Source organism: Sciurus vulgaris (genome assembly GCF_902686455.1).
Source record: "Sciurus vulgaris genome assembly, chromosome: 2".
In the NCBI taxonomy this organism is placed as follows: domain Eukaryota; kingdom Metazoa; phylum Chordata; class Mammalia; order Rodentia; family Sciuridae; genus Sciurus; species Sciurus vulgaris.
The window spans coordinates 88484483-88628661 of NC_136462.1; positions in this window are offsets into that span (position 1 = coordinate 88484483).

Here is a 144179-nt window from a genome sequence, read left to right on the forward strand (position 1 = left end):
CCCCTGAAAACACAGAAAGGAGTGGGAGAAGCAAGTCCTGCCTTCATGAGGCTTGCATTCTAGCCAGGAGAGACAGACAATGATGAGCAAAGGTGGGATAATGACTTCAAAAGAAAATAAAATAGGGCAAGGGGTTATGGCATAATTGGGAGGGTGTTTTAATCAAGGTAGTTGAAGGTAGTTGGGAAACGACTGTACGCAGTGAAGATATTTCAGTGGAAACCTGGGTGGAATGAAAGAGTAAGCTTTGGGTGGACCTCCATAATTTTTTTTAAACCTGGTTGGGTGAAGTTCTGTTAGATTTGGAAAAGCACGGGAAGTGAGGTGTGCTTCCCAGTTGACTTGTGTTCAATCTATAAGACCCAATTTCAAACTCAAATCACACTCAGAACTCTGTTAATGTAATTGCCTCTCCCAGGGTCCAATGTCTCAATGTTAGAACTGGGACTGACCTGAACAGTATGTGTACAGCATACTTTGGACAGGTGGGAGGAACCTGCTTCTGTGGTTTCCAGGTGAGGGGGGAATCATTTTATAAGAGAGGCTGCTTATAAGTTGCTGGAGAATATCTCACAAATGCTGAATGACACATCCCAACAAGGAGAGGATTTCAAAAGGTCTTTGAGGACAGAATTACAAGAACTTTCTATGAACATACTTTGGGTGGAGTGACGGCAAATGTCAGTTTGCCTCAGCCTGATCTGCAGTAAGGATAAAAAAAGGCCTTTGATGGTTGTAGTGCAGGTATTTATAGATTTGTAAGAATGTTTCTCCTTGTTGCTGATGAAGTATGCTGTAATGGGAGCGCTATTAAACAGTCAGTGCTTCAACCAGCGTAGAAGCCTGTTGCATATTAAATGCTTTATAGCTAAACTTTATGACATTCAAACTTCACAGAGACATTTATAAACCTGATTGCATTCTGATATGAAGTACGCCCAGAAAGGCATTTCTAATTTTATGGGACTGGAACTTTTCATTGTATGGAACATTCAAAAAGTTGTTGAATGCCAGAGTTCAAAGTGATTTCTCAAATGTTGATTTCTCTAGGGGTTTGGGGACCTTTAAAATCTTGCTGATGATTTCTACGTCTTGCATCTAACTTCTTTTATTTTTCTTCATTTTTGGAAAACATGCAGAGTTGCCTCAGTAAGAGGAATGTGTGGAGCTTGTGGTTTGTGCTGTACTCATGCCACAGTAAGAAGAGAGACCCTGTTTATTGCTAGAGGAGACATATAAGGAAAATAAAAGGAGGAAAATATCACTCAATAGATAAACAGTCAAGCACAGCTTGACATTTTTCTAACCCTTTCAAGGACACACATTCCTGAAGGTCTGCGAGTCAGTCTTTAGAATACATTAGAAAGTTTAACTATGAACTTGCCTCAGTAAGGAAATTTTCTGCAAAGTTAACCTTGAAAACTTAAGCGTTTGTAAGTCTTGTTCACTCATAATTAATTCATTCCACATTTACTGAACTCTTGCTTCGTAGCAGACATTGTTCTAGGTACAGTTGATAACTGAAGGAAAGACTCAATTCTCAGAGTTCATGGATTAGCCCAGACAGTTAAGCAAAAACAAAAGCATAGTTTGATTATCTAATTACAGATAAGAGAGATCCAACTTAGTGAGGGTGTGGGAGTTGAGAAGATTTGGGGAAACATCTGGAAAGACTACTGTGAGAAAGCAGTCCTTGAATCTAGCATTCAAGGATGAGTAAGAGCTAGACAGAAGATGTTGAGATTGTAATTTGTATGCATTGGCCAGGTGGGCAGCAGGAAAAAATGATATGCATTCTGGGATCTGGAAGGAGTAAGTTTTACTAAAGGACTGCTTAGAAAAGTGGAACTCAGAATGAGGGTCTGTTTTTCAGCAGAGTCAGTTGTGATAAACTTAGCTCTTAAATACATAATAATCCCATTATCTCACTGGGCTTATTTTTACCATTGTAAGAGTCCTAATATTTGCAAGGTGTCTATGATTTATGCCTTGTTTTCAGGCACATTAAACTGTTTACTCTTCATGGTAATTTGAGGAGATTGATATTATTACTATTATTGCTTTATAGATGAAGAAATGAATCAAAGTGATATCAAAGAACCTGCCAAGGTCACAGAGTCAGAGTGTATTGAACCCGAAAGAAACCCTTATAGTTCATATTCTGAACTTGCCTATTATACCACAGGACCTTCTTAATAGTTTACTTTTATTGATTGACTCAATATATATTCATTCAGCATTGTAAATATGTATGTATGTTTGTATGTGTGTATCTTTGTGTATTCAATGCACATTTTTTGAGTATATACTGTATGCCAGGCAGGCATTGTTCTAGGTTCTGGGGAATACCACAGCAAACAAAGCAGATGATTTCAAATTGTGATAAATGCTATTTAAAAGCCACTGTGGTCTGAGAGGAACTAGAAGTGGTGACTACATGTTAGTTGTTTGTTTTTCTTCTTTTGGTCTTTCGATATTTATAGAAGATTTCTTTCTTTCTGGGTACTCACCTAATTTATGTTATTCAGTGAAAATCTACTAAGTGCTTCCATGGTTACGTTACCATGTGCAACTCTTCTGTTATTTTCATCAATGTATGAGAAATAAGTGGAAATGATTGGTTGAGAGAACAGCATGTGCCAGCCTTTTTGATGGATACTGGTTTTATTAGCCTCAGAGTGCCAGGGTTCTCTCCTAGTTGAGTCTTTTACTACTCATAATGTGCACTGATCACCTTCTTCCTCCTAGAGGGCAAGACACAAATCCCAGAATGACTCTTTCTGCTGATTAGATGTCCTGCCATTAGCCGTTCATGCTGATGGCAACCAGTGAAGGTGTCTGTCCTCTAAAAACTCCTTTTCAAAATTCTGTCTCTGTAGTATCTGGTTTCCTCCTCAAATTTAAAAATCGGTGAGAATGTCTTGCTGTTTATTATTATCACATGTCTGGAGATGATGATAAAATGATCAACAACCAGAGTTGGTCACAAGGAGATAATCAGACAAAGTATTCTTTAAGCATATTATAAGCACACTGGACCTCAGATATTATCAGCACAATCAGTCTGGAATCACACTGTCTTCTTCTCCACCACACTTGATACTCCAACATTTGAGCCAAAGTTCAACTGCAGAGCTTTGGGCAGGGCCTCTGGGGGAGCATGATGGCCCCGGGAGAGGGAGAATGACTCTCCTGCTCCATGGCGGCCATCTCATCAATTCGCTGATTATAACTTGGAAATCTTAAAGAACCAGACTTGGATGGATTAAAGATGGTTGGAGAAGCCCTTCCAGATGCATTTGACAGTTGGAGTCCTGTAGGAGGTGTCCTGGAGGGTCATAAATAAACTCCTCCTGTGTATTCTCTTTGTGAGCGTTAGCCTCCGATACTCATGTTGAAGAACAAGGATGCTGCCCCAGGATATACATGTAACGAAAGCCCATTTTATAATGAAGTGTTGAATATCTTCCTGTAATTTGTTGCATGCTATACCAAAAGTGAAAAGAACAGTTGTTTGATGTCACTAGATCAGGAAAACATCAAAATTTAAAATTCAAAGTATGATTTCTAATCAATGCGTAGAATTTTCACATCATCGTAAAGTCAAACAATTATTAAGTCGACCATTGTAAGTTAAGGACTGTCTGTACTTTCCTTACTGTTTTTTTGAGGTTAATAGATGTCTTCTTAGGCTCTTTAAGGGAATTGTGTAGCTTTGCTTCAACACTGGCAATTTGCTGCACCAGAATCACAGGAATGTGGGGTTTTATGGAAATGGTTTCAGAAGCAATTCAATCTCTCTAGCTCTCAAGAATTCAGAAACAAGAATCCACAGCGTAAGCATGCTTCCTTTGCAACTGACAACCTCACCTTAAGTGATCCACTGACTTTGTGCTCACCTAGTATTTATACCTCCAAATAAAGGATGTGATTTGGATTTTGCCCATTTGATATGGAGCACCCTGGTATGGCAGTCAGCTTTGAACCAAGAGCCTTTCTTATTCATTGTGTAGATAGGCAAATTTAGGGCTACCTATATTTATATCCTGATTCCTGTTTTTATCACTAATAGATTTTGTAAGGAATATGGCTTCCCCCACCACCTGTCAATCTGCATTCCCCCTGCCTCTTCCTGCCTCCCACAATACGTTCTAATATGTCATTGGTCCACCAGTCAGTCTGTAAGAATTCTCCTCCACGATTGGTTCCTCTCAGCCCGCGAAATTCTTATGTCTGAGAGAAACATTGCGCCATGTTCTCTCTTTCTTTCTTCGCTTTCCCCCAGCGGATGTGAATCGTCTGCATAAAATAAAAGTTCCTCGTGTGAGACCTGTGTCTGTGGAGCATTTTCTGGGAGCTAATGACGAACCATAACTGCTCCTAACATCTGGTGCTGTGACTCGGTTGGGTTTTTCTGCTGACTAAGCAAAAGGAATCCCATCCAATAGCCCCGGCGCCCCGTGGATACAGGCTCACCTTCCATTTACCTGGATGCCCAGTTTTCTGCATACAACACCGGACTCCAGAATTGTTGAGTTCCCCTTAGGCAGGCCCTGACCACTTAAACACATCTTGGCCGCCCGCAGCTCCCGCCCCGGCCCCCTCCCTCCTCTGTATCTGAGAAGCAGCCATTCCCGAGGTTCCCTCTGCTGTGGCTGGAGGCTTTCGCTGCCCGCCCACGACTTCCTCCCACCGCGCCGTGGCTTCCCGCTCGAGGCTTCTGCCGCCCAGCTGCCAAGGTATAGGGGTAACTCCTTTGTCCTCATAGCTGGTCCTAGTTGCTGGGTGGACTCCTGATTTTCATGGTGCTGAGATTCTTTCTCAGGGTTTGAAGTTCTTTTACTTCCTGCTGTGTCTTGCTCGAAATCCTGATCAGGTCTTCAAACTCTCTCGGCTAATGCCTGGTTAAACACTGGATTTTGGTGAGGACCAAACCTCTGTTCTAACCTCTCATTGCCTGGCACCGTGGTTCTTGGGACGCCAAAAATCACTAGTCAGGTGGGTCTCAGTTTACCATGGGATTCAGGACATCCAGCTCAGTAAACTCGCCCCTGAGAAATCATCTCAAACCCCATCACCTATTCCCTGAATCAGAGCTAAATTGTCCTTTAGAAAGTAAGTCAGAATGGTCTATTTATGACACCCTAAATTCTAGCTTTGTACTAGGTGAAATTATATGCCTGATTATACTAGTTATAATTAAGTACATATGTGGGCAGCCTGGTGAATGGAAAGGGACTTTTCCCTTTCGTTTTTTTCCTTTCTTTCAGGCTGAACCTAACACATTCTCTTGGCTTCTCCCCCACCTTTTAACCCTTCTTTCCCTTCCGAGTTCGATCCAGCTGATGAGTCATGTCCTTACAGGTCTCCTGCTGCAGAAGCCCCTGTTCATTCCTCTCCTTTGCCTCATTCTGTTTCTCCTTCCACTCCGCCATTCAGCCCACCAAGTCCCCCACCATGAGGGGTCTACACACATTCTAGCTCCTTTACCGGAGATGGCTGGTGCGGAGGGAGTAAAACCTGAACACATTCTCTTGGCTGATTCCTTATTTTCAAATCTTTTCTTTCTTGCTTCTTAGCTCTCCCTGCAGGCTCAAGAAATTAAAAGGTTTCTGCTAGAACATATTAGCCCCTTTCAGATTCAGATCTCAGTCAAGGGTTACATTGAAATGTAAATGAAGAAAGCCTCAGTGGGAGACCAGTTTCAAACCCAAGAAAAAAAAATTTTAAATTTCTCCTGGGCTACAACTCAGAATACTTTTCTCCCTTTCAACTTTTCTCTCCTTCTCATTTTCTCATGCTTTAATTAACAACCATTATCATTTTTCTTCTAGGACTTTGTTTTTCTTAAATGCTGTACTTTTGAGCTCACAATTTTGATCCTACAGACCTAGGTTAATGATTTTTGATCAGTTCTTTTTATCCAACTCTAGAGTTATTTTTGAACATCCATTACATTGCAAATGGAAATAAATATTACAAGGCCTTTGCTTTTGTGTTAAATATAAGCGCGCATAAAAATTAAAATTTTAAAAATGGATCCAAATATTTTTAATTCACATGATTTAATGAGATTCAATTTAAATTGGGTAAACTAATAGAAGTAAAATGTCCTTAAAATTAACTCACAAGTCTCTAGGTGGTCACACTAATAAAATATTAATGTTTATAAAATGTCTAACATCAATTTTTCTAGGACTTCAACAGGAAAGAGATGGCAGATACTGTTGGCACACTTGTCTGATGTCTTGGTTTTTCTACAATAAGCAACATGTATGGTATTACTCAAATGTGTTTGTTAGAGACATCTGATTAATTTATATTCCATGGAGTAACATACTTAAAAACATTATTCTTTGTATATTAAATGTGTTCATATTTTCCAGGTATACAAGCCTTTAAAGCAGAAAATTTATCAAGCTGCTGTTCTCCAAATTAAACTTGTCTGTAATGGTAAACCTATTATTTAATGTTCTATTATAGGACCTGTCATCAATAGGGTATATATAACCTAACATTACACACATATAAAGATTGCTGACATAACTCTTTAGATCCACATTTCCATCAGAGAACAGAGCTCCATCTGATCTCAGCTTAATCTTCAAAATCTGTGTTTATATACTCCTTTGCCCCTCACTGAAAAGCCCCACGTTACCTGAGATAAAGCTCTGCCTCACCACCCTGCTACACATTACAATGGCTCCAAAGTAAGCCTGACTTTAACTCATTTAAAGTTGTGTTCAAAAGTTTAATGTTTGTTGTAAAGATTACTGTAATCTCAAATGGGAACTCAGCCAAAATTCAAAATAGCTATTGTACAAACTGAATGTTTTACTGTTGATGATTCCATTTTGTATTTTCCTTGTAAACTCTAATTTTTGCCTGATCAATATTTTGCAGAAGTACTGCTTCAAGAGCGAACATCATAAATTAACTTGGAATAGTAAGCCATCACCTACAGAATAGATAATGTAAACCCCAATTAGATAAAAGAGGGGTAAATAACTGTAAAGTTATAGACATTAAAGCTAAAGCCCAGTACTCTTACTTTATGACTGGTGAGACTGTCTTGCTTGATGGTTAAGATCAAACTTAGAGATTGAGATTAAATACAGAGGTCAAGAAAACTCCATGTTTGGGTCTTGCCCTCAAAGTCAGCCTGAACCCAGGGAACAAGAGGACTTCTCCAAGGAGCTTTGCAACTCTAGGTCACACAACCTCCTGACCAAGGAGATTGATGAGGCCGCTAGAGGAAAAGCCACTCAGTGCACCTGCTGCAGAGGAGGGTCATGGAAAAAAGGGAGACATCCCTGATGCTTTCAAGGAAAGCCACATCATCGAGAAGACCCTGCCTAACAAATGGCACTAATGGAGCTAAGAAGCTGCTCTTAAGTTCTCTATGAGTGACCCCTGTGGAAACTCAGCTGACTCTTTAACAGACAGGAATAGGTCACTTTGACCAGCTTGATCTTAAACACCTAGCAAATCAGTTAAAATCAAAGTATAGCCATTCTTGGGCATTTAAAAATAATAGTAACTATCAAGAGAAACTGCCAGAGTCAGAAGTTTTTAGTCAGTTTAAGGCCTACAGACACAGGTAGGCTTAATCTATGTTTGCTAGTAACAGAAGTATAGAAATCTCTACTAAATGTTGTGTTTACATTCCTGATAACCTAGACAATGTTAAAGCTCCAAAATAAAGGCCTGTCCTCTCCAGCCTTTACTAGGCCTTGTTATTGTCGCTGGCTCTTTGCGGTTCCAAAATCCGTGGATATTTGTCACCACTTGCAGCAAGAACTTGCATGGGTCTTATGGGTGGTGGAGTGGAAACCGAGGCACTTCTATCTTTCTCTTTAGTGCACTGCTTTCTTGCTTGTTTACTTATAGAGGAGGAAATGAGGTTTACTTGCTTTGAGAGGAGAGAGAGAGAGAGAGAGAGAGAGAGAGAGAGAGACTTTGCTTATCAGAGAGAGAGACTTTGCTTAAGAGAGAAACTTGCTACGCCTTAAAGTACTGCATCCTGTGAACTAAGGGTACGTCCACCCAAGGTGCCCTAGTGATGTGTCTCAGTTCTCCGTTCCGCGATCTGCCTTCCGCTGCCCCTACTCGCTGCTGCTGCGCGTGTCCTACTAGCTGCTGCTCTGTCTTTTCTTCTCTGGCTACTGCCGCACCACGTGTATCTTGCTGCTTCTCTGCTAATGGCTGCTGTGTTGTGTTTTGCTCCGCCTACGCTTATATCACCTCCAGGAGGCGGAGAGCAGGGCCACGCCTCTTACGCAAAGATTAGGCGAGACGCTCCGAGCAGACAATTAGTGCTCGAGAACACATGCGCATACATTGTGTGCGTGGAAAATCACCTGAGTGTGCTTACGTCAATTAACCTCGCTGCCGATGTGATCAGGCACCATCCCGGCGCTGCCAACATGGCACAGCCCCCAACAGTTATGTGAACAACTTCTCAGTTCTTCCACCCCCTGGTGAGGAATTATTGACTTCTGTCATCTTTATAATATGCATTAGCATGTTCCAGATCCTGCAACATTTATATTGTATCAATCTCATTTCAGTACTCATGTCTTTTTGTTCTTCTCCCATAGAAGCACCCATCCCCAGATGCCTCTATAGCCTGCTCTCCCCGCAGGAGAGACTTCTACCATGACTGGACTTCTACCATGAACCCCTCAATTGACCCGATTTATAAAAAGGAATCTCCAAGCTGCTTGCCCCACGCTGCCCACTTCCAGCTTGAAGAAGTCAGATCAGTCATCACCCATTTTCCCTACAGCAGTGAAGGAATTCCTAGTATTAGAGGGGTAAATGAAGTCAGAATTGGGGACAGGCAGTTAATGCAGAAATAGGGGATCAATCAAATTGAGAAAATGAAGTCCTTGAAAATTATCTGCCTTTGGAAGCCTTGGAGGAGAATGAACTTTTTACATCTCACCTGCAAAACCAACCCCAGTCACCTAGGCAGGAAGGAGAGAGAAGGCTTCAAAAAGAACTAGAGAGCAAGATTTTTTTATTTTTTTATAAAAAGGAAATGGGAGAATGTAAGGAATCTGGCTTCCCCCACCACCTGTCAATCTGCGTTCCGCCCACCTCTCCCGTTACAGGAATTCCTGGCTTACACTGCCGTAATCTTCCTGCCTCTCACGTTACGTTCTAATATGTCATTGGTCCATCAGTCAGTCTGTAAGAATTCTCCTCCACGATTGGTTCCTCTCAGCCTGCGAAATTCTTATGTCTGAGAGAAACCTTGCGCTATGTTCTCTCTTTCTTTCTTCCCTTTCCTCTGAGCGGACGTGAATCGTCTGCATAAAATAAAAGTTCCTCGTGTGAGACCTGTGTCTGTGGAGCATTTTCTGGGAGCTAATGACGAACCATAACTGCTCCTAATAGATTTCACCCAAAATCTAAGTTTGAGACTTCTGTTTTTCTTGAAAAGAACTATGATCTTAGTAGGTATTGAGAGGTTTAAAGATGTATTAGAGAATAATGTAGGGACATAATAAAGGTTAACTATATGGGTACAGAGGCTCTATAAGACTGAAACTTAACTAATAGCTTAAAGAGTAAACTGTAGGGCACTAAAGACTATCAGACACTATAGAGCAATGTGACAAGTTGTGAGATCCCCAAGAAGATCCCAGTGTGGCCATACCAGTTCAGGATACTCAAAGGTCCTGAGGCAGAAGAGGACTGTTTGGATCATCCAGTCATATCTCCATGTAGACAACTAATTGGAAATGTCTTTTTGACTCTGAAAGCTCATTGTTATGGTTTGTATAGGAGATGTCCCCCAAAAGGGAACATAACATCTAATGTTATGAGAGTATTAACCCAATCAGTGAAATCATCACTGATTGAGTGGTAACTGAAGGCAGGGGTGTGACTGGAGGTGGGGCATTGGGGGCATAACTTTAGGGTATATATTTGTTTCTGGTGAATGGAAATCTCTCTCTGCTTTCTGATCATCCTGTGAGCTGCTTCCCTCCACCACACTCTTCCACCATGATGTTCTGCCTCACCTTGAGCCCCAAGGAATGAAACCTGTTGTGTATGGACTGAGACCTCTGAAACCCTTAGCCCTCAAACAAATTCTTCCTCTTCTACAATTGTGTTGGTCCAGTCTTTTAGTCACAACAGTGAAAAAACTGACTAGAACACTTATCATCACTCATATACAATGACTGAATATGACTGTATATACTATTAGGAGGATATGACTGTTTTCAGTGTCTGGGTGGTCCAAAGTATTTGTTATGGTTGAATTGCTTGTTCAGTGTCCATTAGTATAGCTGTGTTAAATACATAAATAACCAGGAGGAGGATTTAGGACCACCTTTAGGAACAGCTGTTTTGCTGTTCCCTCAAGTTGTCATGCTCAATGTAGTGAAATGGTTCCACTTGATTTTTTAGAGAATTTATAGCTGCATTTGTGTGAAACTGCAAGGGTCAGGGGTCAACCCCAAAACCTCCCCATTTATTTATCTTAAATCTTCTGGAAAAGGAAAGAACCTCACAAATTGCAAAACTGAGGGACATCAATATCCTCTTTTGGGTGGTGTGAGGTAGGATAAGATCTGGTTCCTGCATGTTGGTGATTAGGCAGACAAGATTTAGGACAACTTTAATTCTGTTGTAGATGGTGCAGTTGGATTCTTTTCTCATCGCTGTGGCTGGGTTCTTTGAAAAGAAAATCCAAGAGAATTAGTTAGTGATCCAGGGTCACTTGTGCCAACTTTGCTCACTTGCAGGCTCCCATCCCTCGTCATTTTCCAAGTGACTGAACACCGAGATTAATGACCTCTCTCTTTCCCCAAATCAGTTTAACTTGACAGGACTCTTCCACAGAAATTGGCAAATCAGAGGTTTGATCTAAAATCTGAAATTTTTGGCAATTGACTCCATCATAGAAAATCCTTATCACTTATATCTTATGCAATACAATTCAAGAAGCAATACAACCTCCCATTGCCTCTGATGTAAAGCAGAAAGGGGAAATTCACTATTTCTGGCTGTAAGGTCCACAGTTATTCCAAGAATTGCTTTGCTTCTCCTTGTCTTGAAATGATACAAGGACTGTTCTTGGATCACAATTCATCCTGTTATCATCCTGGCATGTGGTACAGCTTTTTGGGTGATGTACAAAAATAAGGGCCTTAAGTGTATTTTTGGAATAAATTTGTCTTGCTTTAGCATTTCACTGAAAAAGTCAACAATTGTCTATGCTAACATGCTAGTATAGCGTGGTGGTAAAAAACTTGGCATGTGCAATTAGACAGGCCTACATTTGAATTCAGTTATCCACATATTAACTGTGTGAACTTAGATAAGTTTCTTCAATACTCTAAGCCTTTTTTGTGAATTTTTAAAAATAGGCATACTAACAGTAACTCCTTTATTGGGTTGTTGTAAAATACATAAACATTCAATTAATGGTAGTTAGTTATACATGAGATTGTATTTGAAGGGGAGCATTCCAAATGCTCATGCATGCTGGGTTGTATTTAACTTGGGTCCCATGAAGCAACAGATGATTTGGAATTGGGAGTAAGGATAAAGGAGTGATTGAATTTTTTCATTTGGGAAAAATGCATATTTTGAAGTTGAAAAAATATTTCATGAACTAGATTGAAACTTCTCATAGTCAATGTGAGCCAACTCAGCTGAATGTCTGCTACTTGGGGCTGGACAGTGAGGGATGCCATACAAAGCTCTTCTGTGTCCTGGTTGAGTAATGGCCATATGATATTCCCAGACATACCTTCCTAGCCACATGACACATTTCCTTGCCAAGCACAGAGAGTCTGTATATTTCTCTTTCCTGTTATTACACATTCCATGCTGATTCAAATGTAGAATGAACATTTGAATAACCTATGTGTTGAAATTGAATCTGGTGAGACAAACTTTCAGGGACTTTCTTAATAAGAAAGAATGAGAGAGGAAAGAGACAGAAAGAGAAAGAGAGAGAGGAAACCAAAACTATATATTTTGCTTCCCCAACTAGCAGTCTAAGATACAGACTCTGAGTACCCAATGTCACTGACAATGCACCTCATGAAGAAGACATGGCCGTCCCACAACAGGTAACTGTGTACTAGGTATATACAAATGAATTGTGGAACAGATATTTAAGACTCACTCATTCAGACAAGTTTGGACATGCAGAAAGTCAGAGAACACTATTTGGTTGTATTGAGGTTAGGAGTGTGAAAAAATCTGATATTTTACAGAAACAGACTGAGATTTTAAAATAAAGGCTTTGCAGATGAAGTTGAATGCATTTGGAAATTCTGTATTGAAATCATGGTTTGGTGGACAAAGGCGGACACTGAAGTCCTTCAGAGGTGCTGGAAGAATAAGGTGAAGGTGACAGATGATTCCTTAGTCCACCCTGAGAGTGAGGGGTGAGGGGTGGCATAAAGAGGTGGGTTGGGGTAAAGAGTAGTGGCTTCATCAAAGGAATCAGAGTCACAGGGTGAAGGCAGGAAACAATGATTTGAGTGTGAAGTATTGAGAATATGAAATCTGAGGGAGAAAAAGGTGGAGTATAAAAGGAGGATTCCATGAAGTTGAGGGAGGACTTTTATAGTATTTTTCTGGCATAAAATCTTTTAAAATTGTATCTATTGAAGGTGCACACTTGGTATTTTGATATCTATGGTGAAGTGATTACTATAGTCAAGTAGTTTTTCCCATCCCTATCCTTCCATTGTTAAATGTTTTTTGAGGTACCACCACTCAGAATCTATTCCATCATATAATTTCTAGTACACAATACAGTGTGATTAACTATAGCCCTTATGCTGTGCATGAGCTCTCTAGACTGATTTATTCTACATATTGGCAAGTTTGTACCCAATGACCTACTTTTGTCCATTCTTCCCCCTACCTGCCCCTGGTAACCACTTTTCTGGTATTCTAGTTCTACAGTTTATAAGTATTCAACTTTCTGAATTTATTTTTTATTATTTAAAATATAAGTTACATCACATAATTTATTTCTTTCTGTGTCTGGCTTATTTCACTTAACATAATACCCTCCAGGTTCATCTGTATTGTCACAAATGGTAGGATTTCCTTTTTCATAAAGATTAAATATATTGCAGTGTGTAAATATTCCACAATTTCTTTATCCATCTATCTGCAGACTCTTACATTGTTCCACGTCTTAGCTATTGTGAAATAATGCTTCAGTGACCATGGGAGTGAAGCCATCTCTGTAGGGTGCTGATTTCATTGACTTTGGGTATGTAACTTTTTTATTTTAATGTCATAAGATTGACTTGATAAGAAATAGCACCCTAAAAATGAGTGACTTAAGAAAAGTTTAATCAAGAAGTGATATTCATAGATGTGAGCAGAGTTCAGGGAAGCCACAGGTAACCATGGAGGCTGGAGTGGAGAGTGTTTTCATTCCAGCCTAAAGGGACAAAGGGAGGAGGAGTTCCTGGAGCCCAGGGGGTAGCATGGGGCAGAGAGGACTGCTGGACAGTGCGGCTGCAGGTCAGTGGACCATCTCCAGGACAGGTCTGGGTAGACAGGCATGGAGATTCCTGTTTCCACTTATGATAAGAGGGACTCTCTCTCTGCATGTGATACTACATTGATTTCTTCTTTAAGGACTTCTTCCTTGATTCCAAGAAAGAGGGAGTAAAGACCACTTTTGTGTCAACCTCTCTCCGCAGCCATTGAAGGGGAAATTGAACAATCATAGGATGTTGGGGTCTTAAGCCCCCTTGCTCTGCTCGACCAGTGGCAAGGGAAGGGGACACTCCCCAACAAGGTCAGACCGGGATAGGTAAGGCCGCTGACCGCCCGCTCCCAGCCCTCTATGCAGAGGACAATCAGACGGGTCAGGGAGACCCGTCACAGCAGGAACTCATTTATTGAGGAAATCACACAGCTTTTATGTAGGGTGGGGGCTTGGCGGGAACCAATCAGCTTAAAGGTCAGCAAGGCATGGGGTGTTCACGCAGGTGAGAGTCCCATAAGACTATATGGCAAGCTCGGAACTACTGTTAACCAATCCCTGACGGTGGTCTGGTTCATCGTCATTAACTATTGAAACCGCCTTTGAGGCCTTGATCTTGCTCACTCGCCAGGGAGTTAGGAGTCAGCCTGAGTTAGTTAACGTGTCTTTAGTCCCAACAATAGGAGAATAGTGGTGTAATTGGTGGAGGTGAGGAGGGAGCCTGAGATGTGGGGCTTCATTGAGCTTCTTGCCACAGTACTGTCCGCAGGTCTGCTGTATTTACAACCCATCCCTTTGTTTGCTTTAAGAGTGTCTGCTGAAACCACACAGGCTAAAATACACCCCAAATATATTTTGATTTAATTGTCCACTATATGAAAATACAAGGACATAACCATAACTCAAAAGAAGCAGAAACTCTCAGACTGCCTCTTCTTTAAGGAGGGCTTGTCCTAGCAATTTTTACCAAATCCCCCTATTCTTGGTGAATTCTAAAAGAAAGAAGGATAAGAACTGCCTCTCTATCTCAGAAAACAAAAACAAAATCAAGATGAACAAACCCTTCCATTTTAGTTTAGTGTGTGGTGGGGAAGAGGCAGTGACTTTAAAAACTGGTCCTGAAGCCAGACTGATGTGGGTTTAATTGTTGGCTCAGGCTCCAGTTATGTGATGTGGGCAAGTTACTCTCTCTCTCTAATAATCGGAATTTTCTTCAATAAAATGGAGTTGTTTTGAGAATTAAAGATGAAATTTAAAGTGGTTAGCATGTTATCTGTTACATTCTAAGTACTTAATAAATATTGCCCATTATTATGAATGATTGAAAGTCATCTCCTGTATCATCGTCTGCTCCGTATGTGTCTTTCATTTAGATTCCAAAGTCATAAAGCTTCTCCATCCCCAATTTCAGTATGTGTTCTGGCATTCTTTCCTCGGTTCTTTATGGCCCCACCACACTCCCTTCCAGCCATCCTGTTCTTTTCCCTCCTCCCCGCCATTCCTCAAGGGGTTGGACTTCTCTGCAGAATGGTTTCACAGACCCAACTACCGGCAAGCCAGATAGTAAGCAACTGCTGTTTGGCTTGGCTATTTGCTTGACACCAACTTACTGCTTGTGGATGCCTGGGCTTTTAAAGAGAAAGATCTTTCCAAATGATAACAAACTTCCAATTACACATTTGGTACCCTACCTAAATTTATTAGGTCTGCGTCAATGAACAAACTGTCCTTGTTACTTGTTTCCAAGAGCAACTTTATTTTAAAAAATAAAATTTCTGTCCATTTTTAATATTTGTTTTTCATTTTGAATTTAAGAGAAAAATGCATGGGTCCCTACTTTCCTAAGGGAGCTGTTTTTCCAATCATTCTCACTGATGTTTTATACTTTGCCTTCAGTGTACCTAGGTGGTTCCCAAGAAACCACTCAGCTCCTTTTCTCAGTTCCTAGGAAAACTGATGATAATATATTCAATCAGACAAGGGTTTATTTTGTGTCACCTTGGGGCTGGCTCATATTTAATTATAAAACAATTTTTTTCATAAAACTTATCTAGAAAATGTTGAGATTTGGCTTTAGATCTGGATCTAAATTCTCCCTTCTTTGCTTTTCAGCTAGCATTTTTTTTTCCGTCTTTCCAAATCTTTTACTGCATTTCTTTCTCCTTTAGAGAGCTTGATCCATCCCTAGTCTCTAAATTAAAAAAAAAAAAAAAAAAAGAAAAGTCCTTGTCTGTTCCCTTCCTCTTTTATGAGTGAGGAGACAACCAAACCATAAACAAAATTAAAACATCCAAACATCTAAGTCAATGAGAGGAGCGTTCTGTGCTTGGCCTTATTTTCCAAGGACTTAATGATCATACAGGTCTAGCCCTTGGAGTAGCACTGGGCTTGACTTTGGCAAGCATGTGCAGAGCTGTCTAGCATTGCCTGCCTCCTGCTCAGAAGCAAGCTAGGTAAGAGCAAAGTTGTCTTCTTCTCTCCCACTGAAGATCTCTGGGGGCTTTCCCCTGACCTGTGTCTTCAACAGCTAATCTTCTTGTCTTCCACAACTTTCTAGTGAACCACTCAGAATTTTCCTGCCATTACTTAGATACTTTTCTCTTTCTCAGTCCTTTTCTCCACAGAGTCAGGCCCAGGTAGTTGAGAAACCTGGCTCCTTCTATTGGAGTTTCAGGAGACAAAAGCAAAGGTTATTTCTTCTCTTCTCCAAAAAGAGAATTGCATCGCTCCGGCATTTGCTAATTTCCTAAAGCTCCTGATCTTTATACTCAATACTCCAGTGTTTTTCTTAATTTGAATGATTCATACATATTGGTTGCAGTAACTGGAGTTGGGTAAAAAGGAGGAAGAGAGCATCTGTTGGGGACTTTTTGAAAGAAAGGTGGTAGGAGAACTCTGGATTATATATTTTCATGTAGAAGTATGAAGGTAGAAATAAATAAAATCATATGCTTAACCAAGGCAGCATGGTTGTGTGCTCGCTACCTGCTTTTGGAAACCTTCTCCCTGTCCTCTCATCGCTAACAAAATGGGAAGCTCAATCTGTGCCATGCAGGTCCTCTCTTCTCACCTCTGATCTCTCTGTGCTGTCTCCACGTTAGGCACTTGTTCCTTTCATGCTGCTGCAGCGAAATACCTAGGACTGGATACTTTAAAAACCAAAACGGATGTGTGCTTCTCACAATTCTGGAGGCTGAAAAGTCCCACATCAAGGGCCTGGCAAGTCTAGCATCTGGTGAGGGCCCAGACTCTGCTCCAACACAGTGCCTTGCCGCTGCTTCCTCTGGAGGACAGGAACACTGTGTTCCGTCAAGGCAGAGGGTGGGAGGGAGAAAAAGGGGCCAGCTAGTGCTTCCGAGCCCTTTTATAGAGCTCTGTTTTATTTAGGAGACTAGAAATCACTTCCCAAAAGCTCAGTTTCTTAATACTGTCACTTTGGTGATAGATTTCTACTATGGGGTTTTGAAAGACAGTAGCAGGTGCTCTCTCTCCCTCAAATGTACTGTCTCTTAAGATTGAGGCCTCCAATTTCTTCTCTTGATATATCTCCTTGTGAAATCATTTACTTTCAAAAATGTTGCATTTTTTTAATTCTTTTCACTTGCTTTCTACATTACATGGAGAGTGCACTGTCACCAGAAACTTGACAATTCCAAGTCTGAACTCTTCAATTTCCCCGTATTTGTCTCTCTCTTGCCCTTTATTTCTCAAGGGCACTCCCACACCTACAGGCTTCCTGATTCCAAATCTCAGAAACCTCCTACCTTACTCTCTTTTCCACTTATCCACTCAGTAACTTAATCTCATATAGCATTTCATCTTAATCATTTCACATATGTTCTTGTTTTAATTTTTAGAATAACTTCTTAGATATTTTTCTTCATGTGAAAGTCACTTTTATGTACATTTAAGGAAACAAAACTGAAAAATACAGAGAAGAAGAAGGAATAAAATGATTTCATCTATAATTACACCATACAGAGAAAATTGCCACTTAACACATTTTCAGTCTGTTTCCTGTGTACTTATCTGTGAATGTAATAAGATGAAATCATATTGTTTTTAGATACTCTATTACTTAGCTTTCCATCTAATAGGTACATCACAGTTTATGTGATGTGCTGTGAATTTATTATCATTTTTCTCTATTGAAGCAATATTTGATATATACCAATAAGACACAGGGAAGGCCTGATGGATTTTATTCCATGCACATTAAAACTTTTATGTGGCAATGAAATGAATAAAATTAACACAAATTGATAAAAGAGGAGATTTTAAAATTATAAGTGAGTGACAGCTGGGAAAAATCAAGTGACATTATATTAAAATTAATATCAGAGCAAGCGGAATTTAGGGCAAGGAGTAAAGGCATTAAAATTTACAATTCTTTTTAAAAAGGCATACTCTATAATATTTCATGTCTGATTTTTTTTGCACTTGAGATTTTTTAATTATTTTTATTTAGCTCTTAATTTTTTACAGACTGCATTTTGAAACATTGTACACAAATGGAGTACATAATTTCGTTTCTATGGTTGTACACAATGTAGATTCATACCATTCGTGTAATCATACACATACATAGGGCAATGATGTCTGTCTCATTCCACCATTTTTCATACCCCCCCTCTCATTATCTTCTACATATTCTAAAGTTCCCCCATTATTCTCTCATTCCCCACCCCTATCCCCATTATATATCATCCTCCACTTATCAGGGAAAACATTCGGCCTTCAGTTTTTTGGGCTTGGCTTATTTCACTTAGCATGATATTCTCCAATTCCATCCATTTATCTGCAAATGCCATAATATTATTCTTCATTATGGCTGAATAGTATTCCATTGTGTGTATATACCAGAGTTTCTTCATCCATTCATCTGTTGAAGGGCATTTAGGTTGGTTCCACAATCTAGCTATTGTGAACTGAGCTGCTATAAACATTGATGTGGCTGTGTTACTCTAGTTTGCTGATTTTAGGTCCTTTGGGTATAAACCGAGGAGTGGGATAACTGAGTCAAAAGGTGGGTCCATTCCAAGTTTTCTTAGGATTCTCCGTACTACTTTCCAGAGTGGCTGCACCAATTTGCAACTGCACCAGCAATGTAAGAGTGCGCCTTTTTCCCCACATCCACGCCAACATCTATTATTATTTGTGTTCTTATTAAAAGCCATTCTAATTGGAGTAAGATGAAATCTTAGAGTTCTTTTAATTTGTCTGATTTTGAAAATTACTTTTACTTATTTGTTTTCCAAATGTATTCTTCGTTTTTATTCCTATTTTTAAATTTCAACTCATCACAGGGTGATTTTTTGGAGTATATGTTTTTCAGACAAAGTATTTTTAATGACTCTGCTCTTAGCCATTAGGACAAAATAATGTCTTCTTTCTCCTTATTTTGCTAACACTTTCTTTTCTTCTTTTCTAGGTTTTTACTTCTTTAACCAACCTTTAAATGTTGAGATCTGGGCAGCTCAGAACCTAGGTTTTGTTCTCTTTCGATTCTACATTCTCTTACCTAGGTGATTTGAATCACAACTCAGTATTAAGTACCTATTTTACTTTATGTGTTATATATTTTACTTTTAAACAGGTCCTCCAAGTGGCATGTCTGATTCCTTCTCTAAAGTCTCAAAGGCATCTGGGGTGATTTTATCTAAAACCAAGTATGTGATCAAGCCTAGTTCTTTTCTAGAATTCCCTTTCTCAATGAATAGTGCCATCTTCCATTCATCCACACAAGCCAGGAAAAGTGATAATCCTTTGAATCTCTCTTTTTTTGGATGATATATAATCCTTCAACAAGTCTTATTGATTTCACTTCCTAAACACTTCTGGAATCAACCTATTTGGCATCTCTACAATCACTCCAGGCCAACAGACCATTCCACCTTCTAGAACATTCAAGTTCCTTAAAAGGTGCTCTGAGTACCCCATAGCCTGACACTGTTCAAATTTAACCAGAGTGATTATTTTAAACATAAGCTAGATAATGTAAAAAAAAAAATGTTTTCCCCTAGATGAGAACAATACAATTTATTGTATGTATTGATTTTGTGTTCTATAACTTGGTTAAATTCAAGGTTGAGTACCTTTTATAGATTTTGTAGATTTGGGAGGAATTTTTTTTAATGTGGGCAATCATATCTATGGATAAGGACATTTTTGTCCTTGTAATTTGTATACTTTTTATTTAATTTGTATTATTACATTGACTAGCACACAGAGTGATGTTAAATATATGCCATAAGAAAAGACATTTTCTCTTTTTCCTGACCTTAGGAGAAATAATTCATTATAACATTATGTGTGATATTAGCTATAGATTTTTGTAGATGTCCTTCATTGGATTAAGAAAACATCCCAGGATGAGACTTCCACGCTGGAAAAGCAAGGCCCTGAGACCCAGGCCCAGCGCTGCTGTGCAAGACTTCCACACCTGGGAGTCCCAGTCCAGAGAACTAGGCCCAGCCCAGCCCAGCTCCAGCCTGCTGTCTAGCGCCCGGTGCTGTGGTTGACCATCTGTCAACACATGGAGGCACCTCTGCCCACCAGGAGGGATTATATCCCACCTGGAGGTCACCATCCCTAGAGGGGCAGCACCCTTCTTGGGTCACTGCATCATCAAATTCCTCCCAGGCTTCAGGCTACTGAAGACTAGGAGGTTTTAACAGTATGGTACAGTTTTATTGTAGTTTTTTATTAGTAGTAATATTATGATTATTCCTATTATACCTACTACTATTCCTACTTTTCTTTTCTTTTTTAAATGTTTTTCTCATCCTCTCTATTTTCTTCTTATCTGTCTGTCTCCTTGGAGACTCTTACTCCCTTTTCACATGCTAACAATCAATTTAATTTAATTCTGCTTTCACTACTCCTATGACATAGTACCCCTATAAACACACTTCTTATCTCATTAACATTATATCCTACACCCCTCCCCATCTTCTTTGTCTACCATTAGAAATTGTGGTCCTTATTGAAAACGTATTGGCTAAGCTCTAGATAAAAATTGAACTCATGATCTCTGTTTACTAAGATAATATGGTTACTATCTTAAAAGGGACTATTTGAGTTAAGGATGCATATTGTTTGTATGGTGTGCTGCTAATATTGATGTCTCACTTCAAGGTGAGGAATTGGAAACCTGAAGGGACACTATAAGTCTATAGGGGGGAAACTGCAATACCTCAGATTTGCACTACTAACTGGGAAGATACATAAACAATATGAAAAAACAAGGGAATAAAGAGTCCCAAACAAACCTAGATGCTACATCAATAAAATCCAATGACAGCGTGACAGAAGAAATGTCAGAAAGGGAGTTCACACTGTACATAATTAAAATGGTCAGAGAAGCAAATGATGAGATAAAAGAGCAAATGCAGGAAGCAAAAGATCATTTCAATAAAAAGATAGAGATTCTGAAAAACAAAACAAAACAAAACAAAACAGAAATCCTTGAAATGAAGAAAACAATAAACCAAACTAAAAACTCAATAGAAAGCATAACAAGCCTGCAGGCTTCATCAAAGGAGCAGTCCAAGATGGTGGACTAGAGGGTGACTGCATCTCCAGAACCCAGGATTCAAGAAGGGGAGGCATTGAGAGACTCGGTCTAAAATAGAACAACGGGGTGAGTCTCCCCAACCCGGTGAAGCTCGGCCCGGGGGGCAGGCACGGATTCGGGTGGCTTAATAGAATAGGGCAGGGCAGCTAGAGTCTTCCCCAGGCAGCCCTGAGCACTCCGGCGGTGGGCTCTTCCCACAAGGCCAAATACTCCAGCTTCTCGGAGCAGGCCCCCCAGTGAGAGCCTTTCCACACAGAGCCAGCTCCAAGCCCTGGAACCAGTAGTGGGCTAGGGGCAGTTTTCTTCAGAAGCACTGCATTACCAAGTTACTCCAAGACTTCAGGCGACTGAAGGCAGGAAGGTGATACACTGGAAATCTACAGGGACACTATAAGCCAATAGAGGAAAGCTGCAATATCACAGAGTCCCACTGATATCTGACCAATATGAGAAAACAAGGGAAGAAAATGTCCTAAACAAACCTAGATACTATATCAATAAAACCCAATGGCAGCACAGCAGAAGAAATGTCAGAAAGGGAGTTCAGAATGTACATAATTAAAACAATCAGGGAAGCAAACGAGGAGATGAAAGAGCAAATGCAGGCATTAAATGATCCCACCAATCAACAGTTAAAGGAGCAAATATGGGAAGCAAGAGATCATTTCAATAAAGAGTTAGAGAAAATAAAAAAAAAAAAAAAAAAAGAAATCCTTGAAATGATTAAGGAAACAATAAACCAAGTTAAAAACTCCATAGAAAGCATAACCAATAGGATAGAACACCTGGAAGACAGAACCTCAAATATTGAAGACAAAATATTTAATCTTGAAAACAAAGTTGACCAAACAGAAAAGATGGTAAGAAATCATGAACAGAATCTACAAGAATTATGGGATATCATGAAAAGGCCAAATTTAAGAATTATTGGGATTGAGGAAGGTTTAGAGAAACAAACCAAAGGAATGAACAATCTATTCAATGAAATAATGCCAGAAAATTTCTCAAATCTGAAGAATGAAATGGAAAAGCAAGTACAAGAGGCTTATAGGACTCCAAAGATACAAAATTACAACAGACCCACAACCAGGCACATTATTATGAAAATACCTAACATACAAAATAAAGACAGAATTTTAAAGGGCGCGAGAGAAAAAAATCAAATTATATTCGGGGGAAACCAATAAGAATATCAGCAGATGTTTCAATCCAGACCCTAAAAGATAGAAGGGCCTGCAACAACATTTACCAAGCCCTGAAAGAAAACAGATGCCAACCAAGAATCTCATACCCAGCAAAACTTACTTTCAGATTTGACGATGAAATAAGATTCTTCCATGATAAACAAAAGCTAACGGAATTTCCGAAAAGAAAGGCGGCATTACAGAACATTCTCAGCAAAATATTCCATGAGGAAGAGATCAAAAACAACAATGCAAATCAGCAATGGGAGGAACTAGACTAAAGGAATAGCCAAATAAAGGAGAAACCAAATCATGTCAAAAAAACAAAAATGAGTCAAATAACTGGGAATACAAATCATATCACAATAATATCCCTGAATGTTAATGGCCTGAACTAATCAATCAAAAGACATGGACTGGCAGATTGAATTAAAAAGAAAAATCCAACAATATGCAAGAGACTCATCTCATAGAAAGAGATACCCATAGACTAAAGGTGAAAGGATGGGAAAAAACATACCATGCACACGGACACAGCAAAAAAGCTGGAGTATCCATTCTCATTTCAGATAATGTGGACTTCAAGCCAAAACTAGTCAGAAGGGATAAAGAAGGACATTACATACTGCTTAAGGGAAGCATAAATCAGCAAGACATAACAATCATAAATATCTATGCCCCGATCCTTGGCTCATCCATGTACGTCAAACAAATCCTTCTCAATTCCAGAAATCAAATAGACCACAACACAATAATACTAGGTGATTTTAATACGCCTCTCTCACCACTGGATAGATCGTCCAAACAAAAATTGAATAAAGAAACCATAGATCTCAATAACACAATCAAAAATTTAGACTTAACCAACATATATAGAATATACCATCCAACAAAGAACGAATACACTTTCTTCTCAGCAGCACATAGATCCTTCTCTAAAATAGACCATATTTTATGCCACAAAGCTACTGTTAGCAAATACAAGAAGATAGAGATACTACCTTGTACTCTATCAGATGATAATGGATTGAAATTAGAAATAAATGGCAGAATAAAAAACAGAAACTTCTCCAATTCCTGGAGATTAAATAATACACTCTTATATGATGAATGGATAACAGAAGACATAAGGAGGGAAATAAAAAAATTCTTAGAAGTAAACGAGAACAAAGACACATCATATCAAAACCTCTAGGACACTATGAAAGCAGTACTTAGAGGAAGATTTATTTCATGGGGCGCATTCAACAAAAGAAGTAGAAATCAACAAATAAATGACTTAACACTACAGGTCAAAGCCCTAGAAAAAGAAGAACAAACCAACACCAAAAGTAGTAGAAGACAGGAAATAGTTAAAATCAGAGCCGAAATCAACGAAATTCAAACAAAAGAAACAATCGGAAAAAATTAACAAAATAAATAGTTGGTTCTTTGAAAAAAATAAACCAAATTGATAAACCCTTAGCCACATTAACAAAGACAAAGAGGGAGAAAACTCAAATTACTAAAATTCGGAATGAACAAGGAAATATCACAACAGACACGAGTGAAATACAAAACATAATTAGAAGCTATTTTGAAAAATCTATACTGCTAAAAAACAGAAAACCTCGAAGACATCAACAAGTTTCTAGAGACATATGAATTACCTAAACTGAACGAGGAGGACATACACAACTTAAATAGACCAATTTCAAGTAATGAAATAGAAGAGGTCATCAAAAGCCTACCAACAAAGAAAAGTCAGGGACCAGATGGGTTCTCAGCTGAGTTCTACAAAACCTTTAAAGAAGAGCTCATTCCAATACTCCTCAATGTATTCCATGAAATAGAAGAGGAGGGAACCCTCCCAAGCTCATTCTATGAAGCCAATATCACCGTGATACATAAACCAGAAAGAGACACTTCCAGGAAAGAAAATTTCAGACCAATATACTTAATGAACATTGATGCAAAAATACTCAACAAAATTTTAGCAAATCGCATACAAAAATATATTAAAAAGATAGTGCACCACGATCAAGTGGGTTTTATCCCAGGGATGCAAGGTTGGTTCAATATCCAGAAATCAATAAATGTCATTCACCATATCAACAGAATAAAAGTTAAGAATCACATGATTATTTCAATAGATGCAGGAAAAGCATTTGATAAAGGACAGCATCCCTTCATGCTCAAAACACTAGAGAAAATTGGGGTAGTGGGAACATTCCTTAACATTGTAAAGGCCATCTATGCTAAGCCCATGGCCAATATCATTCTAAATGGTGAAAAACTGAAAGCATTCCCCCTAAAAACTGGAACAAGGCAGGGATGCCCTCTTTCACCACTTCTATTCAACATTGTTCTTGAAACTCTAGCCAGAGCAATTAGACAAACCAAAGAAATTAAAGGGATACGAATTGGAAAAGAAGAACTCAAACTATCCCAGTTTGCTGATAACATGATTATATACTTAGAGGAACCTGGAAATTACACCAGGAAACTTTTAGAACTCATAAGTGAATTCAGTAAAGTAGCAGGTTACAAGATCAATGCTCATAAATCAAACGCATTTTTATACATAAGTGATGAATCTTCAGAAAGAGAAATTAGGAAAACTACCCCATTCTCAATAGCATTGAAAAAAATAAAATACTTGGGAATCAATCTCACAAAAGAGGTGAAAGACCTCTACAATGAGAACTACAGAACACCAAAGAAAGAAATTAAAGAAAACCTTAGAAGATGGAACATCTTCCATGTTCTTGGATAGGAAGAATTAATATTGTCAAAATGGCCATACTACCGAAAGTGCTATACAGATTCAATGCAATTCCAATTAAAATCCCAATGATGTATCTTACAGAAATAGAGCAAGCAATCATGAAATTCATCTGGAAGAATAAGAAACGCAGAATAGCCAAAGCAATCCTCAGTAGAAAGAGCGAAGCAGGGGGTATCGCAATACCAGATCTTCAACTCTATTATAAAGCAATAGTAACAAAAATGGCATGGTATTGGCACCAAAATAGACAGGTAGACCAATGGTACAGAATAGAGGACATGGACACAAACCCAAATAAATACAATTTTCTCATACTAGACAAAGGTGCCAAAAATATGCAATGGAGAAAAGATAGCCTCTTCAACAAATGGTGCTGGGAAAACTGGAAAACCATATGCAACAGAATGAAATTAAACCCCTATCTCTCACCCGGCACAAAACTCAACTCAAAATGGATCAAGGACCTCAGAATCAGACCAGAGACCCTGCATCTTGTAGGAGAAAAAGTAGGTCCAAATCTTCAACTTGTTGGCTTAGGATCAGACTTCGTTAACAGGACTCCCATAGCCCAAGAAATAAAAGCAAGAATCAACAACTGGGATAGATTCAAACTAAAAAGCTTTCTCTCAGCAAAGGAAACTATCAGTAATATGAAGAGAGAGCCTACAGAGTGGGAGAAAATCTTTGCCACTCATACTTCAGATAGAGCGCTAATTGCCAGAATCTATAAAGAACTCAAAAAACTCTACACCAAGAATACAAATAATCCAATCAACAAATGGGCTAAGGAAATAAACAGACACTTCACAGAAGATGATGTACAAGCAATCAACAGACATATGAAAAAATGTTCAACATCTCTAGTAATAAGAGAAATGCAAATGAAAACTACCCTAAGATTTCATCTCACCCCAATTAGAATGGCGATTATCAAGAACACAGGCAACAATAGGTGTTGGTGAGGATGTGGGGAAAAAGGTACACTCATACATTGCTGGTGGGGTTGCAAATTAGTGCAGCCACTCTGGAAAGCAGTATGGAGATTCCTCAGAAAGCTTGGAATGGAACCACCATTTGACCCAGGTATCTCACTCCTTGGCCTATACCCAAAGGACTTAAAATCAGCATACTACAGAGATGCAGCCATATGAATGTTTATAGCTGCTCAATTCACCATAGCCAGATTGTGAAACCAACCTAGATGCCCTTCAGTTGATGAATGGATAAAGAAACTGTGGCATATATATACAATGGAATATTACTCTGCCATGAAGAATGATAAAATTATGGCATTTGCAGGCAAATGGATGAAATTGGAGGATATCATGCTAAGTGAGATAAGCCAATCTCAAAAAACTAAAGGATGAATGATTTCGCTGATAAGCGGATGAGGACATATAATGGGGGTAGGAGGGGTTAGCGTTAGGGTTAGGGTTAGGTTTAGGGTTAGGGATAAGGGGGGTGGTAAGAATGGAGGAAGGAAGGACTGTATAGAGGGAAAGGAGGAGTGGGAGGGGTGGGGCGGAAAGGGAAAAAGTAACAGAATGAAATAAACAACATTGCCCTATTTAAATTCATGATTTTTAATAAAAAAAAAAAGAAAGCATAACCAATAGGCTAGATCACTTGAAAGACAGAACCTCAGACAATGAAGACAAAATATTGAATCTTGAAAATAAATTTGATCAAACAGAGAAGATGGTACGAAATCATGAATGGAACCTCCAAGAGTCATGGGGTATCATGAAAAGAACAAATTTAAGAATTATTGGGATTGAGGAAGGCACAGAGATACAAACCAAAGGAATGAACAAACTATTCAATGAAATAATATCAGAAAATTTCCCAAATCTGAAGAATGAAATGGAAACCAAATATAAGTGGCTTACAGTACACCAAATATACAAAATTACAACAGATTCACACCAAGGCACGTTATAATGAAAATACCTAACATACAAAATAAAGATATAATTTTAAAATCTGTGAGAAAAAAATCAGATTATATTCAGGGGGTAATCAATAAGGATATCAACAGATTTCTCAACTCAAACCCTAAAAGTTAGAAGAACCTGGAACAACATATTTCAAGCTCTGACAGAAAATGGATGCCATCCAAGAGTCTTATATCCAGCAAAACTTACCTTCAGATCCAACAACGAAATAAAATCCTTCCACGATAAACAAAAACTAAAAGAATTTACAGAGAAAGTCAGCACTGCAGAACATTCTCAGCAAAGTATTACATGAGGAAGAAATGAAAAACAAGGATGTAAGTCAGCATAGGGAGGAACTACCCTAAAGGAATAGCCAAATAAAGGAGAAACCAAGTCAAGTTAAAAACCAAAAATAGGTCAAAATGACTGGGAATACAAATCATGTCTCAATAATAACCCTGAATGTTAATGGCCTGAACTCCATCAATCAAAAGACATAGACTAGCAGAATGGATTAAAAAGAAAAACTCAACAATTTGCTGCCTTCAAGAGACTCACCTCATAGAAAAGTAATCCCACCGACTAAAGGGAAAAAAAAAAAAACATACCATGCACCTGGACTCAGTAAAAAAGTGGGAGAATCCATCCTCATATCAGATAAAGCAGACTTCTAGTCAAAACTAGTCAGAAGGGATAAAGAAGGACATTACATACTGCTTAAGGGAAGCATAAAGCAGCAAGACATAACAATCATAAATATTTATGCCTGAAACAATGGCTCATTCATGTACGTCAAACAAATCCTTCCCAATTCCAGGAACAAAATAGATCACAACACAATAATACTAAGTGACTTTAACATACCTCTTTCACCACTGAATAAATCTTCCAGACAAAAATTGAACAAGGAAACTATAGATCTCAATAACACAATGGATATTTTAGACTTAACAGACATATATAGAATATTGCACCATGTACAAACAGAGAAACAACATGTATCCCATTTGTTTACAATAAAAAAAGAATATTCCATCCATCAATGAGCAAATATACTTTCTTCTCAGCAGCACACGGATCCTTCTTTAAAATATGCTATGCCACAAAGCTACTCTTAGCAAATACAAAAAGACAAGAGATACTACCTTGTATTCTATCACCTCATAATGGAACGAAATTAGAAATCAATGGCAAAATAAAAAAATAGAAGCTACTCCAACACCTGGAGATTAAATAATATGCTATTGAATGATGCATGGATAACAGAAGTTATTGGGGGGAAATAAAAACAAATTCTTAGAGGTAAATGAGAACAAAGACAACATAACAAAATCTTGGGACACTATGAAAGCTGTACTAAGAGGGAAATTCCTTGCATGGAGCACATTCAATGAAAGAAGGAAAAGTCAACAAATAAACACCCTAACATTACAGCTCAAAGCTCTAGAAAAAGAAGAACAGATCAACGCCAAAAGTAGTAGAAGACAGGAAATAGTTAATTAGAGCTGAAATCAGTGAAATTGAAACAAAAGAAATAATTTAAAAAATTGATAAAATAAAAAGTTGGTTCTTTGAAAAAATAAACAAAATTGATAAACCCTTAGCCCACACAAACAAAGGGAAGGAGAGAGGAAACTCAAATTACTAAAATTTGGGATGAAAAAGGAAATATCATGACGGACACTACTGAAATACAAAACATAATTAGAAGCTATTTTGAAAATCTATACTCCAACAAAATAGAAAATCTTGAAGATATCAACAGGTTTCTAGAGACATATGATTCACCCAAACTGAATCAGGAGGACATACACAATTTAAATAGATCAATTTCAAGCAATGAAATAGACTTAGATGCCCTTGAGTTGATGAATGGATAACAAAACCATGGTATATATATACATAATGGAATATTATTCAGCCATAAAGAAGAATAAAATTATGGCATTTGCAGGTACATGGATGCAGTTGGAGAATATCATGCTAAGTGAGATAAGCCAATCCCAAGAAACCAAAGGCCAAATGATCTCTATGATAAGTGAATGATGATACATAACAGGGGGTGGGAGGGACACAAGAATGGAGGAAGGATGGATTGTATAGAGGAAAAAGAGGAGTGGAGAGGGGGTCGGGGGAAGAAAATATAACAGAATGAGAGAAATATCATTACCCTACATACATTAAGATTACACAGATGGTACGACTACTTTGTGTATAACCAGAGAAACAACAATTGTACCCCATTTGTGTACAATAAATCAAAATAAATAAATTTAAAAAGAAAATATCCCAATTCTAAATTTGGAATTGTTTGTTAAGAGGTCTGTTTTTTTAAATCATGTGGGCGTGTCCAATTTTGTCCTTTTTGCATTTAGTAAGCCATCGTATTATTTTCTATTCAGGCTGTTGGTGTGAAGAGTTGGTGTGAAAGAAGAAGTGACCTTGCATTCTTGAAAATAAATTCTACTTGCTCCTGATGTTTTATCTGTTTTATGTATTGACAGTTTCAATTTGCTGATATGTTAAGGCCTTCTGTCTGTTTATTAAGCATATTGACCTATATTTTCTTTTCTTGTAATGTCTTCAATCTTTGTATCAAGTAATTGTGTCCTCAAAGATGAGTTTAGGAGTGTTCTTTTATATTGTTTTTTCTGGAAAAGCGTGTAGAATTATTTTTTTTGCCCCTTAAATGTTTGGTAGTTCAGTAAGCTATCAGGAACTGGAGTCTGTTTGGAGTGGTTTATGTTTTTTTTTTTTTTCTAATTTATTATAATTGACATAAAATATTCAGTATATAGTTAATGTGAAAAATTTTAGCTTAATATCTGTAGGAGTCACAACAGTTCCTCCTTTTTTGATAATTGCTGTTATTTGTTCCTTCTATCATTTTTCTTGATCATTCTGATTAGACAGACTATCAGTTTTATTTATCTTTCTAATATACTGAGTTTGGGTTTCATTAATTTTTATATACTGTTTTCCTGTTTTCTGATTTATTGATTTTGTTTGTTCTTTCCCTTCCTATCTCTTTTCATCTACTTACTTTGGGCTTAATTCATTTTTCTTTTTTTCCAGTTATTAAACTGGAATCTTATATCATTGATTTGATGATTTTCTTTTTTCCTAATATAACTATTTAGTATTAAACCATTCCTTTGGAATACTGTTTTAGCTCATTTTTACTTTTCGTCTGTCCTTTATGTTTTCATTGGGAAATATATATTGATTTTCCATATAATTTCTTGTTTAACCCATAGATTATTTAGAAATGTTTTGCTTAATTTCCAAATGTTAGGGATTTTTCAGATTTTTTTATGTTTTTTGTTTGTTAAATTCCATTGCATCTAGAAACATATTTTGTATAGTTTGAATCCTTTAGAATTAGTTGACAGTTGTTTAAATCTGATCCTATGGATTACTTTGTTTAAATTCAACTGTTTAAATTAGACCCTGTAGTTGATTTTAATGAATGACCCAAGCACTACTGGAAAGATCATATTCTGCATTGCTGGATGTTCTGTAACTTTCAGGTCTGATTGGTTGGTAGTAAGCAGAAGCAAAGAAACAATAAAGAAGAGAATACAAATTAATAAAGCAGATGACAAAAACAATAGAGAAATTAATGAAACACAAAACGAGTACATTGGAAAGATCAGTAAAACTGATATATCCTCTAGTCAGACCCATGGAGGAAAACGTTATTAAAAGAGGAGGAATCACTACGGAACCTACAGATATTAAAAAGGTTAGAGAATATTAGAAAGTGCTTTATGCCAATATATTTATTCAAGTCTTCTGTATTCTTACTGATTTTCCTTTCTAATTGTTAGCTCAAATGCTGAAAAGGAATGCTAAAATCTGAGCTCAAGATCCTTAAGAATTTATTTCTCTTAGGGCTTTAGTGGATTATAGTTTTCACTTTTTATGAAAGAGGAGTTCAAAAGTGCTGTTTGCTCCCAAGGCTGTCTGTCCGGTCTCCTGTCCTCACAGTCTTCCTCATGAGCGACCAATAGAGGCCTATAAAGAAAAAGTGGCAGGGGCGGACATTCCCTGGGTTTGGGTCCCTTGTGAATTCTACACTGTCATGGTAGCCTGCGTCGTTGGGTAAGGTTTTATTAAAATTCAATTCCTCTCTTCTTGATTGCAGGGCATTTTTTTCCCTCATACTTTGCCATAAATGAGAGTTCCTGTTTTCATTTTCTCTCATAAAGGAACAGCCACCATTTGGAATTTGGATAACCTTGTTGTCTTGCACAGAGCTCTGTGATGAGCTGAAAAAAGAGTTGAGGATTTTATCTGGCTTTTCCTACATCTTAAGTGGAAGCATTACTCAAATTTAAATGATAAAAGTATTTTAATCTGGACTTCAAACCCACTCACAAAGGTAATTGATTGGATCATTTCTAAATTTGTGAATTGGCTTGCTTCTTAACTTCCTCCTCTCTGGCTTATGATTTAGCATGAAGGTCTTCTAAACATTTACCTTGTGTTTCTGTCTTTAAAAATTGTGTATCATTACTTTTTTATCCAGTTCTTTTTGCCTTCGTAGATGCATGGCGTCTTTAAAAAAACAAAAACAAAAATAGGAAAAGGCAAAAGACCATTATTTAAATTCAGTTCTGAAAAGCTTATCCCCATCATGTTAATTGAGTCAACATCATTTCTCTCCACCATTTCAACCTTTCAGGATAAATTTCTAAGCCCTGGGCTCTGCATCCTTCTCTTCTGCTGTTACTGATTTTTAAAACTATTTTTACGATTTAGTGCTCTACCCTGATTTTGTGTTTTGCTTCTGTTTCTTCAACATAAATTCATTTTTATTTCCCTCAATAATGTTCTTAACAGATTATCATAAAAAACAGCAATACATGATTTTTATATTTTCTGAATGGTTGGCTATCATCTTTTGGTTTTTCTTAGTGAGATTCACTATTTTTCAAATTTCTTTTTTTTGTGTGTGTATCTGCTAATTCAGTATTATTTAAAATTTCTCAAAGGGTGAGACTGGTTCCATCTTGATCTTTGTTCTAATAATTCTCTTAAGTTTCCTTTTACTTTCTTCATCTTTTTCCTTATTTTTTTTCCCCTTGGCATACACCATGCAATATATGAAACCAACATAAAAACTAAGAATTATATTCCAGAAAACTATTATTTAAAAAACAATAACAAACAGCCAGGATAATTTTATGCACTATAAATAGATTATTTGTTGATAATTACATTGTTTTAGGATATTTATTATTTATCATTTTTTCAGAAGTCTACCAAAGGAACATCTTTTAACATTTGAATAAAAACATAAACTTTGAGTTAAGAAAATTTCAGCATAAAGATACATTTACAAGATGCCTAAAGGGAGTCTAAACTTGGCTCTCTTTTAATCAAATATTTCTCTATTGATTAGATAAATAATATTTCACAATAATTTTTATGAAAAATTATATATTGAGAAGAATGTATATAAGCAGGGTCATAGTCTTTTTTTGTTTTTCAGAAAGCTTTTGAAATAAGTCACAACAGATCATGACTTATTTTAGGGATGCAGTTTCTTTTATAGGATGCTCAATTTCAATATATGTGGGATGGACAGTTGGTACCACAAGAAGCCAGCTCTGGATTTCTGTATCAGAGGCAATTCATTGCATATGGCAATGAAGGACTGACTCAGACTGACTTTTACAAGTAAACTTTTACAAAACAATGTTATATGCAATTTTTTCTCTTAATTCCTGCAAGCTGATTTCATTGTTGCACATTATTTTTCCTTTTGAAGTTTCACTTCAGATCTTTCCAAATTTGGTCAGTATTGATAACAGATGAATAATTACAATGAATTTGTTTGGGATCATAAGAATCGAATTTGGAATTTGAAAAATTTCTGCAGGCAGAATTTATCTTCATAGAGCAGAGCAACTATTTGAGGGAGAATGTTGCCACATTTGCTAAAGGACTGAGCATAGGATACCATTAGCATAACAGGTTGACAATGGCAACCATAAACCTGGACTCCAGAGATGACATCATGATCTTGTCTGCATCACACATTTGTGCTTTCAGCTTTCTCTCTGCTTAATCTCTAATGATGTACATGGCTGAGCAGAAACAGTAATGCTGGGCGTGTGGCTCTCACCTAAGGATCCCTAGGTTTGGCCAAAACTTAGAAAGAAATGTTTTCATAACAGAATTAATAAAGAGATCTTAAAAGAATTAAGGGTTTCACTGTGGTTTTAAAATATTGGTTGTATACATAAAAGGGCAGAAACCAGACAATGGTAGGCTTAACTCATGCTGCTGGAAATTGAGCCTAGTCAGTGGTGGTCAGAATTCCTTCATGCATGTGGTAAAGACAGAGTTGATCAAAAGGTGTCTGGGGAGCAGTCACTGTACCCACCCTAATACTCCACATCTTTCTTCCTCTCAGACTTTATCTAATTCCAGATCTATCTGGTGTTTCTTCTGAAGCAATGGAAACAGGGATTCTAGAGTAGAAGTATTTAGGAAAAAACAAGACAAAACACAGAAATTCTAGGTGTAGCATAAGGTCAAGGATTCTGTCATGTTGGCACATACATAATATAATTATGTAGCTATATATCTTCTAGTTTCCAAGATCACCCCAGATTTAATAATACTGATTATGAGACATTTATGATATTCTAGAAAATCCATCACATTGTGACTAGTAGCTGGGTAAGCAAATCTGTATTAAATAAACTACACATGTCAGAAAATGTCAAGAACAACAATAGAGACAAACAGGTTATAGAAATATTGTAGCCAGGGCCTGCATCTCAGGGGCTGCTCTATAATCCATAAATTTTGTGATTTTTCTAGGCATTCATAGCAGTTGCAGCAACAAAGCCCAGCTGGTTTTGAGGGAAAAAAGACAGTGAAGTTTTCAGAGCACAAACATAAGTGTATTGTATTCCACCCTCCAAACTGTTGACATTTCATAATTAAACTGCACTTGAGATTTATTTCACTGTTATAAAGACTCTGAAGGATTAGAAAAACATTCACACAATAAGTGAAGCTTTACAACAAAACAAAAAAAAAATTGAAACTAATTCTGCTGAAGAAATATGGCGGAATCGCACACGTATTTTATACACAAATGAATTACTTACAAGAGAAAATTTGATATCCTTCACATATAAATCAAAGATAGCAGCAATTAAATTGTTGTTACCATCTCTATCGTTTCCTATGCTGTATTACAGACAGTCTGTATCATGACCTAGGGGAAATAGAGAAATAATTTAATAACATGACATTATACGAAACCCACCTTAGATTTTGGGCTCTACACTCAACTAATTTTCTATATTTACACTTTGTGTTTTTATTATCTTGAAATAAATTTGAAGTAAACATGAAATATGCTACAGACATGTTAATTTGTAAATATGGCATATAATATGTTCTTAATAGTGAAGATTAAAATGTGATTCTTAAGTTTTGTGAAGGTAGGATAAAATCGTGGATGTGAGAGTGATCTGGTCGAGACATCTGTCACTCTGCTGATCACCAGGTTTGATCCAGCTGATCTGGCTGGCTAGGCAGGTATCCCCTTTCTCCCTCACTGCTCCATATATGTCCCTTCCTGAGCCATGTGCTTGGGCAAAGAGAATAACCCTCCGCAATAGAGGGTGTAAGAGTAGCTGTGTTCCCCTGCTAGAATCTCCAAACAAACCCTCAAGAGTAAAAATTCCTACAACCTCTTTGCAAGGAATTTCAAAATAGGTGCTAATAGCCTCCATGTTTTTATAGCTTCGAAATTCTTTTCCTGGAAAATATTTTGAGGAAATGGTTAAATATGGGAGAAAGTACAAATATGTTCAGAAATGTTCATTGATTAGTTATTTAACAGTCTGAAAAGGATAGACATGATGTTCAATAACTAAGAAACAAGTTTTAAGTACGTTTTACTAGGTTGAATCACATCAAATTATCATTTATTATTGGTTAAAAAGATAAAGTACTGGCAATTAAATTGGGTCAACCTAATAGGATAAGCATACAATGAGATATTTTGTGATCACTAATTATCATTTACACAGACTGTTTTTAGTGATGTCAGAAGATATTCATAACTTAGTAAATATATAGGATATAAAATAATATTTCCCATATGCTTTCAAACACACACACACACACTAGACATCTGTAATTGTCTCTGGGTCATAGAATTTTTTTCCTTTTATACATTCAATAGGACAATGTTACTTTCATAATCAGGAAGTAGGTTATTATTTAATAGAAACCTTGTTATAAACTATCATTTTCCCAAGTAAGGAGTAATTGTCTTACCTTCAACCTCAAAGAACTTCCAAAGTTAATTAATTCTTAACCTTATAGTTAAAGCCTAAGGGGGAAAAATTGAAATAATTGACAAAATCACTGGCACATCTGGAAAGGGGAAATCACAGGTTTCCAGTGACTCCAGAGTCACAAACCTCCCTAAGGAAGGATTTCTGCTTCTACCTCCCAGGATGCTAACCAGCACCAAGGCAGAGAATGTCATAGTAAAGGCTCCAAGTAGCCTTCAGGCACAAAAACCCACCAGACTTGTGTTCAAGATTGATCTCCCTGAAATACTCATTCCAGAACTATATAAAAAAATCAGTGCAGTGCAGTGCCCTGTAGAGAAGACAGCTAGCGTTATTTCCCTCATTTGCTACTCAAAGCGAATACACTGGAAAGCTACTAACCAGCTTTCACTGGTAAGCAAAACAAATAGTAATGAGGAAAGAAGCCTGTTACTAAATAGAGGACACCTCCTGCATGCGAAGTCTGCAGTTGCCAGCCTACTGTGCTGATTTTATCTTCCCAAATACTAAAAAAAAAAAAAAAAAACTCAACAACCACAAGGACCTTGGGTGACTTATGCCTTTTGGTTCAGATAGTTTCTTCCTGTTCATTTTCTCAGTTTATCCAGAAAAGGCAAAGTTTAGTTGAATATAGGATTTTGACATTGTGTGGTTCTGGATCTCAAGACCATAATCACCACTTATAATGTCATTTAGGCCTTTAGTTGTATTTTTCAGAAAACACTATAAAGGATTTTAATTACCAAGTAAGATTTCTAATACTTTTATTTAGGAAAAGAAAGGTGCCAACATGATTTTTAAAATTCATTCACTGTACATATTTTTGTTAAATGTTTTTGAACCCTAGAATGCTGGAAGTTTAGAAGAGAGTCTAAATAATGCTGAGTTTACAATCTGAGAAAAAGCATCCACTTAATTTGTTTTAGGAAGGGGTGGAGTAAGAGCAACCATGGCTGCTGACTTTTTGGCACATCGAGAGCTAACAACAAAGTTTGTTTCTTGAAAGGAGATTTTTCACACTGGTATACCTTAGAGAAAAATAATATTTATGTTCAATTTACTTGGCTTAAGGTTTCCTTCCTTCACTTTCAGCCTTTAAACATACCAGCACAATCTTCTCTTCCTGCAATGGGGGCTGGGGCATGTAAGGACAAGATGTTTGTATTGGACTTAAATATAGACTTTGTGCTTATTAGGTTAGAAAGTTGTGCTAATGGTTCCAAAGTCATATGTTTGATTTTTACACAGAACTTCAATCTTCTCCATTATCTGTCTTTGACAAAGATCCCAAAGGAAGTGAAAATTGGAAAAATAAAATATGATTGAAGAAGGGAGTCCTAGTAGCACAAATTCAAAGATAGTGTCTTAATTTTTTTTTTTTTAATGAAAGAATGAAAAGATGTTACCTTGAGTATCACACCGTGATCAAGGAGATTCATGTGGTCCACGGACAGCTCCCAGATGCCTGATGGTAGTATTAGAATAGGAGGATGGACGAAACTTCCTGACTGTATAATTTTTGCCTAAAGTGGCTGCAGTGGCTGGAGCAAACCCACTCCAGTTACTGAGGAATCAATTCAGAACATAGCAGGACAAGAGAATCAGCTTAAGATCCAATATTTGTTACAAGCAAAATAGTTAGTCGGAAAACCAGAAAGCAAATTGTCAAATAAGTATCCCAGGATACTGCTATAGGATTTTATTTGTCTTTTTTTTTTTTTTAATAGTGTAAAGTATGGTGTTTGGAGTTACTGTCATATGTACAGGTGTCTAGTCCCTCTGGCTCTGTTTGACCCCCTTTTTCAAGGATGCCATGTATAACATGCTGCAGGTGTAGCTGCACATTTACTCAGATCATAGTTTTTCCAGGCTTCTTATTTATCAATAGTCCATTAGGACAACTTATACATGTTTTAAATCTTGTCAACAGAGCACATCTTATGCAATACTTACTAAAATTAAAAACAAACAAAAATCTCTCATCATTTCATGATCCTCTTCAAAATTCTCAACAACTCTCACCTCATGAAGGTGGGAGTGAAGACAGTCAAGGGAGACAAGAGGGAAGCTCTTTCCATTTGATCTGCACCCTCCTTTGCTGTCAGTCCATCCTGTTGCCTGTGCACCTGGATGCTTCTGGGTTTGTTACCTCCTGAACCACTTCCTTGCCTTCAAGCACCAAATTCTGGCCCAGGGATGCTTTGAGGTTGAGGAAAGGGCCCTGATTTGGATTCCTGGGATATGGAACTCCTATTCGAATACAACCCTAGACTGATACTTCCCAAAGTACACACTAGGCTAGTTTCTAATAGGTCACAGAAACTCCTGAAAGACAGGAATGAAAGATCTGGCTTTAAGCTAAACTATTTATTAATGTGATCAACAGTCCCTTGGTCATCATGCTCCTTGACCATTTACATATGCAGGGAAGACAGAGGGTGGTAATGAAGCCATGATACCTACCAGACTGTGTAGTTCCATCTCTAACATTTGATGAGTGTGGAAATAAGTCAAGACCTTCTCCAACTGCCATTCATAGTCCCCTCCAAGCACCACCATGACAGCCCTCACCTCATGATGGGGTGTAGGCTTTGGGCAAGAAGATAGGAAAGTGTGACTTGCTTCCTACTGGGAGATGCTTCTTGGACGTTTTTAATAATATCATTTCAGTGTAGTGCGTTGCTGAAATTGGGCAAATAGAAATGGGCATCCTGTGATGCAAAACATGAATTTATGAAGCCAGAGTTTTCTTGGCAGTCTTAAGTCTAGAAACAACATTGTCAGCCCCTGTACTGGTAGAACAGGTAAGCAACAACAATTTTGTATGTCCTATACATTACCTAGATGAGAACAAAGCATTTCAAGCCAAGAGGGTATTTAGGTTATCACCCACCCCCATATATATATATATATATATATATATATATATACACATTCTGAATATATACATAAATATAAAATACAAATATAAGAGTAGAACAGTGGATGGGAGCTGGGAGCAGGGTAGGAGAAATTGTCTAAGGGTACAAAGTTACAGTTATAAGATGAAGAAGACCAGAGATACAATGTACACCATGAGGATTACAGTTTATAATAGTACACAGTGGAAATTTACTAAGAGTAGATTTTAGATACTCTTGCTATAAAAAAAAAGAAGGCAACTATATAGATGATGGATACATTAATCTGCTTGATTGTAATAATCAATTCATATGTACATGTGTATCCAAACATCATGTTATATATCTAATATACACATATGTATGTTAAAAGACCTAATTAATAGATATGAAAATTAAGGATGGTAAAAACTATTTAATCATCAGAGGGAGAAAAGGTATTATTAACCAAATCAGATTTGACAAGATATAGATACTCCCCTCTAAAAAGAATGAAGTCACATGATCATTACACTTGTTTCTGTCCCCCAGTGAAACTGTGTCTGTGAAGTGACACTGTGAGCAGGTGAACAGTGCAGCAGGAGCCGTACCCATACCTTAGAAAGACAACTTACATTTCATGGCAAGGAAGCAGAAAAGACAGGCAGAAAGAGGAGCATTTATCAATACACTTTTAAAGTGTTCCTTTAATTTAAATCTCAAGTTTTTTTTTATATTACAATGCTTATACAATGCTCTAAAATACACTTGACTTTGATTTATTTATGAGATGCATTTCTGAATATTATTAGCAAAGGGAATTTAGGTATGATATTTTTGTTTCTTTCTTTTTTTTTTTTTTTTTTCTTGGTGTGTGTGTGTGTGGTGCTGGGGATTGAGCCCAGGGCCTTATGCTTGACAGGCAAGCACTCTACCAACTGAGCTATATCCCCAGCCCTAGGTATGATATTTTGAAACAATTATTTATTTTACATGTTTTAATTCAGGAAATATGGTCTTCTAGAGGTCATATCTACCTTAGCATAGAGTAAGGATCCTCCTTAACATCAACTTTGAATAGTTGTTTAAATTTGTTGTAAAAAAAAATACAATGAATTCTTGACAAGGAAAATATTCCAAAGCAGACTAAAACTACAAGTATTAGACACCATAGGTGTAGTACATTTTCTTGGAATCCTCAGAAGTTTAGAGAGGCTTAATGAGGAGGTTGTCATGGTGGTTGAATTCATTCTCTTATGACTTGGAGCAGGACTTGCTCAGTGGAACAGCTGAATGAAGCAGACAATTTCCCCTCTCTCCTCAAAAGTCTTGTCTTTGGCTTTATTTTTATCTCTAGTTGTTGGAATTGGAAAGTGTTGCTTACCTTCCAGAGAAATATTGTTTTTTGAAGTAGCAGCTAAAATTATGATTTCCACTAGAAAGCCAGCTAGCAATAACATGAAAAAATTCACCTGAATGTTTACAAAGTGATCTTTCATTTTTGTTTCTTTGTTTGCCACAAATATAGAGAAACACAGTAGACTCCTTTGAGTACCTTGACAGAGATGCAATGCAGGATGAAGTTCAAAATAGAGAAAGCAGTCCTGGTGTTCATATAGCATTTGAATCGAGCCACAGCCATGAATCATAACACACACCAGAAACAAAAGAGTTCTAGAATCTGTACTAGGGTGGTATTGACTTGTACATTTATCTTCTGTGAATGTCACCAAGTATGTATTTTCTGAAAAATATGAACCTTACCAAGAGTTTGGAAAATTGTCTCTTTCATCGGTACCCCAAAAATTTAAGCATCACATTGACCCGTTAGCCACACAGCACACACTTCCCACTTTAGGACTCTGTGTTCTATGGAACTTTCTGAAAAACAAAAAATTATTCCTTAAGTGTTATTTATTCTGTAATTTTGAAAACACTTTTAGAGCAAAAGAACACTTGACTTAACCTAGATAGACAAATAATGCTAATTAATAAAATTACCTTCTGAATATAATATTTCTTGACCTATTTGTCTTCATCATTTTGAAAGAATGGAAGCCAGCATTGAAAAGCCAGTGTAAACACCAGAAATCAATGGAGTTATTCAGAAAGAGTTTCTGGTCACTTCTAAATGTGCAGCATTTTTTAAAAAGATTTCATTTAGTGTTCCTGTTATAAGCAATTTTAAATTTCCTTATTCTTCTTTATTTATGTAGAGTTATAGCTTCTAACCAAATTTTTATAAAAAAAATCAGAGTATATTTAATTAATAGCAGTCTAAGAAAAAATATGGCTCTATAGTATGTATTTATGAACCACTAGACAGAAGTTGTATCAGGCAGTTTATGAAGAAAACATTTGTCTAGCATTTAAAGGGTTTTTTTCCTGCTATATTTATAGCTCATATTTTTATTAAAACATGGGTTAAAGATTTATTTGTATTTTAGGCATATGTTATATACAAAACAGATACACAAATTTAATGCATCAAAAAAGTTTGCTGCACTACCTAATACTAACAATTTATGTCAAAGTATAGACCAGTTTAGATCTTCTCTCCAAGATATGTTTTTATTGATAAAATGAAAAGAAAAAGATCAACTTTTCTTTATGTGATATCTACTTGAATAAAATCCAAATATTAATAATAAATATCCAATATTATATTTTATATACTATAGTCATATATTATTTATATATTATTTTATATTAATATCAATGTATATATTATTATATATTAATAGCCTGTAATATTATTTATCACATCTGTATAATATACTACTACATCATATATTATATATGCAGAGGATTGTGGAGCCTCCATTACCACATAGAGAGCTATCCTGTGCAACAGTTACATTCATCACTAGCCTGTTTCTTAGTGTATCACCAGTCCTACTGTTTTTTTTTTTTTTTTTTTTTTTTCTCTTTTATTGTTCTTAACATTCAGTGAGACTTGGGATCCCTCGTGTGTGTGTACACAAGGATCTCCTGTGCCCAAAGCCATCCAGCCTAAATTTTACAGAAGGCAGCGATCCTGCAGTAGTCCCAATCCTTACATCTGCCTCATTCTTCACAGTTTGTAGGGAAGACCATATTCTGGATTAGTTTCCATGGTAGACTAGGGACACAGGAGGAACTGAAGCTAGAATGGGATTCTTTGTTTTGTAAGCTCCTTCCTCTTTTTGTACTGAAATCCGTACTGAAACAACTGACAAAATTGACTAGTTATTTTTGCCAGTCTTCAAAATTGAACTAAATTTATGATCTGGACCAGCCTCTATGAATCAGAAATTTTGGAACATTGTCATAAAGATAATATATATTTTCCTTCAGAGAAAAAGCATATCGTGTACAAAGGGTCAGGATCAGAATGGCACAGAATTTGCCAAGTAGCTCTGGAAACTAAAAAATAGTGAAATAAAGTCTTTATATTCTTGAGCAAAAACCATTTGCCTACCAAGCCACACTGTTAATCAAATATAAGAAAAATGAATGAATTTCTAGTGAGAGAAATACACACCTTTCCTGAGGAAGGGGAGTCTACTCTTCCAATATGTGGAGTTAAAGCAGAAAAGACAGATAAGTGATCTAAGAGGTCCAAAGTAAGCAAAGAAGATTCCAAGACTGCCTGCTGGTGAAGGGAGTTAGAATCGCAGAAGCTCAGCAGGCCTGTAGCATGACTATCTCAGAGAAAGAGCTCTGAGTTCTCATAGAGGTTTGGGGATACATTAGAAACAGATCAATAAAAAACAACAACCAACATAGAGTTGAGGGGAAATGAGCAAAAGGAAAAATGTAATTATAGCATTGTTTGGCTCAGCTGCAAGCCATATTTATATGGTCATACAAAAGGCAGCACTGGACTTCAGTTTTGTTTCTTTCAGGGCTTTACCCAAAGCTGTGGTAGCAACATTTGCCTCTGTTCAGGGATTCTTCAGTCGTCTTGAGTGGACTCCATTTCCTCTTGCACTCAGTGTGAGGCTTATCTCCACAGACACATGCACCATGCAGAGGGTTAGCAGTATTTTTCTTTCTATTGCTCTGCTCACTTCCACCTCTGGACTTTTCTGACTGGCCTTGTTCAAGGGCCTGACTTCTTAATTGCAAAGGTGACTGAGTTCACTTCTGCATTTGTCACAGTGGACATGAGGAAAACCAACCGAGGCTTTGGTTCTACTATTCCTGGAATTCTCCATTTTTCCTCCTTTCCCAGCCAACTTCACACCTGGATCTCCCAATCCACACACTCTGTTCCTCCAACCTTTTCTCCACCTTCATGGACAAAAGTTACACAGTGATGCCCAATGACCCATGCTTCTCAGGACCTGAACAGTATTTTAATCTATGGTAGGCATTCAAAATATTGAGTGCATTCATGAAAATCCTAATTTCTGTCTTTTCTTGAAAAATTGTAAGATTCAATCATATTGACCATGTGTTCTTACTGACTATAAATGACAACAGCTATATAGTTTATTCATAATTTGCCACAATTCCAACACTGTGCTGTCTCTTACCTCAGCCTCCCTCCTTTTCATGTAATTTCCCACCCTGTTTTGGTCTGATTTCTGCCTCACCACTTTACCAAGCAGCATCCTTTGAAGTTAATGATGGCTTCTTTTTGCTATCACTAGTGGTCTTTTTGCAGAAGTTTTCCTGCTTATATTTCTGTGCTGGCTGGATTTAGGACCACTTAAAGGGGATTCCTGTTCTGTGAGAGGTAAAGCACCTCCCATTACCCATGAACCATCATCTCATAAATTTCTACATCGAAGCAGTTCTGGTTGCACTCTGTTTGCTTGCCACTGAACTTGATCCAAGAATGTTAATTTTGCCCTCCAAAAATGTTTGATCTGTGGCTATGTTTAAATAGTGGTTTGTGGCTATTCCTTGATTTCACTTTGGATTCCATTAAGGACCTGATTTTTCCTTGTCATTGCGATGTGGAGAGTGCGACAGAATGTGCTCTAATTCAGTGACTTGGAGACATAAGCACTGACTCTTCCCTTCACTACTTAGTAGATACGTGGCTTTGGAAATGTCACAACTTTTCTGAGACATAGAACTTCTTCGTGGGTTTAAGGCTTTGTAATTTTCATTGAAATTTCCTGCTCATTACCTAATTCAATGCCTGTGTTTTACAAATGAGGAATGTTCTGGAACAAGTCATTTCCCTTGGATCATGGGACTAGTTCATAACAGAGTGGGGGTTGAGAACCTGGTCTTCAGTTCCCACATTAGTCTTTACTCCATGAAGCAGCATGACACTATCCTCAAGGCTTCCTTCCTTGAGATAGATATACTTTTATAATTCTCAATTTAAAGGCCCATGATCCCTTTTGTACCAGTTTCAATTCCAAAATAGTCTTCACAATCTAAATAAGAAATATATGAGTAGTGGACTTTTATTTATCTAGGTTTTTCTTCTATTTTTAATGCTCAGTTTCCTAGGTGGGACTCTACCAGGGTTTGCTTTTTTGCACTGGTTAAGCACTTAGTTAACACACACTCAAATCATTGGATTAATCGTGTATAGGATGAACATAAAATTTATCACCCAAACCAGGACACTTTTGATTAAAGAAATAATGTCATTAATAATTACTCTTGAATGAGTTAGGTAAATTTGATCAATGATTGGTCTCATTATCTAAAGCGTTAGCACAATGCCTGGCACAAGTAAGTATTCGACAAAGGTAACTTTTACAAGGAACCTTATGAAGAAAAGTAAAAAGGTATTATAATTTACTGGAAGATGCTTAAGAACTGTGGTCTTAAAAATAAACACAGAGCAATGGACTTCTGGTGGAAAAAACGTTTTCTTTCTCCTATGCGATGTGGAATTTGAAGTCTACTAGACTTTCCATTTGAGAACCCAACTGGACTAGTTGGGCAATCCTTTAGGTGAAGAGATTTTCTAAGAAGATGAATTTGTGTGACAAAATAAAAATCAGTGTAACAAAATACTGGAATTCAAAAAAGAATTCTATTTGTTTTTTGGATTACCTGAAATATTTGTTATTGTTTTGACTTATGTCATGAAGGAAGAGACTGAGGCTGGGAATGTTTTAAAGTAGTTTGTCCCAGGTGACTTTCTTAGGCTTAGGGAATAGTGCCCCCAATTTCCAATGCCACATCCCAAGGAACACATAACTGGCTTTCTTGATGTTGTTCTGCAGGATTATATGCACTGCAGGCCTGCTTTTGGAGGCTATCACTTTCCTGGGGAGCAGGCATGCTGAGAAGCAATCCATCTTCTCCCTTCCTTCCAGCATGAGATCTGCCCCATGACCTCTGAGGTCTGATCGCTAATGTCTTAGCACGGGCTGCAACCCAATCTTTCAGTGAGCACAGCTGAGCTAAATTAATCTAATTTTTTTAGCCTCTGCACCCTAGATATCAATCTCCTGGGCAGTTAGTGTTCCCAGAGCTAGGCATGGGATTCCAGAACCCCTTATCACTACCTGCTTTGTAATCCAGTCCCCAAGTTGCACACAGCCCTGTGGGCACCACAGAGCTCCAAAAACATTTGTCCCCACAGCAGACTCTATTCCTCAGGCCAGTGTGCCTAATGAGCTGGCCATTGCCCGTAAATCAAGTCAGGCATACACAGGCCAGGCTTTCATCAGGTGAGCCTGTTCAGCAATGCCTTTGAAGGAGGGGTCCCTGTGGGCCGCAGAGGTTGCGTGCTGCCCAGATAAACACCCCATCTCAAAAATGTTGTTCTGTTTTGCAGACAGGCTTGTCATTAGTGGGAGGAAGCGTTCTGGGTTGCCAAGTACCAAGAGTGGACTGAGTTGACTCAGGAGCCAAGGAAAAGAAACACACACACACACACACACACACACATGTCCAAAGAGCCCAAATGGAGACAGGAAGAAAATGGAATGCAATAAAGCCTTGCGTCCCATCCTCTTGCCCATGGATGTGCTAGCACCAGGCACTCAGCAGAGATGTGGCCTGTGTGGCTTTGATGGCATCTGTCATAGGTCTTTGGCATTTAAGACACACTGCCAACTCGGACTCACCCCTAGTGCTTTCCTACTTTTTTCTTACTGAAGCCTTCCTAAGTTCCTCTGTTTGGTGTCTTCTTTGCACTCTTCCTGTAGTTAACAGTCCAAAATGTTCCACTAATGAACTTTTGGTCAAAAAAAAAAAAAAAAAAAAAGAAGTGCTAATTCCTTATGCTTTTGCCTCCATCAACCTAGGGCAAACTTTGTGTGGGGGCAGGGGCGGGGAGGGGATATCATTGAGAATCTCTCTCCACTTAGTACTTGGCAAACACTTCATAAATTCTATATTGATTTTTCAAAATTCCTTAAGAATTACCCCTTTTGATTTATTCATTAATAGTAATGATATTCAATAAATATTTACAAGTACTCCTCATACAGCCACATTATTTTAGGTGCAGAGATTGCAGTGATGAACTGGAGGGACAGACAGTTTGTATTGTAGGATGGGGGCAAGAGGTGGCAGACAATCAACTGGTAAATAATATGTTTTGTGTTTTTCTCCTCTGTCTCTCTCTCTCTCTGTAATCAATCCAATCCAAGAGGGATTAATTGAGTGGTCACTGAAGGCAGGTAAGGTGTGGCTGAAGGAGGTGGGTTGTTGGGAATGTGCTTTTGGGGTATATATTTTGTCCCTGTAGAGTGCACTCTCTCTTTGCTTCTATGTTGTGATGTCCTGAGCTGCTTTCCTCTGCCACACTTTTCCATCATAATGTTCTGCTTCATCTTGGGTCCCAAAGAATGGAGTTGGCCATCTATGGACGAAGACCTCTGAAACCATGAGCCCCAAAATAAACTTTTCTTCTTCTTAATTGTTTTTGTCAGGTCATTTGGTCACAATAATGAAAAAGTGACTAAAACACACAACTTGGTACAATAAAGCTAAATATAATTTTTGTGGATAATAAAGTCAGTCGTCTTAATCCAAATTGGTGCTATCCAAACTTAGACATTTGTAAACCACTTGATGATTTTTTTGTCATATTCTCCTACTGCTGTTTGTCTGATATTTTTCTTTAAATTGAGTCAACTTTTTGCTTACACAGATTGGTCTACAAAGAAGATACTCATTGCTATAAACATAAAATCAGCATAGTTTGTCTTAAAAAAAAGGAAAATATGTACAAAGACAAACAAATATGTGATCTCCATTTTGTCTAAAATTATTTGGAATCACCTAGGTGATAGGAGCACAATGGTGGGAAACAATGACTTGAATCATTTTTCCTGCAACAACAAAAAGGAGTAAGATCTAAGTATCCCTGTATATGTTTAGTGCTTTGTACATAGTTTCTCCATATAATTTCCAAAAACTATATTTTGGGAGTTTATAAAAACATACTTGACTATCCTTTTAATTTATAGGTACATTAGCTTTTTTTAAAAAAAAATCACTATTTTATTATGTGTAAATGTTCTAAACATATCCAATAAAAATTCCAAAATTGTCACACTGTATTTAAAGTATAACTTTAACAACTAAAAGTATTGAAAGTAAAGTGATGGGAAAAGATCATGAAAACACTAAAAGAAGATTCAAATAGCTACTCTAATGAGAAAACAAAATGTAGGTTTTAAGGTAGGAAGTATACTACAAATTTAAAAAAAAGTTTAGTTCAGCATGAAGTTAATTACATTTCTAAATTTTTACATGATTGAAGCCTCAGCATAAACCATAAACAATGGCCAGAAATAAAAGAAGAAATAAACAAATATATAATAATGGATGGAAATTTTTAGCTTTATGTCCTGCATAGCAGTGGTAGGCAGGTGCCCCTAGATGAATAGTGAGCAGCATGACATGCTTTCCTCCACCTGACTTGGTTTTCACACAATTGCTCCAATTGGAACCCAGTAATTTGTTTTTCAGCCGAGATCATCTTCTTCCATTTCTCTTTCCATATCCCTTATGAATGATGCCATCGATGGCTCCCTTAGCTTTCCTGTCTACTTATAGAGTTGCTTTTGGATGAAGAGAGGTGAAGAAAGACATAGATCAGAGCAGACAATTAACATAGTTTTATTCTACAACCACCTAGACCCAATCCCTTTCTTTTTATTTCCATTATTATCATCATAATTTAAATCCTTATCTCATCTTAGATTATTTCAGAAATCCTCAAATTAGATCTCTGACTGTTGCCTTCCCTCCCCCAAACCGTATCACAGCTGCCGATGTGTGGGAAAACTCAAAAAATATCAGTCTCTAATTTTCAGACTTTCAGTACTTTTCTATTGCATCCTGAGGAATGAACTAGCCTCCCTCTTAGACACTCAAGGTCTTTCACAATACATTCTCCACTCCATACCTATTTTATGCCCTGGATAAAACAATCCTCATACTTTTCCGCTCAAATTTTTGTTTAAAGATCATTTTGTTTCTCATTTTTATAACTTTTCTCATCACCATCTAACTTTACATTCCAACCACCCTATTCCATAATTCATTCATTTAGATGCAGGGACATAATCTCTGCCTCCTTCCCTTTTTTTAAATTCCAGTAGGTTATGTATTACATAAAATTTTTAGAATGAGTGAAAGTTGATTCTGCTGTCATGACTCTGCTATTGTAGAGAAAGATATGCATTATCCATTTCTGAATTCCTTGCTAGAACTAATAGTGTATTTGTAGCAAGAATTTGAATAACTCTGTTCTATTTTGCTTTTCCTAGGAGAGAAGTCAATGATTGATACAGTAAAATTTCACTATTTTAGGGGTTGGAGGAAATTACTAGCCTCATTACTAACTCTCAAGAGAAAAGAGAAGAAACGGATTTCAATGGCCTCTGTTCCATGGCTCCATTAATCACTTTCACTGTCAAATATCATTTCCTTTTGTCAAATGTACAGACTCTCATTAGAGGCTTTTCTAGTTAGCACTCTTTCCTTGTGCATGTGTGTGTGTGTGTGTGTGTGTGTGTGTGTATTATATTCTTTTTCTTTTCTTTTTTTTCTTTTTCTAGTACTGGGAATTGAACGTAGGGCCTTGCACATGTTGTGCTGTACCACTGAGTTATATTCTAAGACCTTTTTATTTTGAGACAGGATCTCACTAAGTTGCTGAGGTTAGCCTTGAACTTGTAATCCTCCTGCCTCAGCCTCCCAAGTAGCTGGGAGATTGTTTTATTCTCTTGAGATTGCCAGTGGTATGAAGAGACTCATATAAATTAAAAGCATTTCCTGGTAAAGAGAAAAATTGCCTGTGTCTCTCTGAAGTATACTCGGGCATGGGTACATGTGACGTTCAGTTGGTTTTGCCATGTGACAATGACCCCAAGGTGTATAAGCCTGGGAGCTATGGAGGCTGATGTAAGAACTGGTGACACAGCTATTCTTTGAACCATTTTATCAGAGGTTCATATAGATTGGGTTTCTCTTAATAATCTTTTAGGATTAAAACATGGAGTTCAAGAAATATCAGAGTCTTTTACTATATTATAAAAGAACCATGGGATATTGTGTGCATCTATGAATATATAACAACAAATCCCACCATTATGTACAACTATAATGTATCAATAAAAATGCTGGAAAAAAAAAGAATCATGCTAAACTAGGGCTCTAATAACTATGGGGTATGTTTAAAGTTCATATTTAACAACTGAGTTCTTAACCAAAACAACACAATAAATTATGTTAGTTGTAATAAGCCTAAATGCAACTGTCATCATTAGAATCATTGACAGGAAAGACACAGGCCTAGATCAGGTATGATACTAATATAGGGTGACAGTCCTTTGATACTAATATGGGGTGACAGTCCTTTGCATTGTACCTATTAGACAAAAGACCCATTTGGAATTTTGGAGGAAATGCATGAATAAAGGACTTAGGGAATTGTTCTCCCATTACAAAACCCGCCACCTGACTAGCTAGAATGTCATGGATACTGTGGCGGCCCGTGGCCTGAGATCTCAGGAGGCTTTTGTGACGGTCATTGTGTTTTCTGAAGCCTTGTCCTTGTCAGAACTTCCCTTCCATTCTAGCCATGGGTCTTTGTCCCCTGACAAATGGTTCTTTCCCGCTAGATCCAGGGACAGCCCTGGGTGCCTTTGGAGAGAGTTGCCTCCAGCCTCCCAACACCACAAGCATGTGACACTTCTGGCGCCAACCAGACCTTCTGGGGGTCTCTGTCAAAGACCGTTTGTGACAAAACTTGAGAAAAATAACAAAGCGGTTCTCCCCTCAAGCCCTGGGAGGAATGTAAAAACAGAATGGGGACACATAGGCTCTTTGTAACCTCAGGTACTGTGTCAGCTCCCTCCTCCGACTGGCAGGTTAAGTGACAGAATACAATGACATGCTCAACTGGGCTGCATCGGGCCAGTCAGGACAGAGGATGCCTTTTATTTAAAGAAAGTAACATTGTACCTCCTGCCAGACTGAGGTCATTTCCTTCCCTTTCTATACTTCCAGCATTCCAGATTTATACATTTCTATAGTGTTTGCCAGAGCTCACCTGAAGAAAGCAATTCTCAAATAAAAACCTTAAAGAAATATTTTTGTTCAGGGCCCAGACCCATAAAGAATAACTACCAGGGGGTTTAAAAAATCCCAACCTAATTTTACAACTAATTACTTAAATAAACCAAATAAACAGATCAGGTTTGTCTCATGAAAAAGAAAGCTATAGCATATAACCTGCGCTGGAGTTTGGTAGATTCATTTGGGAGAAGTCCTCCCTCTACCTTGTCTTTCCTTGGTCTTATATCTAGTTAATTACTTTGTCTCCAAAATCAAGATGCTTATGTAAATTTGAATATATATGTTTTTGTCAAACAAGAAAATGATCACTTTTCAATTGCGAGAAAAACTAGCAATCTTGAGAGAAAATCAGATTTTTTTCTTAATTACACAGAAGCTAACAAGAACTTTGATATGATTCTGGCCATTCTAAAGGTCAGGGAGGAACCCAATAACCACCCTTCTTTAAGTCACCTGTTGAAGAACACTGAATGGGACCAAATGGTAACTGTGGCACCTGGGTCAGGGGAGTTAATATTTCTCATTTCTCTGGTGGTTGTAAAGTCACAGCCCCTAAGTGCAGCTGGTCCAGGGGATACCAGGCGAGGAAGATCCATCTGCCACATCTCTGTGTGCTGGGCCCTCTCCTGGGCCTTTCATATTCATCTCTCACCCAGCCCTCTCCACAGTCCATTAAGAAGGGCTCATTATATCGCTAAGGAAACCAAGGTTGATTAAGTAGCCCAAGATCCCCAAAGCTAAAAAGTGGCCCAATCAATATACAGTGATAATATTGCCTCTTTTTTTGAACAATTCTTAAAATGTTCAATCCATTAAATTCTACACACATTCACTTTTGTATTCCCTAGGGCCTAATACATATACAATATTCTCTCATGAGAAATCACAGGGTTTTGAGGTTTATTTATTTACCCACACAACCTTCAATGCTATAATTAATGGTAGATCGAATACCAGCATGAAGTAGGTGCTATGTTGGTACAGAAAAGAGAACCATTCATTCAACACTTGATGAAAGGTGTTTGTGTTGCTTTTCAAGGTAAAGACTTATTTAATTTACCCCAAACACATGAGTGTCTCTTTTCCCCTATGATAATGTTTGCATGTTTAACATCTCTTAATTGAGAAAATACATATTGACCCAAGCTTGATAATCATTTGAAATAAATGTTTTATTTCATTAATCTCATGTACAAATACTGCCAATATTTTAATCCATTCTGGCATGGTGCCCAGAAGGAGCCTGGACACGAGGCTGCCATAGTGTTCGCTCCCTAGTGCCCACGACCCACAGGGTGAGCACTGTTGTTCCAAAAATCAAGATAGAAGGGAAACATGGAATACAAAGGTGCCAGCCATGGAGAGGGGGCACTCTAAGGAGATAGAGCTTTACACAGGAGAGGGTAGAGGGGCTCTCTTGGTGGTGAATAGGGAAAGAGAAGTTATTTCACAGGTTCATATCTCTGCAGTCTTTGTCTGCTTCCTTCTATAATAGTTTACTTTAAAACAACAGAAACTTATTCTTTCTTAGTTCTGGAGGTAAGGCTCTGCTCCTGCCAAAAGCTGTCAGGGGAATCCTTCTTTGCCTCTTCCAGCTTCTGGTGCCTCCAGGCTTGGGACTACTAGCTCCAGTCTCTGCCTTTCTCCTCTCATGGCTTTCCCTTCTTCACCTGTGTCTGCTCTTTTGTCCCTTAGAAGGACACTTGTTATTGGATTCGGGTGGACCCAGGTGATACATGATGATCTCACCTTGAGATCTTTAATTTCACCTGCAAAAACCGTTTTCTCAAATAAGGTCATATTCATGGGTTCCAGAGGTTAGGATGTGGACATATCTTTGGGTGGGTGGGGAGATGGCATTTGACCCACTACACCACTCAACAACTCTTTTGATGACCCCTGTTTAACAGTCAAGAGAGAAAACAATGGCTCTTGATCAAGGTCAATGTGGGGGCCAAGTTCAGGTAGTCTGTGACCACTAACCCTTACTGGCTTCAACTATCAGCTGCCTGCTGTGATCTATATAGCAGTTCCTTATCTAGAAATGATCACTTTTCAACTGCTAGAAAAACTTAGAAACTTTATAGAGAAAGTCAGATATTAGTGGAAATACACTAAAATATGAGACAATTCCAATTTCTTTCCTTTTTCCAATTATAATAGCAATGCATAGTCACTAAAATATTATTGAAAATGTACAAAATACAAAAAGCAAAGTGCAAATGAAAGGAGCTATCACTTCCATAACTTCCATAACATTTAATAACATTTTGAAAAGTTTCCTACCTCTATTCTCTTTGCCTAGAGGTCTATTTTTTAATATTAGACAACATTAGACTCCACTAATTTAACTAAGCAAAGCAATTTAAATTTAAATCAGCTCAATGATTAAATTTTTAAATAAGACATCAACACTTTAATATATAATGGCACTTAATGTCAATTGATGAAGAGTCAAAATGATTAGTTTCTCAAACAATCCTTATATTTTCTATAAGATGAAACAGTATTTTCCCCTAAAACATTCCATACCTCCATCATGTCTTCATTATAAACCTTGTCTCTGATCTATTTTTGCTGTTTAAGAGAAATTGATAAATTTAATCATACTTCATAGTTTAGAAATAGAGGAGGGTAGAGATAATTTTTTTCACCACAAGAAATACTATTTATTTTATATTCATACATAATAATTATAGAGCATGGTGTGCTTCATTATGGCCCATTCATACATACCCATAACATATTTGATCCATTTCATTGTCCAGAAACTCCCCTTGTCCTCTCTTCCCTTCCCCAGATCCCCTGACTATCCATTTTCATGAAATCCTTTTTCTGCCTTTCTTTTTTTGCTCTCTAGCTTGTACATATGAAAAAAAAAAAAAAAAACACATTTTCTATGCTTGAAATAAATTCACCTCAATTATCTTCATACATCCTATTACTATCATTGCCAACACTCTTCCTCTCCTTCCTCTAATTATTCTGATTTGCCAGGGAAGTTCTTTGCAAAGTATATATAATCTCACTTAGTTATTACATAGTCCTTAGAGTGAGGCAGAGTTTTTAAAAATTAAAATAAGGCTTAAGAAATATAAAGGAATTTTCTTCAGACAACACAGTGGCCAGTCACAGAGCTGGGATTAGAGCCCAGACAATTTCACATCCAGCACATGAAGCTGTCTGGCTTCCAGGAATAACAGCTCCAGGGCACTGGTGCTCAGTGTGCTCCAGGCCCTGTGTGCATAGCTCTCATGCCCTTACCTGATTCTCTTCACATACTTAGATGTATACATTCTGACTTCACATACATTCTTTCATTTAATTTTTTGACTCGCTTTACAAAGTAAATTTTCACATTCTCATCTTACTGGAGAGAAAGCAATTCTTCTCAAGCTCCTAACCTTGGAAATGTGGGTGGGGGCAATGACACAGTGAAATTGCCAGTTCCTAGCGTACTCCAGTGCTTATTTTTCCTTCACTTTCCTTCTTCTCTTTGATTTTTCCAGAAGGTGGTAATTATACCTCATCTTGTATTCAACCCAGAACAGCATAGGGGAATTGAGCATTGACTTTACAAAAACATTTGGAGAAAACATGCTATACAGAGTGACAAAATGCATTATGCAGATACGCTACATTTCATTTAAAATTAAATTTCATCCATATGAATGAAGCATGTGTAGTTTACGATAGTTCACATCTATTAAACTGAGGATTGGGAATATCATTCTAGTATATTTCCCCCAAATGTGAGTGTGTGTGTATTCTGCTTTTTGTTGCATATGTGCACATATGTATATATGTATGTGTGTGTGTGTGTATGTGCATGTGCATGTGAAATACTTATTAAATATATTTTAAGTATATTTTTGTTAAATACTTAGCATATAAATCTAATATTTATAATGCAAATTATACATATAAATATATATTTAACTAAATATTAGATTATAAAATTCTTTCATGTCTCTGTTTATTAAAATGTCTACATGGTTGGATAACATTTCTTTTTAGGGGGCTGGGGAGATAGCTCAGTCAGTAGAGTGCTTGCTTTGTAAGCACAGGCCCTGGGTTTGATCCCCAGCACCCAAAAATAAATAAATAAATAAATAAATAAATAAATAAATAAAACATTTCTTTTTATATCATTACCATTATTTGTCCATTTTGTTTTAGGCCTAGTCTTTGTCCTTTTTGTATGATAATTCAGGAGAACACTGGTTTTGTTACTAATATTTGCTGTGAGCTCTGATTAACTTCTCCATATAGATTCTCACAAATATTTTATACAACTTTTAAACATTTTAATGGTTTTAATAAAACTGCATACTTGCTTTCCAGAAAGAGTTCATCAACTCACACTTCACTAGTACAATTCTTGTTTTTCATATCACTGCAAGAACAGAGAACTGTCCTTTAAAAATGGTGTTAGGAAGGTAATTATACTGTTTATTTGATACTGTTGATTGCATCTGTGGAAAATTATTTTTAAAATTGTTTCTTAGTCTTTTGCATATTCTCTTTTGTGATTTTTGTGTTTGTTCACTTTTTTGATATTCTCTACAAGGACCTAAATATTTCTTATTTATTCTATTTATTTTTTATTTATTTTAACTGTAAATAGGCTGAATGCTGTTTTTGTGGGGGAATCTTCCAATTATTTTTATTTATTTATTTATTATTTGTTCTAATTAGTTATACATGACAGTAGAATGCACTTTGATATATCATATATAGATGGAGTATAATTTCTCATTCTTTTGGTTGTACATGATGTAGAATCTCACCAGTTATATACATATATATATATATAATAGGTTTAATAATATCTGATTCATTCTACTATCTTTTCTACCTCCATAACCCTTCCCCTCCCTCCTCTCCCTCCCTTCCTTTCTACCTAATCTAAAGTAACTGAATGTTGTTTTAATGCATGTATTTGATTTTCAAAGGGAAATAGTTTCTCTATTTCTCCATGGTGATAAAATGTTGCCTGAACTGCATTTTATTTTCTCATAATATTTAATAAGACAACACTTTATGGATAATGAAGTCCCTAAAAACATTACTGAGATGCTGACTATTATTGATAACTTGAGAATTATAGTAGAAGATTACAAGTAACTTAGCAATGTTGCATGTCATTCTGAAACAAGGGGAAACTTCCCCTAAATGAATTAATCCCAAAGAACATTTTCCTGTATTTCAGACATTTCTCTTATTAAATAAATTATAGAGCATTGGAATGAATACCACATTTGGTATATACAGCAAATATGATTTTTAAAATCAATGTTGCTGATTATTGTAATTCAGTACCCTGCACACTTTTTAAGTACAAAGCTCAAGCTTCCATGTATATTCAAGCATAAGGCCCTGACATTGGGCAAACATGCTGGGTTGGACTGGATTATTCCTAACTCCCTAGGTCTTCCCCACGTTTATAAGTCTGATTTTTCCATGGAGTCAAGGAAATCACTCTCTGTTAAAATATGGAAATGGCAGTTGTAATGTGTAAAATCTCCTCCTAGACTAATAATCTCCATTTCCCAGGGATCAGCAAGAAATTTAACAGAGACTGGATGGAGGTTTTAGGTATAAAAATCAAAGGAGAACCTAACACAGCACCTGGCACAGAATGAGACTGGGAACATACTGGAACTTTTCCAACAAAAGCTTTTTCTAAGGTCACAGAGCATGAAGGGATAGAAAAGAATTCCAAAGGGAATCAGAAATGGAGAATGTCAAAGAGGGGGGCTTCTCCTTGGGGGTGAATTAAGGAACATCCTAGTGGAGAAATTCCCTGAGGCACATCTCTATGGAGTCTGTTCCTTTTAAAAGAAGGCTTCTGTTTCCACTGAGGCAAATCGAGGTCCCTTACAAACTCTGTGCTGGCTAGGAAATACAATGTTCATTGGTTGCAATGGGAATTTTGAGGCACTGTAAAATACTGAAGTAACTTCTGAATTATTACAAGTATATTTTATTACTATATAACATGATATGAATGTACTGGGAATTGAGCCTAGAGGTTTCTACCACTAAGCTACATCCCCAGTCCTTTTCATTTTTCACTTTGAGACAAGGTCTAAGTTGCTTAGGGCCTCACTAAATTGCTGAGGCTGACCTAGAACCTGCAATCCTCTTGCCTCAAACTTCCTAGTTGCTGGAACTACAGTGTACCAACATGCTTAGCTAAATGTATATGTACTCTTAACCAGAATGTTTAAGAGTTGTTAAACATTCTGAATGTTGCCTCCAACTCCCTATCAATCACAAGGGATGATAGCTTTTACTATATAGTTTCTGTCTCTTACATTTTAATCACTTTAAGAGTGAGGGACTGATTTTTCTCCCTTTGGCCTGCCAGCAGGCTGCTTGTGAAAGGATTCTGACGGCTTGGAAACGTTTATCTATCTCCAACAGGACAGCAGAACATAGCTCACTGAGTAGGGCGTAGACTAGTGTTTCAAATCCTGCAGTGAGACTGAATCTTGATTGACTGGCTGCACCTTGAACTGAGCATACCATTGGCACTAGTCTTAGGAACAGCATTTGTCAATCAAGTCATTGTGTCATTGAGTTACTAATTTGACACATTGGATGAGTACTTATGGATTGGTTAACCTGGAGTCCATTTCCGGAGTCACACTTCAATTTACTAAGTATACAGAGATACATGTCTAAAGATAAATGATTCCAATATTTTCTACTCTAGTGAGATGTTTATGATTGGTCCTAACCCTTGTAAGAATATGTTTTATGTCCTCCCCTTATATTTAATCTATTTTAGATAAGTAAGTTGTAGACATTCACAACCACAGTCTACCTTCTCTGGTTAATTGTTTTCTTTAAAACAAATTTGGGTATTAATTTAGAGAGTTCATTTATCAAACTCTGTGACCCTTTAAAACAACCTATAATGACAAAAGAATCTGTCACCCTTCAAAATAATTTCTAGTGTGACTAACAAAGTCATAATAATAACTTTTTAAATCGCAGTAATAATTTTTCAGGAAATTTTTTTGAAAAAAAGTTTAATTTGATGTGCTTTTCTTGACTATTAAACGTTAAGATGAATTTGATGGTAGATTTGCACCCAAACATTGAGAATTATATCAGAATAAGTAAGTGTGAGTTGGGAAAAGGAAAATACCTTCAGGAGCATCCTTTCTTTTCCCTAATTGTTTAAGCCAATCCCAAGGAACATGCGTAAGAACTGGCTCATAACATTTCCTTCAGTACCTATGAAAATATTTTCATGGAAATTTTACTCCATGGCATTACACTTGCTTAAAACTCTTATTTTGTCTCACAATATTTCCCTTTCAGAAATGGGTATTTCTGGGTAGTTAGGGTATAAAGAGAAAACTTAGTATTATATTTGATAATTAGCATGAATATTTTCAGTAAGCAAAATAAATACTTTTGGTTTAATTTTGAAAGTAGTTCAAAAAATTCTCCAGGCACCTTATTCTAAATGAATGATTATACACATGAAGGGATTTATAATTTGGGTGCCATTTTTGATTAAATTACAATGGGTCATTTTATTTTATTTTTTTTGCATTTGGCTAAAAAATCCAAAAGAAAGAGTTTTTACACTTTATTATGCGTATATCACTGATATCATAAAATACATCTACATGTTATTAAAACTAGTTGGAAACCAAGAACTCTGTCAAAGTTAGTCACTCCTTTATTTTTTAACTCCATACTAAGTAGTTAGGGTGATAAATAAAAGTCTATCACTGAATTGAAGAAATTATTTAAAAGTTTTTAATATACATGGGACATGAAATTAAGTCATGCAAAAATGAAGTGCATGAAAGGGTCTGCTGTTTTGAAATAAGGAAGGAAAATTAAAAATATGTACCCCAAGATCACCACAATGCCTAATATAGACTATCCATTCTATACATATTTGTTAAATAAAAATGTCACCATTAAAAATATGTGAGTGTAGCTAGGATTCTTAATATTTAAATACTATTTAACAAATAATTAAAATTAAATAAATATGTTCATACATCCTAATAAATATATATCATAAACCCTATAAATTCTATAATATTATATAATAAAGGTTTCTTTATACTTAGATATAGGAAAAAAGAAAATATTATTTCATTACTTGTAAAATATTTTAACTTAAATTTTATTTATATCAGCTAATTACCCTGTTATAATTTATTTTCTAGAAACTTTCCTATATTTTCTCAGAACTATACTTAGTTTAGGAGAAAAGAAACTTGATGTCAGTTGCTTCAGGGAAATACTTAGGGAGATTCCAAAGTAACATTAGGGAAAGTATATGGGACAGTGTTAAACATAATGAAAATTTTAGTCACAGATTAAACTCAAATAAAATTTAAGCATCAATTTTGCTGAAATAGCCACCCAAACATTCTCCATGATATTGCTCTGGGTCCACAGAAAATCCAGGGCACAAAGATCAGCTTGGTACACTGGAGTAAGGGAAAGAGATGATGCTCCTAAGCATTGAGAGAAACATAAAGCATAATGTTGTATGATTCTCAAGATATTCATGAAGTTGTATAATATAAGGTAGAGTGTGATAAAGATGACACTACAAATCCTAAAGTAATGACTAAAATAAAACAAAAACAAGAGTTATAGCTAATAAGCCACTAATGGGAAGAAATAGGATCATAGAAACTAGTTAATTAACCCAAAGAAAGCAAAATACTAATACAAAAATGGCAGGTTAAACTTGACTTTATCAATAATCACATTAAATGTAAGTGGTTTAAGAACCTCCATTAAAAGGCAGAGATTGTCAGACTAGAATTTTTGAAAAAGACGTAACTATGTGTTGTCCATAAAAAACTTCCTTAAATATAAATACATAAGCTTAAACTAAAAGGGTGGAGGAACATCTGGAACTCATATATTTCTACTGGTAATGAAAACTGTTATAAAACCAGTTTCAGTGATTCTCATAAAGTTAAACATACAATTACTATATGACCCGTTAATTGCACTACTACGTATTTATCCAAGAGAAATAAAAATGTATGTTCACAAAAAACCATAAGTGAATGTTTATAGCAATTACAGCAAATTATACATAATTGTTCCAAACTGGAAACAAACTAAATGTTCTTCAGTGGATAAATGGATAAATGAACAGTGGTATATCCTTATAGATGATATTCAGTAATGAAAAGGAATAAAATATTAGAAAATGTAAATAAAACTTATTTGTAAAATATGCCTATTAAAACTGCTAAAATTAAAGACTGAGGATATGACATTTTAATAAGTGTGTGTAGAATGTAGAACTCTCATATAATACTTGCTGGATCATAAAATGGTAAAACTATGTTGGCAAACAATTTGCTGGTTCTTTAAAAATTAAACATATACTTGCTGTATGAACTGGCCATTCACTCCTAGTAAATTACTGAAGACCAATAGTCCACAAAACCTTAAACATGATGGTGGTGATTTCTCTGATGTATAATATATCAAAATGTATCAAATTGAACTTGTTAAATATGTGCAGTATATTATATATCAAATATGGCTCAAATAAAATAATCAAGTAAATTATAAAACCTTGAAAAAGTACTTTGTGAAATGCAATGCTTAGAAGGTAGCTTCAATGCATACATCCCCCAAATTAAAGAATAGCAAACTAAAACTGAAGTGAATGCAAGATAGTGGAATGATTCTGACGTAACTTTCCTATGTACATATATGAATACACCACTGTGAATCTCCACATCATGTACAACCGCAAGACTGAGATCCTAATTAGAATAAGATGCACTTCATGTTTGTATAAATATGTCAAAATATACTCTACTGTCATGTGTAACTAAAAAGAACAAATTAAAAAAAGTAAAGTTAATGCAAAAGAAAAAAATAAAGACAAGAACCAAAATTAATGAAATACATACAAAAGATGGCAAAAAAGACAAAATATTTATTTTATGAAGATCTTATCAATTGTGCATAAACTGAGTGCTGAGTGCTGGAGCTCACACCTGCAATCTCAGCTCATCAGGAGGCCCATATAGGAGAATCATAAGTTTAAGGCCAGCCTGGGCGACTTATGAAAGACTATCTCAAAATTAAAGGGAAAAAAATGGGGGTGGACAGTGAGGATGTAGCCCAATGTTATGATGCCCCTGGATTCAATCCCCAGTACTGCAAAAACAAAAATGATGAATACATTGATAGAACTTTGGTACAACTGATTTAACAAAAGAAAAGTGCACATTGATTACCAACATCAGGAATGGAAAAGAAGTCTTTACAATAATCTAATATGTTAAATTTTGAGGAATCTGAAAGCCAATTTTAAATATAGCCATTATAAAAAAATGTATTATATGTAATTTTGACTAAATAAGTCAAATTAAAAGCAAAGGCAATGAATACTCAAAATTCACTACTTCCTAATTGTTTTACTGAAGTTTACAATATCTATGCTTTTGCGTTTATTGACATCTATTGTATTTGTTTGGTGGAAGTACTATATGATAAGGTGTTGCTACACATCTCTTTTATTATTATTATTATTTTTTATTTCTTACAGACTGCATTTTGACTCATTGTACACAAATGGGGTACTTCATTTTGTTTCTATGGTTGTACACAATGTAGATTCATACCATTCATATAATCATACATATACATAGGGTAATGATGTCTGTCTCATGACACCATTTTTCATACACCCCCACTCTCGTTTCTCTCTATGTAATGTAATGTTTCTCAATTCTTCTCTCATCCCCATCCCCCCACCTCCATTATATGTCATCATCCACTTATAATATTATGGCATTTGCAGATAAATGGATGGAAATGGAGAATATCATGCTAAGTGAAATAAGCCACACATCTCTTACCAACCCTGTGTTTAACCATGTCACATTGGTACTTTGATACTGGCCTTGATAGTGGTAGTATTTACACTATGGGAATCAGCAAATTCTTCAAACTTTGACTTGACTTATTGTCTTGATGTTGTCTGGACGTTTTTAAAAAAGTAGATAAAATGTTAATTATGCAGAGTGATCTTCAAAGTGCAGCTAGTCTCTTGCCATTACATTGTGAATAGCACAAAAATTGAGGCAATCAACTTAAATATCTGAAAACTATTTTTCAGTTCTGCAAAGAAGTTGTTTATGTCCTACATAAGAGTTCTGAGGCTGAAAAAAGATTCAGTTTAATGAGTGTCATTTGTGCAAAAATGAGAAATTATTTAACAGTAGATTACAATATTCTTGATGACAATACTTTTTTTTAAAAAGAACATTAAGCAATGCCATTGTCATATATGGTTGCTGTGCAGAAATAGGCTATTGATAAGAGTTTGGCAAAAATTAAAGAAAATATTTAGTAAAACACAATGTTAAGATTTACAATAAAAATTATTGCACACTTTTTATTTTTATAAATTGTATGTTATAGACCATTCATATCAATAAAAATGACAGTAAACTTGTAGACATGTCCAATGCATATATTATGTGCTCCTCATAAACATTTACGAGCATACCACAGCAATAATATCATGACATTAAAAGATAATAAAAGGGTAATTTTGCTAGTAAGTATACAAATGTAAGTGAAATGAAAAACTTCATAAAACAATCAGCTCTTATTAAAACCAACACAAAAAGAAATAATCTCAATAATTCTTCATTAATTATTTAAAAATCATACCTAAAAACTTTTCCATAAAGAAAATTCTATGTCCAGATATACTTGGCAGTTACTTTTAACAAATTTAATAGAATAAATAATATCAATTTGACTTGAATCATTTCACAATAGACATATAAAATCTATTAGGCCATAATATGATATGATATATATATAATATATGATGGCTGTAATATGATAGATATAATATGTAATATATCAAATATATTAGGCCATAATATGTGATACATTAATATATCATATTGAATATGTGTATATACAATGTATTTATATTATTATATTTTGTATCATATATATTTGAGTATAATATATTTGTATATCATATATTATAGCTTATATATGAAATATATTATGTTCAAATATATTTATGTAATATATATTACAGATGAAATATATATTTTAACATAATATATTTATATATCATATATTATGTCCATAATGTATTATATACATTATACTGTGTATATATGTCACTATCTACTTCATTTCATTAAATGTGTAAAAGGATTTGATACAATACAATAATCATTCATGAGAATACTATGAGAAAACTAGGGATAAGAGGGAATATCCTTAATCTGATAATGAGTATCTACAGAAAGCCTGAAATAAACAATATCTGTAATTGTGAAATGTTAAATATTTTCCCTCTATGATCAGTATAAAAAGTTGTTTATTATCTCTACTCTTATTAAACATTGTACTATATGGTCTATAAAGGGCAATAATAAAAAAAGAAATTAAATGGATAAATATTTAAAAGAAATAAAGCTCATGTTTTATAGATGTGATAATTGTGGAAATCTTCAAGCAACATACAGAAAAATAAATAAATATAGCAGGATTTCTGGACACAATTGAATGTACAAAATCAACAATACTCTTATTACTAGTAACTATCAGTTAGAAACTAAATTTCTTAAATACTATTTGCAATAACATTAGAAAAATAATAAATTGAAAAAAGTATCAACACAAATGGTATGAATGTACATCTTGCACAACCATAGAAATGAAAAGATGTACCCCATTTGTGTACAATGAATCAAAATGCAGTCTGTAAAAATAAAAAAAATAATTTTTAAAAAAATGTCAAAGATGTGGGAGAACTCTAATCAGTCAATCCAAATCTAAAACTATACAATATTCAAAAAAATATGAATTGCCAAGACGATCTGGAAGAAGCACAAACTCAGAGTTCCTCTACTATCAGATTTAAAAATTTACTTCTACTTCAAAGATAAATACAGATGGTGTATGTTAGTCAGGTTTCCATCACTATGACAAAACACCTGAGATAAATGACTTAAAAGGTAGAAAAGTTCGTTTTGACTTATGGCTTAAGAGTTTCCAGTTCATGGTCACTTGATCCTGTTACTTTGATCTGGTCCACAGCAGAGCATTATGGTGGAGAGTGCATAGTAGAGCAAAATCTGCTTACCTCATGGCTTCTGGGAAGCAAAACGGGGATGGGTTCCAGGATCCCAGTCTATAATTTAAGGGCTCACTTCCAATGATCTACTTCCTCCAACTAGACCCCACCTCCTAAAGTTTCCATCACTTCCCAATAGCACCATCCTCTATGGATCAAGCCTTCAACACATGAGCTTTTGGGGGACATTTAAGATCCAAACCATAACATGGTGTCTTGTGAAAGCAGATGAAAAGAAGAGATGGAGAGCCCAGGGAGACACACTGGAAGGGCATTTTACTTGTAGCAAAGGTGATTCTACAAAGTAATAGCAAAACAAGTCTCTCTTCAATAAATATGCTGGGTTATTTGCCACTCACATGGAAAAATGATAATTTGGGTTAGGGATTAGAGCAGAGTTCATCTCAGCATTTTTTTTTTTTTTTTCTCGCAGCATCAGTTGGGGTAGATCCCCTGGGGTTAGATGACACAATTCCAAAAAGACTTACTCAAATTTGCTGGCAATTTGCTTTTAGTTGTCACTGAGAGCTCAGCTAAGGACTTGTGCCTGGGAGTCTTGATTTCTCTTCACATTAAACTCTGCATGGGGCTGCTTGGGCTTCCTCAAAGCATGATTGTGGACTTCCAGGAGCAATGGTTTCAAAAACAGGAAGGAGAAATTGTAACTCCCCTAAAGCCTGAAATCAGAAACTGGCCTAGATTACTTCTACTCTACATTAGTGCTCAAATAAATTACAGAACCCACCCATATTCAAGTGAAGGAAACATAGAACACTGTATCTCAAAAGGAGTCATACAATTTGTGACCATCTTTACTCTTCCCTATCTGAAGTACCTAGGAAAAATTTCTCCCCATTCACATCTCATCCCCAGCCTTCAGCATATGATACCCATGCACTCAGTGAAGGCCATAGGAAAGACTTGGCAGATGGGTACAGAAATAATTTCTTGGGGCCTCTTATGATTCTAATCTGTTATGCCATCCTCACATGGCCATTAAGAGTTCATAAAACTTTTGACTGATGTCTTCTTACTAGTGTGTATAACTAGTGAGTTACACTTATTCCTTCTTTGGCAGTTGCACTAGACATGAAAATAGTCACTTACCTCTTTTCTCTTAGGAAGGACTTGTCACTTCCTGAAATTTAGTTCATTTAGATTTATTTACATCCTTGGCACTCTGGTGATTTTTTTAAGGTTATAATATTTAAGCTTATCTGGCTTGTTCTCATTGTTTGGATAATAGTGACAAATTCATAATTTTGATGTTCAACCAGAAGCAGAACAATTCTACCAGTTATTGATTTGTATACATACTTCCTACTTTATTCTTTCTGATTTACTATAGAAAGGAAAGTTTTAAGATCATAAATATTCTTTATAGTACATCTATGAAAATATCCTATAACTATTATTGTATCTGAAATATTATTTTTCTTTCATATTGGATTATCAGTGATTGAGAGTCCTGATACCTTCCACTAGTTCAGGGGACATTCTCTAACATATTAATTTCATTTTTTCTTTGCACTTACAAGACATAGCTGTTTTCCCTAAAATTTTGTCCTTATAAGTAGTTATAAAACTCATTGCTACTTTGAAGTTTTCCTTTAAAGGAAAACTAAAATTATATTTGTAACTTTATTCTAAATCCAAAATCATATTTTATCTTCTGACTTATTCTCCTTGTGATAGTGATTCTCACCTCCATCTTTCTGATAGATCTTTTACTTATTACCTCATTTATGATCATTATGAAAATTAGAATGCCTACAAGAAGACTTTACTGGATAGGTATAAAAGAGCAAGTATATATTTTCATAAAACTTATTTATGTGCTGTAAAATTTTGATAGAATATTTCCTAGTTTTTGATGCTTCCTTTCCCCAGTGGACATCAATAAAAACCATTTGCATTGTTCACACATCTTAGTATGTGAATTTCTTTTTTATTGATAAAAAGTTGTAGATAGACACAATATCTTTATTTTATTCTTTTTTAATGTGGTACTGGGGTTCAAACTTAGTTCCTCACACAGTTTAGGCAAGTGCTCTACCACTGAGCCACAACCCCAACCCCAATGTGTGATTTTCATTTTCTTCTTAATATGGCAAGAGGTTTGGGAATTCTTTCTACCTATTCTTTCTTATCCACGTTACTCGAAGTAACTTTAGGTGTTAAAAGTTATTTTTGATGCATTATTAGAAAGTAGAATAATATTTTTTACCTATCTAATTTCAAAATGGGTTAAGAAAAGCAGATTTAAAAGAAATAAGAACAGGGGCATGGAGGCCAAGCCTGTAATCCCAGATGTTTGGATACTGAGGCAGGTGAATTGCAAGTTCAAAGCCAGCCTTAGCAACTTAGTGAGGCCCTAAGCAACTTAGTAAGAACCCGACTCTAAATAAAATATAAAAAGGGGTCGGGTTGTGACTCAGTGATTGAGGGCCCCTGGGTTCAATCCTTAGTACCAAAAATAATAATATATAAAAAAAATAAGATCCATTATTTCAAAAGTACAAGAATGGTTTATCCCTATTATTTTAGGAATATAACCTACTGTAATACATACATAGTTCAAAATAAGCCTTCCAGCCTCCTTTCTCTCTTGCCAGCAAATGGACCCTCTTTATAAGCCACAGTTTCCAAAGAAAACTTCATCAGCAACCAAGGAAAGACACACAATCATGCTAACATCTGGTTCAGTGCTGAAGAAACAAGGAAAACATCACCTTGTGTCTAGTGGGTGGTGCTGACGTTTCTACCCCTCCAAGGGGTGTTGAAGGACTCAGGCAGGCCAAGTTCTTATTCACAGAAGTCACTTTCAAAAGAGAACATCTTCCATTTCAAACAGGTGCCAAACAAACAGCATTATTATTTTGTCCCAAACTCAATAGGATATTTTGGTAACCTTTCCTGTGTGTTGGTGTTTGAACGGAAGTCATGCCCATGGGAGAATCCAAGGGACATAAAATTAGTCTTCCTTGGGACAATTTTTGCAATTCTGTTTTTCGTTAAGGATTATTTTTTGTGAGAAACTCTTGCAAATTACTGACTTAATTATGTTAAGTAGCTATTATAGTAAGTCACACACTTCCTTCAAGTCTAGTACCCACGTTCATTGTGTTGTGTGTGTGTGCATGTGCACATATGTGAGGCTGAGAGGCAGTGAGTTATAGAAATGGCTTTGAATGATCAGGCACAGCTTGGAAGAAGAAATAAAACAGGCTATTATAGTTCTTTAGTGGCATTATTCCTGTGTCTGGTTTTCAGTTCTAACTCCCAAATTCGACTTATCTTTCCAGTGTTGCTCAAGATGCATGTCAAACATGAACCCTTCCCTTTTTGACCACTGCTTACTCTGATATCTGAATTCTTTAAACACATTTCCATTCCACACTTAGCATTCAATGCATACCTCTGAGAAGTCTCTCTCTTTCTCTCTCTTTGAATGTGCTTTGAGACTGTAGTTTTTATATTTCCTCAGATAATTCTTATCCTGGGGGGGGGGTCCTGGCCTTTTGCCCCCATTTTGATCCATGATTCCGCCATGAAAAGGATAAAAGGAATTACTACATATGTACAGCCAAGACTGGACCTTGACATGTGGGTGTCTCCAGACTAATAATCTGGTACCATTTTCAAAATGAATTTTAAAATATTTATTCAAAACTTCCTTTTAATAAAAATGTATACAGAAATAGACCCATTTATTAATCCACTCCACTGCCCGAAGCAGAATCAAAAGTCTGAAAAAAATATAGCAGATCCAAGATTTCATTCTCCTATAGCTCTTATTCTCTCTGCTGTTCTTTTGTGATTATCCAAACCAGACAACTTCTTGGCAAGCTTATTAAAGATTTAGATAATGAAGGAAATTCCTCAATCGTATGAACAGAGTTATGCTGTGCAACCTCTTTTTTCTTTTCGGTCTCAGAGTTTCAGCTGCCAGCTACTGCTGTCTTTTGGCTGACCGCAACTGCACGTGCATGTTGCAAAAGTATTCAGTAGAGGAATGTTCTTCAAGTGAGGATTGTCTTTACATTTTCATCTGAAGCACTTTGGACCAATCTATGCTTCTGTAACTACATGAAAAGCTGCATGAGAAAATTTCATTCAGTAGGCATCCCATTTCTAATTTATTCTACAGATACTTCAGTGACCCTAGATCAGGGCTTCAGGTGACAGCCTGGTTGGCCTACTGCTCAGTCAGATTCTGGGCCCATTACTTAGTAACTATTCTTCCTGTGATTTACCTTTTTTTTTTTTCCAAAATCCAGGCTCTCTGGCTGCTATATTCTAAACTTTACTTGTTTTTTTTTTTTTTTTAATGTAACTTTATTTTGCTTCCCTCTTTAATTTTTGAGACCCAAGAAGCAAAGGAAACCATTATAAAAAACACAAGTTTAGGAAGAAGTAATGGTAGCAAATTCTGGATTTGCCAATCCCTACCCCTAGAACCTTGACAAATCATCTGGTCTCACTGACCTCATCTTTTATCATCTGTAAACTAGAGAAAATATCTGCCTTGCACAGTTGTGAAGAAGATTAGCCACAATTAATCTTCCTGATGCTCTTTTGAGATGATAGCTAATTTTATTACTTACAAGTACTATCAAAATTTTAGTTCAGCATTGGACATGTGCTGAATTATGTAAAGTAAACTTGAAGTTTTTTAAAAGGAGTGGGGATAGGAATAGGAATGACAGTAGAATATATCTGACATAATTTTCCTATGTACATACATGAATACACCACAGTGAACCTCAACATTGTATACATCCACGAGACTGGGATCCCAATCAGAATAAGATATATTCCATTTTTGTGTAACTATATCAAAATAGATTCTCCTGTCATGTATAACTAAAGAGAACAAATACAAAAGAAAATAATAATCATTTATCCCTTCCTTCATTCTCTGCAAAAATATATTTGGCTCTATTAGGTGCCAGGCACTCAAATTTAATTTTTGCTCAAAGTTAGATTTACAAAACCACTTGTGCCCAGCGCAGTAGCAATACCTGTGATCCCAGCAGCTCAGGAGGCTGAGGCAGGAGGATCAAGAGGTTAAAGCCAGCTTCAGCAACAGGGAGGTGCTAAGCAACTCAGTGAGACAGTCTCTAAATAATATACAAAGTAGGGCTGGGGATGTGGCTCAGTGATAGAGTGCCCCTGATTTCAATCCCCAGTAGCCCTGTCCCCGCAAAAATATTTGTAACTGTAATATGATGAAAGTTTGTATGATGAGTGTATGCTCATGTGTGGCTGTAGTATGTATTAAGGACTATACAGAAATATACAAAATTGTAAAAAAAATCCCCCTCTCTTTTATTACACTGATCTTCAAAGGTAACAATTATTAATAATTTCTTGAATGTTATTCAAAATTTTCATGTGTATCTGTTCTTTCATTGAACTAAATATTTACTGAGTACCTATTATTAGAAATTTTAGTAGTTTCTTGGGATGAACTTAAGGAAAAAAGAACAAACCCTCCCTTTCTCATGTCCCCTTTCTCCTTAGGATGTGTGTGTGTGTGTGTGTGTGTTAAATATTTTCCTTTTATTTATCAAATTCTAATTTCAATGTAGTGAAATCTGCTTAACTCCAAAGAGTTCTGATAAATACATACATTTGGGTACTCCAAAAATTATTCAAGATATGTAATATTTTCCCATACCACACCACCACTCTTTGAATTTCTAATACCAAATCCTTACCAGTTGCAAGATTTCATACAAATGGAATTATACACTATCTTATATGATTGCCTTCATTTGCTTAGCCAAATACCTCTGAAATTTGTCCATTTTATTCCACACATTAATGACTCATCATTTTTTGTTGCTCCACTATACGAACATACTGAAATTTGTTCATTCATTTCCTTCTTGACAGATAATCAGGTTATTTTGAGTTTGAATATTATGAATAATATGCATGTTCATATACAAATACTTTTGTGGACACATGTCTTACTTTCTCTTTGGACTGCAACTGTTAGATCATAGAATAAGTGTGTGTTTGTAAGAAACTGCCAGTTTTCCAAAGCAACTGAACTATTTTACACTTTCACAATGTATGAGAAATCCAATGGCTCCACCTCTTTACTGACATTTATGTGAAGTGGGATATCATTTTAGTTTTAACCTGTGTCTTCATGATTAGTAGATTAATATTTTGGTCACCTTTTCATGTGGTTAGTGGGCATTTTATAAAGTCTTGTGATGTCTATTCAAATATTCTTCAGATTAATATTTTAATTCAAGATTTATTTTTCATTATTAAGTTATAGGAATTCTTCATATATTCTAGATTCAAGTCATTTTTTTGATATATACATTATCAATATATTTCTCTAGGCCACAGTTTCCCTTTTCAAATTTCTGAACGTTATCTTTTTATCAGCAGAAATTTTTAATTTTAAGCAATTTATCATTTTTTTCTTTTGTAGTAAGGGCTTTTTCTATCCTGGATAAAAACCTTTGCCCAACCCAATATTGGAGAAATAGTCTTCTCTGTGTTCTTCTAGAAGGTTTAGCTTTTATATTTCCATATATGATTTATCTTAAACTGAGTTTTGAGTGTGGTATGAGATAGAAATCAAGGTGCATATACTTGTGGTTCTATTTTTAGACTTTTGACTTGGTTCCATTGATCTGTATGTATAGCTTTAAGTTGATATCCTAACTGTCTTATAATCGGATAGTGTAAATCTTCCAATTTCATTCTTTTTAAAGACTGGCTATTCTAATGCCATATGAAATTCCATATACATTATAGAATCATCATTCTATAATCTTTCCCAAAATTTCTTCCCAAAAGGCTGCTGGAATAGTTTTTACTAGACAGCTTTTGCATACGTACTGCTAAATTGATCCTATTTATTGATTTAATTATAAATGATAGTTAACATGTTATTTTTCCCAAATTATTTATTGCTTGGACATAGAAGTAAAATTATTTTTATTTATTAATCTTGCTTCCTATGAACTTGGTCAATTTTTTATTAGTTCTAAGAATTTTATTGTACATGCCTAAAGATATTTTATGCACATTATGATGTTATCTATAAATAAAGATGGTAATCTTTCTTATGTACTAATCTTTATGTTAGGCATTTATTTATTCAGCTTGATTGTGCTGGCAAGGACCTCTACTGCATCATGTATGAGAAATGGTAAGAATGGTTATCTTTGCATTGCTTCTCATTTTAGGGGAAAAGATTTTCAGGATAAAAATATTCAAGGGGATAACATTTTTTACAAGTTTAAAAAATTGTAGGCTTATTTTTTAAAGTACTTTGTGGTTTACAGAAAAATTAAGCACAACTGTAAACTTTCCATACGCTCTCTTCCCCTATGTATTAATCAACTTTCCATTACTATAACAAAATACCCAAGATAATCAACTTCAAAAGAGGAAAGGTTTGTTTTGGTTCACAGTATTGGAGCTTTCAGTCCATGCCCAGGCTTATTTTATAAGAATGCAAATCCCATTCACAAGGTCTCCACTGCCATGACCTAGTCACCTCCCAAAGACCCCACCTCCTAATACCACCTGCTTGGAAATTAGGTTTCAACATGTGATTCCTGAGAGGAGATAAACATTCAGACTATAGCACACTCTTTTGAACTAAAGTTCCTAATTTACATGACAGTGCATCATTTGTATTGTATAAATTTTGGAATTTTGATAAGTATATTATGTCATACATCACCATTAGAGTATCATACAGAGGTCACACCCCTAAACATCCCATACTCTGTTGTAGATTTCTGTAGGTGTCTAGGACATATCCTTGACCAGGTTGGGGAAGTACCCTTTTTTTCTAGTTTGCTGAGAGTTTTTATCATGAATGGAAATTAATTGTGTGTTTGTGTGTGCTAGGAATTGAACCCAGAGGTATTCTACCACTAAGCTACATCCCAAGCCCTTTTTTCTATTTTAAGACAAGGTCTTGCTAAGTTGCCCAGACTGGCCTTGAACTTGGGATCTTCCTACCTCAATTTCCTGAGTAACTGGGATTTACAAGCGGGCACCACACATGCTCGGCTTGGATGTTAGATCTTGTTAAATTATTTTTCTACATTTATTAAAATAGCCATGTGGTTTTCTTTTTCTTTTTCTTTTCCTTTTTTTGGCCTTTATTCTGTTATCATGGTAGTTTACATTGATTTATTTCCAAATGGTAAACCAATATTGCATTCCAGGTAAGCCTCACTTGGCCATGATGCATTGTAATTTTTATATATTATTGAATTTAATTTGTTAACATTTTGTTAAGGATTTTTGTGATTTATGCATGAGAAATATTTCTCTATAGTTTTCTTTTTATATTTTTTCTGGATTTGGTATTACAGTAATATTGGCCTCATAAAATGAGTGGAGAAGTATTTCCTCTTTCACTGTTTTCTGAATGAGTTTGTATAGGATTGGTTTTGGCCACAACATAGACTGTGATATTTTTCTTATCTTTTAAATATCTGTATAATCTTTATGAGTTAACCTCTTCATACACCTTCTATTTTTCCTCCTAATTATTTTCAATTGTCTCTGTGTAAAAATGGTTGAATTTTGCCTTTTTATCTAGTCTGACAATCTCCAACTTTTAATCAGTTTAACTTCATTTTTATTTGATTATTGATATGAATAAATTTTAGTCTACCTCTTGATATTTTTGCTATTTATATTATTTGTTCTTTTATTTTTCTTCTTTGTCACTATTTTTCTTCTTTTACTCTAATCAAATATTTAATATTGTTTCATTTGTTTATTCTTTTTGCTTTTCAGCTATACTTTTTTGTTTTCATTATTAGTGGTTTGGTCTTGTGATTACAATATTCATTATTAAAGTACTACACTATGATTTAAATTAAATTTCAATGTCTTCATGTACAATGTAAAAACCTTATAATATTTATCCTCTCCCATCCTTTGGGCTTGTCATATATTTTGCCTTTAATTAGTTTACACTACATGCCATAGTATTTTTCTTTGAACAATTAATTGTCTTAAAAATAAAGTTATTAGATGAAGAATTCTTATATTTTTCAGGGTTCTCTAAAGGAGCAGAACCAACAGAATATATGTATGTAATAAAAGCAGACTCACCAGACAGACTTGCATCATCAGAAACTGGATAGGCCCACAATGATCATCTGTAGAATGAAGGGCTAGAGCAACCAGTAACTTCTCAAAGAAACTGAAGTCTGAGAACAAGAGGGACCAATGATGCAATCCCAGTCAGAGACTGGAGGCCTGGGAACTCCTTAGAGAAACTGTCGACACTGGAGGAGTGGAGGAACTAGAGTCTGATGTACTCAGGTGATGGCAGCAGAAATCAATGCACCTGCTCAAGAAGAACAAAGCTTGCATCTTCCCTGACTTCCTCTTTCTCATCTCCTATTTCACCAAGGCTCCCAGCTCATCAAACAGTACTGCTTCCATTCAGTGGGTCTCTCCCATCAGTTTACTGTCCCACATGCCAATCATCTCTGGAAACACCCTCAGAGACATACCCAGAAGTTTTTTAATCTTAGACATTTCTTGATACAATCGAGTTGACAATGCAGATTACTCATCACAAGCCATTTTTACATTTTTCCATATATTTACTTTAAAAAAATATTTTTAGATGTTGATAGACCTTTATTTTATTCATTTACTTATATGTGGTGCTGAGAATCGAACCCAGTGATTCACACATGCTAGGCAAGCACTCTATCACAGAGCCACAACCCCAACCCTATTACTTTTTTGATTTTTCTCTATTTCTTTGCTGCTATATAAGTTCCTTTTGCTATAAGTTATTTTGAAGATTTCAAAGCTTCCTTTAACATTTTTTTTGTAGTGCAGATCTTCTGGTTATGAAGGTTTTCTGCTATTTATCTGAAAATATCTTTATTTGCCTTTATTTTACGAGGCTACTCTCTTAGCTTATAGAATTCTAGATTGAAAGGTCTTTCCCTCCAGCCCTAAACTTAGAAGGTTTTACTCCATTGTCTTCCAGTTTCCATTGTTTCTGTTGAGAAATCAGACCTTTTCTTAGTGCTTTTTCTCCACTTGTATTTCATGTTTCTCTCACTGCTTAAACACTTTCCTCATCTTACATTTTTATCAATTTGATGCCTATTTACCTAGATGTAGTGCTTATTTTCTTTTGGTTTTGTCAAACTTTTCAATTCTGTGAATTGATGCTTTATCTTAGAATTTGGAAAACTTTTTAACCATTATTTTTTCAAACTTTCTCTCTCTCTCTCTCTCTCTCTCTCTCTCTCTCTCTCTCTCTCTCTCTCTCTCTCTCTCTCTCTCCTCCCACTTGCCCCTCAATCCTTCATTCTCTCCTTGTTGGACTCTTGTATACATTAGGTGGCTGAATACTGTCTCACAGTCATAGTGTCTCTATTTCCTCCAGTCTTTTTTCCCTTGTGTTCTTTATTTTGTATATTATGTATTGAATCACTTTCAAGGACTTCACTTTCTTCTGAACTATTCAGTTTTCATATTTTTTTCATTTCAGATATTGTATATTATGGCTCTAGATTTTTTTGTATGTAACTTTCTCCTTTCTTCTGAGATTTCCCTTGTATTTCATTTATGTTTTCTTTTAAACATTTTTCTCCATCTTCATCATCACTGGGCCTGTTGTTTCCATTTACTATTTTTTTCTAACTGTGACTCATAATTTATACCTATTCACATGTCTAATATTTTAATTTATTGTATGTTGGATATTAATGTTGTTTTCCTTTGAACAGAGCTGCATTTTAGTTCAAAAATTAATTGACTTATTGGAGGATCAGTTTAATCCCAGTAAAGCTTGGTTGGTGGCTTTTTGAGGAAGGATACTCTAGGATTACCTTTATGTAGGGGCATAGCAGTGCTATTCTATGGTACATCCTTAATGAGGTCTTAACTGAATGCTCAATGTTCAGGTTATTCAGCAAGCTCTCTCTACTCTGATTGGTTGAAACTCCAACATACGTAGATATTGGTCAATGTCCAGAATCACCATCCAACTCTAAATGCTTCAGGAGCTGTTAGTCCAGATTTTGCAGTCTCACAATGTATATGCACAACTTTGTTTTCAAGGGTCATACTAATACTGCGTGTGCAAATATATATATATATATATGTACACAATATATACATATAGATCATATATTTGGTACAGAAGGTGAGGAATATACATACATTTTTCTGCATAGCTGCCTCCTCTCCTGAACTCTATTCTTCAAATTCCATCTTCTTCAGGAGCCTGAATTTAATCTTTCACCTAGAGAGATTTTTACTCTGTTTGATCTGCACTCCCCTGGACCATAGTTGATAAGGTTCCTTGGGATAGAAAGCCATGGTGACGGGGGAGTTCATTGCATATATTTCCCTTTTCTCAAAGGTCATGGACAACTCTGTGTTGTCTACTGTCTAATTCCTGAACCAGATTTGTTTTAAGTTTTGACAATTTTATAGTTATTTAAGCTGGAGAAAGTAAGTCTGATCTGTTGTTTTGACCTCTAATTCTATAGTTATGGTTCAACAACCTTACAAAGCATTTTAAAAATACAAATGATATCTCAAAATGTTTGCTGTAGGTTATTTTTTAAAAAATACATCTTAGAAACATTTCCATATGAGCATATATGACTTTCATACTATACAGTAGTGGCATTTTATTTCATTTAATGTCTTTACTATATTTCATCTAAATAGTCCAATGAATAGATGTTTAATGATCTATTATAAATAAAGGTGCAGTAAAAATTCTTATGCATAACTCTTGGTCTATTAGTGTGAGTGAACCATTGAACTATACTTATGGCAGTGGAACTAACAGATCAAAATAGAAAAGTTTTAATTTCAATGGGAAATAAAAAAGTATCCTGAGAATCCAATTTTATACCTATACCAGTAGTATGGAAAAGCTTTTGTTTCCCAATCTTCCACTACACAGGAATTATATAATAATATTTTAAAAGAAAAAATGGTAAAATTATGTACATTAATTTATCTGAATGGAATCTTCTTGGTGATATCTTAACCTGATATTTGTGTGTGTATATTGTGGGGAGTAATTGGGATCAAAAACAGGGTTGCTACACCACTGAGCTACATCCCAGTCATTTCATTTTTCTTTTCTTCAAAAAAATTTTTTTGAGACAGGTTCTTGTCAAGTTGCTGAGGCTGGCCTCAAACTTGCGATCCTGCTGCCTAATCCCCCTGAATAGTTGGGATTACAGGCATATTCCTCTGTGCCCCTTTTAAAGTGCTATTTTAAGATGAATCCTTTTTGTGGTTCCTCCACTGACACCTTGCAGGATCAGAGGCATATAAATTTAATAAACAATTACTGAATTAATTCAAATGGACATAGCGAATTTTTACACTTCTGGAAAACTAAGTCAGAATGGTTATATTAGGAATATCAAGAACTAAAGAACTCTGATCCTAAAATGGTTAATGGAAGTTAAGAGATGTACATGATTGACAAGAGTAGTTTTGGATGGAGTTCCATGGAGGAACTGTCAGACTTGCTCACTGAAGCCTTACAGATTGAAAACCTGATTTGTATTTAACCACTTTTCTCTGATAATTTTCTCCTCTCTATCCCAGGGACCTGGATTCCTGAGAAGCATGTTTTCACAACTAGTTGGAAATGAAAGATTAGTTGGGTTTGATCAAACACTACTTCCCTTAGATCAAGGGTAGGGACTGGAGCCATTTTCAAAACATACTCACTGGATTAGCTATACAGTTTAGGGCTTGTCCTAGGTGGAGAAAACAACACTTCCATTATAGATTCTTTTATGTCTACTCAGCCTTCAAGGAATCAGGTACAATAGTCTGCTCAACTCCTTAGCCCATTTATTGATTGGATTATTTGTTTTCTTGGTGTAAGGTTTTTTGAGTTCTTTATAGATTCTGGAGATTAGTGCTCTATCTGAAGTGCATGTGGCAAAGATTTTCTTTCATTCTGTAGGCTCTCTCTTCACATTACTGATTATTTCCTTTGCTGAGAAAAAGCTTTTCAGTTTGAATCTATCCCATTTATTGATTCCTGCTTTTATATCTTGTGCTTTTGGAGTCATGTTAAGGAAGTCTGGTCCTAAGCCAACATGATGAAGATTTGGACCTACTTTTTCTTCTATTAATTAGATGCAGGGTTTCTGGTCTAATTCCTTGATCCATTTTGAGTTGAGTTGTGCAGGGTGAGAGACGAGGGTTTAGTTTCATTTTGCTGCATATGGATTTCCAGTTTTCCTAGCATCATTGTTGAAAAGGCTATCTTTTCTCCATTCTATTTTTTGGCACCTTTGTCTAGTATGAGATAACTATATTTATGTGGGTGTGTCTCTGTGTCTTCTTTTCTGTACCGTTGGTCTGCCTGTCTATTCTGGTGCCAATACCATGCCGTTTCTGTTACTATTGCTCTATAGTAGAGTTTAAGGTCTAGTATAGTGATACCTCCTGCATCACTCTTCCTGCCCAGGATTGCTTTGGCTGTCCTGGGTCTTGTATTCTTCCAGATGAATTTCATGATTGCTTTCTGTATTTTATGAGGTACATCATTGGGATTTTAATTGGCATTGCATTTAATTTGTATATCACTTTTGGTAGTATGGCCATTTTGACAATATAAATTCTGCCTATCCAAGAACATGGGAAATCTTTCCATTTTCTAAGTTTTTTTTTCAATTTCTTTCTTTAGTGTTCTATCGTTTTCATTGTAGAGGTCTTGCACCTCTTTTGTTAGATTGATTCCCAAGTATTTTATTTTTTTGAGGCTATTGTGAATGGGATTCTACAAGTGATCAACAGATACATGAAAAAATGTTCAACATCTCTAGTAATAAGATAAATGCAAATCAAAACCACTCTAAGATTTCATCTTACCCCAATTGAAATGGTTACTTTCAATAATACAGTCAACAATAGGAGTTGGCAAGGATGTGGGGAAAAAGGTACACTCATACATTGCTGGTGGAGTTGCAAATTGGTGCACTCTGGAAAACAGTATAGAGATTCCTTAGAAAACTTGGAATGGACCACCATTTGACATAGTTATCCCACTCCTTGGCCTACACCCAAAGAACTTAAAATCAGCATACTACAGTGATGTAGCCACATCAATGTTTATAACTGCTCAATTCACAATAGCTAGACTGTGGAACCAATCTAGATGCCCTTCAATAGATGAGTGGTTAAAGAAGCTGTGGTATATATACACAATGGAAAATATTATTCAGCCATAAAGAAGAATAACATTATGTAATTCACAGGTAAATGGATGGAGTTGGAGAATATCAGGCTAAGTGAAATAAGTCAATCCCCAAAATTCAAAGGCCAAATGATTTCTCTGATAAGTGGATGATGATACATAACACAGGGGTGGGGGTAAGGCAAGCATGGAGGAAGGATGGATTATGTAGAGGAAAATGAGGGGTGGGGAGGGGGCATGGGAAAGGAAAGATAATAGAATGAGGCAAACATCATTACCTTATGTACATGTATGATTACACAAGTGGTGTTTCTCTATTTCATGTACAAGCAGAGATAGGAAAGTCATTGAATCCCATTTGTGTACATTGAATCAACTTCAATTATAGATTATTTTATGTCTACTTGGCCTTCAACAAATCAGGTAAAAGAAAGAAAGGAAAGAAGGAAGGAAGAGAGAAAGAAAAAGAGAGAGAGTGTGGAAAGAAAGAAAGAAAGAAAGAAAGAAAGAAAAAAGAAAGGACCATAAAATCTTCACAATTTCTGCAAATAACTCAATGTCCATTACTTTCCTTTAGAGCTAGTTTGTACAAAATATATAACAAGAATTTTATGAGCAGCAATAGTTAAAACAAATACCAAGGACAGAAAATTCATGGAGAAGCTGAGCATGGTGGCATATGCCTGTAATACCGGCAGCTCAGGAGACTGAGGCAGGAGGATCCTGAGTTCAAAAGACAGCCTCAGTAACTTAACAAGGCCCTATCAACTCAGGGAGAACCTTTCTCAAAATAAAATATAAAAAAGGGCTGTGGACGTGGCTCAGTAATTAAGTGCCCTGGGTTCAATCCCTGGTACAAAAAAAATAAAAAATCATGGAAAGCACATGAAGAAAATGTATCATTTGAGCAAATCATCAAATCTCTCAGGGTGTTTTAATTCTTCTTGTATAAATATAAGCACAATGAATTATTTTGTTGCTAAAGAAAGTCACAGAGAATGGGTAGACTTTGAGCTGAACATATGACTGGGTAGAATTTGCTAGTTAAACAAGAAAAGGACATTCCAGGCAGAAAGAACCATGACTTTCAGGAGGCTCCTTCTTCCAGAGTTGATCTCTCCTTACTCTGGACTTCTGTTTCACTATGTATTCATATCCAATATCAGGATGTGTCTGCACTCCAAATGTCAGAGGCAGGCACAGACAGGCAGGCACAGGCAGGCAGGCACTGAACACTTGATGACCAAGGAAAAGTCATCAAGTGAGACGATGAGGATTAGTGAGACAGAACAGTATGCATGAGCAAGGCTACATCTACTACTTTTTAGGTGCCACACTAGGTGGTATGGGGCCAACATCAAGTATTTTAAAAAGATGAAAATTTATATTCTATGTGTAGGGACAACTTTAAACACGATACAATTATTGGCACACTCATTGCCCTAGCACTTTTCTCCTGCACATAATTTTCCCATTAGCTGAACAGAGAATAAAGAATCTATCAATAAATCAGACACAAGGTGATGACAACCCTAAGTGTGGTGGTCCCAGTATAAATGGATAAAAGGACAAATCTCAAAGACATTTCAAAGGAAGAAATAACTCAATTGCCAGATTAGAAATGCTGGATGAAAACCATCAAAAGGATGTTTAGCTTTCCTGCCTGAAGAAATGATGGTAGCCATATATGAAATGGGTCGAATTGGAGAGGATTGTGACTCTGGGTTTGGGAGAGATGAAGGGTTTGGTTAGTGGAAGTGTTGAAAATGGTGGGACAACCAGACAACCGTGTTGAAAGTTCCTTATGAGCTCTTGGAAATTCCAAATATATGTGAGAAGTTGAGATTGAAGACGAGAGAGGATGGGAAAAACAAGAAGAAATAATGAGTTTGGAAGGAAATAAATCTCAACTTTGACATAGGTTTCTAAGAATGTAAATGCATGCCTGAAATAAGAACTAAATCCTAGATATACTGGATGCAGAACAAATGGAGCCACAGCCCTCATTTGAAATGTTCCTGTTTAATATGGTTGCATTACCACCATGCACGTTCAATGGCTTCTGTAGAGTTGTGTCCTACGTGTCTTGGTGTGACACCTGAGGTTGGCAGGAAAGCGTGTTAAGAAAGTCAACTGAACTTTTCTTCTTTGGACATGTTTTACAAATAGGAAATTTCGTGGCAGTGCTCATAAAGGTATCCCTTTTTCAGGAAACCTATTTTAAAACTTTTGCTTAGAGGTCACTTCATTTGTGTGGTACTATGTGTACACAAAAGCAGATTGGAATTTTCTAGACAAAACGTAAGAATGTTGTGTCACACTTACTCACATGCTGTTTGCTACTTCCCTTGACTCTCTTGGTTACCCCTTCAAAATGATGCTTTAAGTCATTTTGGAATGTCCCTGAGATGGAAGAGACTGATAGTTTTTTTTTCCCCCAAGAAAATATTTAGCAACTTCAGGAATCCATTTCAACATGCCATAGCCTACCTCATCTTCCTTCACATAAAAGATACCACAAATGCCTCTTACACAAATCTTGTTGGCTTGCTAAGGAGTGATCAAGTTAACATCTGTCTCAGAAACAAATAGGGTTTTTATACATAATCCAGGAAAACTCTCAGAAATTTTGCAAATATCCATAGCTAACAGGAAACAAGAACAAAATCTAAAGGTTTCTGTAGCATCATGACTTTCAAACATATCTGAGAATAACCCAGAGTAAGAAATACATGTTCTATGGTGATCCATGACCATGTATGTAACACACACACACACACACACACACACACACACACACAAATGCAGAGCCAATACTTAATCATGCTACCTGGCAAATGCAGTTTTCTTTTCCTATTCCTATTCTATTCTACTGTACTCTATTCTCTCCGGTAAAAGCCAATTCTAGTCATGACTTATTAAAATGATTTTATATCTTTAGGCTTGAAAATATTGCCAGACCTCATAGGCCTACAGGAACAAATTTGTTTTTCTAAGCTTGGAAGTAAGCTTTATTTTTTCATCCAAGGGAACTTTATTAATTGTTTGCATCTCCTCATCCATTTGCCTTACTTGGAGGGGAAATGGACACTTGGCCTGTGGACTTACCTTCATACATCCCTTCTTGCTGCCAAGTCCCTTAGAGCCATCACCACTTCTCTGACCACGTTTGCCCCTCACCACCATGGCAAATTAAAGAACAACTCTACCTATGTTTCCAGAAAAATTCAGTGCCAAATGGTGGGCTGATGATTATTTTGCCAGCCATGTAGCTAGATATCTCCAGGGACTCAATAAGTGGAGGAATCCAGGAAAGATAGGACCAGAATATTAGTGGTTCCAGAATTTTCAGTAGGGAAGACCTAAGGGCAGTCATCTAATTTAGCCCATCATGTCAAGCTACTTCCTCCACATTTCCCAAAGTTCATTTCATAGAACTCTGTCCTTGAAGTCACTTTACAAATAAGACTCTGGTGTTTAAATTCATCTGAGAAATCTCTATATCCCAGATACTTAAGTCAAAACTCCTTGTACTTTACCCCTAATAAGAATCCAGAATTCGTTATCTGCAGAGTATACTGAGAAAAGTTACTTTGGATCATCTCTAATCAGTAGGAATATTGGGAGTGTTCAGTCTAGGCTGTGCATTATGGTAGCTAGTAGCAACAAGTGGACACAGAGTGCATTAAATGTAGCTAGTGCAACTTGAATGATTTGTCTGCCATTGAAAGAATTTAATTATTAACTCCATTAATTTTAATTTATTTAATACGGGCAGTGGCTACCATATTGAACTATGCAGCTCTAGATCAGAAAATCTTTTAAAAAGTCTTTTAATGGGAATTAAAATTTTATAACACATTGCCCAGAAAGAAAAATGAGACTTGTTAGGAAGTTTGAGAAAGTTGACAAAAATTCAACTGATAGGATTTTTTTTTTTTTTTTTTTTTTTTTTTTTTTTTTTTTTTGCGGTGCTGGGGATCGAACCTGCAAGTACTCTACCAACTGAGCTATCTCCCCAGCTGACAGGATTTTTGAAAGTCCTATCATCTGAAAAATGCCTTTCTAAAATCTTTGCAGACTAACTGCAAATCTATGTTAGGTCCAGTTTTTAATCTCTACATTGGATCTGTCTGAACATGTGAACAACTCATGAATAATTGTATGTCTTTTGCTGTGGGTGAATTATCTATCCTTTTCTGGCCTTCAAGTTGTGATGTAGAAACCAAGCTCCACTCAGACCAGTTTCAGACCCAAAAGTCTGGAGGAGCCCTGGACTTCCTGTCTGATGCAGTCAGACAAAAGACATTGTCAGATGGCAGTGCTTGAATATCAAAGGTTTCTGTCCTCAAAAGTTTTATTTTTACATTTATTTTGCCTTAGAAATGTCTTCCATATTTTTATACTATGAATTACTTTAATCTAACTAAATATTTATACTTCAATGGAATTGGGAGTGATCCCGAGAAGTCTGTGAAAAAATGGCAGTTTTACTTCTTTATTCCTTTTCTTATGATACTTGGCTTCTGATGTCTTCAGAAGGCTTTACAGTGCTTCCCAACTTTTCACACTCTGGCTTATTTTCAACTTTTGCTGCAGACGTCTGGAGCCCCCGACGCCTGCCTCCCTGGGCTTCGGGTGTTTGCAGCTCTGGCTTCACTTCCTGCTCACAGAGCCTTTCTGTTTGTCCTGCAGAGAGGAAGGCCTGGCAGGGAGGAGCACTCTGCCCAGAAAGAAGCCAGCATGTCCAACATTCAGGAGGAAACTTGTGGACAAACTTGTAGACCCCTTAGTTTGATTACGTAAATCTAAATATGAACTCAAAGTATAATGCTGATTACTGACAGCAAGCCATTTTGCATACTCCTTTCTAAGTGAAAATGTTTACCTTTCCATTAATGAAAATCTAGTGGTATTGCAGGGGAGGAGCAGCAAAAACTGAACAGGGCAATTCAGTTTGAGGGTCTGAGTCAGGGTTTTCATTAATAAGCTTGATAAATTAAACCAGGTCTCTGTTCTTCGATTGCCTGTGGAAGTTTGATGGTGGGAAGTAGGGTGGTATTTATTGCATATACTCTGATAAATGTTTGGTTTTAATTATATAGACCCCAACCCAGCCCTTGAGGAGAGGCAAATAATGAAATTCAGTGTGCATTTTCTCCCCAATCCCTGGAAATCTTTTGGTTTTTAAAAACTTTTGGACCTTTATTTATTTATATTCAGTGCTGAGAATTGAACTCAGTGCCTCATATATGCCAGGCAAGCACTCTACCACTGAGCCAGAGCCCCAGCCCTAGTCCTGGCAATCATATGTAGCAGCTTTCATGACTGCTATGTATATGATTGAACTTTGGGTAACTGATTTCTTATCTTCTTATAATGTAGTCTAAATGGTTGATAATTTATTTATTATTTCTCTGACTGAAATCCACGATCTAGTTTTGGGTGACATTAGTCTAAAAACATTAAGTATATTGTCTAAATCCCTCAGCAGTTGGTTAAATGTGTATTATATGTGGGTTCGTCTCAACTTTTTATAGGACCCTGTGCTATGGTCTGTGTGTCCCCTAAAGTCATATGTTAAAGCCCTATCTCCCACAGTGATGGTATTAAGAGGTGGGCCCTTTGGCAGGTTGTTAGGACATAAAAGTGGAAGCCTCGTTAATATAAGTGCCCTTATAAGAGGCCCAAGGGAGCTTGTTTGTTTCTTCCATCATGTGAGGCCTTGACTCAAGGATGCTACCTGTGAACCAAAGATCTAGCTCACACAAGACAACACATCTACTAGAGCCTTGCTCTTGAACATTCGAACTTCATGAACAATAAAAAGTAAATTTCTCTTGTTTACAACCTACTCAGTTTATGGTATTTTGTTATAGCAGCCAGAATAGACTAAATACCCTCAAATTACTGTTTGGCCTACTAATAGTTTCATATGTTTTACCTCATGCCGTTGGACATATTCAGCATATACGATCCCTTCATCTCTTCAGTTAGGGGACAAATTGGAATAGTCTATGAGAAAGGCTGTGGTGGCCTGCTCTGGCCTGATATTTGTGGAGCTGGAGAGATGTGTTGGTTTGTCAACACATTAAGAAGTCAAATTTGCAGTGTTTGTTGATATTTTTTACATGGAATTTGAAGGAGAAGCTGACTTCAAGGCAATATGCAGTCTTCTGACTTGAGTCACTGGACCAATGAGTTAGAACTAGAGATTTTTGAGATAGAAACAATCCTGGGGTCAAATATCAGGGGTCTATTTTTGAACATGCACTCCACAGATTATCTTTAAGACATTGACATGAGGATGTCATATGAACCAGTGTCTTTCCAATATTTTTGACATGACCCAAATTAAGAAATATGTTTGATACCATAATTCTATACACCCATATGAATGAAAAAAATATTCATGAACTAATAATTGTTCTACTTAATAACTACCCAGTCTTTCCTGGAGAATGTGCTAGCATGAGACATATAATACTATCAAGGACTGTCAGTCTTCCCTCTGGTATGATTCAAAAAAATCATGCAAGGCCTTGTTTGAATGGCCCTTTCAGTCTAAGGAGGTACAGAGTAAGAAACTGATTCTATTTCAGGCTCAATATCAGTCCAATTATCAACTATGTCAAGACATAATTGCCCATATTTGAATTACTGCCAATGACTAGTAATAACCTATAATCTCCTTGACATTTCTGTCAAATATATCCTATGGATTCTAAATTAAAACCTGCCAACGTTAAGAAATGAAATTAAAGGAGATATTATAATAAGGTCTCAGTGGAAAGATGGTTTGCTTTAGAATCCAACTTCCTGGCCAGCTGGGCAGAGTATATATGTTAAGCCCTTCTCTCCTTCTGGTTCTTAGTTAAAGATGGAGTATTTATAAATCACTTTGGGATTTAAGGAGAACTGCACTGATCCTAAACTACATGTTGTTTTAAATCATGATCTTCACTTTTCTTAATGCATAGAGTGTGAAGGAATTAAGAGAATTAGGTGGTTGTTGCTACTGAAAGCAAACTCTGATCACTTTCTAATATCTTCTTTTCTGAAAATCTCAAAATAATCACACTCCTTTTCTTCATACCTAAAAAAACATTATACACAAACAGGATACTATTTCAGACAAAGGAACTCAGTCTTTTAGCTTTATCTGGAAATCAGGTTGTTCTTTTTCAGAACTGGGAAGGTAAATGTGTTACATGGCCAAAAATGCTTCCATCTACTGGTCAAGTCTAGGACTACACCAGCTATTATTCACTGGTGGAGGGTGCAAGACCATTCAGGATTGAGCAGAGCTTGACCACAGAGTTCAGAAGCTCAAAATAGTGTGTCCCTATGGATGGTAAAAGTAAATCCCAATCAATAATCAGGCTGCTCAGAGAGATCAGAGGTGGAACAGAAGGGTAAGACCAAGCTCAGATTCCCCCAGGCTCTGAGTATTCTCTAGAGATACTTGCCAACCTAAAAGTGGCAATGGGTTATGATTACTTTGAAATATTCATGTAAAAAGTGCCCTGTCCCTTGCATTACAAGACTTAATTGACTATGGAATTCTGCTCTGAAACCAAGTAAATGAAATTGCTCAAAAGGTCAATGGACTCTCTTTTCAATGCCCCCTACTTAGGTCAGTAACTCCTGCAAAGTTGTTTTAATTCATTTTTATGGGTGAAAATACGTGACTGTTCCCCTTTCTAGTAGTCACAGGGAATTGATTTGCCATCAGCAGTTGCCAGATAGGACAATGGAATTTGTGTCATTCCTGTGATGACTTTAGATATCAAATACCAACCGGCTTGGCCCAGGGGAAGGTGCTGTAAGTTGTGGGTTTGGTGGCCAAGTCTCCCCATCACCCTTTGCTCCTTTTGACAGCCACCCTCTTGGGCTCTGATCTGGCTGGATTAATTCACAGCTGCCAGTTATCAGGACTTTATCTGCATTGTTAGCATGCCTTCTAACCTGCAGCCACTGTTCATTTAATGAGTATCTGATTGGGACTGATATTTAGTGAAGAGGAATGTTCAAATCATGCTGGTTTTGGCAAGTGGGAACTAAAGTAGCAGAATTTCAGTTTACACATAGCTCACTGATAAGATATTTTTGTTTGTGTTGTTAGTAGATTGTGGAACAGGAGGGAAAATGATTCCAGGGAAATAGTGTGGCAAAGAGGACTTGAAAGAATGAGTTTCCATGTACTTCCTTTATTTAGCAAGAGAAGAAAGAACCAAGGAAGGCAAAGAACAGACATGACAACCATAAACTTAAAACTTTTCCAAACAATTTTTTTCATCTTCTGGCAAATATTCTCTACTTGTAGTCACATTACTATACTCAGTTGAATAATTTATTTGCATTTAACTAATTTAAGCAAGAGATACTAAGAGTTTCAAGAAGGTTCTACTTTCAAGGAACAGTGTTCTGAAAGGACATGTTCCTAAAGCAGGTGTCTCAGATTCAGAGATTTCTCTCCAAAATCTCAGATGGACAAAGGGATCTCTGAAAGAGTGGTATGGAGAAGAACAAAGCACAGGCAGAAAGTTTACCAATCTAGCAAATGTGGCAAACGCAGTTGGAATAGAAGCTGGCTTTGTTCAAAATGGTACACTGCATGAACCTACTGACTTGAAAGCCTCCTCTTCTGTTCCAGGCTTGCATTAGGCTCACAAGTCCATAAACAAGATTAAAAAAAAAAAAAGAAGAAGAAGAAGCTGAGAGGATCAGTGGGGTTCCTAAGGACAGAACTCCTAAGCATCCTTCAGAGAGAGGTCAATTTTACAACAATTACTCATATTGTATTTATATCACCCTAAACTGATAGCTGAGGCAGTTAATATTATATCTGTATAGAGCACACATAATTATGGAAAGGCTTCAGTTTCTATAAATTCAATGTTTCAAATTTTAAAATATACTTGCAATACCCTGATCATAATAATTCTGATCTTGGAGAATATCTAACTCATGTAACCAAAATGATCATGATGCTCTTTCAGTGCCTTATGAAAAAATAGTAGAGAAAGATGGCCAAGTTAGAATTTTTTCCTTGGTCTTTGAGAGTAGGTAGAAGTTGAGAGGTCAAGTACTACCAAGGAGAGTGAGAGCCCAGAAAGTGATGAATCTGCTAAGGACTGAGACAATCCCCACACCTTCTCTGATGTTTCACTGAGCACTGAGGTTGCCTCTCTGTGCCTCATTTCCCTCTGCATGTAAAACAACTACAGCAATGTCCAGAGCATGGCAAGAGCTCAACCAGGTTACTACCCATTCCTTGCTGCCTGTGAGCATAAGCATCTTATTGGACTCTCCAGGCAGTGCTGCCTTTTGGGCTTCTGTGTACCATTCCTTCAGAGCCTGTAACACTCCTCAAAGCCGTCACATGTAGACAAAAGTCTGTAGGAATAGGAGGGATGTAGAAGTCTTGGTCCATGCCAAAGCTGATGGCAACCCTCCTAGCTCCACCTCATCCTGCAAAGGTGCACCCCCCGCCCCTAGATTAAAACAAAACAGGTTGGGACATTTTCCTGTGGGAAGGCCAGTTCTACCTTTCTGTTCTTAGCACTAGCTGCTCATTTATTCTGTGCTTCCCAAAGCACATTCGTTTATTTGCTGGGAGGAGAGGGGTTACCTTCAGGAAACCTTGTGTCCCATGTTTACTAAAGACTGGACAGCCCAACCCAGATAAAGTTCTTTGCAGCAAAAGGGAAAGTACTTCTCTGTCCTCTGAGTCTTCTAAGGTGGTAAAGGAAGTTAGAGGTTAATGTGAGAATAATTTGCTTTCACATTCATATTTATTATCTGTCTTTGCCTCTAGATGGTAAACTCCATAAGGACAGCAAACTATTCTTTTCTATATTTCACATTTATTAAGTGAATTCGTAAATTAACATGAGTAAGGAGTTTTCTTCTTAACTGTGAAAAGGTATATTTACTTTTTTTACTCTCTTGTCCTTTCCCTCAGAAGTTATAAATAGGCAATAATATGTGGGTAAATTTTTAATGTTTAATAACTAGCTCTCCAAAGAGGCTGGGAAGTCATGATTTGTAGCATTTGCTAATTTCTGTGGTGTAAATATTCTTGCCTTAGATGATTTCAGGCTAGAATAGGTCACAAAATTCCTAGTGACTTAATGATTGGCTCTTGCAAGCAGTTACTAACTGGCTCCAACTTACCACTGAAATAGGGATTGGATTAATATTCTATCATTCATTCTTTCATGTGAATTGAAGCTAAAATACAACTCAGTACCCACTCCTCTTCCAAGACATATAAGTACATATGTAAACAAATAAATGAATAGAAATGCAGAAAAAAAGTTATTGTACAGCCCTGATGTACTAACCACATAAAAACTCGCTTGGGAGTTCCTGGCTGTTATCAGGAAACTTGGATTTGGAAAGGTTTTTACTATTCTCAGAACTTGTTAGAGTGGCTCATTATGCCTATTTATACAAACAATGCAGTTTGCATTGAATATGAGTTTTCCTTCTTGGAATCTGAAGTTTTGACACTTGCTAGGCAGAAAGCACATAACAAGCCCTCAGTAAAAATCCTTAGCACTAAGTTACTACTGAGTTGCCCTGCTAGACAACACTGCTTGTGTGTTGCCACAATTCCTTGCTGGAGGAATTCAAAGTATCCTGTGTGACTCCATAGGGAGAGAAACCTTGGTTTCTATGGACACCCCTTGTGCCTTCTTCCTTTGCTGATTTTGCTTTTAATCCATCAATATATTGAATGATAGTCATGAATATGACTATATATTGACTCCCGTGAATCCTCCAAGTAAATTATAGAGCTTGGAGGTTGATCTTGGAAACACCCAATTAAATAAAAAAAAAAAAAAAATTGGTCTGTATTAGATGCAACCAGTCATTTCACCTTATATATGGCTTAAATATGTCTTCCTAAAATCTCTTCTCTGTGCTCTCATAGCATATTGCACATATTTTCTCATATAACACTTAGTACATTACAGATTCAAATACCCTTTGCAATCCCCATTTTTGCCTGCTTCCCAGGGAACAAGTTCCCTGAGGGCAGGAACCTTTGTCGTTCTACTCTTCATTGTAGTGGGAAGTATAAGGAAAGGAACACAGGAGGGCATAGGGTTCTCTGAATAGAGTGTACTGCACAGGACTGAGTCAGGAGGTGGGTTAACTGTGAAGTGAAATAAAAGGAACCATAGGTGGAGGACCAATTTTGAAGCTTTGTTGACAGTGGGGACTGAATCAGATACCCCTGGCCCACCCCCACTTTCTTTCCACACTGCATTTGGATGAACAGGTTAATGCACATCCTGTGTGCTCTTTTCTCATTGTGTTCCCAGTGTTCCTGAAGGGAGTCCAGGGCACTGGGTCTTTCTTATTCCCACCCCCTTCCCCAGTGGCTGGTCAACTATTGCAATTTCCTTTTTACACAAGGCAACAGAATAGAGAGGTCGAGGAAGAAAACACTACCAGTTAAAAGTCACTGGAAAATGGGTTCCTTCATTAGGCAATGCCCTCCAATGATCAAAGAGGAAGACATGAAATTTCTAATTCTATGAAATACCAGATTTTTCTCTGTAGGGTATTATTTCCCTAAGTTTTATTAAAACTGGTTGCAACACTTCCCAGTAACATGGAATTTAAAAGCATGTCCTCCATTTTCACTCAGTCAGACGTGCTTCATTTTACTAGGAGGCTGAAAAATGCAGGTCACCCAAACAACAGATGTTTGGAACAACTTGAAATCATTCCTCGTTTTTTGACATTTTTTTTCTCTTAGCTCATGCACAGACATACTGGAAGCTTATTCACTTCTGGTAAATATAGTTAACGGCAAGGGATAGAGAAATAAAGCACCCAGAGAGATGATTAACATGAAATGGTATAAAAACAATGGGTTGCTCATTGCATTTTTTTTATTTCCCAATGGTGAACAACCACTTCCTCTTGCTCTGGAGTGGACATAATATAAGCACAAATGAATTTAGAGAGAAAGTTTTATGATGTCTATTATTTGACCTAAATTCATAGCAATGTCTGAAAAGATTGCCAGGAAATTTCTCTGTGCACTAATTTGCAAAGGAATAACTACTGAAATGGAAAAATAACTGTATGTTTTCCTTATTAGATTCACCTTTTGGGTGTAAATGTAGTCTATTAATCTATTAACATGTTTAATTAAGTGGGCTATCCATCATATTAATATGTGAACAGAGTGCTATCTCTCAATAAATTTTGTGAAGTACCAACTATATGTATATGCCAGATCCTGTCTAAAAATTCTGTGTGCACAGTGGTTAACAAAACAGACTTGACTTCCTCTTGTATAGTTTATAATCTTGTATGGGAGAAAGTAAACAAATTAACAAATAAAACCATCAAATTAATGCTAATTGACAAATTAAGATGTGTAGTGAAGGCAGAAGGTGCTAGGAGGGAGCACTTAAATTGGGTAATGAGAAAAATCCTCTATGAACAAGGTACATTGAAACTGAGAACTCAAGGGTAAGACATCAGTTGGGAACAGCATGCATCTTTTTGAGAAGATAGCAAAAGAGGAGGGTGGGTTTAGGAAAAGTGTACTGTATATATATATATATATATATATATATATATATATGGACCTTAGGTAAGAAAAACCTTGCATGGATAAGAAACTGAAAGATCAATATGGCCAGGGCATGATGAAGAAGCAGAGATGGGTATATAACATCTACTAGGTGATCTAGCACAGTCCTGTAGGCAACTAAGGTTCAGTACATTTTTATTAAAAATTGAGCTTCTATGGAAAGAAATTTTCAGGAAGTCAACATGCTCCCCAAATTATGATCTTATTTCCAAATATTCATCCTAATATCTCCATGAAGAATAAAAACTATTGGGATGAGGGTATACAATCTCCTACATAGGTAAGAACTGATGTGGAGATTATTAATTTCATGCAAAGGAAATAAAATACTGCCAGTAAATTGTGAATTGGTCTATAGAACTAACAGGTATAATTCAATGGAGTCTAATTGGGACAGGTTGGTTGGTGATAGTTGGTAGGAGGAGTTGTAGGTTTTTGTTAAGAATTGCAAACCCAACAAACGTCTATAATCCCAACAACTCAGGAGGCCAGGCAGAAGGATGGCAAGTTCAACACCAGTCTCAGCAATTTAGAGAGGCTCAAAGCAACTTAGTGAGATCCCTGTCTCTAAATTAAAAAAAATAAATTAATTAAAAAAATACATAGTTTTAAAGAGGGCTAGGGATGTGGCTCAGTGATTGAGCACCCCTGGGTTTAATCCCCAGTACCAAAAAACATTAAAAAGAAAGAAAGTGATTATAATGGGCCACCATATGCATTTGATTCATAGGAAGTACTAAGGGACATTCAACAAAGTTCACAGTGAATTATATTTAGTTGGATTTCAGTAAAGACTTTGTTGGATGACAGAAAGAGTGATACTTGAAGTGGATCTTAGGAGTGAACATGACTTCAACAGACAAATTTGATAGAAGAACATTCCAGAACATTGATAGAAGAACATTCTGCTGCGGCTTCACCAATAACTGTGCCCCTTAGCTTAAACCCAGTGAAAATGGGGCTGATGGGATGAACGGGATTGTGCTATCAGTTCTAGTGTAGATCTAAATCACTGACACTTCCTTGTCATGTAAGTCTTAAGCCAGGAGTGATGAGTCCAATTCATCATCAATGCTGCCAGAGCATCTTGAACTCAGATTGTATTTCTGCTGCACACAAAGAAATAAGCAGCCCACAGTATAGGGTCACAACTCATTTTCAGATGAAATTTAAATTGAAGTAAAGGAAAATAATTGAGCCAAGTTCTGAACTTATTTCCAACTCTCTGAGATTGGAGACACTCCAGTCAAGAACATGTAACCAGCAAAAACATTCATTAACAGTCTTTGCCTTCTTGGGCATAATTTTATCATTCTGGAGACTCATTTGAATGAGCTGACTGGATATAAATGAGAAACATGTGCCTTAAATCTCTCAAAATCACCAGATGTGATTGAGGTTTTGACAAAGTAAAAGACCACTGAAAGGTATTTGGAAATGTTTTCATGATCCAAGAACCACCAGCCTGGCCCATCTCTAAGAATGAAGTCATGACCCTGTGAATGTTATGGTATTCCTCATGTTTCTGTGTTTAAGAAAATAGGTCCTGTCATCACTGCTCATAATATATAAGTATTTAGGTATGATGTTTAACATGCAGATGTCAAAGTGGTAGAGGAGATTCTAATAAGAAGAATATTTTTCTAATCTAGAATATTCTGAGATTCATGAAAGAGAGCAAATCTAGAAGCACTTAGGGTGTCATACCTGACAAGATTCTCAGCAAAAGTAGAATTTATTCTAAGCAGTTTAAATAGAAGAGAAATTCAGGAAAGGAAATTCAGTAGTCCACCAGTTTCCTTGGAGAGCCAGGAGGAGTGGAAGCTACACAGCCAGGAATTATGCCCAAACCACACTCTGAAAGCTGTCCTTGGAATGCACATCTGCTACTGCAGCTCAGCACAGACCTTCCTGATGGCAAGGAACATGCCGGCAACTGGATGACACACAATTCTCATTCCTTGAATCAAAAGGCAGGTGCCTTTTCTTTTCCACTCACTGAAAGATGGATTCTGCAAGTTTATTTTAAGTCAGAAATATGTTTCTAAAAGACTTCAGTGCACACCATGCCAAGAATTCCACATTATTACTTCAGCTTATTCTTAACCCAGCAGCTCTTAATGCATCCTGTGTTTTAGCCACAACGAATGTTTCCTTTCTTATGTACTCTTTCTACTTTCCCTGAGCTTATCTTGCCTTTTCTGTCTGGGCTGATTAATTTTATCCATACTTCACGGCTCAGAGGCCTTCCCGGCTTTAGTGAACCCAAATATCTGTGCTGACATTCAGGCCCTCCAGAGCACCTCAGCATGACTCTGTAGTTTTGTGTCCTTTTATTTCCTGCATGTCCCCTATGTCCCCTGCATGCTTCCACTTCTCATCATCTGTGTGTGTCTTTGATGATGGTCTTTTGTCTGGAATGTTCTTCTATCAAATTTGTCTGCTGAAGTCATGTTCACTCCTAAGATCCACTTGAAGTACCACTCTTTCTCTCATCCAACAAAATCTTTACTGAAATCCAACTAAATATAATTCACTGTGAACTTTGTTGAATGTCCCTTAGTACTTCCTATGAATCAAATGCATATGGTGGCCCATTATAATAACTTATTGTATTATTTAGAAATAGGTGTGCCAAAAAGTAATTTAAAATTTTGAAATTTATCTCTCATGTAAAAAATCCAGAAATAGGCGGTACAGAAATAGGCATGGAAGTTTATCTCCTCAGACACCTCAGGAACCTAGATTCTTTCTATCCATGATTCTCATGTTCATGTAAGATCATTCAAAATGTCACCTAAAGCTCTTCTAATCACTATATATGAATTTTCAGCAGGAGAATACAGAAAGATATATTTAAAAATAAGGGGTAAGAATTCAAATCAGATGCATTTTTAAAATTAACTTGGTGGAAATGCATATTGTGTCATACAAGAAAATAAGAATGCACATGTTTTACATTTACAGTTAGATAAGTTTTAAACAAATGCTGACCAGGAACATAATCAAGATATAGAAAATTTCCTTCAATCCTGAAAATTCTCTTTTGCTCTTTTGCAAACATCCCCATTTACAGGTAATATTAATAGACTAAGGAAAATAAAATAACCATTTCAATATTTATTTTAAAATCATTGTACAAAATTCAGTGTCCTTTTTAAATAAAATTCTTATCAAATTAGGAAGAGAAGGGAACTTCTTCAAGAACCATCTGTGAAAATTCTAGTGCTAGTATCAAATGTAATGATTTGAGTCTGTATACTTTCTCATATGATCAGGAAAAAGGCAAATTGGTTTCTCACCACTTTAAATAATCATTGTATTGGAAGCCCTAAACAATGCAATAAGGCAAGAAAAAATATATGACAAAACGAAAGTAATAAATAAGATGGCCTCTATTTGTAGACATCATGATTATTTCTATAGAAATATTTTGGGATCTATAAAAATAGCCTCTGAAATTAATAGGCAAGTTTAGGAAGTTAATAGATGAAGGTCAAAAACAAAAAAGTGTATTTGTATGTACTATTAATAAACAATCAGAAATTAAAGTTTATTTTTTGCTATTATTTATTTAAAAAATTTAGGGACCTTTATTTTAATTCCTTCTGAGAAAACACTCTCACATATGTGAGATATCTGATATTATTGTGAGAGTCACTGAGTCTCTTCCTTTTATTTTTCCTGTGTTTCAAATTAAATAATTTTTATCACTGTGTATCCATGTTAACTCATTTTTTAATCTACATTTTCAACTTGCTATTAGTTCTGTTATGTAAATTTTATTTCAGAGAATCTATTTTCATCTCTTAAAGTTCTTTTTTTTTTAGCATGCCTGTCTTTTTTATTGTGATCATATTGTCCTTTGGGAAATATCTACCGCATTTATCCCAGTTGATTTAAAATTATTCTCTTTTAGCTTATCTCTGTCATTTCTGGTTCTGCTTATATTTGCTTTAATGTTGAGGTAGGAATTTGCAGTGTTGTTTTTGCTTTTTCTGTGAATTTTTATCAAATATCATATTATGAATGATACAATCCTGCGTATTTATTGTGTTTTCTTTCTCTAAAGAGTGTTGACATTTGCTGTTGGTAAATAAATTACTCACAAATCAGGTTTATGCATTCAAAATTTGTTTTTCAAGTTTACTGAGGCTGGTTAAAGGTGTGACCCTCTAGGTTCTTTGCAATTCTCTGAGGATTCGATGAAGTTTTTCTGCTTTGAATGAAGGGAATTTGAATATACTCCAATTTGTTTGAGCTCTAGGAGTTGCTCAGCTTATAGTTCTCAATAGTCAATTTTCCCTAGCAGTTACTTCTTTGGGCAGAATTTCATTGTATATGCACAACTGAGGAAACCTGTATGTATACATTTCTCTGCACAGATTCTCTGCAATACTCTATTCTGAAAATTATGCTGCCTCAGCTTCCCCAAATCCAATATTTGTCTTTTCAACTCAGATGGTCTCTTCTATTTTGCTTGGCATCTTTCCCTCTTGACCATTTTCCAGATGCAGCATACAAGCAGAAAACAAGACCAATGGGCTTCATCTCTGTTTCCCTTTTCTTGGAGATTACAATCATGCTCTGCCTCTGGTCTCAATGTCTAAAATTAGTTGTTTCATGTGGTTTATTTGGTTTTCTATTTGTTTACATTAAACAGACGGTTTTGTAGCAGTCAATATGGAAATAAACTATAGATGAATTTTAAAGAAGAGTTCTGAAATATGTCCTTCTTTTTACCACTCATTAGACAGAACTGAGGCTACCCTTAACTGCAATGGAGACTGGAAACATAGTTTCCTTCTGGATGGCCATATGTCTAGTGAAAAAATCATGAGAGAATGGATTTTGAGAAAGAAACATTATCTGCCATTATTATATAGTTTTTAGCTTCTGCACCAGTTCAGTATCTTTTGAAGAGAAGGTCAGAGCCTTCCTCATTTCAGTAGCTATGAAGAGACATGTATTAATAAAGTTCTCAGAAAATAAAATGGTTCTGAACACTGAATTCATAATTTTTAAAATCAAAGAAAAGTAAGATAAGTGAAAGGAAAATAATGTATGCTGGGTAGGGAGAGAATTGGAGAAAAAAATGGAAATTATGTTGGAGTTTCAAATGTGTTAGCCCATACATTATTTATAAACTCTGTTGAAGAAAGGAGAAAACACATGCAAACAATACACTTGAAAAAGGGTTAAGATCAAGAATATAAAGGAAACTCCAAAAACTCAATAGCAAAAACAAACACACATAAATAACTGAATGAAAAAAAAAAAAAAAACCAATCAGTGATAGAACTATATAGACATTTCTCAAAAGAAGACATACCAAATGGCTAAGAGGTAAATGAAATACTTAATATCACTAATCATCAGGGAAATGCAAATCAAAATCACCATGATCTATAACCTTACTCCAGTAGGAATGACTATTACCTAACAGACAAAAGATAACAAGTGCTATCAAGGAGGTGGAGGAAAGAAAAGCTTTGCACACTGTTGGTGGAAATATAAATTAGCATAACCATTATGGAAATCAGTGCAGAGTTTCCTTAAGAAATTAAATATAGCATTACCATATGATCCAGATATCCCTTTATAGGTTGTATATCCAAAGGAAATGAAATCAGAATATCCCATGTTTATTGCATTCCTATTCACAGTAGCCAAGAGATAGAAACAATCTAATTGTCCATCAACTGATGAATGGATTAAGAAAATGTGGTACATAAGCAGTGGAATACTATTAAGCCATAAAAAATGAAACCATGGACGGACCTAGAGATTGTTCTGTTAAGTGAAATACATGAGACACAGAAAGACAAGTGCTGCATATTTCCAATTAGTTGTGGAAACTACAAGTTTATCTTATAGAAGTTGAGAGTAGAATGGGGGGTTACCAGAGGCTGAGGAGAGCAAGTGTGGAGAGAGTAAATGTTGGTCATTGGACATTAAATTGCAGATAGAAGCATAAAGCTCTGGTGTTCTGTTGCACGTTAGGATGACTGTAAATGACAATAATGCACTATATATTTCAAAATTCCAGAAGAAAGAATTTTGAATGTTTTTACCATAAAGAAATGATATAGTTTGAGAAGGTAGATATATTTACTATCATTTAAACATTATATAATACATACATTTATTGAAATGTCATAGATAGCCCATAAATTTGTACAATTTTTATGTATTAGTAAAAATAAATTGTATAAAACATATTGAAACTTAACTTTAAAAGAGAGGAGAGATGAAAACACAAAAACCAAAACCCAAGAAACAAACTAAAACTCTGCTAAGGAATGGAGGCAAGGGGAGAAGCACTGATTCTCCCCTTGTCCCTAGGGGATTCTCTGTCACTCATATCACTTATGTCAAAGCTCAGAGTTTAAGCAAGTTACTAGATGAACCCTTTCTTATCCCTTCTGGCCTTCAGCAGATAGCTGTTTGTTTGTTTTTTTGTTTTAAATAGCATGACTTCTGTCAAGTTGATTTCTACCCTTAAGAGGGTGGGATCAGTTCGAAGTTACAAAATCAAACAGAGATAGCTATTATTTTTGTTATTTCTTTGCTTTTTTTCACAGTGCCTGCCACAGTGAATACAAAGCATGTCTAATAAGGTGTCTGATACCTGGTTGGAAGTTGTACGAAGATCAGTCGAGATCTGATTAGAGAAGCCTTCATCCTTCTGGTGAGATAGGACTGACTGTCTCAGGAAGGCAGTTCTGGTCTTATACGTGGGTAAGCACACAGGAAATGTCCTTGCTTTGTTTTTCTTAACTTATCTCTATGAAATACACAACATATCATAAATATTCGTTTGCTTCATTGTCTCTCTTCTTCCACACAAATAAAGGCTGAGATTTTTGTTCTTCTTTTTTTCCTATTGCAATATTCCTGCACAAATACAATTACATAATGAAAAAATGGAAGGAGAAAGCTAAGAGATTGAGTGAGAGGGACACCAAAGGAAGAAAATGATGTGAGATTGGAAGTGTGGTTGACTACTCTCAAAATGACAAAGGGGTTTATATTTGATAGTGGGAAGATTTGGGTAGCTCTTTAAGGGCAAGTGAAAGAAAGGGTCAAAGATGAAGTGGTGAGTGAAGCAGAGTTTTTGTTTTCTATCCTATTTGTACAATTCAGCCAATTCATACTTTTGAGTATTCAGAACAATCTTTCAATAATGAAAATAGAAAGGGACCAAATCAGAAAATGTTATGAAGGCAAGATGGATTTGCAATTAAAAATTAGAACAAGAAAACAGAAATGCATGCTAGCATTTTATTTACTTTCCAATCATTGAACATAACTGTCTTTTATTTATAAAGCAAATTTTAAATTGCCATAATTCCTATGAAAACAGTATCTTTAATGACTGGTTGTTGCCCATGTTTTTTCCTGCCTTATGATTTGAAAATGGGTGTTTTATTTTCTTCTTTTCACATTTAGTCTGGAATCCTTTCTCCGCTCCTTGGCCTGGTTTGCAGCACCAAGGGGCTCATTACTGCAAAGTTAAAAAGCCATAGCTTGGGGAGTCCGAGAGGCAAACTGCCCTGCCGCAGACGCTCTGCTCTCTTTTGCCATCGTGACCACTCTGAATTGCTGGGTGGCACCAGGAAGCTCACTGGTACTCTGGCATATGGCAGTAGGAACCTAGTAATTTGGGTAGATTAAAAGTGGACATGGAATTGCCATTAAGCTGTTATTCAGGTCCTATATGTATGAGTGTGCTACATCAATCCTAGACTCCACTAACTTCCACGTTTGGATTGTGAATGTGGAGGGGTCTTTCTCTTTCCATGGATCTCAGTGTTTTCTTAGGACTCCTTTTTGGCTGGAGCTTGTCAAGGTTGTTGGTTGTCTTGCTTTAATGACTACTTCTTTGTCAAAGGACTGGTCCAGCAGAAAGAGTGGGGTTCAAATTTCCCAAAGTGTGCAGCATTCAAACAATTAAAAATAAGTCATAAAATAATAAGCAAAGGAGAAATGGAATGGAGCCAGGAGGAGAGAGACATGTGAGGGAGGTGGTTGACCTCTCCTTCCTATCAATTTTGTTCAAACTTGTACCCCACACAATTTGGTTTCAAAGCCACAATTTTAGCATATAAGACAATCCCTGAGAGCGTGAGACTAGCTAGAGCAAGAGGTCAACCAGTTCAATCACGTCAAACTTGTCCCTGAATAAAGTATGGATTGCCAGTGAAGGAAAATACAAAACCCAACTTTCTCCCAACATTGTCCTCAGCTGTAGGTTTAGACTGGATACCGAGTTTGATAGCCAGGTTTCAGGGCAAAGGAACCTACTTAAAAACAGGTTTAACTGATCTAACTGGTGTCTGTGAATTCATAAGCTGAAATTTATGGACAGTGAGCTAGAAATTGCAGAGCACTTGCCACACAGGAGACTTAGTTTCATGTTTATTTTGGGGATATCAGATTGAGTTAAGAATGACAGATCCTTTGCACAGACATAGTGACTTGTTCCTCCCAATCTCTCAGTGACAAAATTGTCATGGTTGGTGCACCCACTGCTCTCTTCATGACCTAATTACAGGAACCCATGAAAGAGGCTGATGTGCACAACATCTACCCGCACAGCTCCTCCCAAGAAGCAGGGCCAAGGGCTGGGGAGATAGCTCAGTTGGTAGAGTGCTTGCCTTGCGTGCACAAGGCCCTGGGTTCAATCCCCAGCACCAAAAAGCAGGGCTAAGGATATCTCCTGTTTGCAAGGAGTATATTGAAGCCCATAAAGAAAAAAACTTTCATTGCATAAAACCCATCCTGTGGCCCTTTTTTTACCTGCCCCATGTCCTTATGATAAAGTAGAGAAAGGACACTTTTTCCTCTCCCTTCTGACTTTAGCTGCAAAAGCCTCTGATGTCTTTTCCCGACTCTTCTCCTCTTAAATCTGTGTCCACCCCTGCATTTTTGCATGCCAGGGCGATGACTCCACTGTGCCTGCAATAACACTCAACCTCTTCTCTCAATTACTTGTATTGGAAAGAGGAAAATGCTCAACTAATCTGGTTTCAGTCTATAAAAAATGTTTTAGCACTGCAAATAAATTATCTAAATGTGCTTGGAGGTGTTCTACTTTCTAGTTAAATGCTAAGGATTGTACCACATGGCTGTGAAATGTGAATGGCCATGGAGGTTAAGAAAATAACCTCAAACGATGGGGCCACAGACGAGAGAACTGTGGAGGTGCTGAGCTGGGGGCTCTGGCTCTGGCTGATGGCTGTGATGCTATGCCATCAGTGTGGGACTCCAGGACGAAGGAGATCCTTCAGACACAGTCTTATGTCAACCATATTCCTTAGATGTAATATACACATCATTGCACCAGTCCATCCACATCTGTAAAATGTAAATGATCATCTTTTTATTTCTCCTCTCCTTCTGCTTCTGTTCTGTTTCTTGTAAGAGCAATTCCTCTCACAACTTGCTGCATTCACTTCATGGGGTGTTTGGAGGACCAGGAATGGAGAGTGATGAGATTAATAGCAAGAGCTGCCATTTATTTTGTACTTCGCCATGTACTAGACAGCAATATTTTCACTTCAATCCTCAAACAGCCTTAGGATGAGAGTATCATTTTCTCTATTTACCCATAAGGAAACTGAGAATGAGAAAGGTTAATGACCAAAGAAATAAAGGTAGAAGGGATGGGTGTCTCTGAAGGCCATGTCTTCACAAGCTATGTTGCCTTTTAATATGTACCGCATAATGTAGTTGGAATAGGTTACACATATTAAGAACTATTGTAACTCTAATCCTGGAATTGCAAATTTTCCTTTATGTCCTAAGAAATCTCTTCCAAGATGCCAAAGACACCTGACAGGTTAGTTGCATACTACTTCACATGACAGGATATCAGTATGCCTCTGACTTGGAGCTAGGAATTTCTCTTTTTTAGCTCATCTGAGTTCCAAATTTATAGTCAGATGTAATGGGTGCTGACTAATAATGGTCAGTTCTCCTCTTTTAGCATTTTACAGTTTCTTGGTCTCTCTGATGGCAGTGTTTGTCTCTATTAGTAATATCGATTTTATTTTTTACAAAACAAAATAAAAATTTTATTACTAAATATTTAAAAACCTCATCAGACTTGTTTAAGTATGTGTGAGACATCTCACCAAGAAAGGAGATATGCTTGATTTTCTGTTATTATGGTATTATTCCATATTCTTGAACATTTCCTGCATATTCTTTTTCCACAACTCAAAAAATGCCTCCATCAATGCCAGATAAATTAGTAAAATATTTGAAGTTCATGTTTAAAACTTTAAAGTTTGCAAAAAATCTTTCATACAAATGCTGTCATTTAAGCTTCTATCTTACTCACAAGCTATTGATTATGTCTGTTTTACAAATCAGAAAAGGGGCAACAAGTTATATCCAGCCTATAGATATTTCCTGATTATAAAAATCTCCTCTAAGGCAGCTTATATATCTCAGTTTACCTCATTGTACCAGTTTAATTCACTTTGTAAAGTGTCCTAGTTGGAGGGATAAATTACATGGTCATCCACCCTGGAGCACAGAATTAAATGCAAAATCTCACTTTCAAGTGAGAAAATTTTACAACATAGTGAAGTTATACATTGGGTCCTCAGGGACGTAGCTATGCCTATCTTGCATGAGAACAATTCCTTAAGCAAGGGAGATATTTTGGAAATCAATACATTTTATTTTAACTCTTTCCAGGCTGAATAAATGAAAGCCCCTCTTGATTTGACCACAGAATTTGATCCTCAAGACAGGTTTATACCCAAAGGACTTAAAATTAGCATACTACAGTAATGCATCCATATCAATGTTTATAGCAGCTCAATTGACAATGGCTAGATGTGAAACCAATCTAGATGCCCTTCAACAGATGAATGGATAAAGAATCTGTGGTATATATACACAATGGAATATTATTCAGCCATATAGAAGAACCATCTTATGGCATTTGCAGATAAATGGATGGAATTGGAAAATATCATGCTAAGTGAAATAAGTCAATCCCAAAAAACCAAAGGCAGAATGTTTTCCCTGATAAGTGGATGATGATATGTAATGGGGGTGGGGAGGTGGGGGGGTGAGAGAAGAATAGAGGAACTTTAGGTTACATAGAGGGAAATGAGAGGAGGAAGGGGGTATGAAAAATGGTGGAATGAGACAGACATCATTACTCTATGTACATGTATGATTACACGAATGGTATGAATCTACATCATGCACAACCATAGAAATGAAATGATGTGCCCCATTTGTGTACAATGAATCAAAATGCAGTCTGTAAAAAATTTTTAAAAAATTTTTAAACTGCCTCAGTCTCACCTAGAACCAATTAAACTAGAACTTCTGGGGGTGGAGACTAGGAGGTGGCAGTTTTTCGAAAGCCTTTTAAGGCTTCTGCCCACAAATGTGTGACCAGAAGTGGTAATTGACAGCATGTGAATAAGCCCAGAGAGATAATGAAGCAGTGTCTTAGACCCACGAGGACAGCAAAGAAACATCCTAGCTGGGTGGGTGAATGTTGTCAAGGAGGCCCAAGTATTGCCTCATGGTTCATGGATGGTTTGATGAGTTCAGAATGGAGAATGCCGGTTCTGTCTTTGGAAACTCCTATGTATTTAATCTTGACCTAATAAGGTATGTTATTATTTAAACAAGGTCTGTTTTATTGAAGAGATAATCTGGTCTCCAGTTCCAATATTTGTCTCTCTTCAACTTTACTTGGATCTGTTGCAACTTCTTGCTTTATCTCTCTGGTGTGTGTGTGTGTGTGTGTGTGTGTGTGTGTGTGTGTGTGTGTATTGGGGATTTACATATTTACATGAGGTAGAATTATTCAGAATTGTTGGATTAGAAGGTTGTGTATGAAATTAAACTTGTATCTACTGTCATCCTATTTTCTAAGGGGAGCACATCTTAATATTTTTACTTTTTCCAGGATATGCACTCTGAAAAAGAGTAGATGTACCCTATTTTTCAGACAAGACATGGAGTCACAGAGAGGTTAGGTGGATAGCCTAGGGCCATGCAATGAGTCAACCTAGATCCTGAAATAGCAGTGAAAACTTCTAATTTTTAACTTAATGTTCTGTGAAAAGTCAGGCATGGTGAAAAAGAAGTTTCACCATTTTTCCAATTCATGAGAGTATTTTTAAAGTAGTGTATTATTAGACCATTTTATGGTTATTTATTGCAATAAATGTTTATTTTCTTTTTAAATACACTAAATCATCCCCTAATCTCTTTGCTATAATTTTTCCATGGAAAGAAAATAACATTTCAGTTGATGCAATTTCAATATGCAGGGAGCTCAGTCTCCTGTTTCAGGTGCCTTGGGACGCAGATGGCCAGGCCAGGGATTTGTTCTTTCCTGGTGCAGATTACCGTATTGAATTCCTTGCTGACAACTCTAAGTAACTCAAATTTTTTCCTTAAGGTTTTTTTTCTGTGAAAATAATATTTAGTGCATCCTGAGATCCTATTGTAAGAGATTATTTCTCAAATTTTCTTAATCTGTAACCCTCTCCAAACTCCCATCTTAACTCCTAATTCTTCATCCTCTCATCCCTTTTCCGTAATGATTTGTCCTCATCTCTGAGAAGGACAGACACACAGAAAGAATTTCAAATACTTCATGCCCCAGAAATGCCAAATGTCAGCCCACTGCATCAGCCATTGGTGGTGGTGAAGGGAGGAGGGCACACAATGCCAAGGGCAGGATACTGTACTAGACATGGATCAGTCAGCTATGGCAAGGGTGGAGGAAGGAGGGGAAGAATAGGACTCCTATCGAACTTCATTCCATGGCACTAATTATTCAGGTACAAGAGAGCAGTAAGTTCAAGGTTATCCCTTAGACTAGGACTCTAGCCTTTTCACCTATATAAAATAATAATGTATAACATTATTTCAAACAGAAGTAGAAAAATAATCCTTAGAGTTTGGTTTTATCCAGACTGGTAGACCAGCAGAAATAAAAATTAATTCCAAACATAGACCTTAAATACTTCACTCCTGCCCAGATTTCTCTGCAGTAATCTTCAGTGATTTCATGTTGAATATGATAGCTGACTCTCTTGCAGATACCTGTCACAGAGACCTGGCCAGGTCAATGGAAATAAGGCCCCTACAGCTTGATAGCCTACACAGGTCATTAAAAACCCTACATGGTATAAGAAGGTTGAGAACTAGTCAAGATGGCGATAGCCTCATGAAATTAAATACATTATAGATAATTATTTGATGTAGGTTAAAGTTGGTTATAAAATAATAAAGGGAAGTAATATAAAGATTGATGCTGCAGAAGAAGGTTGAAAAAGAAAGAAGCAATGATAAAGTTCTAAAGTATTTTGCTTACCGAGTGCCATCTCGTAAATCCAGATGGTCTTCCTGAAGGTGGAAGGTTAGACAGGTACATAAAGTAATTTTCAAATAATATGGTGAAACCTTAAGTAGAACAGGAAACAAAAGTCTCTACAGAAGTGAAAGGGAAGGAGCTGCCATTATCACACCAGGTTTAACTGGATGGAGAATTGTTACCTGCTCATGTGTGGGCCTGTCTCCTGTTGCCTCTCAAGGGATGAGACTGTCATTCACCTTCACACTCTACATTGAATACAAGCTTCATGAAGTGATTGTTTAAATACTTAAATGGATGGGGTTTGGATGAAGTTATGAATGGAGGTGTTTATTAGCAACCTGACTTTGTAGTTCAGGGTTCTTGTTTGTGACCTCTCACCTCCCTTTGCCCAACCCCACAGCTCCTGACAATGTTTCAGAGCGTTTTCCCTCCAGTATCAACCGAAGGACATTCGCTTTTTGGTCTGCTGAAGGAAGACTGCAGTGAACAGTTAAATTGACTTTAAATTTAGCAACATTGGGCAAGAATAGAAATGTTCTAATCCTGTCTCCTCCTACGGAATGTGAATTGTGGTCAGAGTAATATGTTTTTGCCTCCTGTGATTTAGATCAAATGTCCCAGGCCAGACAGGGCGTAGGGAGCCAGGCTACAGCAGCCACTCTCCCTGGTAAACAGTGTCACACCTCCCTTGGACGGCCAGGGCACCGAGTGCGCCCTGGCATTAGAGACACCTCGCCAGGGCTCGTCTGTTCTCTCTGCCCAGTGTTCATGTGGAGTTTGGCTTCCTATTCTTAGAACTGGGCAAGGCAAAGCAATGCAGGTGTGAGAGTTGCATACACGTGTGCCTGGAGGAGGCTGCCCCAGAAAAACATACCCAGGGCCTGGGTTTGACTCAGAGTTTTAGTTCTTCACCTTCAAAAAAAAATTAGCAAGTAGCAAGTAGCTCTAAAGTTTCCACTGGGGAAGGCTGAATTGGCCCAGCAGGGCATTGGTGTTTTGTCAGTTCTATCTCTACAAAGAAGAGGAGGGGTGGTGTCAGAAGAGTCTATCAATAGGCAGAAAACAGCAGGAAAAATGTGCCTGTCTGCACAGGCCACTGTGGAGAGCTACCCAGTCACCTGCTGAGTTTAGCACTGCTACTATCTCTGACACCATATGGGTTCAAAAATAAATAGATCATTTCACCCACGGTGCTTCAAACCTCTGTTCAGGTGTGTATTGTCACAGAACCTAAATCTAATCAGGGAGCAAAGGGTTTTTACCCTGGGAGGAAAATAGTGTGGATTTTTCAGTCTTCCAAAGGGCTTGGCTCCAGTTTCACCCCTGCCCCTGATCCTGAGAGTGCAGACTACTTAAAGATATGACAAAAAATTAGGACAGACATCTAGAAAAGTGGGTTTCAGGGAAAAAAGGAAAGGAAAGTGAAAATGAGAAATTTAGGAAGGAGCCAACAGCTTACTTGATGTACATCGATTTTGCTGACCTGGGATTATGTATCTGGTGGAACAAGGCCACACAGTCAGATAAAAGTTTCTCACAAATCTCCTTTTTATGCATACATGGAATAATCCATGTTCAGGAAGAATCAACCTCTATTTTATAAAAGTCACAGATAATAAGCTTATAAGAATATCAAGCTTCTCAAAGTTTAGCTTCAATTAATGAAGGAAGATGATGCTATTAATGGCAGGTTAAGTAGTATCTAAATAAATTGAGGCTTAATTTATGTGGCCAAAAGGTTATTTCTTTCCTTTATTATTAACCACTCTTATTGAGACTATTCATCACATGTCCAGATTAACTGGGCAGTGGAGAAATTATGTACATTCCTGAATAGTAGGAGTAATATTCTATATTAGTTTTCTATATGGGGCCCACGTTTTTTACTTTCTTCTTATTATTAGATTAGGCTCCTCTTTATTAACTACCTTTCACTGGTAAGATTTCATAGCTTATAAAAATTATTTAATTTTTGTTGCTTTAACTTATTATTTTAAAACAATCTATCATAATTAATCATTAGTACTAAATTGCTCCTACTCTTCCCTTTGTTTTTTTTTGCTTATCAAATACTTTTTCCCTAGGTAGGATTTCACTTTTTCACTGTTTTATTGTTGTTGTCTTGTTTGTTTTTTACTTTTTAAAAACTTTTCATGTCTTAATTTTTTATACTTTACAAAGTCTACCTATCTCTCATATTGGTAAATTAAAATAGTTGACATATTTGATGACTATTAACAAATTTCTATTTCAGTGTTTAATGAAAAGTCTGTACTTGCTCTAGTCAAGAATTACCTGCGTCAGAATTCCAGAATAAAACATTTGGTTTAACTATCAGCAAAATATTCTAAGTGACTAGTTGCATGGGTGAAAAAATACACACTCCTTTTGTGCAGGTCTTTCAAATTTTTATCTTCTTACCCAACCACACAACCAACAGACTCTTAAATATAAATTGATGAATATAAGACACACAGATTTCCTGGATATTGTGTATTGGGACAATATAAAGAGCTTTGAAACCTTAATGTAATTTTATTTTATCTGTCAGTGAAAGTGGTCATAATATATTCACAGACAGGTATGTCATTAAACATTTACTTCAAAGGTCTATGTGAAGACAGAGGAGTCTCTCTGGATTACCCTACACTGCCTCACATACTAGTCTTTCTCTTGTGAGGAAAGGTGGGTTGAGTCAAGGATAGGAATTTGTTCCAAGTGCCCCAGAAGTATCTATGCATAGGGTTGACAATATAAACATGATTGTCCCATTTTCCTCAATATGAAAGGTTCAGACACTCCTTGGAAAGCTTACAGTATTAGGATCACTTGCTTATTTGATTTACAGGTATGTCTGGAGTTCATACCAGTTAGGAGATACTTGAAATAATAGATGGTACCTGAGCTAATATTATGAGGGTTTGTAAAATCTTCATCAGCTGCATAATCATTAGAAAACAGATATGTATGTAAACTGGAAGGTCCCCACTGAAGAAAAACAAACCAACAACAGTAAAATCAATCCATTGTCATCCAGTTGGCTGGCCCCACCTGCTACAGGAGCTGAGGCACTTTCCCTGGGCTGTCCTGCCAGTGGACTTGGGCCCCAGGGGTCTCTGCCTGTACCATGACTCACTGGCTCTGCAGAAGCCAGACTGACTCCTTCATCTTTGTCTGGAGGCTTCAGCTCAGGACCTTGGCCTCTCTTCCCCCTTAAAATAGATAAAAGGGCAGCAATAAGTATGAGGAATCAGAAAAACAAAACACTGGGCTGTAACCATTCTTTTAAGATAATTGTCAAAATTGAACAAAGACTTATTTAAAAGTTTAGTATTTGAACTAAGCAATTTGGATAAAAAGTTGGCAGGAAGTGGTACATGAGCAAAGGAAAACAGTTCTAAACAAAGGTTACAGTGCTAGTTTAATAAAATCTTAATGATCTTCAGGAAATTTAATAGGAAACTTTGTTCTGATTGACTTAAATGAGCAGTATTTTTAGTAGCTTCTAGAAACTGGAAATTAATAGCAATAAAATCAACTCAAATCTTTGGAACTTATACGATTCTTTTTCTAACTATAGGAAAAGAATTGTTTAAAATGATATGTATTAGAATCTGTTGAATCTTTTGTCTTCCTGTATTCCTTTATAAGACATCCCGCTTACCACTAGGAAAGTCGGTTAGCATCTCTTCTGTGGAATGTTAGAAAGTTCTATAAGTAGACAGTACTTACTACATGTAGTGTTGGAACATATGAAGTAGTCTCTGTTCTCTGAAGGGCTTATCATGGAAGTAAACATATACAAGAAAAAGGGAGTGAAGGAAGAGACATCATTATTAACAGGAATCAGAGCAGGAGTGGGAAGGAGGGCTGTACCAGATTACATGGAAAACCAGCTTGCTGAATGATCCACTTTCAAATGACTTCTTCACCCAATTTACTTTGCTTTAACTTTTGTAGTTAGTTTTGTCTTTCAAACTGCCATTTTAGGAATGTTTCATTTCTCTTTGCCCCAGGTCCCAGCTACAGCTGATGATTCAGGAGTACAGAAATTGGGAAAGGGGGATGGTGCAAATTGAAGGGCATATAAATTAGTGCTACGTTTTGAATATAAATAATTTGCATTGATAGTTTGATTAATTAGTTCAGATTTTATGAAGAATATATTCAAAAGAATTTTCATGCTTAAGAACATGACTTCAAGAAATATATTCTTAGTAAATATATCATATGTATACCTCTCAAATAAATATAGGGTCAGGAAACCATGAGCCTAACAAAATTGGAGTTCTTCAGAAAAGTTGCTAAGCTGAAGGGACAGTGACAAAAGTCATTTTTCTTCTCTGTTACATACTGAAGATGAACATAAACTGACCAAAAAAAAAAAAAAAGGATGAAATAGAGTCCTGGAGGGAATGAATTTGAGACTCTGATTCTAGTAGTCAGTATTTTCTTTGATTCTTTCAGGTGACTGAAGTGAGAAGGGTCTGAGATATAATCCTATTTGCGAGCTCATGAGTTAATCTGCCACACTCTAAAGAATGCTAGTAGAAGGCTTGAGACTTTTGGTTCAGAGACAAGGGACTTGTTTCTCCTACCAACAGCAGTTCCTCTGGTCCTGGTTCACACATAGCGATGTAAAGAGGACCTATGACACCTGCATTCACATTGAGTTGTGTCATAGAAGAGAAACTGAGCTTAGGAACTCAAGTCTTTCATAATGAGAGGTAAGCCTGCTTGTTCTTTGCTCAAGAGTAAGATATTAACTATTTAACATAAACATCCTTGAAAAAAAGTCAGTCATTGACTCTGTTCATCAAACATTCAGAAACCTGAAAGAACCATGAAGACTGGTCTTCCACCAGAGTTATTCTTGTACACATTTCAGTTCTGCAAATTAGCAAATCTTCCTTAACTAACTATACTGCGTTTACATCACTTCAATTAAGAACCCTAACCAACACACACTGGCACTAAGACTCACTTTCTGAATGGTCCCTCCTACTCTATTATGAACAGTGATACAGGTTTATTTCAGAATAATTTGAAAAGACAAAAGGATATGAAAAGCAATCACTTTAAAATTAACTGTGGGAAATGATCTGCATCTAAATTTGGGATTTGTTCTTGCTTTACAGCAACTAACTAGACTCATATTTCTTTCCTGATGGAGTGATGAAACAGAACACATATTATGGATTACAGAAAATATTTTAAGAGGTATCAATTGCAGTTTTCAGTTTATTTCAGGTATTAAAGGTAAAAAACTATGAAATAGGTGATGGGTTAGTTAGGATCCCCTGCCCTCACCTTTTAATCGACCTCCCTTCCTTCTTATGAGAAATTATTCCAAATTAACTACTAAATAATGCATTGTCTACCATGATTACTTAACATGAATATCCTGTCAAAGGAGAGTGTGTATGTTTAACAAGAAATTCTATAAGATTACAAAACTATTAGTAATGAATTGAAGAAAGCATTAGTGATGGAACCTGAGACATGATTAAAGGTGTCAGGGAGATATGTGAGGATTAGCATAAGCTGCCTACCATACCTCAATCATACTATACAAGGTACTTGCTTTAAAAACACCAGAAATGGTATGACTGCACCATGGGCTCTTAAGTCTCGGATCCACATCTATGTATATTTCAAGTGCCTAACAATCAGACACATACAGAGTGCTCAATGATAATATATTTAATCAAAAAAACAGGAACTATAAAATATATATATATTTATTATATTAAATATATATATTTAATCAATAAAAGTAAGCCCCTACAAGCAAACTTCTGAAAGAGCATAGTGTTCATTTCATCAGGGTCATGTGCTAACTCACTCAACTTCTCAGGAAACTAAACAAACCCACTCAGGTAACAACTCACAAACAAGTGTAATAATCAAGCTTGAATTTGTTGTTCATGGAAATTATTATTTAATGGAAAACTTTGGCCCCAAAATAATTTGCTTACAGGGAGATTTTCACGTTCCTAGTAGGATTTCCTAGCAACAAACATGGCTCATTTTCCCTCATGTGTGTGTGGATTGTGCTCCTTGTGTATGCAGAATAAGGAGAGGTTTGGGGGACTAGAGAGGGTAGCTTATCCCCACTGTAGGCACAGCTGCTTTCTCCATTAGTGGCTGGTGGCAGATTTCTCCATATCCCTCTGAAGTGGAAGGGCAAGCAGCTGGAATGTCAAGCCCAAGCCTAGTCTGAGAAAATAAACTCCTATCCAAGGACAGAAGTGAGGTTACCAGTCCTTAAGTGCCCTGGAAACATCATTTCACCCTGTGTCTGCCCTTGTGTTTGGAAATGTAGAAGAACATATACATCAAGCTGTTGCTTCTTTGGGCAATTTTTCTTCCTCTTCTCTTCTGAGTCTAAGTGTAGTCAGTCAAAGAGAGGAAACTTCAAGTGAATTCAAGATTATTCTATAAAGTCCTATAGGTAATTCACAGAAAGTGCAACTTTAGCTATATTGTGGATAAAGGGTCAGGTTCTCAGTCAGGAAAGGAAATTATGATAATGGAAGGATGAAGACTAGAATAAACCTTCTAGTAGTGCAGATCTGGGGTATTGCAGATTTTCCCCCTATAGGCTTATAGTGGCCCTATAGGTTTCCAAAACCCTTTCTGTAAGGGGAGATCAATATTAGCAGTGCCCAAATCAGACACTATGCAATCCTAGACCAAATAGCCCCTATGGGGACAATAACAAAATTGTCATAATAAAGTGAGTTCAAATATTATCTTCGGTAAAACAAACAGGTTTGCAAAAGGTCTGCGGTTTCTAATGGAGGACAAAGAGGATGCAGAGGGGATGTAGAATGTGGCTGTTAATGGGAAGAAAAGAATATACAGAAGTTCTAGAAAATAGAAAGTGTAAGAGAGTAATCAAAAGAAATCGGATGTTAGCATGCAAAAAAGGGAGAAAGAGACTCTGAGGGAACAGTTAAACAAAAGGAAAAGAGAGCAAGAAAAGTAAAGAAATAAAAACTTAATTTTTTTTAAAAAGGAGAAAAAAGAAAATCTACTGTATAGCAGTCATATACTAATGAAACCTCCCAGTGTTCAGTACCTGATGCATGAGAAGTACCTGACAATGAGCTTCAAGCCTCCAGCAGGTGTCTCAGGATGGGATTTGCCCCACCCAAAGATCGGAGCTGTGGCTTCCAGGATTATCCAAGATGGCTGCTCTGGCTTCGAAATGTGTTGGCAAATGGGGAGCTGCAGCTCAGGGGTGGATGTGGTCAGCTGGAGGTCCTGGAGACGGGATGCAGTTGGTCCGGCAGGGGTCCAGGAGGTCCCATGTGTTTGGTGTGGTTGTGGGATCCTGGAGGCCGGGTGCAATCAGTCCATCAGGGTCCTGGTGATAGGGCGCAGTCAGTTGGTCTGGGGGTCCTGGCAGCAGGGAGCAGTCAGTAGATGTGAGGGCCCCAGAGGCAGGGAGTGATCGGTCGGGCTGAGGGATCCTGGAGATGGGGCTCAGTCAGTCCGGCCAGGGGTCCTACAGGGCCTGGCTGTTGTCTCAAAATGGCGGCAGCCACGTGTAATCAAACCTGCAGGTACTGTAACAGTGAACTTCCAGGCAGCAGCAGGCAGTTGGTTCTCCACTGGCGGTTGGCCATCAGTTTGCTGACTGTTGTTGAACGATCGGGAGGTGAACCTCGAGCGTTGGGTGATGGATAGGAGTAAGGCAGGTGATGGACAGGTGAGAGGCAGGCAAATGGCCTAGAATAAACCTTGTGGTATGAGATTTAAATGGATGATCTCAGTATAAATGAAATCATGATATTTAATATATAGAAATAGACATACTTACAGATACAGATGTATGTGTTATTTTTTTCTAGAGATAGTGATTGAGAGAATCTAGCGGCAAAAGCAAAGTATACCTAATGCCAATATTTAATTTCTAAATATCATTCCACACTACCAGGAAACAGAGGTCCTTGGAGAAATGCTTGCTCTAGGCTTGTGGCTTGAAAGTTCAACACAAGCTTGAAACATTGTAGTGTGTCAGTATAAAGGAAGGACTCAAAGAACAACGGGAACGTCAGAAGGACCTAGATACTACCTGTCAGCAACTCCCACTGGTCAATCTGATACAATTTGATTATCAGTATGAGAGATGAGGGGAGAAAGAGAGAGAGAGCATATCAAAGCAAGTGTGGCAAAATAATAAGCTCTAGAAATCGTCCATGGTACCTACAGTCAACAATATTGAGTTATACACTTACAATTTGTTAAAATTTGATATGTATCATTAGATATCTCAAAATAGTTAGATGAGAGGAATTTGTATGTTCCCACCATAGAAAAATGATAAAGGTAAAAGGGGATGAATATGCCTAAATCGATCACTACTCAGTGCATACAAGAATCAAAGCATCAAATCATACCTCATAAATATATCCAAATATTATGTGTAAATCAAAACATTATAAAAAAGAAAAATCATTGGACAATCTGGTTAAAGAATGTATGGGAATTTGGGGCACTATTTTTGTAATTTTCCCATAAATATGAAATTATTCAAAATAAAAAAGTCAGATACATGTAAACACAGTGGGAAAGGGGGAGGGAGATAAATGAAATATGATTGGCAAAATAGTTCAACAAAAATTGTTGAAATTGTATATTAGATGGCTGGGATGTCATTCTACTATATTCTGTGCTCTTAGATATGATTGAATATTATTTATTACAAAAGGTAAAATGTATGTGTATATAATATTTTATTCATTATAAAAGATTTTATATATGTATATACATATACATATGTATGTATACATATATATAAATATCTCCATGTGACAATAGTTTTAAAATGTTTCCTATTTCCAGACTTATGGATCCACCAAATCTAGGCCAAACAGGCCTTGTCAACAGGAGTTCCCTTGACCTGTATTCTCTGCAAACAGAAGGGGTACTGGGTCCTTTAGTCTTCTTATCCACTGTTGCTGCACCCACTCACTACCAACCAGATGCATAATCTTTCTGAAAACTACCCTTTAATATTTTGTCCTCCCTCCAGCACACAAATCTTTCACTCCCTTCCCATGCCAAAAGGAGAAACACAGAGCTTTCATTTCTAAGCTTTCAAGGTTTGCTATTTCTTTAATTAGGTCCTGACCTCATCTTTCAAATTCCTGACATGAATATTGTTCTTTATTAAACATTGTTTTCTTGTCCCATCCCCAAAGTTTGGGTAATCCCACCTCTATATTTGGCACATCTGAAAATGTGCCTATACCCTCTTTTTTTTTTTTTTTGAATTCTCCTTTCTGATGACTGATAGTGATGAAGAGACTAGGGGTTGTTTCAAAGAGATGGGGTATGATCATTTCTCACCAGAACTTGCTTTTTTTTTTTTTTTTTTTTTTTTTTTTTTTGGTGGAGTCCTATGCTGGGACTAGGATCTTTGAGACTACTGGAGTTCCAGATAGGAGGTGGACTAGGTTAGCTGAAGGCTGTGTTAATTTTTATTATTGCCATTTTTGTTTTTTAGGGACTAAGAAATTCCCTGTTTTACAGTGAGTCTATGGGGAAGTTTCGCAAGCAACGAAACATTCCATATAATCTTCCCTTATTTCCTTAATTTCCACTGAAAATTTGTCTGGTGTTCCCAACTATCTTTCAGGACTCTTAAACATGTTCTGTCATTGGTTAGATTGAACATTGTTAGCATGTAAATTTGGGGGAAATAACCTCTATTCCCCCTTTATTTGCTATCCTATGATGCATTATTTCTATCTTATCTTGACAATAATGTAATATTATCTTGGCAATAATATAGAAGTTTATGCTTGATACAATAAAGCTTTTATCATATTGGTTTTCCTATTCCTCGGAGAAAATGCTATATACATAAGTGTTCAAATATTTACTGAATGATCTATAGAAACCAGATTGTTTCTAATCACATTGCACTAACACATGAGAACATAGAGAACTTGAAAGTATTTGAATAAAAGAAAAGAGATGATTTTCCCAATCAGAAACTCACCTATTTATTTCATTCCAGAAATGCCTGAACATCATGCTTTCTTCAGGATGCCAGTATTTTCTTTTTATGCCAATGCCAAGCACCCTTATATTTCAATTACTATTGGATCACTTTCAAATAATATGGATTCTATAGCTAACTTTTAATAATCTTAAACTCTTCCTCCCATTTTATGGAACATTTGTGAGTAAGATTGCTCAGCTGCAGACTGGTCAATCTCCACTTAACCTTTCACCCATTATACACACAGCTTCTTGAAAGTCTTCTTAACTCTGATAATCATTTGTTTTGGATCCTTGGGAAACACTTATTCTGTCATAAGTATAAATGGCCTTTCTGCATCCATCCAACTTCTAACACTGTAGTATATTAAAGAGCCATGAATTAATAATTAGCACTTATACATACTTACCATGTGCCAGACCCTATTCTAAATTCTCTACCTGAATCAATGCATTTAAACTCATATTTAGTTTTATGTTTTTTTTTTCTCTTTCATCTGACTATTCTCTGAGATAAACCTTCTCAGAAATATTTTGGGCAGTTCAACGATGCATATTTGCCAGAGAGCACAAGCTAGAATTGGAAATATAATGAGCCAAGTCCGTGGTTTGGTATGGCAGTCATTGGTGATTAAAAAAAGAAAAAAAATTTTAAAAATGCTATTTCTATCATAAAAACAATCTTTTCTAAAGTTCCAAAGAGAAAAACAATTATGACACTCCCAACATATTTTCGTGGTTGGAAAGCAGAAAGTTAAAAAATGGCTTTTAAAAAATGGGCAAAATATATCTTGCAGCCATATTACCGGTGGCTTTAAGTGGAAAGAATGACAGGCCAACCTGAGTACAGGGCTAGCATTTCATCTCAAAACATTTTCAATTCTGTGGTCACAAAATAGCTCCAGAAAAAGCATCCTCAGAATCTGGTCTAATGCTAAATAAATAGTGCACATTTTATGGTTTCAGATCTGGGGCCCAGGAAATGTAAGATTAAGCAATGGCAGAAGCCTTGTGGGCTGGGAGCCCTGGATTCACTCTGTATGCCAGGCCATAGCTCAGTGTCCATACTGACAGAAATGATTAAGAGTATGCAGAGTCCTCTTAGAACAGCTCTCTTGTGGCCTCTCCAACCTTGTACTTTTCTCAATCATCAAGGCCTTTGACTTCATTTTTCTCCCTTGGGTTCCTCCTCTCCCTGGCCTGGATCTACTTACTCCACTTCCTCTGGCCCCCAATATTTTATTTGTGCCCTCCACTTTCTTAACACACATGCAAGTTCCATATGAGTATGGAAGCCTCCATTCATAGTTTCTGATATGTCTTCTACATGAATGACTTTCAAATCATCATTCTAAACCCAGATTACCCCCAAGGGGGCTATCGTTCTTGATGTCTAACTGAAGATTGGCCTTTCTTGAAATTGAATTTCATGAAATCACCCTATATCATAATAAAAATGGGAACCCTTTCTTTTACAATGAATAAGAATCATGTTAAGCATTTTCTTTCTCCTCTCACAGCTGCTTTTATTTCACTAATGGATGTTTTGGCTACAATTTTTTATCTTACTTTTTATTATGAGAAAATTATATGGAAAAAAAAACACAAATGTCTACTCAAAATTCATTTACTGTATTCCACAGACTATTCTTGACATCAAAAACTCTTTATATACTCTGAATGAAAACAAAAATCTAAAAAGAATATGAGTTCACTTGCTTGTTGTCAGTGAGTTCTTTGAGCCCTGGCGACAATCCAGTTGCTGTTCCTTAACACTAAATTTTACAGAATTGTTAAAACATAAAGGGAAGTTTCTCCGCAGAGGTCTGGAAGCTTAAGAGAGGGCTAGTGGGGGAAACTAGATCCTTCTAGAGGTGGTGTTAGACTGTTATGGGGAATAGAGAGAATTTTAATTCTTTGGTTTCTGCAGGAACCATCAGGTCAGGTGGGATGCTTCTAGCCAGGAGTGTTTGCTAGCTAGTGTTAGCAGAACCAATGTCCTCTCCAGACTATGTCTAGTAATAATGACCTAAAATTCTGCCCTGTTGCTGACGGCAATCACTTCAGTTGACCAGCTTTCTGCCCCTATCAGGTGGCTATGGCTCTATGGTCTTTGTCAAATGTTCTTCCAAAGAGGCAAAAAAACTAGTCTCATCTGCTAGTGCCTCACACATAATTTAAAAGAACCCAGGGAACCCTTCCCAAGCTCATTCAATAGATCATATCTCTCCATTTTACCACCCAAGCAGATACCCTCGGCCCCTGTAGCTAGATTATCAAAGCAGTTTCCTCATCAATCTTCCTAACCTCAGCCTCTTCCTTATAAATGATTTTATATGCCAGAGTCAGATTAACCTCCTTTCTTCATTGCAATTCATAACCCAAAAGTTTTCAGAGGTTTTGTATTAAAATAAAGCACAAATTCTTAACCCGTCTTCATTTCTAATCTTCTCCAAATCACTCTCTTTAGATTTTTAAACAATTATTTTCCCACCTTTATTTAACCACGGTGGTGAACTCATTGCTCCTACACATGCAATGTCCTACCCCCGTCTCTCATTGTGCTCATTTCAGATGCTAGTGAGGATAGAAGAATACGCATGTAAACACCTAGCCCATTCTGGCACACTGAGCCCTGTTAAATGAGTGATTCATTTGAACTTCACACCTGACTCTTGGAGTACAGGTGAAAATTAATTTGATAATTATTCAAAAATTAGAAGTTTTCATTTGCACTAGTGTGTTTGAAAGTTGGCCAAAGCTTTGTGCAATACTGGTGACTTGGGAGACTGAGGTAGGATCATGAGTTCAAAGCCAGCCTCAGTAACTTAGCAAGGCCCTAAGCAACTTAGTTAGACCCTGTCTCAAAATAAAATATAAAAAGGGTTGGGGATGTGACTCAGTGCTTAAGCACCACTGGGTTTAAAAAAAAATAGGTTTGCAGGACCTGTTGATGCAGACTCAGTGGTTATTAGATATCCTAACTGTGAGCTGTTTCTGTTTTCTGTTCCTGTATCCTTAGCTTCCAGGCACTCAGATACAGAGCCAACCCCATCCTAAATCCTGGCTCAAACTGGCCTCTTCACTGCTTATTATCTTCTTTAAAGAGAATTTGAATATGCTGCCAGAGGCTATTATTCTCCTTAAATTACAAAGTATATACGGGGGCCAAGTGAAGATAGCAGATTACTCTAACTATACTATTACTATAAACTTTGCTCAATATGTTGAGCTTCTTCCTTTTGTGGGTCCTGATGAATTACAAGACCTGGCTATTTGATAGGGGTTTAGGGAAAAATCCTACACTGCAATTTTTATTCATAAAAAACAGATTCCCCAGGTTGGTCTGGAATTGTGAAGGCCTTTGCTGAAACTCTGCTAGATTAGGGTGAGAGGACCAGTAGTCTCCACTTCCAGGCCCAGTTGGCCTTCACTCCTAGTACCAAAGCACTGCTCAGATACTGAGAAGTGTAGGCAAGGCTGTGGTTTCATGGGCTATCAAAATCGGGAATAATAATAGAGTTTACCTTACCATGGTGGTAGTTTTCAGCTGTGTATTTTGATTATTATGACTAATATTACACAAAATGGAAGTGGAAGCTCAGACTTAAACCAATTCTTAGTACTCACTCTGTGTCTTAGAAAATACAGATGAACATTTGCATGCATTTTCTTTTTGGAGTCTAATTCCCTAAAATGATCAGAGATGGGAAACCTAAAACTTTAGTAAAATTTCCCAAGGTCACAGCTCTTGGAAGTAATGACTTTCAGATTTGACTCCACTCCTTTATTTTTAGCCTCTCCTTGTACATGGTAGTGCTAACAGGGTGCAGGGCTGGGACTCCCAAGCTGGTCTTCTCCTTCCAAGTCCAAGGTTCTCTCCACAGAAGAAGTCAACCACATCTGGTACTCCAAACTTCAAAACTTATTTAAACAGTGACACATATGTAAATGTAGGAGGCACTTTCCAAGTCTCTCCTGACACCTTTCTGGTCCCCTAATTTTAAAATGTTTGGTTGGTTGAGCTGCCAAATCCCAGTTATACAGTGTCAGGCTGCAAGCTGTTTATTCTATCACAAATTCATGCCTAATTTACTAAACACCTATGTAGCACTGAGGTTACTCAAAGACCTACTAGGAAAGACAGGTTCTTGCTTACTGCTGCTGTTTTTGAATAATGAAAAAAATGTTTCCATTTTCAGTTCACATGATGTTTTCCCCTCAGAACATCCTTATGTGAAGCTGACAGCGTGGAGTTAAGAGGTGAGAACCTTGTCAGGTAGATAACACAATCTGGGCTCAGGAGCAAGGAAGGTGTAAGGGAACTAAGAGTGTTTTCAGCTACAGACCTAATTTATTTTTATCAGATATTAATCTGCTCACACTCTTCAAGTCTTAAATCTGCTAATTCTTCTCCAAACCAGTATAAAAGTAAGTGAATGATGGACAGCAGTTTTACGAGTATGTCTATCTTCCATATATCATGAACTCTAGAGTCAGAATTGTTCAGGTTCAAAACCCTTGATCTACCATTTATGGAGTATCCAGAAGACTAAATCACTTCCATTCTAGAAGGGAAATAGTATTACTTAGCAGGGTGGTGAGAATTAAATAAATAGCAAATATAAATTCTAATAGGCTTTGAAGAGAACCTGGCACAAAGTAGGAATTCAAATATTAGTTCCCTCCATCCCCCTGCTTTTTCTCCTGTCAAGTGATAATCACAAACTTGAATAGGAGAAGGAGAATCTGATGGCTGCTTTCAGAAGTTGTTTCTGTGGGGACCTCAGTATTCCTGAGTCATTCAGAGATACAGCCTGTCAGGGTGTGACTGTTAGTGCTTATCCAGGCAGACTGCACCTAATGCTCATGGGCCAGTTGGTTCATGCTCACTTGAGACCATGACTGTGAGAAGAAAAAAGGTAAAGCCAGACTCTCTCCTCAGATCCCCATAGTGATGAAAATATCACAAGAGATCCACTGCCCCAAGAACCAAAGAGGTCACCTTTTGATGCCCTGCCCAATACACTCACATCTCTGGATGACCACACAGAGTGCAGAGGCCTCTTCCTTCTAGGTAGAGATGGTAAGCAAAAGCAGAACAGACTACCAAGTGAGTGAGAGGGCATGTTTAACTTGCTTCTACTTTCATTTTTATGAACTGAGGGAAATGGGAACTTTTACTTTTTTTCATGCTGGTTCATCCCAATAACTACTCTGCTAACACACTTTTAGAAGTTTCTTTTGAAGTTTGAGGCCATTTCTGGATAGTGAGGATGTAGATACATTATGCTGGATTTTCTAAAATTAGCCCAAAATGGCATTAGTCAGTCACTAACATTAGGCAGGTAATGCCCCAGCAAGTAAATAACTTGAAGGGAAAAGAAGAAAAAAAAAAAAAAAAAAAAGTAAAAGAAAGAAAAGAAAAAAGAAAGAAAGAAAGAAAGAGAAAAAAGCAGATGCCACCATCACAGTTAAAGTTTTCCCTGCTTCAAACTTTATGAATCGGCAATCCAAGATGGCGGACTAGAGGGTGACTGCATCTCCAGTCTCTCCAGAACCCAGGATTAAAAAAGGGGAGGCACTGAGAGACTTGGACTAAAATAGAGCCACGGGAGCCAGCCACAAGTCCCAGAGCCAGCGGAGGTCTCCGACCCGCAAGCAGCCTCTGGGACCAGGGCAGGGCAGCCAGAGACTTCTCCAGGCGGCTCTGCCCACTCCGGCCACAGGCTCTTTCCACGGGGCGATCCAAGATGGCGAACTAGAGGGTGACTGCATCTCCAGCCGATCCAGAACCCAGGATTCAAGAAGGGGAGGCATTGAGAGACTCGGACTAAAATAGAGCCACGGGATGAGTCTCCCCCACCGGGTGAAACTCGGCCTGGATGGCAGGCACAATAGGGGCAGCTTATCAGAGCAGGGCAGGGGAGCTAGAGTTTTCCCCAGGAAGCCCTCCTCACGCTGGTGGTGGGCTTCTCCCACACAGCCAGCTTCTAGGAGCAGGCCCCCCAGTGAGAGCCTTTCCACACAGAGCCAGCTCCAAGCATTGGAACCAGTAGCAGGCTAGGGGCAGCTTTCTTCAGGAGCACTGCATATCAAGTTCCTCCAAGATTTCGGGCTACTGAAGGCTGGGAGGTGATACACTGGAAATCTACAGGGACACTATAAGCCAATAGAGGAAATCTGTAATATCTCAGAGTCCCACTGACATCTGACCAATATGAGAAAACAAGGGAAGAAAATGTCCCAAACAAACCTAGATACTATATCAATAAAACCCAATGACAGCACAGCAGAAGAAATGTCAGAAAGGGAGTTCAGAATGTACATAATTAAAACAATCAGGGAAGCAAACGAGGAGATGAAAGAGCAAATGCAGGCATTAAATGATTGCACCAATCAACAGTTAAAAGAGCAAATACAGGAAGCAAGAGATCATTTCAAAAAAGAGTTAGAGATACTGAAAAAAAAAAAAAAAAAAAAAGAAATCCTTGAAAAGAAGGAAATAATAAACCAAGTTAAAAACTCCATAGAAAGCATAACCAATAGGATAGAACACCTGGAAGATAGAACCTCAGACATTGAAGACAAAATATTTAATCTTGAAAACAAAGTTGACTAAACAGAGAAGATGGTAAGAAATCAGGAACAGAATCTACAAGAATTATGGGATATCATGAAAAGGCCAAATTTAAGAATTATTGGGATAGAGGAAGACTTAGAGAAACAAACCAAAGGAATGAACAATCTATTCAATGAAATAATATCAGAAAATTTCCCAAATCTGAAGAATGAAATGGAAAACTAAGTACAAGAGGCTTATAGGACTCCAAAGATACAAAATTACAACAGACCCACAACCAGGCACATTATTATGAAAATACCTAACATACAAAATAAAGACAGAATTTTAAAGGCAAGAGAAAAGAATCAAATTATATTCAGGGGGAAACCAATAAGAATATCAGCAGATTTTTCAGTCCAGACCCTAAAAGCTAGAAGGGCCTGGAACAACATTTACCAAGCCCTGAAAGAAAATGGATGCCAACCAAGAATCTTATACCCAACAAAACTTACTTTCAGATTTGACTATGAAATAAGATCCTTCCATGATAAACAAAAGCTAATTGAATTTACAAATAGTAAGATGGCATTACAGAAAATTCTCAGCAAAATATTCCATGAGGAAGAGATCAAAAACAACGATGCAAATCAGCAACGGGAAGAACTAGCCTAAAAGAATAGCCAAATAAAGGAGAAACCAACATGTCAAAAAACAAAAATGAGTCAAATGACTGGGAATACAAATCAAATCACAATAATAACCTTGAATGTTAATGGCCTGAACTCATCAATCAAAAGACATAGACTGGCAAATTGGAATAAAAGGAAAAAATCCAATAATATGCTGCCTGCAAGAGACTCATCTCATAGAAAGAGATACCCATAGACTAAAGGTGAAAGGATGGGAAAAAACATACCATGCACACGGACACAGCAAAATAGCTGGAGTATCCATCCTCATTTCAGATAATGTGGACTTCAAGCCAAAACTAGTCAGAAGGGATAAAAAAAGACATTACATACTGCTTAGGGGAAGCATAAATCAGCAAGACATAACAATCATAAATATTTATGCCCCGAACATTGGCTCATCCATGTACTCCAAACAAATCCATCTCAATTCCAGAAATCAAATGGACCACAACACAATAATACTAGGCGATTTTAACACACCTCTCTCACCACTGGATAGATCTTCCAAACAAAAATTGAATTAAGAAACCATAGATCTAATAACACAATCAACAATTTAGACTTAACTGACATATATAGAGTACACCATCCAACAAAGAACGAATACACTTTCTTCTCAGCAACACATGGATCCTTCTCTAAAATAGACCATATTTTATGCCACAAAGCTACTGTTAGCAAATACAAGAAGATAGAGATACTACCTTGTACTCTATCAGATGATAATGGATTGATATTAGAAATAAATGACAGAATAAAAAACAGAAACTTCTCCAATACCTGGAGATTAAATAATACACTATTATATGATAAATGGATAACAGAAGACATCAGGAGGGAAATAAAAAAATTCTTAGAACTAAACGAGAACAAAACACATCATATCAAAATCTCTGGGACACTATGAAAGCAGCACTTAGAGGAAGATTTATTTCATGGGGCGCATTCAACAAAAGAAGTAGAAATCAACAAATAAACGACTTAACACTACATGTCAAAGCCCTAGAAAAAGAAGAGCAGACCAACACCAAAGTAGTAGAAGACAACAAATAGTGAAAATCAGAGCAGAAATCAACAAAACTGAAACAAAAGAAACAATCAGAAAAATTAACAAAATAAATAGTTGGTTCTTTGAAAAAATAAACAAAATTGATAAAGCCTTAGCCACACTAACAAAGAGAAAGAGGGAGAAAACTCAAATTACTAAAATTCAGAATGAACAAGGAAATATCACAACAGACATGAGTGAAATACAAAACATAATTAGAAGCTATTTTGAAAATCTATACTCCAACAAAACAGAAAACCTCAAAGACATCAACAAGTTTCTAGAGACATATGAATTACCTAAACTGAACGAGGAGGACATACACAACTTAAATAAATCAATTTCAAGCAACAAAATAGAAGAGGTCATCAAAAGCCTACCAACAAAGAAAAGTCGGGGACCAGATGGGTTCTCAGCCGAGTTCTACAAAACCTTTAAAGAAGAGCTCATTCCAATACTCCTCAAAGTATTCCATGAAATAGAAGAGGAGGGGACCCTCCCAAACTCATTCTATGAAGCCAATATCACCCTGATGCATAAACCAGACAGAGACACATAGAGGAAAGAATATTCAGACCAATATCCTTAATGAACATCAATACAAAAATTCTCAACAAAATTTTAGCAAATTGCATACAAAAATATATTAAAAGTATAGTGCACAACAATCAAGTGGGTTTTATCCCAGAGATGCAAGGTTGGTTCAACATCCACAAATCAATAAATGTCATTCACCATATTAACAGACTTAAAGAATCACATGATTATTTCAATAGATGCAGAAAAAGCATTTGATAAAATACAGCATCCCTTCATGCTCAAAACACTAGAAAAAATTGGGGTAGTGGGAACATGCCTTAACATTTTAAAGGCCATCTATGCTAAGCCCATGGCCAATATCATTCTAAATGGTAAAGAACTGAAAGCATTCCCCCTAAAAACTGGAACAAGTCAGGGATGTCCTCTTTCACCACTTCTATTCATCATCGTTCTTGAAACTCTAGCCAAAGCAATTAGACCCAAAGAAATTAAAGGGATACCAATTGGAAAAGAAGAATTCAAACTATCCCTGTTTGCTGATGAGATGATTATATATTGAGAGGAACCTGGATATTCCACCAGAAAAATTTTAGAACTCATAAGTGAATTCAGTAAAGTTGCAGGTTACAAGATCAATGCTCATAAATCCAATGCATTTTTATACATAAGTGATGAATCTTCAGAAAGAGAAATTAGGAAAACTACCCCATTCACAATAATCTCGAAAAAAATAAAATGCTTGGGAATCAATCTCACAAAAGAGGTGAAAGACCTCTACAATGAGAACTACAGAACACTAAAGAAAGAAATTAAAGAAAACCTTAGAAGATGGAAAGATCTCCCATGTTCTTGGATAGGAAGAATTAGTATTGTCAAAATGGCCATACTACCTAAAGTGCTATACAGATTCAATGCAATTCCAATTAAAATTCCAATGGTGTACCTTACAGAAATAGAACAAGCAATTATGAAATTCATCTGGAAGAATAAGAAACGCAGAATAGCTAAAGCAATCCTCAGTAGAAGGAGCGAAGCAGGGGGTATCGCAATACTAGATCTTCAACTCTATTACAAAGCAATAGTTACAAAAACGGCATGGTATTGGTACCAAAATAGACAGGTAGATCAATGGTACAGAATAGAGGACACAGACACAAACCCAAATAAATACAATTTTCTCATACTAGACAAAGGTGCCAAAAATATGCAATGGAGAAAAGATAGCCTCTTCAACAAATGGTGCTGGGAAAACTGGAAATCCATATGCAACAGAATGAAATTAAACCCCTATCTCTCATCCTGCACAAAACTCAACTCAAAATGGATCAAGGACCTCGAAATCAGACTAGAGACCCTGCATCTTATAGAAGAAAAATTAGGTCTAAACCTTCAACTTGTTGGCTTAGGATCAGACTTCCTTAACAGGACTCCCATAGCACAAGAAATAAAAGCAAGAATCAACAACTGGGATAGATTCAAACTAAAAAGCTTTCTCTCGGCAAAGGAAACTATCAATAATGTGAAGAGAGAGCCTACAGAGTGCGAGAATATCCTTGCCACTCATACTTCAGATAGAGCGCAATTTCCAGAATCTATAAAGAACTCAAAATACTCTACACCAAGAATACAAATAACCAATCAACAAATGGGCTAAGGAAATGAAGAGACACTTCACAGAAGAAGATGTACAAGCAATCCACAGATATATGAAAAAATGTTCAACATCCCTAGTAATAAGAGAAATGCAAATCAAAACTACCCTAAGATTTCATCTCACCCCAATTAGAATGGCGATTATCAAGAACACAAGCAACAATAGGTGTTGGCGAGGATGTGGGGAAAAAGGTACACTCATACATTGCTGGTGGGGTTGCAAATGGGTGCAGCCACTCTGGAAAGCAATATGGAGATTCCTCAGAAAGCTTGGAATGGAACCACCATTTGACTCAGCTATCCCATCCTTGGCCTATACCCAAAGCACTTAAAATCAGCATACTACAGAGATACAGCCACATCAATGTTCATAGCTGCTCAATTCACCATAGCCAGATTGTGGAACCAACCTAGATGCCCTTCAGTTGATGAATGGATAAAGAAACTGTGGCATATATATACAATGCAATATTATTCTGCCATGAAGAATGATAAAATTATGGCATTTGCAGGCAAATGGATGAAATTGGAGGATATCATGCTAAGTGAGATATGCCAATCTCAAAAAACTAAAGGACAAATGATTTCACTGATAAGCGGATGAGGACATATAATGGGGGGTGGGAGGGCTTAGCATTAGGGTTAGGGTTAGGTTTAGGGTTAGGGATAAGGAGGATGGTAAGAATGGAGGAAGGAAGGACTGTATAGAGGGAAAAGAGGGGTGGGAGTGGTGGGGGGAAAGGGAAAGAAAGAATGAATCAAACAACATTGCGCTATGTAAATTTAGGATTACACAAATGGTATTCCTTGACTGTATGTACAAATAGAGAAACAACATGTATCACATTTGTTTACAATAATAAATAAATAAAAATTAACAAAAAATCTTCATGAATCATTAATAAAGTTGAACACAGTGTGGGGGTTGAAAATAAATTCAAGTCAATGTACAGAATCAATCCATAAAGAGAATAAGAGCAGTCTTAATAAAATACAGTGCAGAAATACAGGATTGCAGAATTGCTCTTTAGACATAATTTCTCAGCCCAGAAGTCCTACCCCAGGTGTCTATTTACAAGTGTTCTTTGATCTGACCAGATGAGTGGGTGAGAGAAAAGAGGGAGAGCAGGTAATAATCTTTAAGTCATTCAACAATTTCTTCTTCCCATAAGGAAAAAAATGACAAGTAGAAAGTGTGTTTTCTCACTTTAGCTCACCCTGTTTCTTTATAGGTAGCTTCAGTCTAGGAGGACAATCCAACATGAATATAGGCACATTTTCAATCTTATATTAGTGGGTCTTTTATAAGACTGGTCTATGAATGACTAGACTGGTCTAGTCATCCATAACTCCTGTCTTTTCATAGGAATTGTCATACACACATACACAAACACACACACATACATATATATATATATGGTTAGTAGGATTACCTCTTAGAAAGAAAATGAGTCTCAGACCAAGTCTGCTATGTGTATAGATATTTATCTAGTTATTTATCAAAAAATAAGGAGAAAAGTTTGTTCTGGAGGCTTGCCTGCCTTACAAATAAAAAAGAGAAATTATAACCCCCATTGTCTTAGTCTGTTTATGTTGCTATTACAGGACACCATAGAGTTGGAAGTTTATAAAGAACAGAATTACTTTTCTGCAGTTCTGGAGACTGGGAAGTCCCTGGTCAAGGCACTGGCATTGGCAAGAGCATTCTGACTGCATCTTTACATGGCAGGTGGCAGAGCAAGAGTGCAGGAGAAGGAACCCACCGACACCAGCCTGTTTTACAATAGCATTAACCCACTCACATAGGTGGAGCGCTTATGACCTAAACCCCTCCCATTAGGCCCCTGCTTCCCAACGCTTGTCATATCAGGTATTGTTGACAACACATGAATTCTGGGTGACATACTAAAACTGTAGCATTCTACCACTGGCTCCCAAATTTATGTTTTCACATGCAAAATGAATTCATTCCATCCCAATATCCCTGAAAGTCTCAACTTACTACAGCATCAACTTTAAAGCTCAGGATCTAGACATGACTTGTGTGAGATTAAAAATACAATTCATCCAGGGGCAAATTTTCCTCTAGGTATGAGCCTGAGAAATCAAATATATGCTTCCCAAATACAATGGTGGTAAAGGCCAACATTTTTATTCCAAAAAGGAATACCATGCATAAGAAAAGAGTAATGAGTCTGAACCAAGTTCTAAACCCATGAGGCAATCCAACACTAAATTCTCAGATTTAAGAATGACCTTTGATTCCCTGTCCCACCCTTCAGACACACTGGAGTTAGAGTTGGGCCTCCAAACCAACCCTACCCCTATGGCTTTGCTGGACCCAATCCATGCAGTACCTCTCCTTGGTAGAGTCTCAGGCTGTAGCCCTTCCACCCTGGCTTTGTCTGCTGGTGGCTCTACAGCTCTGGAGTCTCAGGCATGACTAAACACTGCCCTAGCAGGGCCTCTCTGCTCACCTATATTCTGCAGCAGATCTACAGCAATCTTTGAAATTCAGGAGGAGGCAGCCAGGCTATGTACCTGCAAAATGTGGACACTGCCAAGGTTCACTGCCCTTAAGAGTGGCAGCCTGAGTTGCAACTGGGCCCACTTGAGCCACAGCTGGGGCAGCTGAAGAATACTGCAAGGAATCTGGAGAGCAGAGGCCTAAGGCAGCCATTAACAGTGAGCTCTGAGATCCCACAGGCTCCCTGGCCACCCTTCTTCTCAAGACCTTGGCACTCTGGGACTATGATGGGATGGGCAACCTCAACGATCTCTGAAATGCCTTCAGGATCATTCTCCTTTCATCTTAATAAATAACACCTGGCTCCCCTCTAGTCATATTAATCTCTTTATCAAACAGTGGTTTGGCCACACTCTTGGTTATCTCTCCTATACAGACTTTTATTTACATGGCCAGGCTGGAGAGTTTCCAAATCTCTACCTTCTGATTCTTAAAAAAAAAAAAAAAAAAAAAAATATATATATATATAGATATATATAAAAAAAAAAATATAAAACTAATCTTCAAATCATTTCTCTCTTTTCACATTTTGCTATATACACTGTTAAGAGAAACCATGCAGCCCCTGTCAACATTTTGCTTAGACATTTCTTCCACCAACATCCTAGCTCATTACTTTTAAATCTTACCTTCCATAAAGTCCTTGGGCATGGGTGTGATTCAGCCAAGTCCATTGCCATTTTGTAATAGGATATTACCCAGTTTCCAATACCTTATTTCTCATTTCTATCTGAACTCTCACTAGAATTGCTTTTCTGGTCCTTATTTTTACCCACATTTTGATCGAGTCACTTGAGTACTTAGGTAATCTCTAAGAAGTCGAACTTTCCCACCAGCTCTCATCTTTTTGGTCCTCCCCAGACTACCCTCATGGCTCCATTCATTCTAGTGTGTGTTTTTTCCAGCATTCACTTGGAACAGTTCTAGACCATACCCTTCACCCACTTCCTAAACTGCCTCTGCATTCTCAGGTAATTAGTGTAAGAACACCTCACTCTTCAACTACGAGTTTCTGACTCAATTAATTTATGCTGCAATATTAGAATACCAGAGAGAGTGGTTTATAACAAATGGAGATTTATGTTGTTCTGGAGCCTGGGAAGTCCAGGCACTGGCATTTGGTGAGGGCTCTCTTATGACATCATCACCTGGCAGAAAGTGGAAGAGCAAGAGTGTAGGAAAGAGAACCATTCCCATGATTCCTTTATATAATGACATTGATCCATCCATAAGGATGTAACCCTTATGATGTGAACAGCTCCCATTAGGCCTTACCTTTTAAACACTGTCATATTGAGGATCAATTCTCTGGCACATGAATTCTGGAGGACACACTTAAGCAATAACACTTATGCATTGAAAGTTTACTTGAGGTAGACATACCAAGTTACTCAGTCAGTGTAAAGCAACCAGAAATCCCCATAACTCAGTGGTCACAACGAGGATTACATAAGGACATACCTCCAAAGATTCTTATCCTTTCTTCAGATAAGGGCTAGGGAGGTGCTGACAAATGTTTTAGTCAATCAATGTAAGTTAAATTTTATCAATGAGGAGCCTAGTCTACCAGTCTTCATGGTGATAAGAAGCTTGAATGTTACATATTTCTAATATGCATTCTACAGATTTAAAAAGTGACTAGATAACAGAGTGATTGTAGTAGGCACCTCTAAAAAGTAGTTTTTTTCTGAATATACTAATTTATCACCTATGGAGTAAGAATTATCAAATAGAATGTTAGTCATTTCTATTGTGTAGCTGAAACAAATATTCATTTCACATTTTCTATGTTCAAGCACTTTAAAATAAATTACAAGTGTCAGAGCCACAAAAAGTCTTATAAAAAATCATACAATTTTAGGTGGGATGAGAACCTACACAGGAGTATCTACTAAGAATGAATCTCCATTCTTGCTCTGGGGACCCATTACAGGGAACAGAGCAGAGACTGTCCAGGGGACATATCAGGCCAGTTATGCCTGTATCTACTTAATATATGGAAATGTCATGCAAATTTTTGTGACAGAAAGGATTTGAGAATACATAAGCAAATTTGAAAACCACTAATGAAGAAAGCAAGATCTCTGAAGCTCAAGCCACTTACCAGTGGTGCAACCACTAAGTGATGAGGGGGAGGCCCTCACTCAGCTTCTTACTCCTGTCCAAGGCAGTCTCCTTAAAAGACCCTTCCTTCTAGTATATACACCTTCTCTTTTTCTGGAATTAGTAGTCTAATATTGGATGAACTATAATGACTCTCCCCATGTGTCTTAGATTGCCCTCTCAATTTTAGAAAATATTCCCTGGAGGGAGTGCCATGATGTGATAGTAAACACCTCTCTTTCTAAGGATGGGGTGAAAAGAAACCAGGAGTTTAGGAGCCCTTTAGGATCGAGACTGAGAGAAGAAGATCTAACTAGGGGACCGGTTGGGGACGTTGTGTTGAGTAAGGAAACCATCATCCCTTCCCTCAACAAGTGGCTACTTCTCCAGATCTTTCCATGATTCCCATATTCAGAGTCAGCAAGAACAGGCTCATGGATTCACAAGCCTACAGTTTCTTTCTGCCTCCTGAAAAGTGAATGAGAGGATCCCATAGAAACATGGAGAACCCAACAATTCCATGAGTAGAGGAAGAATGAAGAGAAAACAAAGAACAGAATGTTTTCTGAAAAAAATACACATGGAAATGATGTCTTAGCAGAGAAATCTCAAAAAGAGAAAAAAATAACACTAAGAAAGTACTTTATATAGCAATTAGCATAATAAATATTTCTTATTTTGTTCTTCTGTTCATTATTTTTTTTCCTTATTTTTGGTTCTTGTGTCATGAGCTAGAGTAGTGGTTCTCAACTCTAGGGATATACTGAAATTACCAGGAGAATTTTTAGAAATACTGTTAACCCACACTCACCTTCAAAGAATCCGAGCTATTTAGCCTGGGCAAAGGTGGGATTGCGGCAGGAATTTCTTTTAAAAACTCCCTAGCTGCTTCTAAAATGGAGCTGGTAGAGAAACATGGTGCCAAGTGATGGCTCCATTAATTGAAAGAAACTGCACTGTTTTATGGGAGGTGAGAGTACCTGCATTTCTAAACCCTTTTCAGAGCTTCTTTTGTATGCTGCTCTCTCAGCTTTTCTCCCAAATGCAACACACACTCTTGTATGTTTGCATGTTGCTTTCTAGGACACTGGAAAAGAGAGAAACACTGGCAGAGTTTACAATGACCCATGCCATCGTACGTTCTCTTCCACTTATGTTTGTATTTGTCTGTTGGACCTTACAACAGGATTACATTACTGAGGGGCATTAAAGAAAGAAGTCAATAATTAGACTGGCATATTATTCTGATAAAACAAATTTTATAATTCTAGAGGTGAATATAGTATGGTGTTTCTCCATTTGTTGAGCAGAATTTTGCACTGACATCCAGAATCACAGAGTAACAATTAAAATACAAACTAGCCTACATGATACCTTATGTGCTTCTGGAATCTCTTGGGAAGGAACGGTCTGAAAGTATTTCCTTTAAAAACTACTACACCTCGAGCAAGGTTGCTCTGATTCTGGGAGGTCCCAGAATGTTGCAGTCATATCCTGTTCACTATGGTCACACTGGTGAGATGTTCTTTATAGTCTCTTCATACCATACTGTCAGCTGGTAGACCCCAATAAATAGGAGTTAGACAGTTTAATCTCACAAAGACTGGCTTGGATTTTTGGAGTAAACTACCCAAACTTATCAATAGTAGCTATATATTTATTTGTTACTAGAATACCCCAAATGAAAATACCACTTCAAAAAAATTTTTTTTTTTTGCGGTACTGGGGATCAAACCCAGGTCTCCTGCTTGCAAGGCAAGCACTCTACCAACTGAGCTATCTCCCCAGCCCTTTTAAAGTCAGCATACTACAGAGATACAGCCACATCAATGTTCATAGCTGCTCAATTCACCATAGCCAGATTGTGGAACCAACCTAGATGTCCTTCAATTGATGAATGGATCAAGAAACTGTGGCATATATATACAATGGAATATTACTCCACCATGAAGAATGATAAAATTATGGCATTTGCAGGCAAATGGATGAAATTGGAGAATATCATGCTAAGTGAGATAAGCCAATCTCAAAAAACTAAAGGACGAATGATCTCGCTGATAAGCAGATGAGGACATATAAGGGGGTGTAGGAGGGGTTAGTGTTAGGGTTAGGGTTAGGTTTAGGGTTAGGGATAAGGAGGGTGGTAAGAATGGAGGAAGGAAGGACTGTATAGAGGGAAAAGAGGGGTGGGAGGGGTGGGGGGAAGGGGAAAAATAACAGAATGAATTAAACAACATTGCCCTATGTAAATTTATGATTTTTAATTAAAATAAATAAAAAAAGAGTACAAAAAAAATTTTGAAAGTCAATTCCTTTTAAAACATGCTGTTGACCCTTAATCCCAAACCACTATAGTATATTTATTACTCAGCAGGACACTTATATCTCTAATTTATATACTTGGCCTTAGAAAACCATTACAAATAGATTTTTTAAGGGATTATACATGGGTAAAGGAAAAAATATTTTGGGTTCCTATTAAATATTTAGAACAAGAAAAATAACTAGAATATGCATTTAAAAAAAACAAGTGTTTGATATCCAGTGTTTATTTTAATTTTATAGCACATATCAATTTAAACTAGTCACTTGAAAGTGGTCAATATCTTTGATTAGCTAATTACTACCATATTGGGCAGTATAGCTTCTAGAAAAAAGCTGAAAGGGGATTTAATAAAATTCACCATATATTTCTGATTTAAAGAAAAATATTTTTAAAGAAAATATGATAAAGGGTAAAATTCCATGAAACTGAAAAAACTTGTATAATTAGCACATAAATTTACAAAAATCATTAGCTTTCCTATTTGCCAAACATTATAAATGTTAAAATATAATGGAAATAAGTATTCAAATTAGCAATAAAAATATAAACTATCCATCATAACATTAAATGCATTACCTTATGCATGCTTATGAAAGAATATTTGAATAAATGAAAAGATGCACTTGTTATTGTCTAGAAATGTAACTTGATAACAATATTAGGCTAATCTACAAGTTTAGTGAGATTCAAACTACAAATTTCAGCAAATCTTTTTGAGCATTAATCATTTGTTTAATAAGTTTCAACTACAAGAATATACATATAAAAATAACCTAGAATGTGCATATATATTGGTACTAGGAACTGAACCAAGGGGCATTTAAACACTGAGCCACGTCCCCATTCCTTTTTATTTTTAATTTTGTGACAGGGTCTCACTAGGTTTCTGAGAGCCTAGAACATATTGAATGAAGAAGTTAATAAAGAGAACTTGCCACCACCAAATATTAAAACATATATTTACAACACATTGATGTGAACAGAAATAAAAATTAATTGAAAGTATTTGAAGAGTCATAAGACAGGAGAAAATCAGCAAAATTTCTTCTGGATAAACACTCAAAGGAAACGTAATGGCATCTGTATTCCATGTTCATCATAGCACTGTTCCAAGTAGCTAAGACAAGGAAATCACCAAAATGTCTACAGATGAATGAATGAACTTGAAACATGTCACACACACACACACACATGCATGCATATCACACCAGGATATATTTAGGTCTTTAAAAAGGATATCTTGCCATTTGCCATAACATGGTGGGCTACTTTTTATTCTTGTATCCTGATACTCACTATTAGGCAAATGCCCTCTTTGAAAATATTCTTGTGCCCTCTCAAGGAGATGCCAGAGGCCATTCTGTGCCATCTTAGTCATAAAAATCTTTCAAAATCATAGAAAATTGTGCCTCGTCCAGCGAGTACAATGAAGACTCGGCTCTCAAATGAAGTTTTAAGGTCTTTATTTTTATGGGAGAGCTTCTGAGCCGAGTGCCTGGTTCTTCTCCTCCACCGCCGCCGTCTTCTTTTTCTTCTCTTGTCCCGCAGCTCTCTCTCTCCTTCTTCTCTTGTTGTGCAGTTTTCTCTCTCCTTCTTTTCTCTCGTGCAGCTGTCACTTCTCTCTTCTTCCTCTCTCGTCGTGACGCGGCCGCCTCTCCTCTTTTCTCGTCCCACAGCTGCTGCCTGCCCTCCTTGCCTTGCTTGCTCTCCCTTGCTTGCTCCACCTTGCTTGCCCCCCTTGCCTGCCCAAAGTACCCAGCTTTATGGGATATAATAGCCAATCACCTTAATGGGTCAGGTGTTTGGCTCGTGGAGACTTAATGGTGGGTAATGAGGACCTGTACCGATCACGAGGTAAGCACGGACTCGGAGGGAGATCAGTCAGTCAATAGAAAGCACTTGCAGCTGGGCTTCTCGGAACCATAGGGCGAGGCCAGCCACCACTGCGGGCCCTACAGGGCAGCAGCCCCCAACAAATTGTAGGTCTCCACAAAATATTTTTTCTAGCACCTCTTTAATTCTAGGGTATTAAATCTAACTTTCTAGGATGGATATTTTGGCATAATATATTCTTCAAGATTCCTTAACAATATTATTAATAAATAATTCAATTTAAAAATGCTTTCTCAAGTCCCTGTTGCCTGTTAGGTTCCATATCAGCCAAAGCCACTCTAGCAATGAATGGGAATAAAGATGATGCAGGCAGGTAGCCTCCAATGCATTCCAAAGAAGAGAGATCATGGAAAAAGAAATTTAAAATATACCATGATCACCTCTCTCATTACTCAGGCTCTTTGAACTTTACAAAGAGCCAAAATCTTCTTCCTGAAGTGATCTTCAGTACTTATTAACACTATGAGAGAGAGTTGCATTAGTGTGTCAGGGACAATGCACCTGTTCTGTTAACATCAGCATTGACATGAGGAAGTATAAGTAATGTGGGTTGTATTGTTTTGCTATTCAATTGACTGTCTGATTATGCCATTTTTGGTGATCACATGTCTTGGCTCTGCCATTTTCTGTCTAATTTGGTTGATCAGTGTTCTCATACATTTTTTAAAAGAAGAGATTTCTTTAAAAGAAACACCTTTGAATGAGACATGACCACTATTGTGCCCAAACACTGGTGCAGGAGAAAAATTTGTTGTTTGATTTGGCAATTTTCAAATAAACTGTAGAGGAGGGAGGTAGCCGGGTAGAGAGAGATCATGAGAAGTTGTGGTATCTGTTTCCTGCTGTTTAATATTAATTAGTACCATATAAATTCCTGAAGGGACAACAGCTGGATCTTTTCCAGTTACCATTTCAAGCCAAGTTTTGTACTATAGGAAAGAATGAATAAAAGGACTCATTGGTGTGTTGTCATACAACCAGAGGGAAGGTCAAATAGTTTGCATCACCCAGGTTTCTATGTGCCATTCATTATGTAACCCATAGGAGGGCAGCTAATAAATGTTGCCAAGAAAACCACACAGAAAAGCAAGAGTCCCAGTGGGTAAGAAATTCCCAATCTCCAGTCAAATTAGAGGTTTGTTTTGGGGAGTTTCTTATGGTAAAATGACTAGTGACACCTAACTAGAATTTTCTGAAAAGAACTCATCTTACAGGCTGAATGGGGGGGGGGGGGGGGGGCGTGGTGAACCCATTTCTGATGAAATTGAAAACTATGGAGAATAAAGAGAATTTCAATTATTCAAAGAAAAAATTTAAAAAAGGAAGAAAGTCAAATTCATAGTCAAGAAAACCAAGTCAAAATTTTGGAGACTTGAGTTCTTACACCTCAGCCCTGCTATTTCCCAAATGCCTGACCTTGAGCAAGTTTCTTGGCTTCTCTGGTGCTAAATTTTCTAATTAAAAGGCAAAAGGGTGAACATGGTGTTGATTTAAATGGAGTGGAGACCTAAGCAGATATCTCCCTCCCTTCCTAAAGAGAAAATCATAATCTCCCCAGAACCAAGTGATATCCTCATGCTAACAATGTACCTTGGAGGACCTTCACTTTCCTGGCGCATGAGAGGCAGGAGTTGAACTGTATGATTTCAAAAGCTCCAGAAAGCTCCACCACTGACCACAATCCTTGGCAAATTAGTTAATTTTCTCAAGCCTCAATGTCCTCAGCTATAAAACCAGATTATTATAAGAAAGAGTGTGTATTTATAAAATGTCTGGAAGAATTCATGGCACACAATATCCAGTTAATAAATGCTTTCTTTTTTTGTATTACTATTAGCACTGTTGTTTTTATTATTAACAATTCAGTTCTATGTTAAATTGATCCCTACCTTACAATTTGAAGTGTGAGCTTTAAATCACTTGTTAAAACCTATTCATTCTTTTTAAACATACATATTTCTTAATCATTTAGGAGAAAGATACAGGACATGGCATTGCTTTGAGCCTTAATGGATTGGATCCATATCTTCAGTTTTATTTGTCAATCTGGGCTCTTAGCCAAGTTCTTCTGGGAGGGAAGGCACAGAGCTGGGCAGAGAGCTGTTTTATTTACGTGATATCAAAACAAGAGACTAGTTCAGCCAGTTTTCATCAAACAAGTGGTCCATTCTGTGAAACAATGGTCCAGTGGAGGATCATTCCTGGCAGAGCCACACCTCCTCCGGTGCCAACACAAACAACCAGAGAAGCTGCACAGACCACTCAGAGAGGGGCCATTGAGTGATCATTCATCTGCAGTTTCTGAATGATTCTGATGTTGACTGTTTCCATCTCATAATAAAACCAGTTGAGATCTGAGCCTCAGATTGGTGAAGCTGTTCCAGATGTAAAGGCCACAAGAACTGTTCCAACGAAGCTTCACCCTGCAGCCCTCCTCTCTTCCCCACAGTCCACCCAGTGCGGTGTTGTTATTTCTGTTTTCTTCATATCTAGCCCTTTTCTTAAAGAAGGCGTGGGTTCAGGCCCTTCTTTCACCATATCTGTATGTACCTTTCAGATATTTGGAGGGCAGAAAGGGAGAAAATGGAGACACTTAAGTGACCATGGTTGGCACAGGGCTGGGGCCAGTGTGACTCTGATTCAGCTTTCTGTTTCCCTCTTGAGAGGAGCTTCACTCTGCAGTCTCTATGGATAACCAGTATGATTCTTCACAGAACAACAGTGAGCATTGTAATGGTACTCTGGTAAGAAAAAAAATTGCATAGACCATAATAATCATTTTTATACCTTTCTTATCTTATAGGGACCTGGATTCAGAATGATTATCATCCTGCTCTAACAACTTATCATTGATCTTTTAAAACATGCTTTTTAATGAATTATTTGAGTCATACAGAAAATTACAGAGAATACTATAATAAACATCCCTATATTGTCCACCTTAATAACTTAACACTTTGTCTTTGTTTTTATTTCTTAAGTTGTAAAATACTTCAAAAATACAGAAAAGTAAATGGAAAAGATTTAACAAATACCTTTGCAAATAAAATATGTAACGTCCTTGGAATAAAGCCAGCATAAAACATTCAGTCAGTTACTATTTTTGTTGCCATCATGCACCTCATGTTTTATTAGATTTGAATGTTTTGCCATAATTATCTTTTTTTTAAAGAAATCAAGATACCAAAACACTTGAAGTCCCTCTTTTTCACCATTAATATCTTCCCCTGCTTCTCTTTCTCCCTTTGATTATCCTTCCTCTCTCCCTTGCTTTCTCTCTTTCCCACTCACATCTTTTGTAGTGACAACCACCATGCTGAACTTTATGTTGACTAGTTCTGCTTTTCAATGTTGACTTCACATAGTCCAGATTATAGTATTCTAAAGGAAGTTTAATGTATACCATGGTTTGGATATGAAGTGTCCTGCAAAATGCCTGTGTTAGTACAGGAGTGATTGGAGATGAAGTGATTGAATTGTGAGAGTTGTAACCTAATCAGTCCATCCTAGGTTGAATGGAATAACTGGGTGGTAACTGACGGCAGGTGGGGTGTGACTGAGGAGGTGGGTTGCTGGGGGCATGCCCTAGAAGGGTACATCTTCCTTGTGACCTGTTACCCCCACCCCCTGCTTCCTGTTTGCCATAAACAGAATAGCACTCCTCCACACGCTCCTCTACCATGATGTTCTGACTCGCCTTGGGCCCAGGGCAATGGAGTTGGCCTACCATAGAATAAACCTATGGAATCATAAACCAAAATAAACATTTCCCTATTCTAAGTTGTTCTCATTGAATATTTTGGTCATGGTGACAAAAATCAAAGAAGCACAGTGTTATGGTTTGGACATGAAGTGTCCCCCAAAAACTCATGTGTGAGACAATGCAAGAAGGATTAGGGGATAAATGATTAGGTCATGAGAGTCTTAATCCAATCAGTGGATTAATTCCCGGATGAAATTAACCAAGTAGTAACTGAAGGCAGGTAGGGTGTACCTGGAGGAGGTGGGTCCCTGGGGGCATGATTTTGGGGTATATATTTTCAACCTGGCAAGTGGAATCTCTAGGCTTTCTGATTGTCACGTGAGGTGCTTCCCTCTGGCACACTCTTCTTCCATGATGTTCTTCCTCAACTCAAGCCCAGAGGAATGGAGCCAACCTCCTATGGACCGAAACCTCTGAAATCATGAGCCCTCAAATAACCTTTTTCTCCTTAAAATTGTTCTTGTCAGGTCTTTCAGTCACAGCAGCATAAAAGCTGACTAAAACACACGGTATAGATTTTCTTGTTTATAAATATGAGTATATGTTACTGTATAATTTTCTTTCTCATTTCATGTTTTTGAGATTTATCTTTGCTGGTATATATAACTATGGTTCATTCAACCATGTATAGTATTTACTATGAAAATATGTATTATATATACTTGATGAAATTTGAGACGTTTTAGTTTTAAATCATAAATATTTTGCAATAAATATGTACAGATTTTCTGGTATACATATATAAGGTTTATTTTAGTTAATGGTTTAATGCACTTATTCCCATGCATTCACCTGCACATGCATGCACACATACACACATTTAGACATGTACTAAAACCAAAATCTTGTAAAATAATTTATTACCATATTACCTTTTTAATATTTTTATTCATCTTATTTTATTCTGGTCCACTCCATTTTATCCTTTCCATTCTATTATATTCTAAATAACAAATATACTTATCAAATTGATTTCCCATCTCACAAATTTGTTTCAAATCAGTTTGAATCATACTGCTTCAGGTTTATACTTGTAGATAGAATTCCTGGATCATATATATAAATCTAACTTTATTAGTATCAGCTCCTCCAAAATATCTTAGAAAATAAGACACTATTCCTAGAAAAAGAAAAAGAAAAAACACATGATGAACAAAACTAAGTTTATTGTGCTTACTGCAGTAAAGAACACTATCATGGCAGAGTCTTAAGAGTACTTCAAAACAGAATTTATAAGAGAATCTTTATACAGTTTTAGGACCTGGCCAGGTGGTTTTACAACTTAGTGTGGCAAGGCATAGATTTGGATTGGACAGAGTTTATGACACAGAACTTTGGATTGGTGGACACAGTCTAAAAAGGCTCTTGAAGGGAGCCTGGATGAGCCAGCTGCTAGACTTGATAAGTAAGTTTTCTTTGTAGCCTCTTACTCTTATCTTTCAGAGCAAATATTTCCTGGAGCAAGTAGCTACATATTGCTTTACAAGAGACAGAAAAATATGCCTGATCTCAGATGTGTCTAACATAGGGACAGAAAAGCATGTTTGGTACCATTAGTTTTTAATACAGAGATGAGGAATTATGTTGGATTTCATTCGTACAAGACAATTTTGAATACCTGCCAAAGTCATTGTACCAATTTTTACTCCTACGATAATTATGTGACAGCCCATCATTCCACTTCCTCACCAAGAATAAAAATTGCCTAATTGAAATTTTGTCATCTTTCAAACATGAAATTATATCTAATCATTTTATTTCATTTTGTTTTATTTTAAATTTCTTGATTATAAGTAATATTTAGCAACTTTCCATGTGACTGTTGGCCATTTGGATTTCTTCTGCTGTGAATGGATAGTTCATATTCTTTGTTCATTTTTCTATCACTTGTTTAACATTTATGATTGTGTTGATCCTAAATATTCTGGATGATAATATTTTGATGAGCATATACAATAAGAATTTCAAATACCTTCTCTCAGGCTATGTTTTATAATTTATCTAAATATTTGATGTCTCTTGTTAAAGGTTCACTTCAAATGTAGAAAAATCAATCAATAATTCTCATTTTGTGATTTTGGTTTATTCTTTAACCAAATATTTTCCTCTATTTTTACTCAGATACGTTAAACTTTTTCATTTCTTATTTACATCTTTAAACTGCCTACAATTATTTTTTCTGTGTAGTGAGAGTTTGTCCCATATTATCATTTCTTATTTACATCTTTAAACTGCCTACAATTATTTTTTCTGTGTAGTGAGAGTTTGTCCCATATTATCACAAAAATAATGCTTTCGTAAAAAAAACACAGGATCAGTGAAATATAACAAAAATGATAATTTACTTTTCATGCATCTTTGGTTTGACTACAGATCAATATTAGCTGTATTGAGTTGAGTTTTATTCCATGCTGTGAATTTGGGTCAAGTTTGCTTCACATATCTGCCATAATCCTGAGACGAGTAGCCTAGCCAGAGCAGTGGCCAAAGAGAGAAAAATCCTAAACCCCTAAAGGACATTTAAAGCCCCTGACAATTGACATCTGCTAACATTCTAATGGACAGAGCATGACACATGGCCAAGGTCAGAATCAGTCAATAGTAGAAGAGAATCAGCCTCTAGGGGGAAGAACTGCAAAGTCCCTAGGACATTGGTTATGGACGCAGGGACATAAAAAAATTGAGAGCAATAATGAAATTTACTACAGGCTACTCACTTTGGTTACATTTACATTTAACATAAAGTTCACTCAACCCCTCCCCATTAATCCCCTAAAGACTCATCCATTTAATGCGCCAAGCTCTAAATCTGTCAGGTCTAGCAGCAACTCCGGAACTAAAAATACACATTATCTGCTTCCCACAGAGCAAACTGCAGTAATGAAATATGAACAGGATAGCTGCAATAAATTCTCCCATTCAGGACAGGAAGGGACACACACAGCAATCACTGGCCCATAGCAATTTTGAATTCCACTTTTCAAATGGGGCCTTTTCTTGAGGCTAGGAAATCTATATCTTGATTAAGCTCAGTGGGAAATTCTGGGAACAGCTTCCCAGGCTGTGTTTTCCCTCTGGTGCGTGACTCTCCCTCTCTACTGTACTTTCCCACCATCTTCCTTGATCATGTCTAAAAAGGGTATTTTTTTTTAACAGATTTTTTTTATATTAATTAAAATCATAATTTACATAGGACAATGTTTTTTGATTCATTGTTATTTTTTCCCTTCCCCCCACCCCTCCCACCCCTCTTTTCCCTCTATGCAGTCCTTCCTTCCTCCATTCTTACCACCCTCCTTATCCCTAACCCTAAACCTAACCCTAACCCTAACGCTAACCCCTCCTACCCCCGCTTATATGTCCTCATCCGCTTATCAGCAAGATCATTCATCCTTCAGTTTCTTGAGATTGGCTTATCTCACTTAGCATGATATCCTCCAATTTCGTCCATTTGCCTGCAAATACCATGATTTTATCATTCTTCATGGCAGAGTAATATTCCATTGTATATATATGCCACAGTTTCTTTATCCATTCATCAACTGAAAGGCATCTGGGTTGGTTCCACAATCTGGCTATAGTGAATTGAGCAGCAATGAACATTGATATGGCTGTATCTCTGTAGTATGCTGATTTTAAGTCCTTTGGGTATAGGCCAAGGAGTGGGATAGCTGAGTCAAATGGTGGTTCCATTCCAAGCTTTCTGAGGAATCTCCATACTGCTTTCCAGAGTGGCTGCACTAGTTTGCAACCCCACCAGCAATGTATGAGTGTACCTTTTTCCCCACATCCTCGCCAACACCTATTGTTGCTTGAGTTCTTGATAATCGCCATTCTAATTGGGGTGAGATGAAATCTTAGGGTAGTTTTGATTTGCATTTCTCTTATTACTAGAGATGTTGAACATTTTTTCATATATCTGTGGATTGCTTGTACATCTTCTTCTGTGAAGTGTCTGTTCATTTCCTTAGCCCATTTGTTGATTGGATTATTTGTATTCTTGGTGTAGAGTATTTTGAGTTCTTTATAGATTCTGGAAAATAGTGCTCTATCTGAAGTATGATTGGCAAAGATATTCTCGCACTCTGTAGGCTCTCTCTTCACATTACTGATAGTTTCCTTTGCTGAGAGAAAGCTTTTTAGTTTGAATCTATCCCAGTTGTTGATTCTTGCTTTTATTTCTTGGGCTATGGGAGTCCTGTTAACAAAGTCTGATCCTAAGCCAACAAGTTGAAGGTTTGGACCTACTTTTTCTTCTATAAGATGCAGGGTCTCTGGTCTGATTCCGAGGTCCTTGATCCACTTTGAGTTGAGTTTTGTGCAAGGTGAGAGATAACGGTTTAATTTCATTCTGTTGCATATGGTTTTCCAGTTTTCCCAGCACCATTTGTTGAAGAGGCTATCTTTTCTCCATTGCATATTTTTGGCACCTTTGTCTAGTATGAGAAAATTGTATTTATTTGGGTTTGTGTCCGTGTCCTCTATTCTGTACCATTGATCTACCTGTCTATTTTGGTACCAATACCATGCCGTTTTTGTTACTATTGCTTTGTAATAGAGTTGAAGATCTGGCATTGCGATACCCCCTGCTTCACTCTTTCTACTGAGGATTGCTTTAGTTATTCTGGGTTTCTTATTCTTCCAGATGAATTTCATAATTGCTTGCTCTATTTCTGTAAGGTACATCATTGGGATTTTAATTGGAATTGCATTGAATCTGTATAGCACTTTTGGTAGTATGGCCATTTTGACAATATTAATTCTTCCTATCCAAGAACATGGAAGATCTTTCCATCTTCTAAGGTTTTCTTTAATTTCTTTCTTTAGTGTTCTGTAGTTCTCATTGTAGAGGTCTTTCACCTCTTTTGTGAGATTGATTCCCAAGTATGTTATTTTTTTTCAATGCTATTGAGAATGGGGTAGTGTTCCTAATTTCTCTTTCTGAAGATTCATCACTTATGTATAAAAATGCATTGGATTTATGAGCATTGATCTTGTAACCTGCTACTTTACTGGATTCACTTATGAGTTCTAAGAGTTTTCTGGTGGAATTTCCAGGTTCCTCTAAATATATAATCATGTCATCAGGGAACAGGGATAGTTTGAGTTCCTCTTTTCCTATTCGTATCCCTTTAATTTCTTTGGTTTGTCTAATTGCTCTGGCTAGAGTTTCAAGAACAATGTTGAATAGAAGTGGTGAAAGAGGGCATCCCTGCCTTGTTCCAGTTTTTAGGGGGAATGCTTTCAGTTTTTCACCATTTAGAATGATATTGGCCATGGGCTTAGCATAGATGGCCTTTACAATGTTAAGGAATGTTCCCACTACCCCAATTTTCTCTAGTGTTTTGAGCATGAAGGGATGCTGAATTTTATCGATTGCTTTTTCTGAATCTATTGAAATAATCATGTGATTCTTAACTTTAAGTCTGTTGATATGGTGAATGACATTTATTGATTTCCGGATGTTGAACCAACCTTGCATCTCTGGGATAAAACCCACTTGATTGTGGTGCACTATATTTTTAATATATTTTTGTATGCGATTTGCTAAAATTTTGTTGCAAATTTTTGCATCGATGTTCATTAAGGATATTGGTCTGAAATTTTCTTTCCTTGATGTGTCTCTGTCTGGTTTATGCATCAGGGTGATATTGGCTTCATAGAATGAGTTTGGGAGGGTTCCCTCGTCTTCTATTTCATGGACTACTTTGAGGAGTATTGGAATGAGCTCTTCTTTCAAGGTTTTGTAGAACTCGGCTGAGAACCCATCTGGTCCCCGACTTTTCTTTGTTGGTAGGCTTTTGATGACCTCTTCTATTTTATTGCTTGAAATTGATTTATTTAAGTTGTGTATGTCCTCCTCGTTCAGTTTAGGTAATTCATATGTCTCTAGAAACTTGTTGATGTCTTCGAGGTTTTCTATTTTGTTGGAGTATAGATTTTCAAAATAGCTTCTAATTATGTTTTGTATTTCACTCATGTCTGTTGTGATATTTCCTTGTTCATTCTGTATTTTAGTAATTTGAGTTTTCTTCCTCTTTCTCTTTGTTAGTGTGGCTAAGGCTTTATCAATTTTGTTTATTTTTTCAAAGAAACACTATTTATTTTGTTAATTTTTCCAATTGTTTCTTTTGTTTCAATTTCATTGATTTCGGCTCTGATTTTAACTATTTCCTGTCTTCTACTACTTTTGGTGGTGGTCTGCTCTTTTTTTTCTAGGGCTTTGAGCTGTAGTGTTAAGTCGTTTATTTGTTGATTTCTACTTCTTTTGTTGAATGCGCCCCATGAAATAAATCTTCCTCAAAGTACTGCTTCCATAGTGTCCCAGAGATTTTGATATGATGTGTCTTTGTTCTTGTTTACTTCTACAATTTTTTTTATATCCCTCCTGATGTCTTCTGTTATCCATTCATCATATAATAGTGTATTATTTAATCTCCAAGTATTGGAGAAGTTTGTTTTTTATTCTGTCATTTATTTCTAATTTCAATCCATTATCATCTGATAGAGTACAAGGTACTATCTCTATCTTCTTGTATTTGCTAAGAGTAGCTTTGTGGCATAAAATTTTCTCTATTTTAGAGAAGGATCCATGTGCTGCTAAGAAGAAAGTGTATTCGTTCTTTGTAGGATGGTATATTCTATATAAGTCGGTTAAGTCTAAATTGTTGATTGTGTTATTGAGATCTATGGTTTCTCAATTCAATTTTTGTTTGGACAATCTATCCAGTGGTGAGAGAGGTGTGTTAAAATCGCCTAGTATTATTGTGTTGTGGTCTATTTGATTTCTGGAATTGAGAAGGATTTGTTTGACGTACATGGATGAGCCAATGTTCGGGGCATAGATGTTTATGATTGCTATGTCTTGCTGATTTATGCTTCCCTTAAGCAGTATGTAATGTCCTTCTTTATCCCTTCTGACTAGTTTTGGCTTGAAGTCCACATTATCTGAAATGAGAATGGATACTCCAGCTTTTTTGCTGTGTCCGTGTGCATGGTATGTTTTTTCCCATCCTTTCACCTTTAGTCTATGGGTATCTCTTTCTATGAGATGAGTCTCTTGCAGGCAGCAAATTTTTGGATTTTTCTTTTCAATCCAATCTGCCAATCTATGTCTTTTGATTGATGAGTTCAGGCCATTAACATTCAGGGTTATTATTGTGATATGATTTATATTCCCAGTCATTTGACTCATTTTTGTTTTTTGACATGTTGGTTTCTCCTTTATTTGGCTATTCCTTTAGGCTAGTTCCTCCCGTTGCTGAGTTGCATCATTGTTTTTGATCTCTTCCTCATGGAATTTTTTGCTGAGAATGTTCTGCATTGCTGGCTTTCTTTTTGTAAATTCCTTTAGCTTTTGTTTATCATGGAAGGATCTTATTTCATCGTCAAATCTGAAAGTAAGTTTTGCTGGGTATAAGATTCTTGGTTGGCATCCATTTCCTTCAGGGCTTTGTAAATGTTGTTCCAGGCCCTTCTAGCTTTTAGGGTCTGGATTGAAAAATCTGCTGATATTCTTATTGGTTTCCCCTGAATATAATTTGATTCTTTTCTCTAGTGGCCTTTAAAATTTTGTCTTTATTTTGTATGTTAGGTATTTTCATAATAATGTGCCTTGGTGTGGGTCTGTTGTAATTTTGTATCTTTGGAGTCCTATAAGCCTCTTGTACTTGGTTTTCCATTTCATTCTTCAGATTTGGGAAATTTTCTGATATTATTTCACTGAATAGATTGTTCATTCCTTTGGTTTGTTTCTCTAAGCCTTCCTCAATCCCAATAATTCTTAAATTTGGCCTTTTCATGATATCCCATAATTCTTGTAGATTCTGTTCATGATTTCTTACCATCTTTTCTGTTTGGTCAACTTTGTTTTCAAGATTAAATATTTTGTCTTCAATATCTGAGGTTCTGTCTTCCAGGTGTTCTGTCCTATTGGTTATGCTTTCTATGGAGTTTTTAACTTGGTTTATTGTTTCCTTCATTTCAAGGATTTCTGTCTGGCTTTTTTTTCAATATCTCTAACTCTTTATTGAAATGATCT